Consider the following 144,179-nt stretch of genomic DNA (forward strand, 5'->3'; position numbering starts at 1 on the left):
AGAATCTTCATCTACCCCACTGAAATCATCCTCGTCATCCTCCCTATCAAAAGTAACCATTACACTCTGAGGAAGCTTGAGTTTATCAGCAATTATCTTCTGGAGTGCCCTTCGGCTCTTCCATCTGGAGCAGTCAATGTGGATGATCCTATCAAACTTCTTCGTCAGTGATGGCGGAGGGTCCTCTGCTATCGCTGTGAGCACAGCAGAAGCAGCCAGTCCATCCCATCCATCGAAGTAGATGGTCTTGGGTGCACTCCTTCCTGTATCCTCCAAGTAAGGGATTATTGCTTGGACCGCCTCCTTGATCCCATACACGCCAAGGTTCTGCATTAAATTAAATTATTATTTGACGCCAATTAATTGTAGTTCACTTGAGAGTACACAAATGTAGCTCTCACTACGGGGAAACACACGATTTGCCTAGAGGAAGCATGTTTGCCGAGAGTCATATGTCGGGCTCTCGGCAAAACAAAAATTTGGCGAGAGGAGCTCTCGGCAAACAAAAGCTCTCGGCATACTAGTCTTTGCCGAGAGCAAGGCTCTCGGCATAGAAAAACCCTTGGCATTACTGTGTCTTTGCCGAGAGTCTAACCCTAGCTCTCGACAAAGGCCCTGGCTGGGCAACACCATCCATCTTTGCCGAGAGCGCCGTTAGGCTCTCGGCAAAATCAGCTCTTTGCCGAGAGCCAGGTTCTAGGGCTCTCGGCAAACATATATATATATATTTTTTAGCCACCAAAATTTTTCTTTATGCTCCTTAGTTTGAGTTATCCAATATATTCAAGTTTGGTTTAGTTTTATCATTATTTGCTATATTTTATGGTTTTTTGTTCATTTCATTAAATTTCTTGAAAAATGTAGGTTTGAACTGCGAGTGCATGAAATAACGCATTTTTTGGCATGAAATGTTGATATTCATGATACTAACCCTAATTCGAGGCCGTGTGCACGCAAATACCCTAGCACTCGCACGTTTATTTCGCAAAACGTGACTTTGATGATGGTGGCGAACATATTTCAAATTATAGAAAATTCAAACGAGTTCAGAAAATCGCGAAACTTGGTGAAGTCTCATGATATCACATGTATAGTTTGTGGTAAAATTTTGAGAAAGTTTCGTGTACGGCGTCATATACTATGTTTAGAAACCCAGACATCTCGTTGAAGAAATATTTGAAATTTCATTCTATGGTCGCACAAATCTTCGTGCTATCATATTCAAATGCCATTGGTTTGATCCTACAATAACGAGAAAGACCCCTCATCTCGGCCTTGTCAAAATTCGACAGGATTCTACCTATCTAGGAGAAGATGTGTATATTGTGGCGTCACAGGCCACACAGGTTTATTATCTGTCCTATGCTTGCCAAACCAATGATGATCTCAAGGGTTGGTACATTGTGCACAAGGTATCGCCACACGGCCGACTACCTATACCAAACGATGAAGATAACAACTTCAACCCAAACACGTATGAAGGAGAGTTCTTTCAAGAACAGGAGCTAGAAGGGAGGTTGGTGATAGACTTAACTGAAGCGATAGGAATGGATGTGGTTATGGTTGATGATGATGATGCGGGTTATGAGGTGCGAAACGCAAAGGACTTACAAATGCTTGATCGATTACGTGAAGGCAATGACAACGACGACACTTCTCCTTCGGATAATGATGATTACTTCGATAATGTTGATAGTGATAATGAGAGTTATGATGGTACATGTAAAACTTTCTAATTTTGTTGTACATGCAAATACTTTATAATTTTGTAATACATGTCATACTTTATTTATTATGAATGTATATCTAATTGCTTCTTTATTCCTTTGAACTGTAGGTCATTGAACAAAGATGGTGGGTGGCCGTCAGAGGAGCGTGGCGTTGCTCTTCCGGAGGACGCATCCTGTAGTTGAAGAGGAGGTTCCAGAGCCGTCTCAGAGGAGGCGTGGATGCAGGAGCCGCCAGCCGGTGCCGCCTCCTCCTGTGACGCCTCCTGTAGAGGAGGAGGAGGAGGAGGACGAGGTGGAGGAGGAGGCAGGTGCCGAGAGGGTCCAGGAGGAGGAGGAGGAGGAGGAGCAGCAGGAGGAGGAGGAGGAGGTAGGGGCCGAGGGCAGGACTGGAGGTAGCACTTCCTCGACTACGTCGAGTGTCTACTTGCGAGGACCCGCGTCCCTCCCTCAGCCACCACACCCAGCCCTACGTGCTGTGATTCGTCCTGAGGGGACTAAGTAAGTTACTTACATACTATTACTACTTCCTATGGTATGTTGATCATGGAGATATAAACTTAAATGTTTTCTTAATGACTTTTGCAGGAACTGGACTATTGTGTCAGGGGCACGTGGTGGCACTCGCCATGTCAACAGCATCCTAGGTCTCTTATGCAGGGAACACTTCCCTGGAATTGTCAGGTTCGCGGGGAAGGAGGAGCCAGCCTACACGTTTGCTCACTATGCGGCTGCCACTGACACGCAAGAAGGCAATGTGGCCAATAAGGTTATCAAGGAGTTCTGGGTAAGTCTTCCTCGCACTACAAGTCTGAATACACTGCATCTTTGGTCTATCATTGCAATAATGCCGTGTCTATATGCAGCGCCACTTCAAACTCGAGGATGGAATTGACCAGGACTATGCTGACACCGTGGTTGCCGCGTCTGCAAGGACGCGCATCAGTGAGATGCACTACGATGTGCGCGTCCAGACCGTCATCAACTACTATGCGACGAGGCTTGGACAGAGGAAGACCAAGGTGGAGGCAAGGGAAATAGATTTGACCCGTGAGCAGTACATGGATGAAGAGGTAGATTCTCATATTGATTCCTTATTAGCCTTTTATCAGTACATTGTTTCATATTCTTATATGTATCATACTTGATGTGAAGATGAGGGCCTGGTGGTGCGCCAACTGTCCTGACGCCTAGGAGGCGATGGTGGACAAGTGGCTAGACCCCATGTTTCATGAGGCGCACAAGGCGGCCCAGGAAAGGCGTCGACGGATGCCTGGTGTAGCACACCATCAGGGGAACCGCAGCCTCTCTGGATACGCACAAGCATGGGTACGTGGTAATGTTTCAATTCATTCAATTATGCCTCATTTGTAACCCTGTTGCTGTCTTTCTCGTAGTCGGTGGCACACGGGGGACAGCCTTGCTCCTTGTTCGCCGCGTATGGCATGTCCCACAAGGGCCCGGCGTCGTCCGACGTCTCCTTCAGCGTGGACGACCCGCTCGAGGCGTACACCAACGCGGGCGTCTACGACAAGGTCACCGCCTACGCGCAGGCGGCAAGGCAGGTCCATGGCCCGGACTACGATCCATCCACCGATGACATTGATGGAGACCTTGTCATGAGGATAGGAGGCGGCAAGAAGCATGGGCGCTACTGGATTGGCAATAGCATCATCGACAGGTCGACTACTCCCACCCTCTCCCAGATCCGAGCATCGACCACGAGCGTGAGCAACCGCCCACCCATACGCCCACGGCCGGAGCCGGTACAGCACCAGGTCGACACACTCCAGGTTGTTCATCATTTTTCAATAGTTCTACTTCGCATTGCTTTTGTTACCTTTGCATTACTGACATTTGATTTAAAATGTTGTAGGCTAAGCTCGAAGCATCAAGGGCCGAGCAGCAGAGGATGGTCGAGCGGTTGGTGGCTCAAGAGCGCCAGCGAGAGGCCGACCAGCTTGCCCATTAGCAGCAGATGGCAGAAATGATAGCGTTCCTGCAGTCGGTTGGGGCCCAGACGGGTGTAGCCCTGCCAGCTACGCTACTGGCTCCACGTCAACCCCCGCATGTATTTACTACTCCTATTAATACTCCTGTGAGGAAACTGAAAGACACAAGTAAGCCCTAAAGTAGTTATTGCCATCATCTTATCTAATAAACTATGTTCTCCTTTATGCAGCCTCCGTCGGGGGGTTCGAACGTGGCACCTGTCATTTCTCCAACACCTGGAATCTCGCCGACACCTCCAGATGGTGGCTCTCCTGCGGTACGAGGCCTAGGTGTCCCTCATATCAATTGGGGGGCTTCACAGTGATGCACATATTTTGTTTAAACATGTGAACTTTGTGGATTGTGTATTGAACATGTTGGATTTAGTTTGGATGTATGTGAACTGAGTTTGGAGTATTTGGACTTGTTATGATGGACAAAGTGATGGAAATGATAATTTATGTGGATTATGTGGTATATATTGTTATCGATGTCGAATATGTGAGCTATAGGCTCTTTGATGTGAAATATATGATTTTCTAGAAATATATGTGTCATATGATCATCTCAGTGGAAATTGGATGAAAAAACAGGAAAAAAAATATTTTGGTCGATTTGCCGAGAGGCGCTCTCGGCAAAGCTGAAAAAGTGGTAGATTTGCCGAGAGAGGCTCTCGGCAAAGCTGAAAAAATGGTCGATTTGCCGAGAGTCTGGGCCAGGGCTCTCGGCAAAGGAGCTATCTGCATGGCCAAAAATAGCCGGCTTTGCCGAGAGCCCTCCTGGAGGCTCTCGGCAAAGAGGTTTTCCAAAAAAAAATTATTACTTTGCCGAGAGCCCTCCTGCCAGCTCTCGGCAAAGACCTTTTCCAGAAACACAAGGACTTCCTACGATCGCAATTCCCAGAGAAGAATGAAGCTTGGTTTATGCGTCAGCACATAGACACTTTCAGTGATTGGTTACGAAAAGATTGTCAGGGTAATGACCAGATTGATGAGCAACTGTATTTGTTGGCTAGGCAAGCATCATGGCACATCCTCACATACAAAGGGTACGAGATAAATGGAAATACATTTTACACCCTAGGCCAAGATAAAAGAAGCATGAACCAAAATAGTGGAGTTCGCGTAGACGCCATAGACCCGAATGGAAACAGACAAACATATTATGGCCGTATAGAGGAGATTTGGGAACTAGACTACGCACCTAATTTTAAAATTCCTTTGTTCCGGTGCCAATGGGTGAAGGTTACCGGAGGCGGGGTGACAGTTGACAAAGACTATGGAATGACAACAGTGGACCTCAACAATATTGGTTACAAAGATGAACCGTTCGTCCTTGCTGCTGATTCTAATCAGGTGTTCTATGTGAAAGACATGTCTACAAAACAGAAGAGAGGGAAAAATGACAACAAATGAACAAACGAGCCAAAACGCCATATAGTTCTCTGAGGGAAAAGAAACATTGTGGGAATTGAGGACAAGTCAGATATTTCAGAAGATTATGAAAGGGATGACCGAATCACTCCTTTCAATGTGACCAAAGATCCGAGTATACTGTTAAATGCTGAGGACACTCCATGGTTACGTCAAGATCATGACCAAGGAACATACGTCAAAAAGAAGATCACTATTGTGCCCGCCTAATAAATAGATTGCAATATAGTATGTGTATGTGACAATTGTAACTTAAGATGTTTATATTAGTTTTTCTTATTTTATATCATTTAAAATAGTGAAATGACATTTAAGTTTGCTATTATAAGAGATGTGTCAATTATTTGTCAAATGCAAAAATAGTCAAACTTGGTCAAACTTGGTCAAATGACAAACTAAATTACTTAAAATGAAAAAACTTTGAATACCAAGTTGTTAGATATCATCAAGATCTAAACTTTTTATATAGACAATTTTTCCATTTGAGAAAGTTTAAGTTCACAATACCCACCAATTCTTGAATCTCACACAAACTATATGAAACTACATGTGTCAATTGTGGATTTTGAACTACACCTTCGCAACACTTTGTCAAATGCAAAAATAGTCTATATATTAAATGTAGATTTTGATGAGTGGAACAATATTGGTATTCATGACTTTTCCGTTCGAGACCATCTAGGGTTCCGAAAACCGATGCGTGGCTATGAATTCTATCAAAATTCAAAATTGAGTGGTTCAAACTTTTCCAAAAGAAAAGTTGACCATTAGACAAAATGTAGAACTTGATGAGTGCAACAAACTTTGTATTCATTACTTTTCCATTTGGGACCATATAGGGTTCGGTCAAAGTGTGTGTTTCTAAAAACCAATGCTTTGACTTTGGTCAAACTTGGTCAAATGACCCATTTGATGTCTTGAAATGAAAAAAATTTGAATACAAAGTTGTTAGAGATCATCAAGATCTACATTTGATATATTGTCCATTTTTCCATTTGGATAAATTTGAGCCAATCCTAAGCACATTTGTTCAAAATCCAAGACGGGTATTGGTCAAATGACAAACTAAATTACTTAAAATGAAAAAGTTTTGAATACCAAGTTGTTAGATATCATCAAGATCTAAACTTTTTATATAGACAATTTTTCTATTTCAGAAAGTTTAAGTTCACAATACCCACCAATTCTTGAATCTCACACAAACTATATAAAACTACATGTGTCAATTGTGGATTTTGAACTACACCTTCGCAACACTTTGTCAAATGCAAAAATGGTCTATATATCAAATGTATATTTTGATGAGTGGAACAATATTTGTATTCATGACTTTTCCGTTCGAGACCATCTAGGGTTCCGAAAACCGATGCGTGGCTATGAATTCTATTAAAATTCAAAATTGAGTGGTTCAAACTTTTCCAAAAGAAAAGTTGACCATTAGACAAAATGTAGAACTTGATGAGTGCAACAAACTTTGTATTCATTACTTTTCCATTTGGGACCATATAGGGTTTGGTCAAAGTTTGTGTTTCTAAAAACCAATGCTTTGACTTTGGTCAAACTTGGTCAAATGACCCATTTGATGTCTTGAAATGAAAAAAATTTGAATACAAAGTTGTTAGAGATCATCAAGATCTACATTTGATATATTGTCCATTTTTCCATTTGGATAAATTTGAACCAATCCTAAGCACATTTGTTCAAAATCCAAGACGGGTATTGGTCAAACTTGGTCAAATGACAAACTAAATTACTTAAAATGAAAAAATTTTGAATACCAAGTTGTTAGATATCATCAAGATCTAAACTTTTTATATAGACAATTTTTCCATTTGAGAAAGTTTAAGTTCACAATACCCACCAATTCTTGAATCTCACACAAACTATATGAAACTACATGTGTCAATTGTGGATTTTGAACTACACCTTCACAACACTTTGTCAAATGCATTGGTCTATATATTAAATGTAGATTTTGATGAGTGGAACAATATTGGTATTCATGACTTTTCCGTTCGAGACCATCTAGGGTTCCGAAAACCGATGCGTGGCTATGAATTCTATCAAAATTTAAAATTGAGTGGTTCAAACTTTTCCAAAAGAAAAGTTGACCATTAGACAAAATGTAGAACTTGATGAGTGCAACAAACTTTGTATTCATTACTTTTCCATTTGGGACCATATAGGGTTTGGTCAAAGTGTGTGTTTCTAAAAAAACAATGCTTTGACTTTGGTCAAACTTGGTCAAATGACCCATTTGATGACTTGAAATGAAAAAAAATTTGAATACAAAGTTGTTAGAGATAATCCGATGTAATGGTGAATATTGTTGTAAGCATAAATAAATAAGAAATAGAGAAAATTTTTTAAAAAATAATCTGATGTAATGGTGAATATCACGTATATCATGATTTTGGAGATAAATGATGATAAATAAACAAAATTTACGTTTAAATATTGCACAAACAAATTTTTCTATCAAAAACATCTGCTTTAAGATATTAAAATTAAATAATACATTTTTGCATTAACAAAATACTAATTATTTTTAATATTTAAGTTTGTTAATATAAGTGATGAAAAGATTTTATGTTTCCAAATTGATTATGTAACCAATTAGACAAAAAGAAATGGAACTATTATTTTTTAACAAATTAATACCTATTATTATATTTACTATGCAATTAACAACATTAATCTAATTATTGTATGTATAAATAAATAAGAAACTGAAAAATACATTTAGTCCCGGTTAGAACCGGAGCCTGTAGTCCCGGTTCTATCCAGGAGCCGGGCCTTTAGTCCCGGTGCGTAGGACCAACCGGGACTAAAGACCCTTTAGTCCCGGTTGGTGCTACGCACCGGGACTAAAGTCCCCGCGTGTATATAAGAAAACAGTCGTCTTCCTCCTCGATCCAGTTCGACTGAGCCCTAGTTTTCCTCCGCCGCGCGCCGCCGTCGCCTCGCACCCTTGTCCCCGGCCGAGTGCCGCCGTCGTCTCGAGCCCAGGAGCGCCGCCGCCGCCAACGCCGCCACCCCTCGTCCCCAGCCCGAGCCGAGGACAGTACGGAGCGCCGCGTCGAGCTGGTTTTCCTCCACCGCGCGCCGCTCCCCGCCGTCGCCTCGCACCCTTGTCCCCGGCCGAGTGCCGCCGTCGTCTCGAGCCCAGGAGCGCCGCCGCCGCCAACGCCGCCACCCCTCGTCCCCGGCCCGAGCCGAGGACCGTACGGAGCGCCGCGTCGAGCTCCGACGACCCTTCTTCTTCTACGCGCAGCATCGACGACCCTCGTCCTCGGCCCGAGCCGAGGACGTACGGAGCGCCGCCACCGCCGAGCTCCTTGCACCGACCCTCGTCCCTGCAGGCCGAGCCGAGGACCCTCCTTGCGCCGCGCCGAGCTTTGATCTTCTCCGGCCGGCACCGAGCTAGCAGTTATTGTCGTTTCTGGCCATGTTTACTTGTAAAAAATTATACAAATTGTGAAAAGTGTGATTAGTTATTTTTTTACCTATATACAAATTGTTTGTTTTTTTCTACAAGCAAAATGTGAACAGTGTGAACAGTGTGGCATGTTTTTTTTTCGTCTCGCGAATTACATATATACAAACTGTGTAATTGGTTATTTTTTTACCTATATTTAAGACTTTATGCATGTGCCGCAAGATTCGATGTGATAGGGAATTTGAAATATTTTCCAAAATATTTGGGGAAGTAAACAAGGCCTTAGTCCCAATTTAAAGGCACAATCGTCGCACTTTCGTTTGTTTGATAAATATTGTTAAGCGAAGTTACAAATTTTTATGATAAAGGCACAAATCATATAATTGCTTGAGAAATAAATACTATTAACTTGGTTAAATTTGAATTAGTTTCATCGACACAAATCACATAATTGCATTCTTTTATGGACGAAGAGAGTATATTATATTATATTATATTATATTATATTATATTATATTATATTATATTATATTATATTATATTATATTATATTATATTATATTATATTATATTATATTAATTATATTATATATTTACAATATATTCCCAAAATTGATATACATAAAGTCTTTTGCCAAAAATAATATATTCCCAAAATTGATATACATAAAGTATTTTGCCAAAAATAATAAAATGGACGAAGAGATGTATAATTTCTATTTTATAATTTATCTTTTGTATTATATAATTTATATGATATAATTTATCCTGTGTTGTAATTAGTTAGTAGGGATAGATATTGAGATGAGATGTATAATTTCTATTTTATAATTTATCTTTTGTATTATATAATTTATATGATATAATTTATCCTATGTTGTAATTAGTTAGTATGGATAGATATTGAGATGAGATGTATAATTTCTATTTTATAATTTATCTTTTGTATTATATAATTTATATGATATAATTTATCCTGTGTTGTAATTAGTTAGTAGGGATAGATATTGAGATGAGATGTATAATTTCTATTTTATAATTTATCTTTTGTATTTTATAATTTATATGATATAATTTATTCTATGTTGTAATTAGTTAGTAGGGGTAGATATTGAGATGAGATGTATAATTTCTATTTTATAATTTATCTTAGTTGTTGTATCGAATATTGTCTAAGTTTAGCCTATCCAAATAAGTTTTATTGATCGCGTCAAAAACTTTTAACACTTGATTAAATTTGCAGAAATGGCCAATCCGAATGACAACATGGATGATGCAATGATGGACCTAATCAACAGCAGTGCCAATCCAGATCCCCAAGGCGAAGATGATGGGAGTCAGTACTTTGCTGATTATGAAGAACTTGTGGAAGACAATCCTGATCATGTCTATCTACAATCTAGTATATATGTATATATATGAAATTAAAATAAATGACATTTATACTAATATATTTATACTTGTTTGTGTAGCCCTCTAAATCGGCGACAACTTCTGAAAGGAGTAGAAAAGTGCGTGGCCCGAAGAAGCCGTTGGAGGGTCGGTACATTCTGTCGAAATTCGATGAGGGTAGAGGACAAGTACTTGGAGCTAATTCTAAAAAATTTATTGCGCACTGTGGCTACCTTGTAAGGGACAGGCTCCCGGTCAGTGCTCGTGAATGGAGGCAACACAAAGATAACCCTAATATTAGTTTTGTCTCAGATCGTGACAAGGAATTGATTTGGCAAGATATCCTTCAACATTTCACGCTCGATACACAGGATAAAGCTTTGAAGGAGAAGGTTAAAATCTGGGCTATGCAGAAGATGGCCAAACAATTTTAGGCTTGGAAGAAGACATTATACAAGACTTTTGTTGCACAAGGCCGGACACCAGATTTCACCAACAAGGCCTACGTCAAGTTGAGGCCTTTTTGGGATGAGTTCGTAGAGTTTAAGAACTCAGAAGAGGGTAAGGCACAGATGATCAAGAATCAAGAAAATGCTAAACAAAAGCAATACCACCATCACTTGGGTTCAGGTGGCTACAGGACTGCTATTCCTAAGTGGCAAAAGCTGGAACAGGAGATTCTTAGGAGAGGGATCGAACCAGAATCAATGCACTGGCCCGAGCGCACCAAGTATTGGTTCTTTGGTCATGGGGGAACCACAGACCTAGAGACCGGAAAGATAGTGTACGGCGAAAAGCTCGAGAGAGTAGGACAGAGAATGGCCTATGCTAGAGGATTAGTTGAAAGCAGCACCTGGCAGCCAAATAGAGAAAAGGATGAGCTGACATACGCCCTGGAGACTGCTGAACACGGTGGGCGAACCAGAGGCTATGGGGAGGTATCATGGGAGCATGGCTTTCCTAAAGATAGACCGACTTATAGAAGCCGCCAACGAAAGAAGGAAGAGGAAGCAGAGCGGTTGCATAGGTTGGAGGCAATGGTGATTGAGTCACGCGAAGCGGCTCGTGAAGCGATAGCGCGAGAGAAAGCGCTTGAAGAGAGAATGAACGAGGAGATCAAAAGACAAGTGCAGATTGCAGTAAGTTCTATACAAGGGCAAACTGCATCAGAGCCTAGAGTCAACATTAGCCCCCCCGATCAGTTGAAAAGTAGTTGCGCTTCCACAGAGATGCCAACTATTCAAGACGACGTGGGGCTGCACTTTCCGGTGGATGACATCACTAAACCTCTGACAACATGTGAGCTGCACATTCCACAGGGGACTGCCACAGTCATGGTTGCTGTCGGTGTTGTAACTCCTATCGACCCTACGAGGACACCAAGAATCCATGGGGCGATAGTTCCACCTGGATATGCTAGTGTCTCGGTGGATAGAGTTGTCAAAGGCTTCAGTAATGTGCAGCTTGAGATAGAAGGAGGTGATGGAGAGAAGACTCTAGGAGAAGCAGAGAAGACTTTTATTTGTTGGCGCAAGCGCTACATCATTATTCCTAGGGCATCACCTAGTAGTCTAACACCACCTCCTCGTCATGAATCTAATCCTAGGTGCGGATGAAAATTGACTATACATTTGTTCACTAAATTTATTTTGCATTCCTTAGTTAGCGGTTTACTCATAAACCTTTTGTTTTCACAGGTGGTCACCGACATGTCATAGTGCTGCGGGTGATGACGAGGGAGTGCAAGACATGGCTGTATACATGATTAACCCTAAACCTATACTACAACTCTCACCTATAGCGTCCTATAGATTAAAGTACTCAAAAGTGTTGTGAACCAGAACATACATGATTAGCAATTGCATAATGAATTAGAAGTAGATTACCAGAGTCATCCCATGAGCAAGCTTGATTAGAGCTTGATCATGACGAAGTACAACCGGAGGAAGAACCGACAGGCCGGCCTCTCCTCCAATCCTCCCTCGCTCTCCATCTCGCTACTATCTAGATCTACTCTAGTTTAGAGAAGAGAGGAGAGCTCTCATCTCCAAACCCTAGCTTTTGCTCTGTCTATGAATAATGAATAGGGATCAAGGGGTGACTCCTCTAGGGGCCAGGGGGTCTGCTTATATAGTCCCCTCAAGTGAAACTGGGCCGTTGGATCAAACCGACATTGATTGAACGGTTATCCTTGATCCTTTAGGTCGGTGGAGCGTAATCCGCGAAACGAGTCCTGAATGGACTCTGTAGCTGGGCGGGCGCCCAAGGGGGGAGGGCGGGCGCCCTGCCCCCGAGCCCGCTCGACTTCCCGTTCGTTCCTGTGGCTTCTGGAGTCTTCTAGATGATAGAAAATTGTGCGGCACGTTAATATCTCTATGTAAACCCGACGTGGGCCTTTCTTCCATATTTCCTGATAACACCCTGCAGAAATAGACAAACACCAAAACTCGTGGAATTCTATCAGATAAATCCCTAAGTCTGGGTGTTGGTTGCATTTGGATCCTTTTCTTTGTTTATTTGATAATTAAATTTGGTACTTAAGGACCGTCAACAACTCCCCCAAGCTTACCTCTTGCTCGTCCCTGAGCAAAGATGGACTCAAGAGTTTCTGCAGTGGTTTCATGCCTTAAAGGTACACATGCGTTCAAACAAGATCTCATCTCTGGGTTAGGGTAAACTATTAAGATTTAAACTCACTCATATTACCTTCCACCATGGGGCTTGCAACTGTCACTTGTGTCTTGAGCAGTTAAAAGATAGAACAGTCTAGTCAAGCGCCATGTCTCTTATTCTTGATCAGCTATAGCTCTTGAGTTTTTGTAGATTTTCAAATAAAACTCAGAGATTCCTTGTATGACTCTCTCTAGTCTCTCTTTTGTGGTATTTCTGGATCCTTACCAAGACAGTAATGGTGTATGCCTTCTCTCAAAGTATGTGGTATTTTTGGTATGAGGCATAGTGACATTGCCTTCTCTCTTATCCTACTCTAATAAGGCTTTTATATCTGGAGCTCATAGGTGGGAGATAAAGTATACATACTTATAAGACATTTATTGCATAGTCAAACCATGGATCTAGAGAAACAAGTCAATAAGTCAATATCAAGATGTGCATGTGTGGCGAATGAATGGTGTATGGTGGTAACAATTGTGGAAGTCTAATTCTACTTTTGCTCTTTTGAGGGGATACATACCTTTCTTGCACTTAGAAGATTTTTGAGGGGGAATGAGATGCTCTATATTTTCTTTTTCTTTTCTCTCGGGTGGGTATCCTGTACCCCTAATTCTACTGTCGGACACTTGTCCATTTTTACCTCTCGTCTCACTTTTTCTTCTCTTCGAGGTTCCGGGCACTTGCCCTTTTTTATTTCCTCGTATTCACTTTTTTTTCTCTCTTTCTTTTAGAGCACTCACCCTCCTAGAATAATGTAGCAAGTGGTAGTAACCAAAATATCTTGAGCATTTATTTCACGGGGAATAACAGGGATATGATAATGTTTTTCGCTATTCTCTCCTGGATAGGAGTAGAATAATTTTGGGTGAATCTGAGAGATGGAAATGAGTGGATGTATGTGGATGCGTACTTCCGGAGTAGAAGCAGCATGTATGAGTGAACGTGCAAGTGAATCTTGATTTTAACCGCATGACAAGCTCCTAAGGGTCTACACAACTTGACCACACTCAATGCTCATAAGCAGTAAAAAGTAAATATATGGTTCATAGTCTAATAAGCATGTATATATGGCTGTGGTAGGATTTTAAACTCTCATGATACAGGAACTCATCATGCAACATTTTAAAGATTTTCAAAGATAAAATTCTCCAGAATTCTAGCATCTCTAGGAACAGATAAACAGCAGCTCAACCTTCCCATATCATATCCGTTAACGACTTAGACTTTAGATCAAGTACTCTTCCCACAAGTTTAGGTTTAGAGCAAATCTTAATTCATAACAGTCATGCCTAAACTTGAGAGAGAATTCAATTTTGAGAACTAGTCATGGCAGAGCAACTATTCATCATTTTCATGTGAGAGCTTATCATGAGGATTCATAGCAAACTTTATTTATTTATTTATTTAGCAAACTAAGCAAAGATATAAATATATGTATATAAGCACAAAATCTTTATTTGGGTTTTTATGATTATGCATCTTTTTATTATTTGAGTAGAGTATAAACGCGAGTAGAAACACTTAGCTGGATAAATGGGGGTGCTCTCCCTCAAGCTGGATTTTGACCTAATTTCTTCTGATGTAGCTAGCAGGTGACGGAGGTGTATTTGAATGTCGGCAGCACCCTGACAGCAATTAGGATGTCCTCCGTTTGCTAGTCTTCTTTGATCCTTGAATTCTGTGGAGCTTAAATAGACAACAAAGCTTTGTGGAACTGGTTAAGTGTTAGCATAAAATCTCTTTGCCTTTATCATGTTGAGCTTCCTCTAATAAATTTTATTTATTTAGTAGGATCATGCACTTATTATTTTTATATTTTTATTGTAAGATGAAAGCATATTTATTTTATGCCACCACAGTCAATATACCTATGGGTTTTAAACCACAAGTATACTCACATGGGGCTTACTATTTCTAACCTTTTTATTTTCTTTTCAAGATAGTATGATTAACTAACAAGCCATTTATGGAAAGTAAATAATTTAAGGGAAAAGGGAATGCAGAAAGGATAAATATGGATAACTACCGATTTTACCTTTGGGCGTGGGTTCAATGTTTTAAGTCTTCTGAACAAGACTTCTCACCATGTTCATTCTTTAGTTGCGTCATTTGATTCAGGTGTGTACCTTGACGTCTGCACCTCTTGATACGGTGTCACCCATGTTCTTCATTTGCCCAGCAGTTCGAAGTGCGGCGTTGGCAGTATCTTGCTCAGTGTGTTTGTGCGTGTAGATCCAGGTTCTTCACTTGGTGGAGTCTGGGAGTTATAAAACTCCTCCATATTTTGCTTGAAGTGTACCTGCTCATAGAGACAAGGCAGAGATCAAGTGCATGGGCCCTGTTGGTGGAAAACACCAACAGAACCAAAAGTGTATTTGTTCTTCTCTAACCTTAAGCATAGTGAGCAAGACAAAGTTGATGGATGATAAGTTTATGAGTGTAGCACTTATAACATTTGTCACATCAGATCGCTTCAACCTTATGGAAAGATAATCTGTCTATGTATATGTCTTTTTCTTTATATCTCTCAAAGATTGAATGTGCAACATTTTAGCTCATATGATTAGGAGTGTGGGATCACAAAGGTGGAAGGACTAAACATGTTGAATCGATTGGGTTGGTTAACCTAGTGTTGTAAATCATACATGTTTGTCTCTTTTATTCATATGAACACCAGAACCAAGGAGAAGCTTATAAAAGTGATAGTTAAGTACCTTAAGATGTAACCTTACTTGAAGAGTGACGGTACAGTATCACCTTGTGGAAGCTTTCCTTTCTTAGCGGTTGTGCATCGTGTTTGTGGCACCCTCCATGGATCATCTCTTATGAGCTACGTCTTCCTTGTGTAAATTGTTAAACTTCATGTGTCTCTCTCCTTGTCTCCAATGTGAGTTTATCTCTGGACTTCCCAGGTCGATATTGAAAGTTTTCCTGTAGGGGTTAGTCCAACGAAATATCCAATATCTACTATAGCATACTATCGGCTCAAAAATCAACCTAGACACCATGTCTAATTTGATTTAGGAGGGCATTTTCACCTAAGCACCACGTTTAATTTAAAATCCCTTGGAAGTAAGATCATCATTCCTAAACTAAGCACCATGCTTATTTAAGAGATAAATGAAACTACTCCAAACCTAGACATATACTAAAGCAAATAAAGGTAGCATGAGAGCATTTATAGAGATCTACTCAAGTGGAGATGAAGTAGTGTGATTAGTATTTAACAAATTGAGCATGTCTCAAAGGTAGGGACAACCAACATAGCAACATGGCAAGGGATGTTTTTATGTAAAGTACTCCCCCAAGCTTGAATTTTGTAAAGTTCAAGTTTGGATTTAATGATGATTGGTTGGATATTTATCGAATCTTCTTGCTCCAATCCTGGAAAGGTTAGTGACAAGAATACCTGAAGGAATATTTTTACAATTATCCTTATATGCTCAAAACACAAGGTAATATTGTTAATAATTAAAAGCTCATGTTACGATATGATCAGTGCTTATTTTAGGACACTAAGCTTGTCCTTGGGAAACCATCGATTTATGTCGGCGAAGTGGTTTCCCTTCCAACGCTGACCTATATCAAGATCAACTCAATGAGATCTGCAATATTTATTATAGACATATGCATCGACAACCACCCTTTTAAAGTTTTTATAAATAGAAAGGAAGAGGGGGTTGGAGATCTCAAATGTGGTGATGTTGGAGAGACCAATAGATTGGGAAGATGTTGCATATGAGCATGGAGTAAACGAAGTGGCTATGAAATAAATTCCATGCTCATTAATGTTATCTTCGTCTCCAATCTAAATGTTCGGAGTTTCTCCTGGATTGGTGTCACCAATGTCCTCTTCTGTAGTTGGATGAATCACATCTTCAAAGGGAGTCAAGAACTCACCATTTGAAATTGAGCCAAAGTCAGAATCCATTAAGGCTTCTTCCTTATCCATCCATTCTACACATTCTAGCCATTTAGAACTTGTGATCAGGAAAGGGGAGGTGTTAAAATTTTCTATATGGCTTAGCTCTCCTTCACTTGATATGTCATCCTCGACTTCTTCATAACAGGAACTAGGACATTCTCTAAGAGAACCATCATTGCAAGGATTTGAATTATCCCTGCTTGAAGGTCTCTTATGGAACCAGAAGTCTAAACCATCAGCATCTAAAAGATTTAAGGTTGGAATTCCTTCCTCCCTTAGAGAATTTTGGGGTATTGATGGGTTAGGATCGATAGCTAAAGTTTGGAATTGAAGTGGCTGTGATCTGGCTATCGAAACTTCTTCTTCTTATCTAGGAACTGATTCTTTCTCTTTCTCAGGGATATAAATGCTAGGAGACTTTGCACTTAATGAATCAATTAAATCCCTAGCTTCACTAGCAGGTAGGTGATAGAAGGATCCTCTAGAGGCTGTATTCAAGGTTTGCTTATTTTCCCTACTAAGGCCCTAAAAAAAGTGAATTAGAAGAACTTCTTCTCGAATAGAAAGCTTTGGGCCAGTGAGAGTAAGGTTAATAAAGCGGTCCCATGATTTGCCAAGAGATTCTTCTTCTAGTTGTCTAAAAGAAATAATCTCAGGCCGAAGTTCCGCCACTTTGGAGATTGGAAAATATTTTAAAAGAAAACTATTATATAACTTCTTCCAATCTCCATGAACACTCCCTACTTTGAGTTTGTACCAATGTCTAGCTTTTCCCGTTAAAGAGAATGGAAAGAGCTTCCATTTAAGGGACTCATCGGACATGCCTTCTATGCGAAGGAGGTCACAGAGTCGATAAAACTCTCTTAGGTGTGTGTATGGGTTTTCTTCACCTTCTCCTGAGAAAAGTTGTTTTTGAACAAATTCTATATATTCGGGGTCTATCTCAAAACTAGATGCTATGATAGGCTTTGAAGATTTTGGTGGTTCGAGATGTGTGCCCGTAGGTCTATGAAACTGATAGATAGACATGTTTGCATTCATGATAGACCAGAGATCAAGGATTAGATAAGAAGAAAGAATAGCAAAGATAAGACAAAAGATAAAAGGAAAAGTATATATATCTATATTTTTTATTTTTTTTAGAAAATGATTAAGCTAGTTCGTAGTTAACTCAGCAACCGTTTCTCCGGCAACGGCGCCAAAAATGCTTGTTGACACTTGCTAACACCACTTGAATACTAGGTTGTCATCCCCAGCATGGCACTAGAGTGTACTATGGTATTTATACGCACACAGATAAATCCGCAAGCGCACGGATACCGTTGTAGCTTTTAGCCGGTTAAAGGTTTTATCGTATCCACAGGGAAACGGGAGAACCAACTACGCTCTAACTTAACCAAGATAGATAGATAGGTGTAAATAGGAAAGATGGTAGAATTGAATAAGAACAATATTAAAGGTAAGATAACAATGGATTATAATATGGGAATAGAGAGTAGAGCAATCTACTATATGGGCGATGGTAGGAGAATAGAGAGGATAACTATGGTTTCTCTACTTCAAAGGGGTATGTCTATATCTGGGACGATCCACGTGATAAGAATACACCACAAAGGATGCTTATCTATAGGCCGATAAACCCTACCCGTCCTGCTAACAAGAGGTGGACTACAGGGGACCAACGTAACTGTCACCTACGCGGCCTACCACACGATCCAGCTAGACAGGGGATATCCACAAGTAATCTAGGTCTAAGCACCACGCTTACACCTATACTACAACTCTCACCTATAGCGTCCTATAGATTAAAGTACTCAAAAGAGTTGTGATCCAGAATATACATGATTAGGAATTGCATAATGAATTAGAAGTAGATTACCAGAGTCATCCCATGAGCAAGCTTGATTAGAGCTTGATCATGATGAAGTACAACCGGAGGAAGAACCGACAGGCCGGCCTCTCCTCCAATCCTCCCTCGCTCTCCATCTCGCTACTATCTAGATCTACTCTAGTTTAGAGAAGAGAGGAGAGCTCTCATCTCCAAATCCTAGCTTTTGCTCTGTCTATGAATAATGAATAGGGACCAAGGGGTGCCTCCTCCAGGGGCCAGGGGGTCTGCTTATATAGTCCCCTCAAGTGAATCTGGGCCATTGGATCAAACCGACATTGATTGAACTGTTCTCCTTGATCCTTTAGGTCGGTGGAGCGTAATCCGCGAAACGAGTCCTGATTAGACTCTGTAGCTGGGCGGGCGCCCAAGGGGGGAGGGCGGGCACCCTGCCCCCGAGCCCGCTCGGCTTCCCGTTCGTTCCTGTGGCTTCTGGAGTCTTCTAGATGATATAAAATTGCGCGGCACGTTAATATCTCTATGTAAACCCGACGTGTGGGCCTTTCTTCCATATTTCCTGATAACCCCCTACAGAAATAGACAAACACCAAAACTCGTGGAATTCTGTCAGATAAAACCCTAAGTCTGGGTGTTGGTTGCATTTGGATCCTTTTCTTTGTTTATTTGATAATTAAATTTGGTACTTAAGGACCGTCAACATTCAGTTCAGATTGGGGATGGCATGAGCACGATATTCTGGCATGATCGATGGCTCAGCATTGGGCCGTTGCGCTCCTTCGTCCCGCTCCTCTACAACGCCATCTCGAGAGATGGGCACGAGCGGTCGGTTTGGGATGCTTGCACAACGGCAATGGGTTAGAGATATTGTTGGGCCTATGACAACCCAAGTGTTGTGTTAGTAACATCAAGACATGGCTGTTGGTTTGGGAGACCGCCCTGGATCCCTTGCGGTCAGATCGTTTCATCTAGAAATGGTCGCTGGATGGAAACTACTCCCTTTGTCCCTTTTTAATTGTCGTAGTTGGTGTGCGTGCCATAAGTTTGACTCGATTTGTAGAAAATACGTGCAACATTTGTATCTCCAAATAAATTTGTTAAAAAACTAGATCCAAAGATCTTTCTAATGATACTAATTATGTATTATAAATATTAATATTTTTTAATATATAATTCCCGGTAGTTGTTTTTTGGATATCGCAAGCGATAATTAAAAAGGGACGGAGGGAGTACTCCATGTCTTCCACCTACTGAGCCTTCTCCGTCGGCTCGATCGAGCTGCTGGGTGCCAAGGAGCTTTGGCACATGAGAGCGCCACCGAAAGTGAAGCTATTTTTCTGGTTTGCTTTGCACAACATGTTATGGACTACAGATAGGCGTAAGCGACATGGTTTGCAGGACGATGATTGTTGTGCCTTGTGTTGTCAAGAACCCGAGACGGGTACTCACCTCTTCTCAGGCTATGTGGTGACCAAAGAAATTTGGTTGCATGCCTTGCATGTCTTGCAAGCCGTCGACCTCCACCACATCTTGGTGGATTTGGGTGTTGGTAAGCCGGTGGAGTTGTGGCTACAGCACATGTTACAGTTTCGGGAGCAATAGTGGCGGAGTTCGATTCTCTGGTCCTCCTTTTCTCCTAAGAGATATGGAAGGAGAGGAACGCGCGGACCTTCAGAAATGAGAGTTCCACTCCTTTGGCCATGGCACAGCGTATCCATGATGAACGTGCGCAGTGGATCGACACCGGTTTTTCTACACTAGCCTCCTTTTGGACGTCCGCTGGTGTTGTTGGCTTGGTCGCACAATCGACCACCGTAAAGTAGTTTTGGGTTTTTCCTTGTTTTGGTTTGTTGGCCTCGCTAATGTTTCACTTGCTACTCGCAAACGATCTAGTAGTGGGTCTAACAATCGGTTGTAAAAGTAAACTTCTTTTGTCTTAATGAAATACGGGCTCAACCCTTGTTCACGAAAAAAAGATAGAATCATGTGTAACTCCGTGCTCTTTATTATTTGCATGTCTCAAATTAGCTCAGGGTCATCATTAATGTTTTCATTAGAGGTTAGGCTGCAATTTTATTTACATTATTGGAAAAACATAATCATGGAAACTTGTAAAATGGTCCAATAATGTTTAGTTTGGATGCCTTGGGTTGTTTGATCGTCCTAATTTGGATCACAGATGTGTTTATTATTATAGGTATATGCACATCACAGGTTGGTTAGGTATCATGTACACGAAATGGACATCTTCCTTCGAGATTCATTTGATGCAGCAGAGGGGCAGAGCCTATGTACAAAAATGTATCTCATTAGGATGCATTACACAAACAAGCATGTATTTGCGACCAGTGGGTGACTCAATACTGTCATATGGCAACAGTAACTGCTGGATTTTCTGCAACTGCAAATGACGCCTAGCGCCCTAGCTCCGAAACTTGGTAGAGTACACACTAGGATTTTCTGCAACTGGCCGAATGCACATGTGCACAAGCAGAACGTGTAGGAATGAGGACCAGGATAAATAAATAATTTACACTCGTGGAAATGGTAACAAGTCAGGTTCGTTGTACACAAATTTTGTCCGCAATATTCTTAGGAACAATAAAAATAATAATTCACACTCGTGAAAATGGTAAAAAGTAGGTTTTAGGGGACTCTTAAACACACTGACACACAACACAGTAGCCCCATATCAGACCCTCTTATTTCAGGCACACATAAGGATACAGTAGCACACCGATTGAATTGGTAGATGCAGTGGCACCATGCAGACACACCAACTTATTATTGTTTATATGGAGAAAACACACTTTCACAAGCTTGGCCAACAAACACGAGGAGACAGAAGCAGGCCGTCTCCTCGATTATCCCATCATCAAATCTACATAGTTGATGATGATATATACAAATGATTAGTGCTGGAACACAAAGTAAAGATAAATGAGGGAAAAAAATTACAAAGCAGAGAGAGTATGTTGCTCATGTGTATGTACCTGGATGATGCAAGCGATCAGCAGTAAGCACCCAAGGTTGGCTACTCATCGAAGCACTGCACCTCTCAGCATCTGCTTCTTGTAATATGATGAGTGGCTCGGCGCGAAGAGGGAGGGGTGGTGGCCAAAATCCAACCCATCCCACTCCAGACTGTCCCACCAGTCCTTCTCGCAGTCCACGACGACACGGAGAGCATTGTGCCGACGGTGTTTGGTGGCCGGGAGACGCTTCAGGCCCCAGCAGCCCCTGAGACGGACTGTCTCGAGCTTGGGAGCAAATATTTTTGCCTCGCATATCTGTCTCAGGCTGGAGAGATGATACAGATACAAGTCCTTGAGCATTGGGAATTCCAGCATGCCATTTGGATGCTTGGTAGCTATTTCATTTAGGAACTCTGCCTCCACTGGGAAAACCTGCCTGAGATCACTGCATTCGATTATGTGGAGAGTCTCCAGGCTGGACAAGGTATAGAACCATGACAATGGGAGGACGAATCTGAGCCTGGGGCACCGATACAGATGGATAGCCCGGAGTTTTGCAAAGGAATCAGTGTCCCTTCCTATGTATATCCTTCCTCTGCTCCAGATAGAGCTGGCCATCAAGAGATCAGCAACCCAAATGGTCTCTAGTTCCTTAAAGCAGTAGATATTGTAGTTTGTAGTGAAGACAGTTTTCAACTTGGGGCAGCTCTGCACATGGCACCACTTCAAAGCATCCCAACTAATTTTGTCTTCTCCACTAGACAACATGCGTTCAGGGATCACAGTGGTAATTGAAGAATTGTTGCACATGTGGAAAGACTGGACTTTATTCATCACAAAGATTATTGCCCTTATACCTCGGGAGTCAAGCACATTGATGTCGACCAGTTCCTGTCCCATCTCAACATGGATGCCTTGTGGCTCAAACTGCAGAACACCACTATCATCATCATTTTCAGTAACTATATGATTTATGCTGACGTCATTGTAGGTGCTGTATGTCTTGTGGATGAATGACTTGGGTGCAGACTCAACTATTTGTCCAGTACTATAAAAATGGCGGTCCATCTTCTTACTGTTACAGTTTTCTCCATCAGCATTGATACTACAAGACAGGTACAGATCCAACTTAAATGGGGCTGTGCTCCAGCAAAATGCTTCAGACTCTGTTAGCACCAATGACGGAAGGAACCTTATGTCCGTGATAGAAACATGTGCATGACGATACCCTTCTTTCTGGTGGCAAACAATAGAATGGTATGAAGTTTCTCTAGGCACAGCAACCCCTTGTCGAGTATCAATTCGTAGTAACCTTAGTTGTTTCATTCCATTTTCTGGCCAAATAATAGCACGTAGTTGCTGACATCCCATCAGGAAGATTCGTCCAAGTTTTTTCACTGGGACCACCATTTTGAGGTTTACAGTTTTTACTGTTGTGCGTGAGAGGTCCAACTCCTCAAGGTTTGGCAAGGATCCAAGCAGTGTGAAGTCCACCAGTTTTGCACAATCCACCAAGGTGATTCGTGATAATTTAGCTGGATTTTTGCCATCCTTCCCTGCTCCTCCATCTAAACTGAATGACTCTAGTGATGGGGGTATTCCTTCAGGGCCAATATGATCCAACCCAACACAGCCATCTAGGACCAGAGTCTTCAATCCTGTTGCTCCACACAAGCTTGGCAAAACCTGTATAGAATTGTTTCCCGATAGGTGAAGGAGTTCCAACTTTATCATATCTGTAAATTCATCCTTTTTACCGGTCTCCCATGAGCCGGTAGGCTCGATTACTCGAAGCTTGTGAAGGTTCTGTAGCTGTCTCCATGCAAGGCTTTTGCGCCAAATCCTTCCCTTCCTTACATGAACCTCTCTAATATCTGTAGCCACTTGCTCTTGTATTTCTTCAGGAAAAGCCAATTCCCAATCTGTTTGGCACACATCTAGTACCCATAGCCTCTGAAAAATTTCCATCGCCACTGCACCTTCCTTCTCCGGCTCTGCCAGATTTTCTTGATCCATGCAGCTATCCAGTCCAAGGAATCTTAAGTTGTAACAACAATGGAAAGGAGGTGATGAAAATTTGAATGTGCAACCGCATAACTTGAGTACACGGAGTTGGTCTGCTTGTTGGAACATGTCATTAGGTAATGATGGCAATGGTTGATCAGATTCTCTTTGGGGTGCTAGGAAAAGGGATGTCGTCTCTGGGTATGCCTTCTCTTCCATATCAGAGCTGGTTAACAACAGAATCCAACGTCCTGGAGGAGTACTTAATTCATCACCAAACACGGGCAGTGTACTGGATGAGTAGTCCTCTAGCCGTATTTCCTGATGCAGAATACCAGCAACATCCCATGCTGCTTGGTTGTCCTTGTCTCCTACAATTCCATCACAAACCCAATAGTTGGAAGCATGGGTTGCCCAGCTGTAATCCATGATACTACCACCATAGTAATTCAATGACAAGAGGTACATGCAGCAATCTCTAACGACATCAGGGTCAGGGGTGATGCCATTTTTATGTGCGTACAAAGTTATTTCTCTAGCCTCTTCCTTTATTAATTCATTGTAGTTGGTATAAGAACGTGAAGCGTCAACAAAAAGATGTGAACTGTCCACCTTTTTCTGGATTTCTTTGTTCAGACGAAACCTTCCTCTAAAGGTCCATAGCAATCGGCAGTCAAAATGAAGAATACCCAGATCTGCCATGTCAACCATGTTGTCACTTCCGTTGTGAAAAATCACCAGCATACGACTAACGTCTCTCAGGGTTTGATAGATCTCTCTTGTGACGTCCCGTATCTCTGCTCTAGAGGCTTGCTCTACCCCAAGGAAATCATCCTCCTCGTCTTGCCTGTCAAGTTGAGCCACTACATATCCAGGGAGCTTAAGTTCATCTACAATTGCCCTCTGGAGATCTCTTCGGCTCTTCCATCTTGAGCAGTCAATGTGGATAATCTTGTCAAATTTCTTAGTCAGAGATGGAGGAGGCCTGTCTGCTATTGCTCTCAGCACCGCAGAAGCAGCCAGTCCGTTCCATCCCTCAAAGTAGACGGCCTTGTGTGCAGTGCTCTCCAAGTAAGGAATTATTCTATCTACTGCCTGCCCGACGCTATGCACAAAAATTTCCTGCATTAAATTATTTGATGGTAATTAGTTTTAGTCGAGGTTTCTCTCAGTCCATAAAACATGTACAGCTAGACTGTTATAGTAGTAGAATATATGTCAGAGAACACACACGAGAACACTTCACAGCTGCAGTGGAAAAACTAGCTTGACACGCTACTTAACTACGAGTATGTACAAATAAACTAGAACATGTATCTGCAAGATTTGCTGACAGGATAGCAGTTCGATCTCATCTATGTCCCCCTTTGTTTTTTAAACGATATCTATATATAGTACAATAATTTGCGACCATCTAACTAGATTTGTGCTAGGTGCATACGTAGCAGCTCTGCTATGCTATCACTAAGTCACTAATAACTTGGATACGGCGTACACAAAAGGGCAATAATAAGACACCTAGTGATCTTGATACATGCCTGCGCGCTGTTTATGCATGCAGCAGGTCTGCCTAATCGGGTATCAACCAGGATCTTGTCATTAGATCAATTTCACTTTACTAATAATTGGAGGTCTCCACGTTTCACACCAGATACACTAAAAAAAATTCCTAAAAATTCTTAAAAAAAATAGAGACATCGGTACGTCAATCCGGTAGCCTCCAATAACAATAGCCATTAGATCAATTTCACTTTCCTAAAAAAACTACCGACCAATGCTATTGTGTAGCGAATATTTCCAGATCCCATCTAAATTACCCACCATTATCACTATGAAATATTATCTGAATTAATCCTCTACATTTGCATGTATATAAATTACCCCGAATTGTCATTATAAAAGATAGCTTTATATTTAAATATATAGAGACCCATCTCTTTCATTATTAGAAATAAGCTAAATATTCTATCAATTCCATACAAATTATATCAACATATGCTATCTTAGGACAACTGAGAAACAAAAAAGTACGAACACTATGCATGACTGATAATGTAACACCCTGAAAATTCCCTTCGTTAAAATAGTTAAAATTTGATTTATTGAGTCAATTTTGTGAGCATTAAAATATAAGAAAAATAAATAAATTTTGAGAAGTTAAAATTTAATATAAGGTTAGAAACATATGTGTTGATGCAAAACTGATCTGCAAACACAAAGGGCTAATACCCGATTCAAACGTTAAGGCGTGCCAGCCGATTTGACCTTGCTATCGGCAAAGGTGATAACTCGAATACTTCAGTCCTGACAACAGCGATGCGCCCGGATGTCACGGCTAAGAGGTACTCACGCGGAACTCGAGAACACGCCGACCTTAAGTCGACGAATTCCTAAGAACTCGTAATAAAAAGAAAAAAGTATGACGAAGTCGTCGAAAAGTAGATGCTGGAATATGAGTAAAAACGTGTGTTTGATTGATTTCTTGATTGATTATTACAAGGTCCTAGGGTTTATATTTATACCCTGCTCAAAGAGCTACAACCAGACACGATTAGAATTCGAATTCCAAATTACACGGAATCCGTATACAAAACGATGCAAATAATTAAGGAAATAATAAAACTATCCTTCGTGACAAACCGAAACTCCTCCACATGACAACTGGCAGCTTCCGGACTCCTCCTTCGCATCATCGGCAATCCCCTTGCCATAGTCATCGGCAGACCTTTTTATCCAGCCATCGGCACCATATTACTGCCTGTGGACTTAGTCACATTCAACCTCTCCCTCATCGGCAACCATCCTCATCAGCAACCCGCATCGTACCGCCACCCTATCCTGCCATCCTAGACACGTGCCCAAAAATGGTGTCAACACATGCCCCCCAGTTTCGGAGTATAAAACTATTAATGCTCCGAAATTCTCTGCAGTAATGATGCCTTCTCCGCAATTAATGCTCCTAATCTGGTAACCGACAACCTCAATCTGGACAACTCTGATCCTAATCCTCCGCGGATTCCTCGAAATCCCCAACTTCCTAAACGGGCATCTTTCTTGGTCGTACATCGGCAACAATACCGTTACAAAGATCTGCCGATGCTCTGACCAGGATATTCGCAAAAACGGTTACCTCCCCTCTATCCGCCCATCGGCAAGATGACCGTTATAGAATATCGCCGATGGACCGACCAGGAGATCTCGCACAGTAAAATATCTTCAGATAATGACCGCTTCCCGTCAAATCACCTGCACAATCCCTGGATTACCGTGCGAACAGTTACCATATCCACCTGAGTACCCTCGGGCTTCTCGGATGCGGCAAAGAGATAAGTCGGATTTGCCCTTGCCCATCTTGTCCTATAAATAGTTCCTTCTTGGGTACTCCTCCCCCATCACACCATTCTACTATCCAACTTTGCTTTTCCAGCGGCGGCGCCATTTACAACCTTCAAGATCTCCGACAAGCACTCCTCTTCATCAACTCTGGTGCCCTCCAACGTCCTCTTCACGACAAGATGGCCATTGGCTTCGTCGTCCCTGAGGTCAGACTTCCATCTCATCTTCTGTGTATATTCCTATTCATCCGCGATTCATCTTACTGAATATTCCCCTTTTCCTTTTTCTTTGTATTTTTATTCCCCCAAAATCACTAGGAGTTGTCCAATAAAATTGTCATCCCCACCGATCAACCACACCTTCAATGTCTCGGTCCTCTAGGGGATTCAGATCCAACCAATCTTATCAACGCAGAAACCAATAGAATCCCCTTTAGGGCTGAAAACTTTTCTGTAGATCTATGGAAAGACACTTTTCGCTCTTGGCCCAGTCCTACCGTAGGGTGGAAAGACTGGTTCTTGAGGGTCAGCAATTCTTATGAAGTCCAGTGGGGTGAGAGGAGGCTAGCCCAATGCATTAGGCTATCCATTGCCGATATGCACATGAACGAGTTACTGCTGATAGCTGCATCCTACTTTTGGTCAGACACTCTCAATGCTTTTGTTTTTGGCCACGGCCCTGCTTCTCCTACCCTTGCCGATGTAGCCATGCTCACTGGGCTAGATATATCTTCTGCCGATAGCACCCACTTTTTTGATACTGCCCCCAGTGCCAAAGTGGAGACTCGCGCTATCGGCGGTTGGTCAGGGTACATCCAGAAGTACCGCGGGAGAGGGCCTGTCACCATAAAGGAGCAAACCACCTTTCTGAACATGTGGCTGGACAAGTTTGTATTCTATGGTCGATCGGCAGGACCGACTTCTGTCTATCTATCGGCAGCAGAAAGACTGGCTAACGGTGGCCAATTTCCTCTCGGCCAATATTTGCTCAGCGCTGTTTACCACCTTCTTCATCAGGTAGCCCAGAAACTCCTGCTTGGCCAATCCATCGGCAACTTGGGAGGCCCCTGGTGGTTTATTAATATGTGGCTCAATCTGCACCTGCATAAGCGCCTTGATTTCAACTTGTTCTCACAGCACTTCCCAAGAGATATAGCCGAAAATCATGTGTTGGGTGAAGAGGAATCGGCAACGCGTGCCCCCTTGAACTTTGGCGAAGCCGATATAGTCTTACCCGGTTCAGGGAACAATCCGGATTAGATCGGCCGATTCTTCGAGACTCTGTATGAGGGTCTGGCCAGAGATGAACGACCATGGCTGGCTTATGATGACCCAGATAGCATGCTCCCTCTGACCTTCAATCCATTTGATGAAGCTCTCGACAGGGACAATGAGGCGATGATGGCAATTGTGACTCCCAGAGCCATTCCAGTGAATTTCTTCGGTAGCACGAAAACTTCTCCGCAGACTTACGGATTTTACAATCCATCGGCATTAGCTCGCCAGTTAGCTTTCGGCCAGTTGCCGATTGCACTTCCTTATGCCGATGTAATAAAACCCAGAGAAACCATCAACAACCTTCTTGAGTGGACTCGAGTAGCCCAACTACCACCAAACGCCGATGTAGATGTAGATCTGTCAGAATGGGTTCCGGCTGCTTTTATCACTCAGGCATACAAGTTATGGTGGGCAGAATGGAAAGAGCATCTATTCTGCAGATCGGCACTTTCATACCGCGGCATGATTGACCTCGAATACGAAGTTCCCGATGACACTGTAAGTAACTCAAACTAACGTTTCATTTTCTCACTATTACTTCTATCGGCAGCTTACCCTTGTATTCCTTTTGCAGGTTGACAATATTCCTCCATTGGTTAGCAGGAGTGGCAAGCCGATCGACTTGTTTCCATCAGGCCCGATTTCCTCAATCGGCCACAATGCTCCCACTCTGGCTTCCATCGTGCATCGGGGTGCGCGCCTCAGGAAAGTTACTACCAGGAGAACCCAGACATCACCAACGGTAGCTGCTCCCACTCTGGCGCGGGCTTTCAAGGCAATTTGTCAAATCTTTATCTTTTACGCTGACTATCTTTATATCGGCTTTATTTATACTTACAAACCCTTGTTCGTTATTGCAGCAAACCAGTGCATCGGCAAAGGTCACACTTCAAGGTGCCGATGCCACCCAGTCCAGCCAGCCAAAGAGGAAGGGTGTCAAGAGCACCAGGGCCGAAACGAAACGCCAAAAAGTGGCAGCTCCCCCTCCTCCTCCGGTATCTCCAATCCCAGTAGAGTCTTCTCCTTCTTCTCCAGAAGTCCAGACACAGCAAGTGCCATCTCCCCAACCAATGCAGGATGCACCACAGATGGAAGAATCCCAGCAGGAAGAGCCTCAAACAGAAAGTACATCAGTTGATGTGGGTGAACAAGCAACTGGTCCGGTGGGTCCAATTATATCACCGGCGGCTCTCCCGATTCAGACAACCGTTGTTCCCCCTCTAGGTAACATACTTTAACAATACCGTCGCCGATGAACTCATTCTCATTTAGTCTCATAACCTTTCTTGTCTTCTTTCAATCGATATCGTCCCATCGGCAACCTTAGCCGATCAACCTGCAGTTCCATCGGCATCTTTGGCTGGTCAGTCCGCAGCTCCGTCAGCACCTCCCAGTCCAAGGCAAGAGATCGCCTTGAAGCAAGTAAGTCACTGTTTACCGCCAGCACCATTTGCCGATTCTCCGAATATGAGCTAACCTTGCTTTCCCTCCCAGGAACAAGATTCTCCTGATAGCCTGTTTTCCTTCGCCATCGATCTCTCTGAAGAAGAAGGCGAAGAAGCAAGTTCTTCCCAGACAGTTGGCATTACATCGGCAGAGACCAGGGCCAGGCTGGAAGAATTGTCAGTTCTCCTTCACCAGGATACAGCGCATTTGGTCGATGACTCCGACCCTACCAAGACCCTGTTCAGAACTCTCAGAGGCCAAATCCCAGCCGACGTCGAAGAAATCCTGTTCCAAGCCGCTCATCTGGAGAGTCGCCAGCTGCAGTACCAGAGAGCTTCTCGGCGTCTTGCCGATAGAGCCGCTCAAACTCAACTCTCCGATGAAATGAGGAAAGAGAAACTCCTGACCGATGAGAAGCACAAGAACATCGGTATCCTGAAATCTTCAGGAGATGCGCTGAAGCAGAAGATATCCGATCTATCGGCAAGAAGAGAATCCCTGTTGGCGGAACTCAAGGAAGTGGAGAACGCCTTATCCCAAGCCCAACAGAAAGAGAACCAATTGGCAGAGACCATCAGGCTTCTTGAGCACGAGCGAAATGTTCATGGTCGCAAGGCACTCCAACTGAAGAAGAAGCTAAAGCCGATAGAAGGTTCTGCCGATGATGACATCAAGGAGATAGAAGCAGCCAACCAAATTCGGCTACGTGCTATATCGGCTATCCAGTCGCTGCTTGTTGATGCAAAACTGATCTGCAAACACAAAGGGCTAATACCCGATTCAAAAGTTAAGGCGTGCCAGCCGATTTGACCTTACTATCGGCAAAGGTGATAACTCGAATACTTTAGTCCTGACAACAGCGATGCGCCCGGATGTCACGGCTAAGAGGTACTCACGCGGAACTCGAGAACACGCCGAGCTTAAGTCGACGAATTCCTAAGAACTCGTAATAAAAAGAAAAAGTATGACGAAGTCGTCGAAAAGTAGATGCTGGAATATGAGTAAAAACGCGTGTTTGATTGATTTCTTGATTCTCTGATTACAAGGTCCTAGGGTTTATATTTATACCCTGCTCAAAGAGCTACGACCAGACACAATTAGAATTCGAATTCCAAATTACACGGAATCCGTATACAAAACGATGCAAATAACTAAGGAAATAATAAAACTATCCTTCGTGACAAACCGAAACTCCTCCACATGACAACAGCTTCCGGACTCCTCCTTCGCGTCATCGGCAATCCTCTTGCCATAGTCATCGGCAGACCTCTTTATCCAGTCATCGGCACCATATTACTGCCTGTGGACTTAGTCACATTCAACCTCTCCCTCATCGGCAACCATCCTCATCAGCAACCCGCATCGTACTGCCACCCTATCCTGCCATCCTGGACACGTGCCCAAAAATGGTGTCAACACATGCCCCCCAGTTTCGGAGTATAAAACTATTAATGCTCCGAAATTCTCTGCAGTAATGATGCCTTCTCCGCAATTAATGCTCCTAATCTGGTAACCGACAACCTCAATCTGGACAACTCTGATCCTAATCCTCCGCAGATTCCTCGAAATCCCCAACTTCCTAAACGGGCATCTTTCTTGGTCGTACATCGGCAACAATATCGTTACAAAGACCTGCCGATGCTCTGACCAGGATATTCGCAAAAACGGTTACCTCCTCTCTATCCGCCCATCGGCAAGATGACCGTTATAGAATATCGCCGATGGACCGACCAGGAGATCTCGCACAGTAAAATATCTTTAGATAATGACCGCTTCCTGTCAAATCACCTGCACAATCCCTGGATTACCGTGCGAACAGTTACCATATCCTCCTGAGTACCCTCGGGCTTCTCGGATGCGGCAAAGAAATAAGTCGGATTTGCCCTTGCCCATCTTGTCCTATAAATAGTTCCTTCTTGGGTACTCCTCCCCCATTACACCATTCTACTATCCAACTTTGCTTTTCCAGCGGCGGCGCCATTTACAACCCTCAAGATCTCCGACAAGCACTCCTCTTCATCAACTCCGGTGCCCTCCAACGTCCTCTCCACGACAAGATGGCCATTGGCTTCGTCGTCCCTGAGGTCAGACTTCCATCTCATCTGCTGTACCTTTTTCTCGCATTCCTGTTCATCTGCGATTCATCTTACCGAATATTTTCCTTTTCCTTTTTCTTTGTATTTTTATTCCCCAAAACACTAGGAGTTGTCCAACAAAATTGTCATCCCTACCGATCAACCACATCTTCAGTGCCTCGGCCCTCTAGGGGATCCAGATCCAACCGACCTTATCAATGCAGAAACCAACAGGATTCCCTTTAGAGCTGAAAACTTTTCTTTAGATCTGTGGAAAGACACCTTTCGCTCTTGGCCCAGCCCTACTGTAGGGTGGAAAGATTGGTTCTTGAGGGTCAGTAATTCTTATGAAGTTCAATGGGGTGAGAGGAAGCTAGCTCAATGCATTAGGCTATCCATTGCCGATATGCACAGGAACGAGTCATTGCTGATAGCTGCATCCTACTTTTGGTCAGACACTCTCAATGCTTTTGTTTTTGGCCACGGCCCTGCTTCTCCTACCCTTGCCGATGTAGCCATGCTTACTGGGCTAGATATATCTTCTGCCGATAGCACCCACTTTTTTGATACCGCCCCCAGTGCCAAAGTGGAGACTCGCGCTATCGGCGGTTGGTCAGGGTACATCCAGAAGTACCGCGGGAGAGGGCCTGTCACCATAAAGGAGCAAACCACCTTTCTGAACATGTGGCTGGACAAGTTTGTATTCTGTGGTCGATCGGCAGGACCGACTTCTGTCTATCTATCGGCAGCAGAAAGACTGGCTAGCGGCGGCCAATTTCCTCTCGGCCGATATTTGCTCGGCGCTGTTTACCACCTTCTTCATCAGGTAGCCCAGAAACTCCTGCTTGGCCAATCCATCGGCAACTTGGGAGGCCCCTGGTGGTTTATTAATATGTGGCTCAATCTGCACCTGCATAAGCGCCTTGATTTCAACTTGTTCTCACAGCACTTCCCAAGAGATATAGCCGAGAATCATGTGTTGGGTGAAGAGGAATCGGCAACGCGTGGCCCCTTGAACTTTGGCGAAGCCATTATAGTCTTACCCGGTTCAGGGAACAATCCGGATCAGATCGGCCGATTCTTCGAGACTCTGTATGAGGGTCTGGCCAGAGATGAACGACCATGGCTGGCTTATGACGACCCAGACAGCATGCTCCCTCTGACCTTCAATCCATTTGATGAAGCTCTCGACAGGGACAATGAGGTGATGATGGCAATTGTGACTCCCAGAGCTATACCAGTGAATTTCTTCGGTAGCACGAAAACCTCTCCCCAAACCTATGAATTTTATAATCCATCGGCATTAGCTCGCCAGCTAGCTTTCGGCCAATTGCCGATTGCACTTCCTTATGCCGATGTAATAAAGCCCAGAGAACCCATCGCCAACCTCCTCGAGTGGACTCGAGTAGCCCAGCTACCACCAAACGCCGATACAGATGTAGATCTGTCAGAATGGGTTCCAGCTGCCTTTATCACTCAGGCATACAAGCTATGGTGGGCAGAATGGAAAGAGAATCTATTCTGCAGATCGGCCCTCTCATATCGCGGCATGATCGACCCCGAATACGAAGTCCCTGATGACACTGTAAGTATTTTAAACCGATGTCTCCTTTTCCAATACCATTCCCATCGGTAACTTACCCCTGCATTCCTTTTGCAGATTGACAACACCCCCCCATCGGTTAGCAGGAGTAGCAAGCCGATCGACTTATTCCCATCAGGCCCGATCTCCTCAATCGGCCATAATGCTCCCACTCTGGCTTCCATCGTGCATCGGGGTGCGCGCCTCAAGAAAGTTACCACCAGGAAAACTCAGACATCACCAACGGTAACTGCTTCCACTCTGGCGCAAGCTTTCAAGGCAATCTGTTAAAACCTTTTTCATTTATGCTGACTATCTTTGTATCGGTTATCTGTGCTCATAAACTCCTTTTTGTTGTTGTAGCAAACTGGTGCATCGGCAAAAGCCAAACGCCAAGGTGCCGATGCCCCCCAGTCTAGCCAGCCAAAGAGGAAGGGCATCCAAGGTGCTAAGGCTGGAACAAAGCGCCAGAAAGTGGCAACTCCTCCCCCTCCTACGGTGTCTCCAATCCCGGTGGAATCTTCCCCTTCTTCTCCAGAAGTCCAGACACAGCAAGCACCATCTCCCCAACCAATACAGGGAGCACCACGGATGGAAGAACCCCAGCAGGAAGAACCTCAAACGGAAGGTACATCAGCTGACGTAGGTGAACAAACAACTGGCCCGGCAGGTCCAGTTATATCATCGGCGGTTTCCCCGATTCAGGCAACTGTTGTTTCTCCTCCGGGTAACATATCTCAACAATACTTCTGTCGATAAACTTATTCTCATTTAGTCTCATAATCCTTCCTGTCTTCTTTCAGGCGATATCGTTCCATCGGCAACATTTGCCGATCAACCTGTAGCTCCATCGGCATCTTTGAGTCAAAGGCAAGAAGTCGCCTTGAAGCAAGTAAGTCATCCAATTTTCCACCAGTATCGTCTGCCGAAGTTTTGACCATAAAACTGACTTATTTCATCTTCATTTTCAGGAACAAGATTCTCCCAACAGCTTATTCTCCTTCGCCATTGATATCTTCGAAGAAGAAGGCGAGGAAGCAAGCTCCTCTCGGGCAGTTGGAACTGTATCGGCAGAAACCAGAGCTAAGCTGGAAGAGCTATCGGCCATACTTCATCAAGACACAACTCAACTGGTCAACGATTCTGACCCAGCCAAAGCCCTGTTCAAGACCCTTAGAGGCCAAATTCCTGCCGATGCTGAAGAAACACTCTTCCATGCTGCACACCTAGAAAGCCGCCAGCTACAGTACCAAAGAGCCACTCGACGCCTTGCCGATAGAGCCGCTCAAATCCAGCTTTCTGAGGAGATGATGAAAGAAAAACTCTTAGCCGATGAGAAACATAAGAACATCGGCACCTTAAAGTCCTCAGGTGATGCACTGAAGCAGAAAGTGTCTGATCTATCGGCAAAAAGAGAAGCTCTACTGGCCGAACTCAAGCAAGTAGAGGACGCTCTGTCCCAAGCCCAGCAAGAAGAGAGTCAACTGCCGGAGACCATCAAGCACCTTGAACAAGAACGAAATGTCCATGGTCGCAAAGCGCTGCAGCTGAAGAGGAAGCTGAAGCCGATAGAAGGTTCTGCCGATGATGATATCAAGGAGATAGAGACAGCCAATCAGATTCGGCTGCGCGCCATATCAGCAATCCAAGCGCTGCTGAACATCTGAAGCTTTCATCGGCAACACACCTTTGTTTTTCCGCTTTTAGCTTTTAGTCTAGCCGATAAGACTGTTATCGGCATCTTTTGAAACGTTAAGTCTGCCCCCGAACATTTAAATCCAGCCGATAGGAGTGTTATCGGCACTTAAACTTTTATGCGTCGACCCATATGCTGGGGTAGTACTTCTTTAAATATTTGCCATTTAATGATCTAGGAAATTCAACTCCTTCGAGAGTTTCTAGAATATAGGCATTACCAGGAGCTGAGTGTCTTATCCGATAAGGACCTTCCCAATTAGGAGACCACTTCCCAAACTTCGAACTTTTAGTCCCGACTGGCAAAATCAACTTCCATACCAAATCCCCATCGGCAAACTCCTTAGCCTTTACTTTTTTATCATACCATCTAGCAACTCTCTTCTTATTTTCTTCTATACTCATTAAAGCCTTTAACCGATGCCCTGCTAAATCATCTAACTCATCGGTCATCAAAGTGGCATAATCATCGGCAGCCAATTGATCTTGAAAAGATAATCGCCTAGATCCAGCCTTAATCTCCCAAGGCAACACTGCATCATGTCCATACACCAATTGATAGGGTGACACCTTGGTTGATCCATGACAAGCCATCCGATAAGACCACAGTGCTTCATTTAACAATGTATGCCACCGCCTAGGATTTTCTTCAATCTTTCGTTTAATAAGCTTGATAATTCCTTTGTTAGACGCTTCGGCCTGCCCGTTGGCTTGAGCATAGTAAGGAGAAGAATTCAACACTTTAATTCCCATACCGATTGCGAATTCATCGAACTCCCCCGACGTGAACATGGTGCCCTGATCGGTAGTAATCGTTTGGGGAATCCCAAATCGGTAAATAATATGCTCCTTCACAAAATCAATCATATTGGCCGATGTGACTTTCTTCAAAGGAATAGCTTCGACCCACTTAGTGAAATAGTCAGTGGCAACTAGAATGAACTTATGCCCTTTGCTAGATGATGGATAAATCTGGCCGATCAGATCAATGGCCCACCCCCGGAACGGCCAAGGTTTTATTATAGGATTCATAGCCGATGCGGGTGCTCTCTGGATATTACCGAACTTTTGACAACCTTGACATCCCTTGAAATATTTAAAACAATCTTCAAGTATGGTTGGCCAAAAATATCCATTCCTTCGAATCATCCACTTCATCTTAAAAGCCGACTGATGCGCTCCACACACTCCTTCATGGATTTCCCCCATCAAACTTCTGGCTTCATCATCACCCAAGCATCGGAGAAGAATTCCGTCGACAGTTCGATAATACAATTCATTTTCAAGGAGCACATACTTGGTTGCTTGAAATCGAACCCATCTTTCAACTTTTTTGGATGGATCTTTTAGATAATCAATAATTTCTTTCCTCCAATCACCGGCACTGACTGCCGATGTCGCATTAATCATTGGCTGATATCCCGAGGCATGCTGGGCTAACCGATTAGCGTCTTCATTATGCAATCGGGGAACATGCTCCAATCGGAAGTCCTTGAATTCCTTTAACAGTTGCATACTTCTCTCGAAATAGGTTATGAGAACTTCACTTCGGCATTCATAGCTTCCGGCCAATTGATTTATAACCAACATAGAATCCCCGAATATTTCAACAGCATCAGCACGAACTTCTCTTAACAACTCCAATCCTTTGATCAGAGCTTGATACTCAGCCTGATTATTTGTTGATGTAGCAACAATCGGCAAGGAAAACTCATACTTCCTCCCCTTAGGAGAAACTAATACAATGCCGATTCCTGCTCCCCGGTCACAGGTAGATCCATCAAAGAAGAGCGTCCATGGTGCAATTTCCAAGGTTTCCACTAGACCGCAATGCTGAGTCACAAAATCGGCCATAATCTGCCCTTTGACTGCCTTAGCCGATTCGTAACGCAAATCAAACTCTGACAGCGCTAAAATCCATTTACCGATCCTACCACTCATAATCGGCATAGATAACATGTATCGGACCACGTCATCTTTGCAAACAACAGCACATTCGGCCGAAAACAGGTAATGTCTCAGCTTGATACATGAAAAATATAAGCATAAGCACAGCTTCTCAATGGCCGAATACCTGGTTTCAGCATCAATCAACCTCCTACTCAAATAATAAATTACCCTCTCTTTCCCTTCAAATTCTTGAACTAAAGCTGAACCGATAACCGATCCGTCGGTAGATAAATACAATTTGAAGGGCTTCCCTGGTTGAGGTGGAACTAAAACTGGAGGATTTACTAGATACTTCTTGATTTCATCCAGAGCCAACTGCTGTTCTTCTCCCCAAACAAACTCTTGATCGGCCTTCAATTTAAGAAGAGGACTGAACGCACGAATCCTCCCAGATAAATTCGATATAAATCTTCTGATAAAATTTACCTTGCCGATCAAGGATTGGAGCTCGGTTTTATTGGTAGGGGCCACTATTTTATTGATGGCATCAATAGATCTTCGACTAATTTCAATACCCCTCTGATGTACCATGAAACCAAGAAACTGTCCTGCCGATACGCCAAATGCACACTTGTTGGGATTCATCTTCAATCCATGCTTCCTTGTGCACTCCAACACTTTTCGTAAATCGGCAAGATGCTTTGAGAAACCTCCAGACTTAACCACCACATCATCAATATAAATTTCTACGAGCTTGCCGATGAACTCATGAAATATAAAATTCATAGCCCTTTGATAAGTAGCACCGGCATTCTTTAACCCAAAAGTCATAACTATCCATTCAAATAGTCCAACATGACCAGGACACCTGAATGCGGTTTTTGGAATATCCTCCTCTGCCATGAATATTTGATTGTAACCCGCATTACCATCCATGAAGCTGATGACCCGATGGCCAGCCGCAGCATCAACCAGTAGATCGGCGACAGGCATTGGGTATCCATCCATCGGCGTAGCTTTATTGAGATTCCTGAAATCAATGCACACCCGAAGCTTCCCGTTCTTCTTGTAAACCGGAACAACATTGGAAATCCATTCGGCATACCGACACTGCCGAATAAACTTAGCTTCAATAAGTTTAGTGATTTCGGCCTTAATATCAGGTAGAATGTTAGGATTACATCGGCGGGCTGGTTGCTGATGTGGCCGAAATCCGGACTTGATGGGTAACCGATGTTCGACAATTGATCGGTCTAAACCAGGCATCTCTGTGTAATCCCAAGCAAAGCAATCTTTATATTCCTTTAACAAACTAATCAATCGTCGCTTACATTCAGGATCTAATTTAGCACTAATAAAAGTAGGCCTAGGCTTATCACCACTACCTATATCCACTTCTACCAAATCATCGGCCGATGTGAATCCCTGGCCTAATTTTCCATCATCGGCGAATCTATCCATTAAAAACCGTCGTCAGAACCGACTGCTTGGATCGGTGGAATCTCATAATCGGCAACTTTGAGAAAATCTTTTTCCCAAACTTCTCCTGAAATGCACCTAGTCCTTTCATAAGTATCCGCTTCTGCCGATGCGATAACATAAGAAGAATCCCCTGGGACGATCTCAATCTTGTCACCTACCCACTGAACCAAGCACTGATGCATTGTAGATGGGACACAACAATTGGCATGAATCCAATCTCTCCCCAATAATAAATTGTAGGCACCTTTTCCGCTGATCACGAAAAAAGTTGTCGGCAAGGTTTTGCTGCCGATGGTCAACTCTGCACATATCGCCCCCTTGACTGGAGACACGTTTCCTTCAAAGTCTTTGAGCATCATATCGGTCTTGGTCAAATCTTGATCCCCTTTCCCAAGCTTCCGATATACTGCATACGGCATAATATTAATAGCAGCTCCACCATCAACTAGGATCTTGGTCATTGGCTGCCCATCAACCCTTCCTTTGAGGAACAAAGCTTTGAGATGCTGCCTCTCATCATCGGCAGGTTTCTCAAAGATAGCCGTCATCGGATCCAGAGCCAACTGAGCTATCTGATCAGAAAATTCCAACTCATCATCACTGGCTGGTGCAAGAAACTCCATCGGCAACATGAAGACCATGTTGACGCCTGCCGATGGACCTTCCCTCTTAGTGTCTGACGGCTGCCGACTTCCAGAGTTCTCTCCTTTATTTAGCTCTTCCTGCCTTTCACGTTGCAATCTCCTTTTCTGTGTCTTGGTTAATCCTCCAGGGCACCATGGAGGAAGTGGCTTCTGTCTTGCTGCCGGGCGTCGGTTCTCCCTTGACTCCATACGATGTGTGTTAGCATCTCTGCAAAACATGAACTCATCGGGAACCCGCGCATTAGCCATTTCCTCAAGCTCTTCCTGGTTCCTGGGAAAATACTGGACACGGTCACCGAGCCGATCGCGAGCGCTAAGCCTGCCCCCCAGCCGATCATGAACTGACGCCCTTCCTCTGATTGGCCCATTAAATCGCCGTTCATCATCATGATAACGCCGATCGTTCCTATCGTACCGATCATAACCGTTGCATTCAGGGCAGTCTCTGACAGTAGGAAGCTTGATATTTTCCTCCCAACAATGGATGAAAAATGGGCAATTCCAATGATCCCTGTGCCGATTCCACTCCTGTCGGCGTCTTTCTTCTTCCCGTTGATAATCTTCCTGCTGGCGCCGATACCGATCTTCCCGTTGTTGCCATCTCTCTCGAGGCCTTCTATGAGTTATAACAATACCAGATCGAGGAAGTCTTCCTGAGCTAGCTCCTTCCTGGACCAAGCCCTTACTTCTTGCATCGGCAGTAGTAACTTGATGCTGAGGATCTACCGATGCACTCTTCTCAGCTGTCTCCGACGTTAAGACCTTAGCCTTCCCCTTAGCATCCAACATGTTTGTCGGGAAAGGATGTTGGTCTATCTTCATCGGCTTCTGGGCTTTGGAACTGTCAAACTTGATTCTCCCTGACTCTATAGCCGATTGCAGCTGCTGTCTGAACACTTTGCACTCGTTGGTGTCATGTGAAGTTGCATTATGCCACTTGCAATATCTCATCCTCTTCAACTCTTCTGCCGACGGGATCACGTGGTTAGGTGACAGTTTGATTTGACCTTCCTGAAGTAGAAAGTCAAATATCCTATCGGCCTTGGCGGTGTCAAAGGCAAACTTCTCTGGTTCCTTCTGCCCAAAAGGACAAGACATCGGCTTCTTGTTTTTTACCCACTCTGCCAAACCGATTACTGGTTCTTCATCGGAATCTGAGCTTGTTGCTTCATCAACAAATGACACTTTCTTATTCCATGCCCTCTTAGGCTCGAAAGGCTTGATGTCTTGATCAGATATCCTCTGCACCAAGTGACTTAAACTTTCGAACTCCTGAGAGGCATACTTATCCCTGATATGTGGCAACAAACCCTGGAAAGCCAAATCGGCTAGCTGCCGATCATCCAGAACCAGGCTATAGCATTTATTCTTGACCTCCCGTATCCTCTGCACAAATCCCTCAACCGACTCATCATTACGTTGCCTCAACTTGACCAAGTCGGTGATCTTCTTCTCATGAACCCCCGAGAAGAAGTATCTGTGGAATTGCTTCTCTAGATCGGCCCAAGTAATTACAGAGTTGGGAGGTAATGATATGAACCAAGTAAAGGCCGATCCAGACAATGATGATGAAAATAGACGAACCCTCAATTCGTCCCTGTTACCAGCCTCTCCACATTGAATAATGAACCTGTTGACGTGCTCCATGGTTGACGTGTCGTCCTGTCCGGAAAACTTTGTAAAATCCGGTACCTTGTACCGATGTGGAAGCGGGATCAAATCATACGCTGGAGGATACGGTGTCCGATAAGAATAAGTGTTGACTTTGGGTTTTATCCCAAATTGTTCCCTCATTACTTCAGCAATCTTATCGGCCCAATACGCATCGGCATCTTGCCGATGAGGCGGCTGCGGATCTGGCACTTGGTGGCGAACCTCCACGTGTCTGTTTGAGACGTGACCTGCATGGAACATTGTATTGGTCACCTGTCCTCCAATCTGCGGACTACCAAACTGCTGCCCACCGATTGACTGTCCTCCGAGTTGCTGCCCAAAATTTATCGGCTGGTTGGGAATCCCCTGACCTTGGAACCCGGGATAGACCTGCCCTTGCTGGAACCCTGTAGTCTGATAACCCTGCTGGGGCGATTGTGGAAAGGCTTGCTGTCCAAGCCATCCATTATTAGCGTTCGTCGGCATAGGTGCTGCCGATGATTGGTAATTGGGTACCGTCGTTGAATTGACATACCCCGACTGGGCCATAGGCCTCTGTTGCATCAGCATTGACTCTGCCGATGCGTTGGGCATCTAGAACATTGAATCTTGAGGATTTCCAGTGTGAGGCCTTGCAGTAGTAGTTGTGGTATACCGAGGACTCTGGTTCACTGGCACATTGGAAGGTACCGATGTCATAGGAGTTTTGCCCCTCATGTCAGTTATCTGTGATGTTCCCGGCGTCAACTCTGGAGGCATACCATAACCCCACCAGTTGGGAGGAAGAGTGAACCCTGACATTGCCGATGCCAACATATCTGTTGTCAGTTTATGCTGCCCAACTGAAATTTGTGGGTTGGTTGCCATCGGCATAGATAGTGCACCAGTAGTCCCCAATGTACTTGGAGGGACGGCAGACTGTGCACTTGTATTCGTCAAGGCAGCCGATGGAGCCGTGACCTCGGGTGCCGTGGGCTGATGATGGGAGGGGCCCACGTAATCCGGCGGGATTTGTCCTTCCTTGAAAGTTCTCGCCACGGCATTGAAAACCGTATTAGACAGTACACCAGCCTGGTTAATCAACGCTCGATTGATGGCATTGTCAACCATATCTTGAAGCTTGCCAGGATTGGCGTCAAAGGTGACCTGCCGTGGTGCCGGCAGTGCATCTTTCTGGACCACTTCGCCGCTCCTGTTTATGCTGAAAGACCTCAGGCATTGCTGCTTCAACTCTTCCATGGCTTGGGCAATAGCTTGCTTCTGCTCATCCTTGAGGCTGGCCTCCGTCACGGGGATGACGTTGTCTTGATCGAGGTCAGAGATCGACATGTTGATCTTGATCTTGAATTGGTCCCACCGGGCGTGCCAAAAGATGTGTTGATGCAAAACTGATCTGCAAACACAAAGGGCTAATACCCGATTCAAACGTTAAGGCGTGCCAGCCGATTTGACCTTACTATCGGCAAAGGTGATAACTCGAATACTTTAGTCCTGACAACAGCGATGCGCCCGGATGTCACGGCTAAGAGGTACTCACGCGGAACTCGAGAACACGCCGAGCTTAAGTCGACGAATTCCTAAGAACTCGTAATAAAAAGAAAAAGTATGACGAAGTCGTCGAAAAGTAGATGCTGGAATATGAGTAAAAACGCGTGTTTGATTGATTTCTTGATTCTCTGATTACAAGGTCCTAGGGTTTATATTTATACCCTGCTCAAAGAGCTACGACCAGACACAATTAGAATTCGAATTCCAAATTACACGGAATCCGTATACAAAACGATGCAAATAACTAAGGAAATAATAAAACTATCCTTCGTGACAAACCGAAACTCCTCCACATGACAACAGCTTCCGGACTCCTCCTTCGCGTCATCGGCAATCCTCTTGCCATAGTCATCGGCAGACCTCTTTATCCAGTCATCGGCACCATATTACTGCCTGTGGACTTAGTCACATTCAACCTCTCCCTCATCGGCAACCATCCTCATCAGCAACCCGCATCGTACTGCCACCCTATCCTGCCATCCTGGACACGTGCCCAAAAATGGTGTCAACACTGCTTAACACATAGAGTTTCCATCGGCATTGTATCTACGCTTTCCTGCTTCCTCAACTTTTAGTCTAGCCGATAGGACTGTTATCGGCGCCTAAACTTTTGAAACACCAAGTTCTGTCCCCAAGCATTTGGCTCCAGCCGATAGGAGTATTATCGGCACCTAAACTTTTATGCATCGACCCATATACTGGGGTAGTACTTCTTTAAATATTTGCCGTTTAATGCTCTGGGAAATTCAATTCCTTCGAGGGTTTCTAGAATGTAGGCATTACCAGGAGCCGATCGACTTATCCGATAAGGACCCTCCCAATTAGGAGACCACTTTCCAAACTTCGAGCTTGTGGTCCCAACTGGTAAAATTAATTTCCATACCAAATCCCCATCGGCAAACTCTTTAGCCTTCACTTTCTTATCATACCATCTAGCAACTCTTTTCTTATTTTCTTCTATACTCATTAAAGCTTTTAACCGATGCCCTGCTAGATCATCCAATTCATCGGTCATCAAAGTGGCATAATTGTCGGAAGTTAATTGATCTTGAAAAGATAATCGCCTAGATCCAGCCTTAATTTCCCAAGGCAACACGACATCATGTCCATACACCAATTGATAGGGTGATACTTTGGTCGATCCATGACAAGCCATCCGATAAGACCACAATGCTTCATTTAATGATGTATGCCACCGCCTAGGATTTTCTTCAATCTTTCGTTTAATAAGCTTGATAATTCCTTTGTTAGACGCTTCGGCCTGCCCATTGGCTTGAGCATAATAAGGAGAAGAATTCAACACTTTAATTCCCATACCGATTGCGAATTCATCGAACTCCCCCGACGTGAACATGGTGCCCTGATCGGTAGTAATCGTTTGGGGAATCCCAAATCGGTAAATAATATGCTCCTTCACAAAATCAATCATATTGGCCGATGTGACTTTCTTCAAAGGAATAGCTTCGACCCACTTAGTGAAATAGTCAGTGGCAACTAGAATGAACTTATGCCCTTTGCTAGATGGTGGATAAATCTGACCGATCAGATCGACAGCCCATCCCCGGAACGGCCAAGGTTTTATTATAGGATTCATAGCCGATGCGGGTGCTCTCTAGATATTACCGAACTTTTGACAACCTTGACATCCCTTGAAATATTTAAAACAATCTTCAAGTATGGTTGGCCAAAAATATCCATTCCTTCGAATCATCCACTTCATCTTAAAAGCTGACTGATGCGCTCCACACACTCCTTCATGGATTTCCCCCATCAAACTTCTGGCTTCATCATCACCCAAGCATCGGAGAAGAATTTCGTCGATAGTTCGATAATACAATTCATTTTCAAGGAGCACATACTTGGTTGCCTGAAATCGAACCCGTCTTTCAACTTTTTTGGATGGATCTTTTAGATAATCAATAATTTCTTTCCTCCAATCACCCGCACCGACTGCCGATGTCGCATTAATCATTGGCTGATATCCCGAGGCATGCTGAGCTAACCGATTAGCGTCTTCATTATGCAATCGGGGAACATGCTCCAATCGGAAGTCCTTGAATTCCTTTAACAGTTGCATACTTCTCTCGAAATAGGTTATGAGAACTTCACTTCGGCATTCATAGCTTCCGGCCAATTGATTTATAACCAACATAGAATCCCCGAATATTTCAACAGCATCAGCACGAACTTCTCTTAACAACTCCAATCCCTTGATCAGAGCTTGATACTCAGCCTGATTATTTGTTGATGTAGCAACAATCGGCAAGGAAAACTCATACTTCCTCCCCTTAGGAGAAACTAATACAATGCCGATTCCTGCCCCCCGGTCACAGGTAGATCCATCAAAGAAGAGCGTCCAGGGTGCAATTTCCAAGGTTTCCACTAGACCGCAATGCTGAGTCACAAAATCGGCCATAATCTGCCCTTTGACTGCCTTAGCCGATTCGTAACGCAAATCGAACTCCGACAGCGCTAAAATCCATTTACCGATCCTACCACTCATAATCGGCATAGATAGCATGTATCGGACCACGTCATCTTTGCAAACAACAGCACATTCGGCCGATAACAGGTAATGTCTCAGCTTGATACATGAAAAATATAAGCATAAGCACAGTTTCTCAATGGCCGAATACCTGGTTTCAGCATCAATCAACCTCCTACTCAAATAATAAATTACCCTCTCTTTCCCTTCAAATTCTTGAACTAAAGCTGAACCGATAACCGATCCATCGGTAGATAAATACAATTTGAAGGGCTTCCCTTGTTGAGGTGGAACTAAAACTGGAGGATTTACTAGATACTTCTTGATTTCATCCAGAGCCAACTGCTGTTCTTCTCCCCAAACAAACTCTTGATCGGCTTTCAATTTAAGAAGAGGACTGAAAGCACGAATCCTCCCAGATAAATTCGATATAAATCTTCTGATAAAATTCACCTTGCCGATCAAGGATTGGAGCTCGGTTTTATTAGTAGGGGCCACTATTTTATTGATGGCATCAATAGATCTTCGACTAATTTCAATACCCCTCTGATGTACCATGAAACCAAGAAACTGCCCTGCCGATACGCCAAATGCACACTTGTTGGGATTCATCTTCAATCCATGCTTCCTTGTGCACTCCAACACTTTTCGTAAATCGGCAAGATGCTTTGAGAAATCTCCAGACTTAACCACCACATCATCAATATAAATCTCTACGAGCTTGCCGATGAACTCATGAAATATAAAATTCATAGCCCTTTGATAAGTAGCACCAGCATTCTTTAACCCAAAAGTCATGACTATCCATTCAAATAGTCCAACATGACCAGGACACCTGAATGCGGTTTTTGGAATATCCTCCTCTGCCATGAATATTTGATTGTAACCTGCATTACCATCCATGAAGCTGATGACCCGATGGCCAGCCGCAGCATCAACCAGTAGATCGGCGACAGGCATTGGGTATCCATCCATCGGTGTAGCTTTATTGAGATTCCTGAAATCAATGCACACCCGAAGCTTCCCGTTCTTCTTGTAAACCGGAACAACATTGGAAATCCATTCGGCATACCGACACTGCCGAATAAACTTAGCTTCAATAAGTTTAGTGATTTCGGCCTTAATATCAGGTAGAATGTTAGGATTACATCGGCGGGCTGGTTGCTGATGTGGCCGAAATCCAGACTTGATGGGTAACCGATGTTCGACAATTGATCGGTCTAAACCAGGCATCTCTGTATAATCCCAAGCAAAGCAATCTTTATATTCCTTTAACAAACTAATCAATTGTCGCTTACACTCAGGATCTAATTTAGCACTAATAAAAGTAGGCCTAGGCTTATCACCACTACCTATATCTATTTCTACCAAATCATCGGACGATGTGAATCCCTGGCCTAATTTTCCATCATCGGCGAATCTATCCATTAAAAACCGTCGTCAGAACCGACTGCTTGGATCGGTGGAATCTCATAATCGGCAACTTTGAGAAAATCTTTCTCCCAAACTTCTCCTGAAATGCACCTGGTCCTTTCGTAAGTATCCGCTTCTGCCGATGCGATAACATAAGAAGAATCTCCTGGGACGATCTCAATCTTGTCACCTACCCACTGAACCAAGCACTGATGCATTGTAGATGGGACACAACAATTGGCATGAATCCAATCTCTCCCCAATAATAAATTGTAGGCACCTTTTCCGCTGATCACGAAAAAAGTTGTCGGCAAGGTTTTGCTGCCGATGGTCAACTCTGCACATATCGCCCCCTTGACTGGAGACACGTTTCCTTCAAAGTCTTTGAGCATCATATCGGTCTTGGTCAAATCTTGATCCCCTTTCCCAAGCTTCCGATATACTGCATACGGCATAATATTAATAGCAGCTCCACCATCAACTAGGATCTTGGTCATTCGCTGCCCATCAACCCTTCCTTTGAGGAACAAAGCTTTAAGATGCTGCCTCTCGTCATCGGCAGGTTTCTCAAAGATAGCCGTCATCAGATCCAGAGCCAACTGAGCTATCTGATCAGAAAATTCCAACTCATCGTCACTGGCTGGTGCAAGAAACTCCATCGGCAACATGAAGACCATGTTGACGCCTGCCGATGGACCTTCCCTCTTAGTGTGTGACGGCTGCCGACTTCCAGAGTTCTCTCCCTTGTTTAGCTCCTCTTGCCTTTCTCGTTGCAATCTCCTTTTCTGTGTCTTGGTTAATCCTCGAGGGCACCATGGAGGAAGTGGCCTTTGCCTTGTCGTCGGGCGTCGGTTCTCCCTTGACTCCATGCGATGCGTGTTAGCATCCCTGCAAAATATGAATTCATCGGGAACCCGCGCATCAGCCATTCCTTCGAGCTCCTCTTGGTTCCTGGGAAAATACTGGACACGGTCACTAAGTCTGTTGTGCCCACTGAATCTGCCCCCCAGCCGGTCATGAACTGACACCCTTCCTCTGATCGGCCCATTAGCTCGCCGTTCATCATCATGATAACGCCGATCGTTCCTATCGTACCGATCATAACCGTTGCATTCAGGGCAGTCTCTGACAGTAGGAAGCTTGATATTTTCCTCCCAACAATGGATGAAGAATGGGCAATTCCAATGATCCCTGTGCCGATTCCACTCCTGTCGGCGTCTTTCTTCTTCCCGTTGATAATCTTCCTGCTGGCGCCGATACCGATCTTCCCGTTGTTGCCATTTTTCTCGAGGCCTCCTATGAGTTATGACGATACCAGATCGAGGAAGCCTTCCTGAGCTAGTTCCTTCCTGGACCAAGCCCTTACTTCTTGCATCGGCAGTAGTAACTTGATGCTGAGGATCTACCGATGCACTCTTCTCAGCTGTCTCCGACGTTAAGACCTTAGCCTTCCCCTTAGCATCCAACATGTTTGTCGGGAAAGGATGTTGGTCTATCTTCATCGGCTTCTGGGCTTTGGAACTGTCAAACTTGATTCTCCCTGACTCTATAGCCGATTGCAGCTGCTGTCTGAATACTTTGCACTCGTTGGTGTCATGTGAAGTTGCATTATGCCACTTGCAATATCTCATCCTCTTCAACTCTTCTGCCGATGGGATCACATGGTTAGGTGACAGTTTGATTTGACCTTCCTGAAGTAGAAAGTCAAATATCCTATCGGCCTTGGCGGTGTCAAAGGCAAACTTCTCTGGTTCCTTCTGCCCAAAAGGACAAGACATCGGCTTCTTGTTTTTTACCCACTCTGCCAAACCGATTACTGGTTCCTCATCGGAATCTGAGCTTGTTGCTTCATCAACAAATGACACTTTCTTATTCCATGCCCTCTTAGGCTCGAAAGGCTTGATGTCTTGATCAGATATCCTCTGCACCAAATGACTTAAACTTTCGAACTCCTGAGAGGCATACTTATCCCTGATATGTGGCAACAAACCCTGGAAAGCCAAATCGGCTAGCTGCCGATCATCCAGAACCAGGCTATAGCATTTATTCTTGACCTCTCGTATCCTCTGCACAAATCCCTCAACCGACTCATCATTACGTTGCCTCAACTTGACCAAGTCGGTGATCTTCTTCTCATGAACCCCCGAGAAGAAGTATTTGTGGAATTGCTTCTCTAGATCGGCCCAAGTAATTACTGAGTTGGGAGGTAATGATATGAACCAAGTAAAGGCCGATCCAGACAATGATGATGAAAATAGACGAACCCTCAATTCGTCCCTGTTACCAGCCTCTCCACATTGAATAATGAACCTGTTGACATGCTCCATGGTTGACGTGTCGTCCTGTCCGGAAAACTTTGTAAAATCCGGTACCTTGTACCGATGTGGAAGCGGGATCAAATCATACGCTGGAGGATACGGTGTCCGATAAGAATAAGTGTTGACTTTGGGTTTTATCCCAAATTGTTCCCTCATTACTTCAGCAATCTTATCGGCCCAATACGCATCGGCATCTTGCCGATGAGGCGGCTGCGGATCTGGCACTTGGTGGCGAACCTCCACGTGTCTGTTCGGGACGTGACCTGCATCGAACATTGTATTGGTCACCTGTCCTCCAATCTGCGGACCACCAAACTGCTGTCCACCGATTGGCCGTCCTCCGAGTTGCTGTCCAAAATTTATTGGCTGGTTGGGAATCCCCTGACCTTGGAACCCGGGATAGACCTGCCCTTGCTGGAACCCTGTAGTCTGATAACCCTGCTGGGGCGATTGTGGAAAGGCTTGCTGTCCAAGCCATCCATTATAAGCGTTCATCGGCATAGGTGCTGCCGATGATTGGTAATTGGGTACCGTCGTTGAATTGACATACCCCGACTGGGCCATAGGCCTCTGTTGCATCAGCATTGACTCTGCCGATGCGTTGGGCATCTGAAACATTGAATCTTGAGGATTCCCAGTGTGAGGCCTTGCAGTAGTAGTTGTGGTATACCGAGGACTCTGGTTCACCGGCGCATTGGGAGGTGCCGATGTCATAGGAGTTTTGCCCCTCATGTCAGTTATTTGTGATGTTCCCGGCGTCAACTCTGGAGGCATACCATAACCCCACCAGTTGGGAGGAAGAGTCAACCCTGACATTGCCGATGCCAACATATCTGTTGTCAGTTTATGCTGCCCAACTGAAATTTGTGGGTTGGTTGCCATCGGCATAGATAGTGCACCAGTAGTCCCCAATGTACTTGGAGGGACGGCAGACTGTGCACTTGCATTCGTCAAGGCAGCCGATGGAGCCGTGACCTCTGGTGCCGTTGGCTGATGATGGGAGGGCCCCACATAATCTGGCGGGATTTGTCCTTCCTTGAAAGTTCTTGCCACGGCGTTGAAAACCGTATTAGACAGTACACCAGCTTGGTTAATCAACGCTCGATTGATGGCATTGTCAACCATATCTTGAAGCTTGCCAGGATTGGCGTCAAAGGTGACCTGTCGTGGTGCCGGCAGTGCATCTTTCTGGACCACTTCGCCGCTCCTGTTTATGCTGAAAGACCTCAGGCATTGCTGCTTGAACTCTTCCATGGCTTGGGCAATAGCTTGCTTTTGCTCATCCTTGAGGTTGGCCTCCGTCACGGGGATGACGTTCTCTTGATCGAGGTCAGAGATCGACATGTTGATCTTGATCTTGAATCTGTCCCACTGGGCGTGCCAAAAGATGTGTTGATGCAAAACTGATCTGCAAACACAAAGGGCTAATACCCGATTCAAACGTTAAGGCGTGCCAGCCGATTTGACCTTGCTATCGGCAAAGGTGATAACTCGAATACTTCAGTCCTGACAACAGCGATGCGCCCGGATGTCACGGCTAAGAGGTACTCACGCGGAACTCGAGAACACGCCGAGCTTAAGTCGACGAATTCCTAAGAACTCGTAATAAAAAGAAAAAAGTATGACGAAGTCGTCGAAAAGTAGATGCTGGAATATGAGTAAAAACGTGTGTTTGATTGATTTCTTGATTGATTATTACAAGGTCCTAGGGTTTATATTTATACCCTGCTCAAAGAGCTACAACCAGACACGATTAGAATTCGAATTCCAAATTACACGGAATCCGTATACAAAACGATGCAAATAATTAAGGAAATAATAAAACTATCCTTCGTGACAAACCGAAACTCCTCCACATGACAACTGGCAGCTTCCGGACTCCTCCTTCACATCATCGGCAATCCCCTTGCCATAGTCATCGGCAGACCTTTTTATCCAGCCATCAGCACCATATTACTGCCTGTGGACTTAGTCACATTCAACCTCTCCCTCATCGGCAACCATCCTCATCAGCAACCCGCATCGTACCGCCACCCTATCCTGCCATCCTAGACACGTGCCCAAAAATGGTGTCAACAATATGTTGATGCATACATGCTGCAGCATTTATTTTTGTGATGTGTGGATTTAAGCAAAAGAGAGTTTGATTCAAAAAATTCAATTTGAAAATTGAGTTTGAAAAATCCATCAAAAGAAAAAGAAAGGAATTCTTTGTCCTACTTCAATTTCGGCCCAGCTCCTCCCAGCCTATCGCCTTCCCCTCCCTCTTCCCGGGCTAGCCCAGCCGGCAGCCACCCCTCCCCTTCCTCCTTCCTTCTCTGCCAACTCGGTCCCACCGGTCAGCTCCATCTCTTTCCTCCAACCGCCTCTCTCTCTCATGAAGCCGCAACCGCCTGCGCCCCCGCTTCCCACTTCCCCACGCCTTGCTCTTTTGAGCGCGCTCGAGCCTGAGCCTCCTCCCTCTCCCTATTTCGCTCTCTCTCTGCCTTTGTCTCACAGAGAACGCAATCGGAGCTGCCGAGATTCACCGCGCACCTCACCTTCGATTCGAGACGCCTCCGCCCACGTTCTTCGCCGCGGTGACCTCGCCTTCATCTCTGCTCTCTCCCTGTCCGTTTCCCGAGCGATTTGAGGCTCCCTGATGCTCTGGCCGCGTGCTCCGAGGTCGCCGGCATGGCGCCACCGCGAACCGCCGCGTTGGCCACCCCTCTGGCCACAAAAAACCTCGAGATGGATTCGCCTCGCTTTCCTCTCTCTCTCCCTGTGTGCTCGGCTTCAAGAACCGTGCATGGTAGCGCCCAAACGCCCAACTCCGGCGACCTCCTCGCCGCCGGCCATGGAGCGCCACTGGCCCCTTCCTCAACTCTGGCCGGCCGATCTCCTCCTTCTCCCTTGATCAAATTGTGGCCATTGATTCTAAATCCAACGGCCAGGAACGGCTGATACCCCTTCGTGCGTCCTTTTTCTTAAAGAGACCCTCTGTTTTCTCGAATTCGAACCCGCAGCACTTTGCGTAGTTTGAAAATACGTTTCCTGTTTTTGAAAACGATTTCAAAAATATGTTTTCTATATTCACAAAATTGCCACTGAGTTTGTTTTGGCCATAAAATATTTGTTTTAACTCCGACTTGACCCGTTCAACTTGCGTTAGGTTCGTATTTGCGAGATCTAAATGTTAGTCTAACTGTTTTACCAGTTTGAAACTGTTTAATTCTGTGACCCTGTTTAATTAATTACTTTTCTATATAAAATCTTAGAAAATTAATATCTTCTCCGTTTTAGCTCCGATTTGATCCGTTCAAGGTGCGTTAGTTTCATAATTTCATAAGCTTCGCGTTGGTACCATTGTTGTCTAGGTTCACCACTGTTAGATTTCCTGGAATATTACAAGTCCGTAGATAGGCTTTGAAGTCTCGTTTAATGCGTAGATTTTGCGTCGTAACTCCGTTTTCTGTGAATTTCTTGTTGACGTGATCGTAGCAGCGTGTAGATGATTTTGGAAAACTTTTATTTAAATTTATTTACTGTTGGTGTATTGTTCTAATTATAATCTTGTTTGCTTCGTGTATGTCTGTCTCGAGATTAGACGGTGGGCATTATTTCGGTGATCAAGATCAGGGCCCTGGAAGCAAGTAAGACCAGCAGGACCAGCAGGAGCAATGGGATCAAGGCAAGTATAGCATTTCGGGTTTAATTCTATGATCATGATCTGGTGACTAGATTAATATAAAGCAACAAATAATAATAATGACTTTTTAGCAACTTGAGGATTTATTCATAAGTGATAACCAGGATAAAAGTGCAACCATGAGGGCTATGATGGCTCTGGCTTTAGTCAAGTATGAGTAACTTTTTTAGCTTGTTAGAGGTTACCCGCGTGGCGCAAATGGGGGATAGGAGACTGTGGATTCCCGGCGTGGCAGAATCACACGGACTGACTACCGAAACCAAGCGGCCCTAACTTGTTAGACGAACATTTGAAAGACTTCATAGTGATCCCTGCCGGCCTCCCTTGGAAGGGGGTTAAGAGGTTGTTGATGCAAAAGTGGATCTGCAAACACAAAGAGCTAATACCCGATTCAACGTTAAGGCGTACCAGCCGATTTGACCTTACAATCAACAAAGGTGGTAACTCGAATACTTTGGTCCCGACAATAGCGATGCGCCCGAATGCCACGGCCAAGAGGTATTCACGCGGAAATCGAGAACTCATCGAGTATGACTTGAAGAATTCTTAAGAACTCATAAGTAAAAGAAAATATGCGAGTTAACGTGGTCGTCGAAAAAGTAGATGTAAAACTTGTGTATGATATTGATTGATTATCTCTTACATCGCTACCAGGCCTATATATTTATACTCTATCCTAAAGAGTTACAACTAGATACGACTAGAATTCTAGTTCCAAACCTAAACAAAATTTGTACATAAAATAAACTCTAACAATTATAGAAAGTAACAATCTATCTATTCTAGGCAATCGACACACCACCATTGTCTTCCCGACAACTCCCACGTCTTCCTTCACCGCCATTGGCATACTATCCTTCATCGGACAATCGTCAACATCAGCCATCAGCGCCGATCAACTACCGTTCCTAGACTTAAGCATATCTTCCTCCTGTTGCCCTGTCATCGGTATCATAGGCCATCGGCAACTTCCTTATCGGCCAGACATTACTTCCCTAGCTTCCAATCCAAGCTTCATTAACTTTCCCGATTCGTGTCCAAAAATGGTGTCAATACATGCCCCCCGATTTCGGTGTATAAAATCATTAATGCTTCGAAATTCTCTCCTGATAACGATGCCCTTTTCACAATTATTTCCTTCTGATAGCAATTAATTGCCAAATCCAAACAACCTTAATTCGGGTCCCCAACATATACTTCGAATCTTCTCAACCTCCCAAACCAAATCTCCTAAACATACGCTCATCGGCAACTGTTCTATTAGAGCCGACCAAGATATCCTGCACAGCGAAATATCTCCTAAAATCATGATTACTCGCTGTCAAATCACCTACACAATCCCTTGATTATCGTGCGAACAGTTACCATATCCACTTGAACATCCTCGAATCTCATGGATACGGCAAAGAGATAAGTCAAAAATACCCCTGCTCACTCCAATCTATAAATACTTCCTTCCTCAGCACTCTTTCCCTACCTTGCCATCCTCCATTCCCAGATTCATCTTCTGGCGGCGGCATCGACAAAGAACGCATGATCCCGGGCAGCAAAGAACTTTTCCAAGAACTTCCAAGTCATCGACTCCTTTTTCTCCAGGAAGAAATGGCTATCAACTTCATCGTACCTAAGGTTAATCCATCCCCATTCCTTTACTGCAACTCTTTACCTTTTTGCAAGTCTACTTACTTAGCTTTTCTCCTCCTTTTCTTTTTGTTCTTCCATTCTTCAACTTTACGAGTTAAGCAATAAGATTGCCATTCCTACCGAACAACCCCTCCTCCAGTGCCTTGGTCCAATGGGTGATTCGGATCCTACCGATCTGATCAATGCAGAAACAAATAGAATCCCTTTTAGGGACGAGAATTTCTCTTTAGACCTATGGAAGTATACTTTCCGATCCTAGCCAAACCCCACCAAAGGATGGAAAGATTGGTTTCTGAGGGTCAGTAAAACACATGAAGTACACTGGGGTGAACGTAATATAGAACAATGTGTCAGGTTTTCCATTGCCAATATGGAAAAGAACGAATTAATGTTGATAGTCGCCTCATATTTTTGGTCAGATACTTTCAATGCCTTCATCTTTGGTCACGGCCCAGCTTCCCCTACGCTTGCCGATGTAGTTATGCTCACTGGTTTGGATGTTGTCACTACTGATGATGGCCAATTATTCGGCCGCAAAGCCGAATTCAAAGTAGAAACCCGCAACATCGGCGGCTGGTCAGGATATATTCAGAAATATCAACGAACAGGATCGGTTGGTCAGAGAGAGCATGCCACTTTTTTGAACATGTGGCTAGACAAATTCATCTTCTGCGGCCGATCGGTAGGACCAACCTCAGTTTACTTATCGGCAGCAGAGAGGTTAGCCGATGGCAACCGATTCCCCCTTGGCCGATACTTGTTGGGCTCTGTCTATCATCTCCTCCATCAAGTAGCCGAAAAACTCCTGTTAGGTGAACCCATCGGCAATCTAGGAGGTCCTTGGTGGTTTATCAACATGTGGCTCGACGTTCATATTCACAAACACCTTCAGTTTGACTTTTTTGCACAACAATTCCCTCGAGATATTGCCGAAGATTACGAACTTGTAGATGATGAATCGGCAACTCGCTCACCCCTCAATTATGGTGAAGCTGTTATAGTCCTCCCTGGTACCAGCTCCAATGAAAACCAGATCGCCCGATTCTTTCAAACTCTGTATGACGGCCTTTCCAAAGACCAACGAGCATGGATGCCCTATGAAGATCCAGAGACCAGATTCCCACTCACTTTCCACCCCTTTGATAATGCTCTCAATAAAGATAATGATCTGATGATGGCAATCATCACCCCAAGAGCAATCCCAGTAAACAGCTTCGGCAGTGGAAAGAACATCAACACCACCTATGAGTTTTACAACCCATCGGCACTAGCTCGCCAACTGGCTTTTGGTCAACTGCCGATCAGACTCTGTTTTGCCGATGTTATAAAACCAAGGGAGACAATAACCAGCGGACTTGAGTGGATCAGGATAGCTCAACTCCAGCCAGACGCTGATACGACAGACATTGATCTATCGGCTTGGGTTGTAGCTCTCTTTATTACTCAGTCATACAAACATTGGTGGGAAGAAGGGAAGGAGCATCTGTTCATGGTATTGGCTCATATGTACATCAACATGATCGACCCCGATTATGAAGTTCCCAATGACGTTGTAAGTTCTTCACCGATACTTTAGTCCTTTTGTTAATTTTAACTTTATTGATAACTCACCCTTTCTCATCTCAACAGGCTGATGACCCCAGCACCGACAGTGAGTAGAAGCGGAAGGCCGATCAAGCTCCTCCAATCAGGTCCAATTTCTTTGATCGGCCACCATGCGCCAAGTCTAGCAACTCTGATGCACCGAGACATCCGCTTCAAAAAGACGACCACCAAACGGTCGAAAGTGTCTCCATCGGTAGCTGCTGCCACTCTAGCACAGGCTTTTAAGGTAAACTCTTAATTCTCTTTATTTATACCGATTTCATCCCATACTCACATTATCTTTTTAGGGTACATCGGCTGCAACGGGAACTTCATCGGTAACTCTGTTTTGCACCAACTTTATTCTTTAGCAGAACTCCATCAATACCTTTTCTTATATCTAACTCATGAAATTTTGGTTTTTTATAACCGCAGACCGGTGCATCGGCAAAGACCAAGAGCACTCAAGCATTAGGTGCCGATGCCCCCCAGCCCAGTCAGGCTCTACCTAAGAGAAAGGGTCCAAAGAGCACCAAGACCCAGCCAAAGCGATAGAAGACAGCACCATCCTCTCCACCTCGTCCAGCATCCCCGATCCAAGTAGCACCTTCTCCTCCTCGATCAGAACCCCTGACGTAAGAAGTGCCTTCTCCTCTGCAAGCGGGTCCAGCCGATGTGTCTGGTCAGACTACTGACCCAATCGATTTGGACATATCATCGGTTGCTCCCCCTGAGCAGACAATCGTCATTCCCCCTCAAGGTAAAGTACCGATTGTAGAATCATTGCCGATGATTTCTTTCATAAATACCATTGTCACCCTTGGCAATTTTCAGTTGAAGATATTCCATCGGCAGCCCCAGCCGATCAAACTATAGTACCAGCTACATCTCCACGCCAGAGACAAGAAATTGCCTTGAAGCAAACTATAGTATCACCCTCTTCACCAGAATTTACACTACCAACACTTAATTTTGAGTAACTTATCGTCTTCTTTTTCCAGGAGCAAGATTCCCCCGATAGCCTATTTTCCTTTGCTATCGACATCTCTGATGACAAAGACGAAGAAGCAAGCTCCTCAAAGGCAGTTGGCATCGCATCGGCAGAAATCAAGACCAAGTTGGAAGATTTGCTAGCTCTGTTGCATCAAAACACAGCCCAACTGGTGGATGATTCCGACCCGGCCAAAGCAATATTCAAGATTCTTCGTGTCCAGATTCCAGCCAATGCTGAAGAGACTCTCTTCCAAGCTGCCCACCTAGAGAGTCACCAACTTTAGTACCAGAAAGCCACTCAGCGCCTTGTCGACAGAGCTGCTTATGCCCAGCTCAAAGAGGAGACGTTGCAAGTGAAACATGCTGCCGATGAGAAGCACAAGAGCATCAGCGTTCTGCAATCTTCAAGCGCCGAACTGAAACAAAGAATTTCTGATCTATCGGCCAAAAGGGAGGCTTTGTTGGCTGAACTCAAGCAGGTGGAAGAAGCTCTGACTCAAGCCCAACAGGATGAAAGCCAACTGCCCGATGCACTCAAGGCCCTTCAACAAGAAAGAGATGTCCAAGCCCGCAAAGCGTTGCACATGAAGAAGAAGCTGAAGCCGGTGGAGGGTTCTGCCGATGAAGACACCCGAGAAATAGAGCAGGCCAACTAGATCCGTCTGCGCGCAATATCAGTCATCCAAACCTTGTTGAACCTGTGAAATTTTCATCGATAGTTTGTTTAATTCTTTCTCAAAAACTCTGATCATTTGGTCCAGCCGATAGGACTGTTATCGGCATTTAAACTCTTTATGCATGGCCCCAAATACACTTGACATTTCATCCAGCCGATAGGATTGTTATCGGCACTTAAACTTTTATGCATCAATCCCAGATGCTGGGGTAGTATCTCTTTAAATATTTTCCATTTAATGCCCTGGGAAATTCAACTCCTTCGAGAGTTTCTAAAATATAAGCATTGCCAGGGGCAGATCAATTTATCCGATAAGGACCCTGCCAATTAGGAGACCATTTTCCAAATTTTGAGCTTTTAGTCCCAATCGGTAGAATCAGCTTCCACACCAAATCTCCATTGGTAAACTCTTTAGCCTTTACCTTTTTATGATACCATTTACCACTCTCTTTTTATTATCCTCTATACTGATTAAAGCTCTTAACCGATGCCTAGCTAAATCATCCAACTCATCTTTCATTAAATTAGCATAGTTATCGGCAGTTAGCTGATCTTGAGAAATCATCCGCCTGGAACCAGTATTAATTTCCCAAGGTAGTACCACATCATGCCCATACACCAGCTGATAAGGTGATACTTTGGTCGAACCATGACACGTCATCCGATATGACCACAAGGCTTTATTTAACAAAGTATGCCATCGTCTGGGATTTTCTTCAATCTTTTACTTAATGAGTTTAATAATTCCTTTGTTAGAAGCTTTGGCCTGTCCATTGGCTTGAGCATAGTAAGGAGAAGAATTCAACACTTTAATCCCATACCAATTGCAAAATCATCAAACTCTCCCGATGTAAACATGGTACCCTGATCGGTAGTGATTGTTTGGGGAATGCCAAATCGGTAAACAATGTGCTCCTTTACAAAATCAATCATGTTGGCCGACGTTACTTTCTTCAAAGGAATAGCCTCAAACCATTTAGTGAAATAATCAGTTGCGACGAGGATAAACTTATGCCCCTTACTCGATGGCGGATAAATCTGACCGATGAGATCAATAGCCCAACCCTGAAACGACCAAGGTTTAATAATAGGATTCATAGCCGATACGGGTGCCCTTTGAATATTACCAAACTTATGACATCCTTGACATCCTTTAAAATATTTGAAACAATCCTCAAGTATGGTCGGCCAATAATATCCATTCCTTCTAATCATCCACTTCATCTTAAAAGCGGATTGGTGTGCTCCACATACTCCTTCATAAATTTCACCCATCAAGCTTTTGGACTCATCATCACCTAAGCATTTAAGCAAAACTCCATCTATTGTACGATAATACAATTCTTCTTCAAGGAGTACATACTTGGTAGCTTAAAAACTAACACGCCTCTCAACTTTCTTGGGTGGATCTATTAAATAATCAATAATCTTTTTTTCCAATCATCAGCACTGTCTGCTGATAGTATTTCCAAGATAGGTTGATATCTTGAGGCATGTTGAGCCAATCGGTTGGCTTCTTCATTATGCAATCGAGGAACATGCTCTAACCGAAAATCCCTGAATTCCCTCAATAATTGTACTCACTTATCATAATATCCTATCAAAACTTCACTTCGGTATTCATAAATCCCCGCCAACTAATTTATAACAAGCATGGAATCGCCGAAAATCTCAACAGCATCAGCATGAACCTCCTTTAGCAATTCTAATCCTTTGATCAGAGCTTGGTACTCAGCTTGATTGTTTGTCGACGTGGCAACAATTGACAAAGAAAACTCATACTTCTTCCCTCGAGGAGAAATTAGTACTATACCGATACCTGCCCCCTGATCACATGTAGATCCATCAAAGAAGAGTGTCCAAGGAACAATTTCCAAAGCATCCACTACACCATAATGCTGAGTCACAAAATCGGCCAAGACCTGCCCCTTAACCGCTTTAGCCGATTCATAGCGTAAGTCAAATTCCGATAATGCCAATATCCATTTGCTGATTGTACCACTCATAATCGGCATTGACAACATGTATCGGACTACGTCATCTTTGTCTATAACAGTGCATTCGACCGATAGCAAGTAATGTCTCAATTTGACACAAGAAAAGTACAAGCATAAGCATAGTTTTTCAATTGCCGAATACCTTGTCTCAGCATCCACCAACCTTCTACTCAGATAATAGATTACACACTCCTTACCTTCAAATTCTTGAATGAGAGTTGAACCGATGACCGTATCATCGGTAGACAAATATAACCTGAAGGGCTTTCTATACTGAGGTGGAACCAAGACTGGAGGATTTGCCAAATAATTCTTGATCTCATCCAAGGCTAACTGCTGCTCTTTTCCCCACACAAATTCCTGATCGGCTTTCAACTTAAGCAAAGGACTAAAAGCACGAATCTTACCCGACAAATTAGAAATCGCCTGATAAAATTAATCTTGCCGATCAATGATTGAAGTTCAGTTTTATTGGTGAGGGAAACTATCTTGTTGATGGCATAAATAGTTCTCCTACTAATTTTAATTCCTCTTTGATGCACCATAAAACCAAGAAACTGTCCTGCCGATACACCAAATGCACATTTATTAGGATTCATCTTTAAGCCATGTTTCCTTGTGCATCCCAACACTTTTCGCAGATCGACTAGATGTTTTATGAAATCCCCAGACTTAACCACCACATCATTAATATAGATTTCTACCAACTTGCCGATGAATTCATGGAAAATAAAGTTCATAGCCCTTTGAAAAGTAGCACCAGCATTTTTCAAGCCGAAAGTCATGACTATCCATTCAAACAATCCAACATGACCAGGACATCTAAATGCAGTCTTGGAAATATCCTCTTTGGCCATGAATATTTGGTTGTACCCTACACTGCCATCCATAAAACTAATAATTCGATGTCTAGCTGCAGCATCAACCAACAGATCGGCAACTGGCATTGGATAACCATCCATCGGTGTGGCTTTATTGAGATTCCTAAAGTCAATGCAAACACAAAGCTTTCCATTCTTTTTATAAATAGGGACAACATTAGAAATCCATTCGGCATACCAACATTGCCGAATCAACTTAGCTTCAATAAGTTTGGTTATTTCAGCCTTAATATCAGGAAGAATATTAGGATTGCATCAATGTGCCGGTTGCTAATGCGGCCGATATCCAGACTTAATAGAAAACCGATGTTCAACAATTGATCGGTCTAAACCAGGCATCTCGGTATAATCCCAAGCAAAGCAATCTTTATATTCCATTAATAAATCGGTTAATTGCTGCTTACACTCGGAATCTAGCTTAGCACTAATAAAAGTAGGTCTTGGCTTATCGCCATTACCTATATCTACCTCTACTAAATCATCAGCCAATGTAAACCTCTGTCCTAATTTTCCATCATCGACGAACCTATTCATTAAAACTCTTCATCAGAACCGACTGCTTCGATTAGTGAAATTTCATAATCGACAACCTTAGAAAATCTTTCTCTCAAACTTCCCCTGAAATGCATCTGGTCCTCTCATAAATATCTGACTCTGCCGATGCAATGACATACGAAGAATCTCCTGGGATAATTTCAATTTTGTCACCTACCCACTGGACAAGGCACTGGTGCATTGTAGAAGGAATACAACAATTGGCATGAATCCAATCTCTCCCTAGCAGCAAATTATATGCACCTTTTCCCTAGCAACAAGTTGTCGGTAAAGTTTTGCTGCCGATGGTCAATTCAACAGATATAGCTCCATTAACTGGAGACACATTCCCTTCAAAATCTTTCAACATCATATCAGTCTTGGTCAAATCCTGATCTCCTTTGCCAAATTTCCGATATACTGCATATGGCATAATATTGATTGCAGCTCCCCCGTCAATGATTATCTTGGAAATCGGCTGCCCATCTACCATACCTTTGACAAACAAAGCTTTAAGATGCTATCTTTCATTATCGGAAGGTTTCTCAAAAATAGCTATCATTGGATCAAGTGCCAGCTGAGCTATCTGATAAGGGAAATCTACTTCATCATCATCACTAAAAGGCGCAAGAAACTCCATCGACAACATAAATACCATGTTAACATCTGCCGATGGTCCTTTTCCCTTGTGATCCGATTGCTGCCGATTCTCAGACTTAGAAGAATTTTCCTCCCTATTCAATTCTTCTTGACACTCTCGCTGCATCCTCCTCTTCTGGGTCCTTGTGAACCCTTCTAGACACCATTGGGGAAGATGTGTCCTCCGCACTGGTTTATAGCGAACTTCCCTTGATTCCACCCGATGAGTGTTAGCATACCTACAAAATATAAATTCATTGGGAACCCGTGCATTTGCCATCTCTTCAAGCTCTTATTGGTTCCTTGGAAAATGACCAACACGCTCACCAAGCCTGTAATGCACGCTAAGCCTGCCCCCCAGCCGATCATGGACTGACATCCTCCCTCTGATCGGTCCAGTAAAACGTCGATCATTATTCTGAAATCGTCGATCTAACCGATCATACCGATTATAACCATTGCATTCAGGGCAGTCTCTCACAGTCGGTAGCTTGATATTTTGTTCCCAATGGATAAATAACGGACAATTCCAGTGATTTTTATGCCGATTCCACTCTTGTCGGTGTCTTTCTTCCTCTCAGCGTCGATCCTCTTGCTGACGGCGATACCGATCTTCATGTTGCTGCCATGTTTCCCGATGCCACCTATGGGTTATCACAATACCAGATTAAGGAGGTCTCCCAGAGCTGCTACCCTCCTGGATCAAGTCTTTGCCCTTGGCGTCATCGGTGGTTACCTGGTGTTGGGGATCCACCGATGCGTTCTCCTCAGCTGCTTCTGATGTTAAAACCTTAGTCTTACCTTTGACATATAACATATTTGTAGGGAAAGGATGCTGATCAATTTTCATCGGCTTCTGGGCTTTGGAATTATCAAACTTAATTCTCCCAAACTCTATAGCCGATTGCAACTGTTGCCTGAACACCTTACACTCATTTGTGCTGTGTGATGTTGCATTATGCCACTTGCAATACTTGATCTTTTTCAACTCTTCTGCCGACGGAATCACATGATTAGGTGACAGTTTCATCTGCCCCTCCTGAAGCAGAAAATCAAATATCCTATCAGCCTTAGCAATATCAAAAGCAAATTTTTCTGGTTCTTTTTGGCCAAAAGGACAAGACATCAGCTTTTTGTTTTTCACCCATTCTGCCAAGCCGATGACTGGTTCTTCATCAGAATCTGAACTTGTTGCCTCATCGACAAATGACACTTTCTTGTTCCAAGCTTTCCTAGGTTCAAAAGCATTGATATCTTGATCAGAAATCCTATGTACCAAATGACTCAGACTTTCAAACTCTTGAGAAGCATACTTGTCTTTGATGTGTGGCAACAATCCCTAAAAAGCCAAATCCAGAACCAGAGTGTAACATTTGTTCTTAACATCCTGCAACCTTTGCACAAAACTTTCAATCGATTCATCATTGTGTTGCCTCAGTCGTACTAAATCGGTAATCTTCTTCTCATGGACTCCAGAAAAGAAGTATTTGTGAAATTGCTTCTCTAGATCGGCCTAGGTAATAACTAAGTTTGGAGGCAGCGAAATAAACCAAGTAAAGGTCGATCCCTACAAAGATGATGAAAATAGATGAACTCTTAACTTATCTCGGTTAGCAGCTTCTCCACACTGGATGATGAACCGATTAACATGCTCTATAGTTGATGTGTCATCTTGCCCAGAGAATTTAGTAGAATCTGGCACTTTATACCGATTTGGAAGTGGAATCAAGTCGTATGTAGGAGGATACAGTGTGCGAGAAGCGTAGGTATTGACTTTGGGTTTTATCCCAAACTGATCTCTCATAACCTTAGTTATCTTATCGGCCCAATAGGCATCGGCATCCTGCCGATGTGCGGGCTAAAGTTCTAGCACCTGCTGATAAGCTTCCACGTGTCTTTGAGGTGCGCGTTCTCCAGGAAACATGACGTTGGCCATAGCTTGCTGGCCACCAATCTGCTGAGCAAGATTCATCGGCTAATTGGCTGGTCCTTGATTCTGAAAACCAACTTGCATTTGTCCTTGCTAGAATCCTGCAGCTTGATGATTCTGCTGTGTCACATGTGGAAAGATAAACTGCCCTGTCCACCCATTGTTAGCATTCATCGGCGCAAGCCCTGCCGATGGGTGATAATTAGTTGTCATTGCCGGGTTGACATACCCTGCCTGAGTCATGAACCTCTGTTGCGTTGGCAATAGATCTGCCGATGCATTTGCATTAGGCGTCTAGAACGTTGGCATCTAAAAGTTCCCTGTAACATGCCTTGCAGTAGTAGTAGTCGAATATTGAGAATTTTGAGTCATCAGTGAAACCGGAGGTGCCGATGTCATAGGAGCTTTTCCTGTTAAGTCAGCCATCTGAGATGTTCTAGAACTATTTGCAAAAAAACTCTAGAGGCATACCATATCCCCACCAATTAGGAGAAACTTGACAATTCTGCAATACAGATCCTGACATTGTCGATGCCGATAGATCTGTGTTGAGTTGAACCTGTCCCTCTAATGTTGTTGGATTAGTTCTCATCGGTGTAGATTGCCCATTAGTCATCCCTAATGTGCTTGGCGGAGAAGTAGCTTCCGTACCCGCAACGGCCGGAGGAGCCAATGGAGCCGTAACCGATGACAACCCTGGCTGATGATAGGCCAATGGTGGTGTCTGTCCTTCTTTGAAAGTTCTAGCCACAACATTGAAAACAGTATTGGATAGCACACTGGATTGATTGATCAAAGCACGATTAATAGCATTGTCAACCATATCTAGCAATTTAACAGGATTGGCTTCAAAAGTGACCTGTCGAGGCATCGATAGTTCTTGCTTCTGGATTACTTCACCACTCCTGTTAAAGCTGAAGGATTTCAAGCAAAGCTGCTTGTACTCCTCCATAGCTCTCGCCATAGCCTGCTTCTGCTCATCCCTGAGATCAGCCTCCGTTACAGCGATGATGTTGTCTGTGTCGAACTCAGTAGTAGACATATTGATCTTGATGATAGATTTGTCCCACTGGGCGTGCCAAAAGATGTGTTGATGCAAAAGTGGATCTGCAAACACAAAGGGCTAGTACACGATTCAACGTTAAGGCGTGCCAGCCGATTTGACCTTACAATCGACAAAGGTGGTACCTCAAATACTTTGGTCCCAACAACAGCGATGCGCCTGGATGCCATGGCCAAGAGGTATTTATGCGGAACTCGAGAACTCGTCGAGTATGACTCGAAGAATTCTTAAGAACTCGTAAGTAAAAGAAAATATGCGAGTTGACGAAGTCGTCGAAAAAGTAGATGTAAAACTTGTGTATGATATTGATTGATTGTCTCTTACATCGCTACCAGGCCTATATTTATACTCTGTCCTAAAGAGTTACAACCAGATACGACTAGAATTCTAGTTCCAAACCTAAAGAGAACTCGTACATAAAATAAACTCTAACAATTATAGAAAGTAACAATCTATCTATTCTAGGCAATCGACACACCACCATTGTCTTCCCGACAACTCCCACGTCTTCCTTCACCGCAATCGGCATACTATCCTTCATCGGCATCGACAATCGTCAACATCAGCCATCGGCGCTGATCAACTACCATTCTTGGACTTAACCATATCTTCCTCCTATTGCCCTGTCATCGGTATCATAGGCCATCGGCAACTTCCTTATCGGCCAGACAATACTTCCCTAGCTTCCAATCGAAGCTTCATTAACTTTCCCGATTCGTGTCCAAAAACGGTGTCAACATAGGTTAGCTACCTCGGGCAAAAGGGTAAAACATGACTCATGGGTAAAGATATACGACCTCTGCAGAGTGTTTAATAAACTGGTATACTAGTCGTGCTCACGGTCATGAGCGACCTTGAGGATTCTTGCATTAAGGGTGATGATTCTTGTGGTGTTAAGATACTCATTACTTATTGTTTAATGCTACACAATATTTATGTCACAATGATCATGAGATTGTGGGATCTATACAATCTAGTTGCTATACTTGTAGAGTTCGACATGGACTCACTCTTGCTATTTCCCCCACAATTCTGGAGATGTTTTAGGCTTGTGATCATCCAGTCAGTTGGATCCTGTAGGGTGGACTTAATACCCGAAGTTGGAGTTATCTTCTGTTGTTTGCTGCCTAAGGTTATCTCTGATTTATTATGTACGTTATATAACTTTATGCATTGTCCTTTGATATTACCTCTCATTTGTAGGTATACGCGATATTTGGCTTCTAAAACTCACATATGGTGCATATCTGGTTTTGTCCTTAAAATCGGGTATTATAGATAAATATATATATCTCCAGATGGTATTCATGAAAATGCCCCATGGAACACACACCCATGACACTATATTAATAATCCATGATTTGAATTATGTAAGTTGTTACTTTGATAAATATATATATATTTTGACTGCAACATTATAACATATTCACATTAGAATAGTTTAATTATACACTAGAATAGTTTAATTATAAGTATTGTATTTTTAATGAAAAAACTACTTGAAATGATAATTAATAAGAGTTAAAATAACTCATGTAACACCCTTAAATTTTGCATGTTTTCAAAATAGCTTAGAAAATAATAACTTAGAAAATAATAATTTAATTATGTATTTTAATTATGTATTTTGTGAGCATTCAAGCTTAGAAAATAATAACTTTTATTAAATTAAAAGCAACTACATGGTCTAGCAACATGTTTGTGCATATATGCTGCTGCATATTTATTTCGTGTTGAGTGGTTTGATTCAAGTTCAAAAGAGAATTCAAAATCTATTTGAAAATGTCTTTGGAAATTTTAAAAATACAAATAAAAGGGTTTTTTTTCTCCCTCACTCTCTCAATGTGGCTTTTGCCCCCCTTGGCCTTACCCTCCCTGGAGCCTTGGCCACCTTCACTCCCTATTCCGCAACCCGCTTAGCAGGCTGACCCAGTAGCCAAGCGTGCAAGGACGACCTCCTTTTGTCTCTGTGTCTTGGCCACTAATGCTCGGGATCCACCACTTACACTCATCTTCTACCAAGTCAGTTTCAAGCCGGACTCTCCTTCGGTTAGGAAATCACCACCACCTGAGTCCTCGTGTTTTGGCGTGCGTCCCACACCAAGGTCCCCATAAATAGCAACGTTGCGCCCTCCGCCTCTCCATCGAACCCTAGCGCAAGCCATCACCTTCGCTTGAGCCCGTAGTCGTCGCAAACCCAATGCCGCCGCTGCTAAACTCAAGTCACTGTTCCATTTAATCACTGCCACCGTAAGCACTTCGTCGGGCTTCGCATCAGTTTTGCAAAGCCGTTAGGCCCCTTACTTTTCTTTTTATTTTTCTTTTTCTTGCTCCGGTTCTCTCTCACTGTGTCGTCGTTGTCCTCAGGTTGGACATGGTCCACCATCTCGAGCCGCCTATTGTCTTCAAGTTTTTCCCATCGTTGAGATCCGGTGGTGCCACACACCCCATGCTTTTGGCTCACTCCATCGTGGCCTATATGCCATGATTTATGTACGCCATCGAGTTTCTCATTGCCGGCCATGGACATCCGCCGTACTACCACAGGAGCCGGTCGGCAGCCCCTCTTACTCCCTCCCAGATCTAATCTGGACTAACCAAATCAGACCCAACAGCTCAAGTTAGAATGATACCCATTCGGCTACTACTTTTGCTTAAGGGCCCTTCCGGTTCTTGAAAATGGAACACGCGATATATCCGAAGCGTATTCACGGAATACATATTCTTTTTCTAAAAAAGTAGATTCCATCTGTTAGATTCAAAATATATTTTATTTATTTACATAATTGCCACTAAATTTGTTTTAGCCATATAATATTTATTTTAACTCCGATCTAATATAGATTTGTAATAACGTAATCTAATGCTACAATTAAGCATGTTTTCAACTTTTAAAATTCAAGATTAATTTTAATCTATTATTTTATTAAAGTAAATGTTGTTTAATTCATAACTTCTTCGTTATAGTTTTGATTTTCTTGATCTTTGTGATCATAGCGAGATGTAGATTCGTATTACAAACTTTTCACCTTGTTTCAATACTGTTGGCGTACTATTCTAATTATAGATATGTGTGCTTTGCATGTTTGTCTCTGGATGATTGTTGTTGTTGTGTTGATTGAATATAAACGGTGAGCAATTCGTGGGTGATCAAGAGTACATCGATGAGCAAGATCAGCAGGAGCACTTTGACCAAGGCAAGTATAACATGAGACTATCTTGTTTCTTAATAACTTTTATACATATAATTCATTATGCATGTGTCTCCTTATAGGGATTATGTAGAATTATTCCTATACATTTGACTCCTATGGGATATTGCTAGTGCTCAGCATAAGCCATGATCTTGTAACTTGATTAATGGAATATGCAATAAACATTAAAAGATGAATTTTTAGTAACAATAATAAAGAGGGTGAGAGCATTGGGCTATTTTATGGTGCTCTAGTTTCTCAACTTAAGGACATATCTGTAAGTGATCAATCAGGACTTACAGTAGAACTATGAGGGCCACATGACTCTGGCTTTAGTTATAAGAGGACCTTTTCTACCTTGTTAGTGGTTACTGAAAGGCACAAAGGGCGTGTGTTTCGCGTTGGGTGTAGTGCGGTCTTTGTCCTTGTGTGTATAGCCTGTGCCAAATATGCCATCAAGAATCGGAGCCCTCCATTTGCATGACCCCGGGCATATGTGAATCACAACTCACAGCGAAAGAAAAACCTCTTCAGAGCATAGAACTCGTATATTAGTTGTGCTCACTGTCATGAGCGGCCTTGGAGCCCTTATGGAACAGATTATTACTATTAGTTATTTTATTTATGTTGTCCATTCTTCATTTTACCATGTGTTTGCTATGGCATTATGACAACTTTGCTACATATGTTAAAATTATGATAACTAAAAGCAACATGCAGTTAAACCCGTGCCATGCCTTTTGAGCCACATGAACACCACGTTACACTTGTTAAAAATGAGATGTACTTATTCTTGTTTATTTTCTTTATTTGGACAAAAATCTCATATGGGTAACAAATTGCTTTGGTAATGATGACTTTTTTTTGAGGACTTCTAGTCTTGTGGTCAAGTACAAGTAGTTAACGTCCCTGTGCTTTGGAGCTACCGCGAGAGAGTTATCTTTATATTTTCACTATATTTATGTAAAGACTATGTGCTAATATTCGTGATATAATAAACACTCGTGATGATACTTTATGTAATTTGTTAGCTTTTGTGCGACTGATCTCTGGACACATATAATTATGCATCCCGCTTTATCCTTAAAATTGGGTGTAACAAAGCATGAGAGGTTCAACTTAACATGTGGATGAAACACATAATAAAGTAAACAATTGAAGTGCGAAATCTATAAATTCATATACATGACGATTGACACACATGACCGCGACAAGGGATGGCGTAATTTGAACTAAGATTTTACTAAACATAGTTATTGAAGGAACAATTTTGGTTTGCATTTTTTTCTTTTCTTTAACGTGCCTTTTGATTTCTGGTGTAAACAATATAATATATTAACTGTCCATAATAATTTACTGTTTAATAAGGGCATAATTTTTCATTTAATATTTACACTAATTAATAATTTCAACCAAGAGCAAACGAATACACACAATCTCCTACTTCATCCATCCATGCATGGCCTTGTCGATGGGCAATTCTTTCTAGTACAGTACTGTATTTAATATATATATGAGAGCGAGCCCCAAGCCAGACTGAGTTCCTAATTTGTTTGAGTATACAGGAAACCGCCATATATACTTTCAGCAGCTTCCACACGTTGCTAACAACACACAAGTGACCATCTCGATCTATGTTTCGCAAGCACCGTATGTATCTTGATGGATGGAGAAAACACGTACCTGTCGAGGCATAACGAATTTCTGTGTATTTATAGGAAGGACCAGCAAATTAGGTGAAGAAGCTTCAGATATCTCTTACATGGCTGCACTCTCGCCCCAAATACAGTAGAACACACATGTATAGGTACCTATATATTATTGAGAGAGTTGAACCAAAGATGCAACTAAGAACTGCTATTAGGCATGTATAGTTCAGAAGAGTTACCTCTGGCAGGCAGCTAGCTTCTGGATATATATTCAGAAATTATCTGCAATGTGGTGAGGGGATCAAGTGGTGGAAACAGGGTATGTGGCCTCTGTGTTTTCTAGCAAGCTCTCTTCAATCCATGGCAAGTGAAGTGAGCTTCAGGTAAGAACTTTGGACACAGATAGCTTTCAGAAAGAAAAAGCTCTTTGCTTGGGGCTGGAGAGAAGAATAAAGTTGCATGGAGCTGCCGTACAACAATAAGTAAAGTAGCTGGGCAAAGCTTCAAATGGACCCAAAGAGAAACCAATCTATGTGGTGAATATAATCAGACGAGTGCAGGAATTATTCAAAAAAATTCACCATAACAACAATCGGAAGAAATCTCACCTTCTAAAATGGCTGGTTCTGTGGCACGTCCACATTTGGCGATGTGTATAATGAACTCCTAAATTGTCCAATTTGGAGTCAAATTTGCTCGAATGTAGCATGTGGATGAGATCTGAATTTAGTTCTGATCCATGCCCCTCCTCAGCCTAATGCTAGCAGGCAGCAGCATGGTCGAACTGAAGAACGTGCAGATTGTGGTTATGTGTAGGCACATTAAAGAAGACTATTCACATTCGCAGAATGTAACCGTGTAAGCATGCACATGTGTTCATACTGCCCATGTCAGTATGTTTAGGCCTTGTTTAGTTTCACCTAAAAACCAAAACAATTTCAAGATTCCTCGTCATATCGAATCTTACGGCACATGCATGGAGTACTAAATATAAACGGAAACAAAAACTAATTACACAGTTGGCTGTAATTTGCGAGACAATCTTTTGAGTCTAGTTAGTCCATCATTGGACAATATTTGCCAAATACAAACGAAAGTGCTACAGTAGCCAAAATCAAATTTTTCGTCAACTAAACAAGGCTTAAGCAAGTTTTTTTTCCTTGAGGGGAATCACTAGGGGAAGATATACTAATATAAGAAAAGCAAAAGACAAACATGTTTATCATAAGAAAATAAAAGGAGAAGGTGGTGATATGATCATAGATCAGTTGGTTGAGTTCATTGTGGTAGAACCTGTCCTCTCGGGTTCAAGTCCCCGACTTGACATAGGTACTCGTATTTTTATGAATTTATTCCAGGATTTAACGGCGCTATGCTTTTAGTGGTAGGCGAAGTACCCATCGACATCGAGACGTTTGTGGTGACCTCGTCAATTTCAAGATTTGTCGGTCCAACTCGGTTTTTCGGAGGTGCTCATAGGGGCATCTGTGGTGACTTCATCAATCTCGAGATTTGTCAGTACGTCCAACTCGGTTCTTCGGAGGTGCTCATAGGGATAGGGTGTGCGTGCGTGTAACTAGGTCTCGCAAAAAAGGAGAAGGAGAACTAAAGGTGGCCTGGAAGGCCTAGGTCACTGCCGGTCAAACTCAGTTCTTCGGAGGTGCTCATAGATGTAGAATGTGCGTGCATGCATTCATAGAGGTGAGTGTGCGCTTATGTTTGTGAGCGTCTACGTCTGTAACTGGGTCTTGCAAATAAACAAGGAGGAGAACTAAAGGTGGCCCAGAAGGCCCAGGTCACTCAACAAGGACAGGAAAGAGGTGAAAGCAAAGTTTATGCAAGTTGGCAAATAAAGTTTCTGATGGTCTATTAGTTCAGTTGCTAGATACGATCAATGACTGAGAATGCAGTTTAGTCCAATTTAAGGCAACCCAACTATATAGGCACGACGGGGAGCCGGGATCGGCAGGCCCATCGCTCATGGGCTTACATTCTAACACACTCCAGCAGTCGGAACTGGCACAATGGACATTCAGACTGAACCTAAACTCGGTAAAAACAGACGTCAGCAGCCCTTAGGTAAAGATATCAGCATACTGGGATGATGTAGGAACATGCAAGACACTGACTTCACCTAGAGCGACGCGTTCATGAATAAAGTCTAGGTCAATCATCACAGCTTTGTGCGCTGGTGCTGAACAGGGTTGGGGAGAGGTAGACTGCACTGATGTGATCGCACGGCATAAGGGACAACGGAGTTCACCCAAGAGCTGGCGTAGCCAAGGCTTGAGCGATGACATTGGCCACAACGCGATACTTGGCCTCAGCACTTGAACCGAACACTGTCGTCGGGCGCTTGGAGGACCAGAGGATGAGATTATCCCCACAGAAGATAGCATAACTGGAGGTAGACTTTCGAGTACCAGGGCATCCGGCCCAATTAGCATCTGAGTAAACTATAAGATCAATCGGCAAAGTCTGGTAGAGATGGAGGCTGAGATCCTTGTTGCCCTTGCTGCCCTGTAAGTACCGCAGGATCCTCTTCGTATAACCAAGATGAGGGTCTCGGGGGATATGCATACGCAAGCACACTTGCTGAACAGCATAGGCGATTTCTGAACGAGTAAAAGTAAGATACTGCAAAGTGCCAGTGATGTTGCGGTAGTTAGTAGAATTAGATACCGACATACCGTCAGCAATGGACAACTTGGAGTGAGTATCCACATGTGTGTTGCAGGGCTTGCAGTCGTGCAGCACGGTCCAAAACATCCAGCAAATACTATCACTGGGAACGAAACATGCCATCATTACGATGCTCAACAGTGATACCCAAAAAATGTGGATATTTTTTATATTTTAATCCTTTATTATTCAATATTTTAATAATAACTGTGCCTAAAAAATTTTATAGATCTAACCCATTTGGTCCTGCCAGTCCAATTGGTATGACCAAATAATGTTGTCGCCCAACATGTGTTGGTTGGCAAGATATGCCACGTAGTAGACATTTCGGATATGGAAGACCTTGTCGCGCCACTCATGTGGTGTGACATTACAGTCTTATCATGCCACCGGGAGTGGCGTGACAAGACTGAATTTTTGAAAAATCATAACTCTTCAATACGACATGGAATGAAGATGATTTTTATATAAAAATTATAGATCTTGATGAAATCTACAACTTTCTAGTTTTACATTTTTTTATTTGAATATTATAAGATGCTTAAAAAATTATATAAGATTTCAGCAACAAAATAATCATGTACTAACGCTTGTCGCATTAGAGAAATGATACCTTTTTATAAGGCATCAAATGAAAATACTTTTTATATCAAACTTGTAGCTCTTAATACGATTTACAACTTTATAGTTTTGAGTTTTTACGATATTCAAACAATAATATAAAGTTTCAGCAGTATATTAGCACCAGGGCTTGCAGAACGTGCAACCGTACGTTGATGTTGGTGAGCCGGAATGTACTCAATGGTTGTCACGGATTAATGTTAATTGAGCATTATCCAAATCCTAATACTCTCATGGAATCAAGAGATGGTTCGCTCCTGCAACCTCTCCGCTTCCACAAACCCTAGAGCCGCCATGGTCGAGAACACCTCGCCTGTTGGCTTGCCGTCGCTGGGATCTCATCTCAACGCCCCCTTCCTCCCTCTCTACACACGCATACCCATAGCCGCGGCTCATGGTGCCGTCAGATATCGACACCGCCGCTGCTACTGCTGAGGAGGAGCGCCACCAGCACAAGGCCACCGCCAAAGTTGAGGCCGACCGCGTCGCCGCCCTTGATGCCTACGAGGCGAAGCATGTCGCCGTCCACACCCAGGCCCTCATCGTCGTCAACATCAAGGTTCTCATCCCTGTCATGTTGGATTGCACCGCCGACAACTAAAATCGATGGCGCAACCTCTTCCTTGTTATCCTCAGCAAATATGCGCTCACGGATCACATGCTCTCCGATGTGGCCCATCTCGACCGCTTGGTGTGGGTGCAGAAGGATTGCACCGTCCTCACCTGGATCTATGGAACCATCGCTGCTGATATTTAGCAGTGGTTCATGATCCGCGAGCCTAATGCCCGCATCGCCTGGTCGGTGCTCGACAATGAGTTCCTTGGCTAGCACTAATCACATACGCTCCTCCTCTCCATTGAGTTTCACACATTCAAGCAAGGGGCCCTGTCCATCGCCGACTATTGCCGGCACATAGAGACGATGGCAAGCACCCTCGCTGAGTTTGGTGATCCCATCAATGATCGGACCCTCATTCTAACACTCCTTCTAGGGCTTAATAGGATGTTTCGCCACATGGTTTATAACCTAAAAATGTAGCATCCATTCCTGAACTTTGATTAGGCATGCACCCTGCTCCTCCTCAAAGAGATTGTGAAGGACCGAAAGCGGCGACCAAAGGGGGTGAATGGGAGCCGTAAATTTTCTCTCGAAATAATTTTGGCCACTGTCCCAAATCACCGCCAAACACAAATAAGTACCCGAAACTGAATTACTCAAGTCAACTGGTGACAAGAGCAATTAGATAAAATTCCTTACAACGATAGAAGACGAACGCAACTGACGGAAATCAAATCGGAGCTCGAACGACCAAAATACGAGCGAAACAGGAAATCAAAGAAGAATAAATTGGACAGAAAAACACCTAAAAAGACAGACAAGAAAATCACTTAAAAACACAAGCCTGTAGGCAGGAAAAGAAAACGACTTGAAGTCTCAACCGTGAATACAGAAACTAAGGAAGTGTTTTACCTCTAGTAAAAAAATGATATTTGTTCTTTGTAATTCACAGATTCAAGGACCTGGACCAATCAAAAATCACTGACACAGAAATAAGCATGAACTAACTGAAATCCAATGCTTCCAACAGTACTACTCGAGACGAAAGAGAACAAACTCAAATCAAACGCAAGCTGGAGATTCACCAAGCGCTCCCAGAAGAACTGCATTCCTGCTGAACCAGATAAGTCACTGCCAGCACTAGATCAGAGCCGAGAATGAAATGGAAATCAAACCTGCAGGCAGTGGCTGCACTCATCCACATAAAGACCTGGTTGGGAACTGCACCAACCTACTGGACCTGACAACGATTCTTACTAGCTGCAGTAAAGAAGGAACAGAGAGGAACCGAGCGAGTCCAGGACCAAAGACGAGCGCTGCTGTAATGAGCACGCACGACGCTTGAAGGTCGGCGTTGGTAGCACTGTCGCGGGCCTTGGCTGGGACTGCCCCTGCTGCTCGGCCTCTACTGTCCAACACACGAACAGAAACAAGAAGATACGAACACGCGAACAGAGGAAAAGGGGTGACCAAAAAATCGTCCAAAACCAATCTAAATCTCCATGAAACGAACCCAAATTTTGCACAGACCAAATTCACCTTAGCACGAACTCATCCCTAAAAAATCATCACCTGGGATTAAGCCAAACTCTAGAAAATTTAGATCGTACCCAAGCACAAAAAATGGGAAAAACTGCAAAACTCAGTCAATGAAAATCATAAGCACAAGTAATTGAATCTCGGAGGACAACTGGAGGATTTAGGCCTCCATTCCCAACTCGAAAACCAGTACAAAACACTCCTAAAAATTTCAGTTCATAACCCTCTCTACAAAGAAAACAGGAAGGGGGAGCAGAAGGCTACGAAGAACAGGATGACGGGAGGGAGAGAGCGGTGGAAAAGAGATAGAGGAGATGGGGGACTCCCCGGTCACGCATATTACATATTTCCCAAATGCCCTCTAGATATTTTTGAGTGAACTAGCTAGCCCAGGGCACTCTAGTCCAACTCACTCACTCTTGATCCGACGGCCACCGCGCCTCCTCATCGGTTGCTTCGACTGGATGCGAACTTCCCGATGCCGCAACGTGTCGTCCGTTCCGCCTTGGAACCTCCGCCCGGGTTTTGAGGCCCAAACCCGCGAAATCCGCCGCGAGTAGCGTACTCCATACGCTTTCCCGCCACTCGACACGTGTCACCGCCGTCCTCGACTGGCCGGCCCGCTAAGTCCTCCTGAGCCTCGCTCGACTCGCGTCCGCCGTCTTGACTTGGTCAACACGGTCACTCCCACGTACACTTGCACTTGTCGATGTTCCAGATGTCAGCCACTACGGCTGGTCACCCGGCCTCCTGGTCCGTCAGTCCAAGCCTCACGTCCGTCCTTCACCGCTCCAGGTCCATCAGCACGGCACGTCTCTACTTGACCTTCACCTCGCCGTCGACCACCGCCTCCGAGCTCCACAGCTGAACACCACAAGCCAAGAGACATGTCGCACACATAGCTTTCGCCATGGTAATGTTAGTCACCAACTCAACCTATTCGTGGATCACGTTGACAATCACTCATCACAAAACGAACCACAAGGGTACTTCTCAACCTTGTGTTCGCAGATTGACATTGATGATGTCACCGAGGATGCTCCCCTACCCGCTCTCGTCTCTGCATCGTCTCCTACTCCACAGCGCCCACCGCCGGGTGGTCATGCTGGTAGTCCTAGCGATACCCCCGGCGGTGGCTAGCGCTCCAACATCAGTCGCCACGACAGTGGTGGCAAAGCCAGTACCCCCGGGACTGGCAGTACTAGCGGTCCTCGACCCAGCCCCACATGAAGGCCATTATAGATTCAGTCAGAGAAGCTGGAGTCAAATTGTTGAGATTGTGTCGTTGAAAACATTGAACTTAGCATTTGTGCAATGACAGCTATAATTGTCAAGTGTTGATCAATGCAAAAATGGCTGGAATGTTGTTGTTTAGAAATTCAGGGCCAAATGGGACATGTTCTAGGTCAATAGAAGGACTTGTTTGGATTGGGGGCCTTGTTTTCCTTTGTGTGTGTGGAATAGACCAGGAATGTTATCTATCTGAATACATCACTATTACCATTTATTAGGCAGTAATGAAAGATATGTGCAGGAGTCTATAGACCCCTGTTGCTGCTATGTTTTCGAGATGTCATATCTTGTTATACGCAATTGTTACTTTACTTCCTAAGGGGTTCATGTTGAACTAATGGATTAATTGTCATGCTCATGTCACAAATCTACTTTTCTGCATCGTTGGGTAACTGTTGTCATTACCATAGTATGGTGGTAGAATTGGGATTTGATCGTTGCAGTTATATACATATATGAGACTGAAATTGACCATCAGCCACTGAATCACTGCTGACCAGTGCAAAGAACCACCAGGTCAAAATTCTAACATGCTGCATAAAGCCCTCTTGTTTCATGGGAACAGGCCAATTCCAGGACACAAGTAACCTGAACTTTTGAGTAGATAGAATTCCATCTTACTAGAGCATGGAAGAAGAAAACAAAAGGGGAAAATAGAAGGCCTATTCTGGACCAGACTATATCCAGTGTTGCAATGATTCTCCAGAGCACTATGACATTAAACACTTATGCACTTCAAACTCAGGAATTGGTGTATATACATTAGGAAATTATTATCTGAGGAACAAATATTCAAACAAAAAACTTTGCACGATCCATCATGCATGTAAATCAATCAAAGCCATCTTTTACTGCAGAGAGTTTATTACGAACTAGACAAATGTTGCCTTGAGCAAGTCTTTGAGCAACATGTCAGGGACATGCATGCACATCCCCCTTCAAATTCAAGCACACATGCATGCACACACACACAAGCACAAACCAATTAATAGTATCCATGTCTTGATCAACAAGATTTTATCAGAGAGCATACGAATTAAGTCTTAAACACAACCAATTTGTTCGATGCATACAATGTTGAACCACTAGTTTATTCTTGAGAGAAATAAAACATTCTTTCAAACACAGTACACCAACTAGTGATGCAACAAAACCTTGATGATCCATATTGCAGCAGCGACAGCTTGCAGTGGAATTGAAAGTGGCAACACATGATGCATGACAGGCTTGGCGCCCCCTGAGCCTACACAAAAATAATACATCGATAATAAGGTATAAATGCATGACAAAATACGTACGTGAAGTGAAGAGAGAAAAAAGACAGCACATGTATGTAGAGCACATACAACAGTATTGTCACGGTCGACACACCACAAGACTGAAGACAGGAACCAGTACGCGACCTGGAGAAGAAAACACACTCTATTCATTGATGTAATAGCTAGAGTATGACCTGTGGGGTCGTTGTGTCAGGGCCAAGGGCCTTTTATTCTGAACCTTTGCTGTAAGCGAGACATCGACATTATTCTATCTAAAGACTAAAACACGAGTGAGAGGTTCCTCTGCTCAGTTGTCGATCTCGGCGTACCTTCCCTGTCTCTCTCACGTCACCGGCTACCACCGGCGGCCACGGGTCTTACAGGTGGTATTAGAGACGGTCCTTCCTCGGCACCCTACCTACCCACCCACCTCTCCCAACCCTGCTGGATCGTACAGATCCACCAGCCACAAATACGCAAGGCGGCGGCGTGACGGGGGCTCGACACCACCGCGAGCCGAGACGCACGACGGCAGCGTGAAGCACGTGTGCGACTGCACAGATCGGGGACCGTTCGGCGGCGATACCGCACCTCGATCTACTTCGGGCGCGGGCTTTCAGCGACGACGACTCAACCACTTCGACTGGGGGACTACACCAACAACTCGGGTTCGGCGGCGAGAACCACAGTGAGCTCCATTCCTTCGCTCACCTCAATCTTTTCTTGCACACCTTCACATCAAGCGAGGGTTGTGTGGCACCTGTTCACGCGTAAAATTCCGTAGCTTTGATTGAGCACGAGTGGTGCGGTGGCGTTGGCGGGGAGGTATCCAGGATTTGGGTTGCAGGGCGTGCGCTCTGTGTAAAATCCCTCGATTCTGCCTTACCTCCAGGAGTTGGGGACGGTGAAACACGCAGTAGGGGAGGCTCTGCCAAACCTGTGGTTTCATCATGGATTCATTCAATGAGACACCGAGAGCCGCTACGGCCTCCATCAAGCCCTCCAAGCAGACACAAATACTGCTAGACCACATGTCTAAGCGAAGTGACGATGACAAGTCCAAGTGGGATCAGATGATGGAAAGTGTGGATCTTCTATTCGATCGAATCAGTGATATCAACAATTCCCAGCAAGAACTGAAGCAGCAAGTCATGGAGACAACTCAGAAAGTGGACAGATTTTCCACTGAACAAGACTTCATTTCGCAACAGGTTAAAGCCAATGGGCAGGCAGTGGCCAGGTTAACACTCAAGAATTTTGAGAAAGAGGAACAATTTCTAAGTGACGATGCTATGTCTGAGTTCTTTGAGGATGATGAGGCAGAGGATTTTGACAATGTCTTTGCTAACGGAAAGAAACCAGCGAAAGCCTCTGTCTTCAAACCACACAGGCACAATAATGACCCACCTCCTAAAAACTCCCTTCCACACCAATCCTTACCCAAGATGCAGTTCCCAACTTTTGATGGCCAACACCCCACAATTTGGTTTGATAACTGTGATAACTACTTCACCATCTACTCTATACCTGAGACCCTTTGGGTAACAGCAGCAGCAATGCACCTCAAAGATAATGCAGCCAAATGGTGGCAAGCATACAAACAAACACACAGAAGGCTGACTTGGAAAGCATTCTGTGAAGCTGTCCACATGGAGTTTCGGTCTGATGACTACAGGTCAGCAGTTGCTGAGTTGTTAACTCTGAAACAATCTGGCACTGTGGAAGATTACACCACTCAATTTCAGTCTCTCCAATTCCAGGTTTCCATGACAGGATCCCAAGTGGATGAACAATTCTTTGCTACCACATATGTCCATGGGCTCAAGGAAGACATTAGAGCAGGAGTGGAACCCCATACCCCCACCACTGTTAGGCAAGCTGCAATCATTGCAAAGATTCAACAGAGAAATGTGGAGAGGACAAAACTCAAGTACCAGAGACCAAATAATCCACCCAAAAATCAGTACCAAAAGCCAGACAACAGACAACCCACAACTTATGGCAACTTATGGAGAGACAAGCAACTCAGAGACTATAGAAAAGCCAACAATTTGTGTTACTTCTGTGGCAAAAAATTTGAACCAGGTCATGCAGAGGTCTGTACAAAGAGAACCAGACCCATGTGAATGCAATGGTACTCAATGACTTGGACAAGGAAATTGATGAAGACCTCCTTAATGAGATGGCAATAGAGGAGTTGCTCAATGAAGATTTCTGTCAGCTGTCATTGAATGCATTAGCAGGAACAGAGGCCCAAACTTGTATGAAGTTACACACAACAGTTCAGAACCAGACTATGCTCACCTTGTTGGACACTGGTAGCTCCCACAGTTTTGTGAGTGCACACTTTGTCAGAATGGCCAAACTCCACACTGTTCCTATAGCTGAGCAGAAGGTGAAATTAGCAAATGGGGAAAGGATGACAGCTGCCACCAAAGTACCCTAGCTCACATGGTATATTCAAGGTCATACATTCACTTCAAGCATGATTGTGTTGGATCTCCTACCATATGATGCCATCCTGGGCTACGATTGGCTGCAAAGTAATAGCCCCATGGAATGTGACTGGGTCAACAAGACACTAAAATTCTAGCATAAGGGCAAGCAAGTCACCGTTCAAGGAATCAAACAAACACCAATGGCAGTCTCCAACATCACAGCAAAACAAGTCTACAAATCTTGCAAAGGCAATGATATTTGGGCTTATGTATTATTGGACACAGTGAAGGAACTCCCACCATCACATAGGACAGTCCCACATGTTCCAGATGAGGATATTCAACTGCTACTACATCAGTTTGCTGATGTCTTCTCTGACCCACAAAAGATTCCTCCACAGCGCAGCTATGACCATGCCATACCACTGATGCCTGATGTTGTGCCCATCAACTCAAGACACTACCACTACTCTCCAGAACACAAGACAGAGATAGAAAACCAAGTGAAGCAACTCTTGGAACAAGGACTGATCACACACAGTAACAGTCCCTTTGCCTCTCCTGTTCCGCTGGTTAAGAAGAAAGATGGAACATGGAGATTCTGTGTGGCTTACAGAAAACTCAATGCTATTACTATCAAGAACAAATTTCCCATCCCAATCATTGAGGAGATCTTAGATGAGTTGCAGGGCTCCAAAGTCTTCACCAAGTTAGACATGAGATCTGGCTATCACCAAGTCAGGATGCTACCAAATGATGAGCACAAAATAGCATTTAAGACACATCAGAGCCATTACCAGTTCAAAGTTATGCCATTTGGCCTGACTAATGCACCAGCCACCTTTCAATGCATTATGAATCAAGTCCTACAACCCTTTCTGCGACACTTTGTACTGGTATTTCTAGATGACATCCTCATCTACAGCAGCTCCATGGGGGATCACATTCAACACCTACAACAAGTACTTGAAACATTGCGAGCCCATCAACTGTATCTGAAAGCATCCAAATGCACCTTTGCACAAAATAGTTTGGAGTACCTGGGCCACATTATATCTGCTTAAGGGGTATCAACAGACCCAGCCAAAACTAAAGCAATGTTACAATGGCCAACACCTACTTCTTTTACAGAACTCAGGGCTTTTTTGGGACTGACTGGCTATTACAGGAAATTTGTCAAAAATTATGGCATCATTGCCAAACCCCTTACTACCCTCCTCAGGAACAAACAATTTCACTGGTCTGACCAAGCAGAAGAAGCTTTCATACAGCTGAAACAAGCAATGTCCACAACTCCAGTCTTGGCTTTGCCAGACTTTGAAGCACAATTTACAGTAGAAACAGATGCCTGCAGTGATGGAGTGGGTGCAGTCTTAATGCAACATGGTCAACCAGTGGCTTACCTGAGTAAAGCACTATCACAGAAACACCAGCAATTGTCCATTTATGAAAAAGAGTTTTTGGCACTCATACTGGCTGTAGAAAAATGGAGGCATTACTTACAAAGACAAGAATTCATCATCCCCACAGACCACAGGGCCTTGGCATACCTCTCAGAGCAACACCTTCACTCAGACATGCAAAAAAAAAAGCAATGACCAGACTCATGGGCCTTCAGTTCAAAATCAAATATAGACAAGGGAAGGAGAACTTGGCAGCTGATGCCCTCTCTCGGGTGGCTCACATGATGGTAACCCAAACTGTAACAACAGTACAACCTCAGTGGATTCAAGAGGTGCTCAACTCCTATACAACAGACCCACAAGCACAGAAGCTCATCACACAGCTGTCCATCACAAGCCCTGATGCTAATGGATACAGTCTTAATCAGGGACTCATTAAGCTACATGACCTCATCTGGATAGGCAATAACTCAGCCCTGCAAACTAAGCTGATAGCTGCTTGTCACTCAAGTGCAATTGGTGGGCACTCTGGGGTAAATGCAACATATTGCAGACTCAAGAGACACTTTGTGTGGAAAGGCATGAAGAATGATGTGGATTCTTATATCAAACAGTGTACCATCGGTCAGCATGCTAAACACTCAACAAAACACCCCGCTGGCCTCCTGCAACCCCTACCTATCCCATCTGGTGTGTGGAAAGATGTGTCCATGGATTTTATTGAAGATCTGCCCAAGTCTGAAGGTTATTCTGTCATACTGGTAGTGGTAGACAGGCTCACCAAGTTTGCCCACTTCATCCCTGTCGAACACCCCTATACAGCACCAGCTATAGCTAAAATCTTCTTGGACAACATTGTCAAGCTGCATGGTATGCCACACTCCATAGTGTCAGACAGGGACACCATCTTTGTTAGTACATTTTGGAAGGAGTTGTTCAAGCTTTACAAAGTGAACCTCAACTTAAGCACATCATACCATCCACAAACAGATGGCCAAACAGAAAGGGTCAACCAGTGCTTAGAAATGTACCTCAGATGTTCTGTACAAGATGCTCCAACAACCTGGAAATCATGGCTTTCCCTAGCTCAGCTCTGGTACAATTCCTCCTATCACATTTCCATTGGTTGCTCACCATTCATGGCACTGTATGGATATGACCCAGACCTGGGAACCGTAACAACAGACAGCCCAGATGCACCACCATCAGTCACTCAGATCATTCAGCATCGTGAGCAGCATCTGCAACTCCTTAAGCAACGATTGGAGCAAGCTCAGAACCGTATGAAAATCTTTGCTGATCGCAAAAGAACTGATCAGAACTTCTCAGTGGGAGACTCAGTTCTGCTTAGCCTCCAACCATACACTCAAACTTCAGTGGCAAACAGACCATACCCCAAACTATCATACAAGTTCTTTGGCCCATACAAGATCTTGGAGAAAATTGGCACAGTCGCCTACCGCTTGCAGTTACCTGATGATAGTACTGTCCACCCTGTCTTCCACATTTCCCAGTTGAAAGCTTTTCATCCTGATCACACTCCTGTCTACTCCTCATTACCAACACTCACTGACCTCGCAGCCACAGACGCGGTACCTGAGCAAATCCTGGACAGACGACTCGTCAAGAAAGGTAACAATGCCATACTACAAGTACCGCTCACGTGGACAGGCCTCCCCAAGCACTCTACTACATGGGAAGACTACTATGTCGTCAAGAAGAGGTTCCCAGCCGCTCCTGCTTGGGGTCAAGCAGAATCTTCAGCGGGGGGAGATGTCACGGTCGACACACCACAAGACTGAAGACAGGAACCAGTACGCGACCTGGAGAAGAAAACACACTCTATTCATTGATGTAATAGCTAGAGTATGACCTATGGGGTCGTTGTGTCTGGGCCAAGGGCCTTTTATTCTGAACCTTTGCTATAAGCGAGACATCGACATTATTCTATCTAAAGACTGAAACGCGAGCGAGAGGTTCCTCTGCTCCGTTCGTGTATGTAGAGCACATACAACAGTATACATACACACCTGGATATATGATATATTTGTCTTTACCGAAGAACCGTGCCCCTGAGGAAGCGCTTCTTCTAGTAGGCTGACGAATAGCGTGGCTCCTAGAGTGATGGATCGTGGCTGGCCTGCAGTCCATCCCAGTCCAGCTTCGTCCACCAGTCCTTCTGGCAATGTACAACTGGCCGATGGCTGTTGTTTTGATGGCGATCGTTGGGAGGCGCCTGAGGCCCCAAAAGCCCTTGATCTTAACGCTCTCGAGCATGGGTATGGTCACCTTGGCCTCGCAACAGGGGCAGAAATACTTGGTATGTATACTTTTATAGTATTATATTATACATATTTAGAATACTTTAGCAAATAGCAATCTCTTAAGTTTAAGTGCTCATCCGAGAGAGAAATTGAGCAAAGAACCCGCAACCCTATAATAGCACTCTTCTTTCCGAAGCCTTGGAAGCACAAATGAACCAATGCACGTAGCACAAGTACAAAATAAAAAGAAGTTATAAAAGATAGATATATAAACTCTTTTTTTCCTTCCAAAGCATGGTATTATAGTTTTAATTTGTGAAGTTTGAATTGCAATCATGTTTAACAATCAGACATTTTTTTGGGAAAAAATGTGTGTAGATTACTCGATAAATAAGTAGTTTTTACTTTTGTAGAACATCATGGCATTAGGAGAAACAATGATCTTGCTTTTTAGTGGACTACTCTATAAAGCACAATAGATATCTTCATCCACTCTAAATCTACAAGAAACTCATAAGCTTATCAAGACCATGGCAATGACCATCTTTGTATATTGATGTAGGAAAGTTGGTGAATTGTAACCTTGAATTCATACACCTAACTATTTTATCATCATTCAGACGTCGTATTATATCGTTATCAAATTGCATAGCTTAGTTCATACCCCCCATGATTAAAATCCTAGATCTGCCACTGCCTCTTAAGCTTTGGGAATAGATCATGCAAGAGGACGTGCTTTAGCTTTGGGAATTCCTTCACCGAATCAGCTTCTCTATATTGTTGAGGCACTTTATCATCATCCCATGGGAAGACCCGCCCAAGTTCATTGCGCTCAATTACATGGATGATCTCCAATCTAGGTAACGGCCTTTGGTCACTTGCCCAAAACGAACAAAAGTCTTGGCCCAATCAGCGTCCGGGACAAAAACATCTTTAGTCCCGGTTGGTGAGACCAATCGGGACTAAAAGTCCCCTGCCCAACGGCTATGGTGTCAGAGTTTGGCAGAAGGGACCTTTAGTCCCGGTTGGTCTCCCCAACCGGGACTAAAGCTCAGCCTTTAGTCCTAACACAAACCGGGATTAAAATATATTATCCCGGTCCGTCTCATAGGCCGGGATAAAATGTTGGACTTTAGTTCCGGTTGGTAATTGTAACCGGGATCAAATGTCCTTCCCCATATTTGAACACTTCTTCTTTCCCTGGCCGAGCCCAATCTTCACTCTTTTGCTGTGTTCTTCATTTGTTCTTGCTTTTTCTTGCTCTCATCTCTGGCTATTGATTAATTTCATCATTTCTACGCCGTCATCAACTTGTTAAGAGGTCATTAGCTTCATCTTCTCAACATTAGCAGCGACATATGTTATTTCCTAGTGTTATATATGTTGTTTTTTATTTTATGAATTCTATGCTATTTTAAACTCCAATCACTTGATCGTTTGAATATTTGATTGATAGCAACTACAATTAGTTCCCTAAAAATTAACTTTTCATTACTATTATGTGTACCATATTTAATGGTTTAGTTAGAGAAATAGTGATACTATGGTTTTTTATTTTAATTAGTTTAGAAAAAAATTAAAAACTTATAATACTTTAATTTGCAATTTGTGACCGAGTTAATTAGTTAATTATAACTAGTATGCATACCACATTTTATGATTAGTTAGAAAAATAGAGAACTTTTGTGCCTTTTTAATTTTCCTTGTTTAGAAAAATAAGAAATAGAGAATTTTAGGTTATTTGTTACTTTAATTTCTGTATAAAAGATTAGAAACTTATAATACTTTAATTTACAATTTGTGACAAGGTTAATTAGTTAATTATAACTAGTATGCATGCTACATTTCATGATTAGTTAGAAAAATAGAGAACTTTTATGTCTTTTTAATTTTGCTTATTTAGAAAAAATAGAAATAGAGAATTTTAGGTTATTTGTTACTTTTATAAAAATCAGAAACTTATAATACTTTACGTTGCAATGCAGACAATGACACGTCATTGGATGTACAATGTCGATCGCCGCTCCAAAGAATTCATTGATGGTGTGCATTATTTCTTAAGAGTGGCAGAGGAAAACAAGCAGGATGGATTCATATGTTGCCCATGTGTCTTGTGTCAGAATTTGAAGGAATATTCTAGCTCTAGAAATATTCACTCACATTTATTGAAGTCAGGTTTTATGCCAAACTATATTTGTTGGACCAAGTATGGAGAAACTGGGATACTGATGGAAGAAGGTGAAGAAGAACAGTTGGAGCCTTACGACATTATTGCTCAATACGGTGACTTTGGTGATACAGCAATAAGCTGAAGATGAGGCAGGTGCAGAAGGCACACCTGCTGAAGATGATGCTCTTGGTGATGTCATTCGTGATGCACAGAAAGATTGCAAAAGTAAAAAAGAGAAGGCAAAGTTTGACTACATGTTAGAAGATCATAAGAAATTACTATACCCATCTGCCCAGGATGGGCAAAAAAATTTGGTACAAAACTGGAGTTGTTAAAATGGAAAGCACAGAATGGTGTATCTGATAAGGCATTTGGGCAATTAATGAAGATCCAAAAAAGATGCTTCTGAAGCCTAATGAATTGCCCACTTCTACGTACGAAGCAAAACAGGTCATGTGTGCTTTGGGATTAGAAATCAAGAAGATACATGCATGTCCTAATGACTGCATCCTATACCGTGGCAAGGACTATGAGAATTTAGATGAATGCCCTGTATGTAAAGCATCATGGTATAAGATCAGGCGAGATGACCTTGGCGATGTTGAGGGGGAAGAATGTCCCAGAAAGAAAATCCCTGCAAAGGTTATGTGGTATGCTCCTATAATACCACGTCTGAAATGTCTTTTTTGAAATAAGGACCATGCAAAGTTGTTGCGGTGGCACAAAGAAGAGTGTAAGGTAGACAACATGTTGAGACACTCTGCTGATGGGTCCCAGTGGAGAGTAATAGACAGAGAATTTCTAGAGTTTGCAAAAGACGTAAGAAACTTAAGGTTCGCTTTAAGTACGGACGGTATAAATCCTTTTGGTGAGCAGAGCAGTAGTCATAGCACTTGGCCTGTTATACTATGTATCTACAACCTTACTCCATGGTTATGCTGAAGCGAAAGTTCATTATGATGTCGGTGCTCATCCAAGGCCTGAGGCAACCGGGCAATGACATTGATGTCTATCTAAGGCCATTAATTAATTGAAGAACTTCTACTTTTATGGAACGAAACAGGTGTTTATGTGTGGGATGAGTACAAACAGGAACACTTCGACCTACGAGCACTGTTGTTTGTAACAATCAATGATTGACCTACTCTAAGTAATCTTTCAGGGCAGACAAACAAGGGATATAATGCATGCACACACTGTTTTGATGACCTTGATAGTATATATTTGAAAAAATGCAGAAAGGTCGTGTACCTTGGGTATCGTCGATTTCTTTCTATGAATCACCCAGTTAGAAAGAAAGGCAAGCATTTTAAAGGTAAGGTAGACCACCGATGCAAGCCTCGTAACAGAACTGGAGAAGATGTATTTGAGATGGTTAAGGATGTGAAAGTAGTTTTTGGTAAGGGACAGGGTAGCCAACCAGTTCCAAAAGATGCAGCGGGTCATGCACCCATGTGGAAGAAGAAGTTAATATTTTGGGAGCTACCCTATTGGCAAGTCCTAGAGGTCCAGAATGCGATCGACGTCATGCACATGACAAAGAATCTTTGTGTGAACCTTCTAGGATTCATGGGTGTGTATGGGAAGCCTATGGATTCACTTGAAGCATGACAAGACTTGCTACGCATGGAAAAGAACGAGACAACTTGCATCCAGAGAAGACAGATGATGGACGCCAATATTTAAGACCTGCTAGCTACACTCTTAGCAATGAAGAGAAAGAAATCATGTTTAAATGCTTAAGCAACATCAAGGTCCCATCTGGATTCTCCTCTAATATAAAAGGTATAATTAATGTGCCCGAGAAGAAATTTCTGAACTTAAAGTCGCATGACTGCCATGTGCTTATGATGCAATTGCTTCTAGTTGCATTAAGAGTAATTCTACCTCCACATCTACGTCTCGCCACCGTAAAGCTATGTGCATTCCTCAATGCAATTTCTCAGAAGGCAATCAATCCATTGGAACTAGCTACTCTACAGAATGATGTGGTTCAATGTCTTGTCAGCTTTGAGTTAGTGTTCCCTCCATCCTTCTTTGATATCATGACACACCTCCTAGTTCATCTGGTCAAGGAGATCAATATTCTTGGTCCTATGTTCCTACATAATATGTTTCCTTCAAGAGGTTTATGGGAGTCCTGAAGAAATATGTTCACCAGCGTGCTCGGCTAGAAGGAAACATCGCAGAGGGCTATGGGACAGAGGAGGTCATTGAGTTCTATGTTGAATTCATTCTTGAACTTGACCCAATTGGTGTTCCTAAATCGCGACACGAGGGGAGACTGAGTGGAAAGGGAACAATAGGAAAGAAAACATACATCTGTACGAGGGACGATTATTTCAATAAAGCACACTACACAGTTCTTCAAAACTCATCCATGATGGAGCCGTATGTCACGAAACACAAGGACTTTCTACGATCCCAATTCCTAGAGAAGAATGAAGCTTGGTTTATGCGTCAGCACATAGACACTTTCAGTGATTGGTTACGAAAAGAATGTTAGGGTAATGACCAGATTGATGAGCAACTATGTTTGTTGGCTAAGCAACCATCATGGGACATCCTCACGTACAAAGGGTACAAGATAAATGGAAATACATTTTACACCCTAGGCAAAGATAAAAAAACACGAACCAAAACAGTGGGGTTCGCGTAGACACCACAGACCCGAATCAAAACAAACAAACATATTATGGCCGCATAGAGGAGATTTGGGAACTAGACTATGCACCTAATTTTAAAGTCCCTTTGTTCCGGTGCCAATGGGTGAAGATTATCGGAGGCGGGGTAATAGTTGACAAAGACTATGGAATGACAACAGTGGACCTCAACAATGTTGGTTACAAAGATGAACCATTCGTCCTTGCTGCTGATGTGAATCAGGTGTTCTATATGAAAGACATGTCTACAAAATAGAAGAGAGTAAAAATGACAACAAATCAACGAATGAGCCAAAATGCCATATAGTTCTCTCAGGAAAAGAAACATTTTGGGAATTGAGGACAAGTCAGATATTTCAGAAGATTATAAAAGGGATGATCGAATCATGCCTTTCAATGTGACCAAAGATCCGAGCATCCTGATAAATGCTGAGGACACTCCAAGGTTACGTCAAGATCATGACCAAGGAACATACGTCAAAAAGAAAATCACTATTGTGCCCGCCTAATAAATAGATTGTATTAGAGTATGTGTATGTGACAATTGTAACTTAAGATGTTTATATTAGTTTTTCTTATTTTATATCATTTCAAATAATGAAATGACTTGTGGGAGACAAATTTTCTATCAAAAACACCTACTTTAAGATATTAAAAATAAGTAATACATTTTTGCATTAACAAAATACTAATTATTTTTTATATTTAAGTTTGCTATTATAAGAGATGGAAAGATTTTAAGTTCCCAAATTTATTATGAAAGCAATTAGACAAGAGGAAGGAACTGTTATTTTTAACAAATTAATACATATTCTTTTATTTACTATGCATTTAACAAAATTAATCTAATTATTATAATCATAAACAAATAAAAAATAGAAAATAAATCTTTAAAAAATAATCCGATGTAATGGTGAATATCACGTATATCACGATTTTGGAGATAAATGATGATAAATGAACAAAATTTACGTTTAAATAATGCAGAAACAAATTTTCTGTCAAAAACACCTACTTTAAAATATTAAAATTAAGTAATACATTTTTGCATTAACAAAATACGAATTACTTTTTATATTTAAGTTTGCTATTATAAGAGATGGAAAGATTTTATGTTTCCAAATTTATTATGTAAGCAATTAGAAAAAAAATAGAACTATTATTTTTTAACAAATTAATACCTATTCTTTTATTTACTATGCAATTAACAAAATTAATCTAATTATTGTAAGCATAAATAAATAAGAAACGACAAAAACACCTTTAGTCTCGGTGCACAACAACAACCGGGACTAAAGGTGGCCTTTAGTCCCGGTATGAAGCGCCCCTGGTAAACTAGGAACTCAAATGTGATACAATACTAGTCCCAGGAGGCTAGTAACACATTTATTACATCAGATAAGTTTCAGCGCAGTAGTCTTGGAAAGCGTGGACAAGGAAGGCACGCGATAATAATAAGACACCAAAATACAACATAGGTCCAAAGGACCCAGAAACAAACGATATCGCCATCGAACATCTGACGAGTCCCAATGCCACAGGCTTAGTTGGGTGCAGACACGACCTTACTCGAACGCCACTTCGGGATCGAAGTCCGGATCTTTCTCTGTTTAATAAAGCAAGGGTGAGTACAAAGTACTCAGCAAATCCAACCTTACCCTACGGAAGGGGTTAACAATATATATGCATATGGATAAATCAAAGATGAGACTTAGTTTTATTTGCATAAAGCTATCTTTTTACACATGCAAGGTTTCATTTCACAAATACTGTTGTAAAAGACCTCTTTTTCCACATATGATAGTATTTCTGAAAATGGGGGTTTGATCACAATTTTAAGTGTTGTTAAACCCTTGTTCCCACAACACAATGGCAGTCAACCATTTATTTCCAAAATCACACTCACTCTCATGTTTTCACTCATCCCATCCCATCTAGTTGTTGAAACCAAACCATAACCCGTCCGAGACCGCGGACACGGCTATCCAGATAGATTTACACTCTGCAGAGGTTGTACACTTTTCCCACAAGTAGGATACCATAACTTACACCGTCGTGCAAGCACAGATCCATCAAAGTCATTACCCTCCATAGCTAAGTAATGGCGCTCACCACGGGAACACTAAGGCCACATCTCATGATATCACAATAATTCACAAAGCTCTTTTCATATATTTCCGTAATTTCACATACATCACTTAGTGTCCCGTTGCACACCTGCCTCCAGGTGATTGCCATACTAACTAGAGGGATTTAGACTAAGCCTTTCCCATGCAAGGCGAGTGGTTGTACGATAAATGAGTTAGGCAAGATGAATCATCAACTCAGTCCTTAATCGAGACAAGGCGGATATCTTCACGCTTAACCCCGCAAGGTATAAGCCACAACACCAAGGCATCTCCAAAAGAGATCCCATCCGCTCCATCTCTATAGTAATCACATCTATAACTTGTTCATTAACCCTTTCATAATACCCACAATTTATTTTCACCACTCACACCTTTTACTTTTAAAATCATTATGTTTGAAAAATATAGCGATGAGTATCCAGGATGAGTAAAAAGTCCTAAGCATACTAAATAATGATATTTTTGTCGTAGCATATTATTTGTTCCTAGGTTCGAACAAGACAATTACCGGATAATATCAATTCAAGGATGGCTAATCAACACGTTTTAACTAAACAGCGGAAATACTTTGTACATATATCGTACATGCAATATTTAAAACGGCTTCTACGGGTAGTGTTTAAAAATAGGATCAATATGTGTGGCAGAACCCCCTAAGTGTTTGGGCCCACCGGCACCTGCCATTGTCCTAAGGACCTCTGACGGTGATGCCGGGAGTCCTCCCACTTTAGAAGTCCGATGAGCACCGCTGGGCGCTCATTCCACTGCTTCCTGTGGCGTACCAAGTTGGCTCGTCTTGACCACTGGTGATGGTCAAACAACGAGAACTGTTTCTTCTCGCCCTTACAGGATAGCAAGTGGCCACCTTAACACCAGGATCATTCGTTGCGAAGATAAAGCAGTAACTCAACGACACAAGACCAAAATAATATTTCAGAGTGAAACAGCGGAAGCATTACATAACTTAATTTACAAAAGAAGTTCTTCCAAATAGTAGAGTGTTATTACAAGCCTGGTCCAGCGGAGCAACTTGAACTTTAATACAGAGAGTACAAATTTACAGACCCTGCCCATGGGTCACGCTCACTCTTCTTCGTCGTCATCCTCGACGACGGTCACACAACAGGGTCCGAAACAAGTCGGCTCCTGTGCTTCACCTGCAACAGGGGTATTGAAACCCTGAGTACGGGAGTACTCAACAAGACTTACCCGATGGGAAAAGAGGAGAACTTAGGGATGCAGGCTTAGGGTAGACAAGGGGTGGCTGAGCAAGGAGTCAAAGTGTTTTGCGTAAAAAGCTTACTAGTAGTGCATCCTTATTTTCAAGTTTTATCCACGAATTCCTCCCTCGCATAGGCAGAGGAATTCGAGGATAGTCTAACTGGTTGTTCCCCACAGACGAATCCGTGAGTTTCTAGTCCTATCATAAAGTATTATTTATCGATGGCCATAGCTTCATGTCGCTATGAGTCCGGGAATTGGGATCCGAACCTCATGAGACATTTTCCCCTTTCTCATTTTATTACTTAGTTGCATATTTAACTACGATGAGGGTCGAAGGAATTGAGTCTCCCAATCGGGGAGCAACGACGATTCGAATCGCTTAACAATCCAGCTGGAGTTCCTAACCACCCGACATATGTAGAACCAAATCTTGCATATGTCAACCCAAATCAAGCTCTCCCCAAATTTGACCAGGTTCGCGGCACCCGAGAGCACAGTACCCCACCATCCTACAGCCGATCTAGATGTTTTCCGGTCATCTCAGATCCGTAAGGTGGGTACACATTACTCTCGCCATCTTTCCACTCCCAGTGCGCGAGTAGCTGTTCGCGTCGAGGGATCACAAGACCGGGCTTACCGAGGGCAAGTGGCTAGTACTATAAATTCTCAACCCAGCAGGCCATCAACGGACCGGTCCTTAACCGACACAGTTGGAGACACTACTTTAAGACTCCATTCTTAAAGCAAGTCCACCGACCGGTCTCAAATTGAAACATCATTGATCATAAGTGTATCCCACAACAACCCTTTAAACTTTCTTGTTTAAAAACCTATCTAGTAGCAGGGCTAAGCATCGCTACGCAGTTTTAAAATAAAACAGGTGTCAAGGACAGGATAACAGATATCAAGGTAGTAAATGCAGCAAGTAGGTTAACCCAATTCTCAACTACCTAATGCAGCATTTTCAATTCATAAGTGATAAAAGATTTAAAACATCCAAGGAGGGGTTAATGCATCCGGGGCTTGCCTTGGTTGCAGGGCAGAGAGGGACCCTCGGAGACTTCCCAAGTCTCGGATCCGACTTCCTCGAACGGAGCACAGACCTCGGGGCTCGGTTCAACGGGCGTTCCTTCGGTCACGGACACTATACGCAAAATGATGAATGCTCATGATATGCGTATGACAAATATGCAAGAAGGACCAAATCGAGTACAACTTGTCTTCTTGATGCAATACAGCATTACTGCTAAATAAAGTTGCTTAATAATTTAATGATTTTACCCAAGAGGTTGCATCTGTAAACTAAGACTTTATTTAATTCATACTTATCTTAAATTAGTTAATTATTAATCCTAATTACCTTAATTAACTCTTAATTAATTACAATTGACAGTAATTAAGCATTAAGGCTAAACAATAATTAAATGCCAAAGGTCATTAGGGTTAATGACCTCAGGTCATCACACAATCCCCAAAATCACGCAACCCTAATTATGAGGATTTCACTAATCACTATTTAATTATTTTGGAATTATTATGTAAGTGCTAAACAAGGGTTTATTAACATTTTAACCAAACCTTATCCAAATGCCACCAAATTTTGGGTGGAGCCAGGGAATAATATTCAGAGGCTCCCCAAAATTTTTGGTGATTTTTGGATATACAATTAAATTATTAAAAATCATACAAGTTTTATTTGCTAATTAAAAGGGCCAATTTTTGTATCCTTGCAAACTATTAGAAAGCAGAACCTAGTATTTTTCTTGGATCCTACATATTTCAGAGAGTTTATACAAAAATTTTTATGATTTTTGGATCACCCCACAATTTTCTACACAATTTCAAACATTCAGCAAAAATTGCATAAAAAGAAAAAGAAAAGACACTGCAGCGCGGTTTGGAATCGGCCCGCAGGCCGGCCCGCTTTGCTCGGCCCACGCGGGCCCGAGCGGGTGGCGCGTGCTGCCCCTTTCCCTTACGCGGACACTGACGAGCGGGCCCCGCTCGTCAGTTCCGTCTCCCTCGCACCCGGCGGCCTTGCCGCGCTCCCGGTTGCCGCTGGCGAGGCCCCAGCCCCACACCAGGGTGCGCATCGGCTGCGCCTTGAGCTTGCGACTCCAGAGGTACGGCCTGAGGACGCTCTACCGCCCTCCTCCTACCCTGGCCACGCGAAAGGCGGCGGCCGCCCTGGCCGACCGTCGGCCGGCCACTAGGGCCCGGTAGAGAGCAAACGGATGGCCTAGCGAGCTTCCACGGGGATTAGGAAGAGTGGTGCTCACGCTGCAAGGCGCGGAAAAGCAGCTGAAGCCGCTGGCGACGGGGGCAGTGTCGTCGGGCGGGAGCTCTGGCTCCGGCAAGCTTGTTCCGGCAATCCTGCTCACAATCAAGGAGAGGGAGCGAGCGCATGAGCGACCGGGGCACGGGAGGAACGTGAAACAGTCGCCAGTGGGGTGTGATACTCACTGGAACACCGCGGCCACGGGAAGAGTTCCGCGGCGGCAGTCTCGGCCGGAGTTGGAGAAGAGGGAAAAGCTCCGGCGTTTGAGGGGGTTAGGGCGTGAGCTTGGGGGTGCTCTGGGTCCGCAAGGAGATGGCGAATACGGCAGCGTGCTCAATTTGGCGCGAGGGGAACTGGGTACGGTGGATTTCAGAAAGAGGGATGTCGAGTTTCTCCGGCCGTGGACAGCGAAAACAGACGGCGTCGTCCACGTCGATGCTCAAGTGGAGGGGAAGGCAAGCCTGAGGCATCCACGTCGCCTGGCGACCCTGGCAGCAAGCAGCTGCGTGCACTCACGCATGCACGCGGCGCTGCTCGCGCGGCAGCTGCGCCGGACAGGGAGCCGGTGATCCCTATCGGATCACTGTAGCAACCCCTATCTTCCCCCTTTTGTCCCCTTGCGAATTTCGGCCAAAATTTGAACTAAAGTCCAGTTGCCACCAAAACAAGAGTTGTACAAAATTTTGTAAACTACAAATCATCTTTTGGTGCCCAGAGCTGATTCCGAGTGGAAGGTAGCCAATTCGGCCAAACAGTTTGGAATTTCAACTCAAATCGATGAAATTCAAATTTTTGAATTGGGGGCAAAACAGGATTTCCAAAATTACTTTTGTTTTTCCTAAACAGCTTGAAAAACTCCCAACATGAAAGTTGCTCAACTTTTTGTGCTCTACAACTTTCATGTTGACCACTTTTCAAAATTCCAAATGGATTTTGAATTGGGGGTTTAAGTTGGAAAAGGGGGCACTTTTCGAAAATCTGTATTTTCAAAATTACTTTGAATTTTGTATTGAAACTTCAAAAACTCAAAACACCAAAGTTGTACATCTTGCCAAGAGCTACAACTTTGCTTTTGAACTCAACCTCAAATTTTGCTTAGTTTTTGACTTATGCAAAAGGGGACAAATCTAGGATCTAGAAATCAGGGTTTTCCCCCCTTAGCTTTTCGGAAAATTTCCACCCTAGGGTTTTAGCAACCACACAAGCAACAACACACCACATAAGCACACTCTACCTCCCTAAGCTCAAGCAATCAAAGCAAACTTGTTTTAAGTTGATGCATACTAATATGCTTAACAAATATGATTTGCAATGCTCATGATGACATGATCCATTTTTAGTAACTGTAACATCGGGGATGTTACAGCCCTTCCCCCTTAAAGAAATCTCGTCCCCGAGATTTAAAACCTTAGGGTAAGTAATGGAAAAGGAAATTTGTCAAAACTTTTTCATCTACAACTTTTCCATAAGGCAAGGAGTTGGGGAAAAAAAACACTCCATTATAAACATGTATGTACATTAAGTACATGGCTTTGGCGACTCTTTCTTCACTAGATTACACTCTTTGGTTATCATATGTTGTCCTGAAGAGAAGCATGGAATTCAGGAAAGTTCTCTAGCAAGTAATCTTCAGATTCCCAGGTGGCTTCTTCTTCAGAGTGCTGGCTCCATTGTATCTTGTACCATTTAGTGGTTGTTCTTCGAGTAACTCTATCTTTCTGATCCAATACTCGGATAGGATATTCCGAATAAGTTAGATCTGGTTCAAGTTCTACATCTTCAATATCTTGAACTCGGTCTGGTACCCGAAGACACTTTTTCAGTTGAGACACATGGAACACATTATGTACCCCGGATAATCGTTCAGGCAGTTTAAGGCGGTAAGCGACCTGTCCACATCGGTCAATGATTGGGAATGGACCAATGTAACGAGGCGCTAACTTGCCTTTAACACCAAAACGATTTACTCCTTTCATTGGGGATACTTTCAAATACACATGATCACCTTTGGCGAACTTTAATGGTTGACGTCTTTTATCAGCATAACTTTTCTGTCGAGACTGAGCAACTTTCAAGTTATTTTGGATTTGTTTCACTTTGTTCTCAGTCTCTTTCACTAGGTCAACCCCGAAGAACCATCTTTCTCCAGGTTCCGACCAGTGTAACGGAGTTCGACATCGGCGACCATACAGTGCCTCAAAGGGAGCCATCTTGATACTCTCTTGGTAGCCATTATTGTAAGAAAATTCTGCTAGAGGCAAGCAGTCGTCCCACTTATCTGGAAAATTCAGGGCACAAGATCTTAATAGATCTTCTAGGGTTTGATTCACCCTTTCAGTTTGCCCACCGGTTTGAGGGTGGTAGGCTGTACTGTATAAAAGCTTAGTGCCCAAGGACTCATGTAAACATTTCCAGAATTGGGAGACAAATTGTGTGCCTCTATCTGACACTATTGTCTTTGGCACTCCATGCAGACTTAGGATACGGTCGAAATAAATCTTAGCATAGGTGGAGGCAGGATACAATAACTTTACCGGCAGAAAATGTGCTGTTTTGGTGAGACGATCGACTATGACCCAAATGGAATCAAAGCCCTTGGCCGTCTTGGGCAATCCTACTATGAAATCCATACTTATGTCATCCCATTTCCACGCGGAGATAGGCAAAGGTTGCAACTCCCCAGCGGACTTGAGATGAATGGCTTTGACCTTTCGACAGGTGTCACATTGGGCCACATAGCGAGCTATTTCTATCTTCATTTTTGTCCACCAAAACCTTTGCTTCAGGTCCTGATACATCTTATTGCTTCCCGGATGAATAGAATACCTCGTGGTATGAGCTTCATCTAGGATTTGTTGACGTAGCTCAGGTACCTTTGGAACCACTAACCGGTTCTTGAACCAAATTACTCCTGCATCATCCACCTTAAAGTCTGTGGGTGCTCCATTAGAAATCTTCTCTTTAAGATGTCTCATGCCTTTGTTTTCTTTTTGTGCCTTTATGATTTGAGCTTCGAGATTGAAATCGATCTTTAGATTGGCAAGGCTTCCTTGGGAAATCATTTCTATTCCCAAGTTCTCTAGCTCTTGGCACAAGGTTATATCCCTAGGCGTCACTGTTAAGCAATTACAGTGAGCCTTACGACTGAGGGCATCCGCTACTACATTTGCCTTGCCAGGATGATAATGCACCTCAAGGTCGTAATCTTTAATTAGTTCTAGCCACCTTCGCTGGCGCATATTAAGCTCGGCTTGAGTAAAGATATACTTCAAGCTTTTGTGATCGGTGTATAGATGACATGTGTTTCCCAACAAATAATGACGCCAGATCTTTAATGCATGTACCACGGCGGCTAGTTCGAGATCATGGGTCGGGTAATTCTCTTCATGAGGTTTGAGTTGTCTGGAAGCATATGCAATTACGCGACCCTCCTGCATCAGCACACAGCCTAACCCGATCCCTGATGCGTCACAATATACATCAAAGGGTTTTTCAATATCTGGCTGGGCTAAGACAGGTGCAGTTGTCAATAACCTTTTCAGAGTCTGAAAGGCTTGCTCACATTGGGGTGTCCAAACAAATTTTGTTTGACTTTTGAGCAAGGTTGTGATTGGCTTGGCGACTCTGGAAAAGTCTGGGATGAAACGATGGTAATATCCCGCCATGCCTAGAAAACTACGGACCTCATGTACCGTAGTCGGGGGTTTCCAATTCAGCACATCTTCTACCTTGCCTGGGTCTACAGCGACTCCTTCCGCTGATAATACATGCCCCAGGAAATGGACTTTATCCAGCCAGAACTCACATTTGCTGAACTTGGCATATAATTGATGCTCCCTGAGACGGGTCAGCACGACTCTCAGGTGTTCAGCATGTTCTTTCTTAGTCTTGGAGTAAATCAAAATGTCGTCAATAAAGACAACAACAAATTTATCCAATTCAGGCATGAAGACAGAGTTCATTAGGTACATGAAATGGGCCGGTGCATTGGTTAACCCAAAGGACATCACCAAGTATTCATACAGCCCGTAACGGGTTGTAAAAGCTGTTTTGGGTACATCTTCCGGCCTAATTTTAATTTGGTGGTACCCTGATCTCAAGTCAATTTTTGAGAATACCTTGGCCCCGGCTAACTGGTCAAATAATAAGTCAATGCGGGGCAGTGGGTACTTGTTCTTAATCGTCACCTCATTTAGGGGACGATAGTCGACACACAGCCTTAATGTTTGATCTTTCTTTTTCACAAACAAGGCTGGGCAACCCCATGGAGAAGAACTGGGCTGAATAAAACCTTTCTGTAACAACTCTTGTAATTGGGCTTTTAATTCGGCCAGCTCTTTCGGTGCCATTCTGTAGGCCCTTCGAGATATTGGGGCTGTTCCTGGTTTCAATTCTATACTGAATTGTACATCCCGGTCCGGAGGCAGACCTGGTAAGTCTTCAGGAAATACATCCGGAAAATCTCGAACTACCGGAATATCTTTGACTTCAGACACATTTGCGGCATGAACTTGCCCAATTGTCCGTTTGGGAGTAACTAATTGAATTAGTAAATAAGAATTCTCATTGGGCAATGGAATTTTAATGGTTCGATGCAAAGTGTCTAGCACAACTCCTCGTTGTGCCATCCAGTTCATGCCCAAGATGACATCAATCTCCTGGTCCTTAAGGACTATCATGCTAGTAGGAAAATTGTGCCCACCAAATTCGATGGGTACTTGGTGAACCATTTCTTTGGACATCAGTCGTCCTCCTGGCGACTGTATATAAAAATGATCTTGTGTTTCCTCAATGGGTATACCATGCTTTAACACAAAGGTGCGATTAATAAATGTATGAGATGCACCAGAATCGAAGAGCATTAAAGCAGGATGCTTCGCAACAGGAAACGTACCCATCATCACTGGTTCACCCTCTGGAATTGTCTCCACTTCAGTATGGAAGACTTGCCCCGTCTTCCTTACCGGTCTACCTTTTTGTTCCTGTTGCCCTTTCTGAACCCCAGTTCTGAACTGACTCGGCTGGGGTTGGCCCATAGGTGGCCTTGGAAAAGTAGGGTTGGTTTGACGGGGAAAAGGGCACTCTTTAGAGAAATGCCCAGGCTTACCACAATTAAAGCAAGGGTAATTGTGGCTGGGCGGAGCAGTAGGGCGAACACCCGGGGCGTTCGGCTGGCGTGGTGCAAAAGCGATGGCAGTAGGTCGAGAATATACCTGCTGCCCGGGTCTGTACTGTGGAGGGGAGAAAGGACCACGATAAGGTAACGGCGTTTGGAAACGTCCGTGGCCCTGTGGATGATAAATGATCCTCTGGCGCTTTTGACCGCGACCAGAGAAAGAAGAGGAAACAGCCTTCTTCTTGGCTTCCTTGTGTTTCCTATTCTTTTCCTCTGAGGCGATAGCAATATTTACCGCCTCATAGAAAGTAGCATTTTGGCACGTGGTCATCATGGTCTGAAGTTTAGTATTTAGACCACGCATGAAACAGGCTTTCTTCTTCCTGTCTGTGTTCACATGATCCGTGGCATATTGAGAGAGATGATTGAACCTTGCCACATATTCCATAACACTCTTATCGCCTTGCTGCAAGGCGAGAAACTCTTCGGCCTTCATTGCCATGAGCCCTTCGGGGATGTAGTGGGCGCGAAACGCGTCCCTAAACTCGGTCTAGGTAACCTGGTGACCGGGAGCTTGGATAGCTAAGAAGTTCTCCCACCAGGCACCGGCAGCTCCCCGAAGCTGCTGAGCTGCAAATAAGGGTTTCTGAGTTTCTGAACACTGAATCAAACTGAACTTATGCTCCATGGTTCGGAGCCAGTCATCTGCTTCTAAAGGCTCATCGGCCTTAGTGAACACCGGGGGCCTGGTCTCGGTAAAGTCCACATACCGAGTCTCTCCGTCCCCGTTGCGCGGTGCCCTGAAGTTTGGAGTAGGGTGTGGTTGACGCTGTGCTAGCTCGCGCAGCAAGCGAGCATTGTCAGTAGTGGCACTTAACAGAACAGCAATGGCGTCAGCCAAAGAAGGTGGAGCAGGTGGAGGGTTGGGGATATCATCCCCTCCCTGGGATGTCCCAGCTCCATCAGATCCGCGGGTACGCATCGGCATCTGTTACAAGAGTTATAGATACCTGTTATCACGTAAAAATTTATAACACAGAACATATCTTACATTCTTCCATTCACTTATTAAACATTAGTTCGACACACTAAGAGCAAACAAGTACAACTTTTCAAACCAAAAGAGAACTTATATTACAAACCCGAACCCCACTACGGCAAGCTAAGACCCCTACAACGACGTTGCCCTCGGTTTCACCGAACTAATCGGTGTGGCCAGAGCTGTAGCCCGGGTCGTCATTGCCATCATCTTGATTACCCCCTGGGTTGTGGTCATCGGGGTCGGACTCATCTTCATCACTGAGGCCTGGGTCAGGTTCTCCATCGTCTGCCAGCTCGCCATCCGTATCCATTTCTCCTTCGCCGGGAGGTGGGTGGAGTTGATGATACAGATCAAATGCAATATCACGATATTGCATAGCTAGGTCATTGACTGTATCTAAGTGATATGCCAGCTCCAGTTTCTCCAGCTGGAGCTGGTCCTCTCGTTGCCACGCGACATCCCGTTGTGCGGTGACCGTGGCCGCCATCTTCACATACAAATCCTTAAGATACCTTGCCTTGCCCAACTTTACGTTCATCCTAGTTAGCTCATGCCTATGGGTGTTCCTAGCTTCTTCCTCTCGGGCAATGGCTGCATTCCGCTCCTCCACCATCCGGGACAACATAGCCTCACAGTTCTTGGTAGCTTGTTTTTCTTTGGCCAGTTGAGCTTTAAGTTTGCCAACCTCCATAACATTGTACATTCTCTCTCTCATCACCTCAGTCAACTCGGCGGACAACCTGTCCACCTCCTGCTGAGGCGGTGAACGGCTACTACTGGCTTGATCACTGCGTGGAGCTAGCTGATGTCGGGGAACTCCTTTTGGACCAGTCCGCTTACGCGGGGTCTGCTTCTGACGAGCCATCCTGTAGAGGGTAAGTTTAGATTAGTAAGAGAGACCTTAAAGGTTAGCAAGAATAGGATTGATTCTATTCACCCAACCCAACAAGGAGGAAGGAATTAACCAGTTATTACATCATGATGCATGCACGAACTTACGATTCCTACTAACAATTCGTAACGATATTACTTTAAACTTTTACAACATAGGGCAATACTTTATGTTGCTCCTCCATACCACTTCCAAAAATTCTAAGAAAGCCTATAGACAGGGGTAGGTTAGGACTAAGCACTTGGACTCAAAATAGGCAGGTTCATAGTATTAGATCCAAATGAATTTTTGAAGTTTTTCAATAGGTACAGCAGTCATCTTAGCAACGAATGCTCTGATACCAGCTGTGGCAGAACCCCCTAAGTGTTTGGGCCCACCGGCACCTGCCATTGTCCTAAGGACCTCTGACGGTGATGCCGGGAGTCCTCCCACTTTAGAAGTCCGATGAGCACCGCTGGGCGCTCATTCCACTGCTTCCTGTGGCGTACCAAGTTGGCTCGTCTTGACCACTGGTGATGGTCAAACAACGAGAACTGTTTCTTCTCGCCCTTACAGGATAGCAAGTGGCCACCTTAACACCAGGATCATTCGTTGCGAAGATAAAGCAGTAACTCAACGACACAAGACCAAAATAATATTTCAGAGTGAAACAGCGGAAGCATTACATAACTTAATTTACAAAAGAAGTTCTTCCAAATAGTAGAGTGTTATTACAAGCCTGGTCCAGCGGAGCAACTTGAACTTTAATACAGAGAGTACAAATTTACAGACCCTGCCCATGGGTCACGCTCACTCTTCTTCGTCGTCATCCTCGACGACGGTCACACAACAGGGTCCGAAACAAGTCGGCTCCTGTGCTTCACCTGCAACAGGGGTATTGAAACCCTGAGTACGGGAGTACTCAACAAGACTTACCCGATGGGAAAAGAGGAGAACTTAGGGATGCAGGCTTAGGGTAGACAAGGGGTGGCTGAGCAAGGAGTCAAAGTGTTTTGCGTAAAAAGCTTACTAGTAGTGCATCCTTATTTTCAAGTTTTATCCACGAATTCCTCCCTCGCATAGGCAGAGGAATTCGAGGATAGTCTAACTGGTTGTTCCCCACAGACGAATCCGTGAGTTTCTAGTCCTATCATAAAGTATTATTTATCGATGGCCATAGCTTCATGTCGCTATGAGTCCGGGAATTGGGATCCGAACCTCATGAGACATTTTCCCCTTTCTCATTTTATTACTTAGTTGCATATTTAACTACGATGAGGGTCGAAGGAATTGAGTCTCCCAATCGGGGAGCAACGACGATTCGAATCGCTTAACAATCCAGCTGGAGTTCCTAACCACCCGACATATGTAGAACCAAATCTTGCATATGTCAACCCAAATCAAGCTCTCCCCAAATTTGACCAGGTTCGCGGCACCCGAGAGCACAGTACCCCACCATCCTACAGCCGATCTAGATGTTTTCCGGTCATCTCAGATCCGTAAGGTGGGTACACATTACTCTCGCCATCTTTCCACTCCCAGTGCGCGAGTAGCTGTTCGCGTCGAGGGATCACAAGACCGGGCTTACCGAGGGCAAGTGGCTAGTACTATAAATTCTCAACCCAGCAGGCCATCAACGGACCGGTCCTTAACCGACACAGTTGGAGACACTACTTTAAGACTCCATTCTTAAAGCAAGTCCACCGACCGGTCTCAAATTGAAACATCATTGATCATAAGTGTATCCCACAACAACCCTTTAAACTTTCTTGTTTAAAAACCTATCTAGTAGCAGGGCTAAGCATCGCTACGCAGTTTTAAAATAAAACAGGTGTCAAGGACAGGATAACAGATATCAAGGTAGTAAATGCAGCAAGTAGGTTAACCCAATTCTCAACTACCTAATGCAGCATTTTCAATTCATAAGTGATAAAAGATTTAAAACATCCAAGGAGGGGTTAATGCATCCGGGGCTTGCCTTGGTTGCAGGGCAGAGAGGGACCCTCGGAGACTTCCCAAGTCTCGGATCCGACTTCCTCGAACGGAGCACAGACCTCGGGGCTCGGTTCAACGGGCGTTCCTTCGGTCACGGACACTATACGCAAAATGATGAATGCTCATGATATGCGTATGACAAATATGCAAGAAGGACCAAATCGAGTACAACTTGTCTTCTTGATGCAATACAGCATTACTGCTAAATAAAGTTGCTTAATAATTTAATGATTTTACCCAAGAGGTTGCATCTGTAAACTAAGACTTTATTTAATTCATACTTATCTTAAATTAGTTAATTATTAATCCTAATTACCTTAATTAACTCTTAATTAATTACAATTGACAGTAATTAAGCATTAAGGCTAAACAATAATTAAATGCCAAAGGTCATTAGGGTTAATGACCTCAGGTCATCACACAATCCCCAAAATCACGCAACCCTAATTATGAGGATTTCACTAATCACTATTTAATTATTTTGGAATTATTATGTAAGTGCTAAACAAGGGTTTATTAACATTTTAACCAAACCTTATCCAAATGCCACCAAATTTTGGGTGGAGCCAGGGAATAATATTCAGAGGCTCCCCAAAATTTTTGGTGATTTTTGGATATACAATTAAATTATTAAAAATCATACAAGTTTTATTTGCTAATTAAAAGGGCCAATTTTTGTATCCTTGCAAACTATTAGAAAGCAGAACCTAGTATTTTTCTTGGATCCTACATATTTCAGAGAGTTTATACAAAAATTTTTATGATTTTTGGATCACCCCACAATTTTCTACACAATTTCAAACATTCAGCAAAAATTGCATAAAAAGAAAAAGAAAAGACACTGCAGCGCGGTTTGGAATCGGCCCGCAGGCCGGCCCGCTTTGCTCGGCCCACGCGGGCCCGAGCGGGTGGCGCGTGCTGCCCCTTTCCCTTACGCGGACACTGACGAGCGGGCCCCGCTCGTCAGTTCCGTCTCCCTCGCACCCGGCGGCCTTGCCGCGCTCCCGGTTGCCGCTGGCGAGGCCCCAGCCCCACACCAGGGTGCGCATCGGCTGCGCCTTGAGCTTGCGACTCCAGAGGTACGGCCTGAGGACGCTCTACCGCCCTCCTCCTACCCTGGCCACGCGAAAGGCGGCGGCCGCCCTGGCCGACCGTCGGCCGGCCACTAGGGCCCGGTAGAGAGCAAACGGATGGCCTAGCGAGCTTCCACGGGGATTAGGAAGAGTGGTGCTCACGCTGCAAGGCGCGGAAAAGCAGCTGAAGCCGCTGGCGACGGGGGCAGTGTCGTCGGGCGGGAGCTCTGGCTCCGGCAAGCTTGTTCCGGCAATCCTGCTCACAATCAAGGAGAGGGAGCAAGCGCATGAGCGACCGGGGCACGGGAGGAACGTGAAACAGTCACCAGTGGGGTGTGATACTCACTGGAACACCGCGGCCACGGGAAGAGTTCCGCGGCGGCAGTCTCGGCCGGAGTTGGAGAAGAGGGAAAAGCTCCGGCGTTTGAGGGGGTTAGGGCGTGAGCTTGGGGGTGCTCTGGGTCCGCAAGGAGATGGCGAATACGGCAGTGTGCTCAATTTGGCGCGAGGGGAACTGGGTACGGTGGATTTCAGAAAGAGGGATGTCGAGTTTCTCCGGCCGTGGACAGCGAAAACAGACGGCGTCGTCCACGTCGATGCTCAAGTGGAGGGGAAGGCAAGCCTGAGGCATCCACGTCGCCTGGCGACCCTGGCAGCAAGCAGCTGCGTGCACTCACGCATGCGCGCGGCGCTGCTCGCGCGGCAGCTGCGCCGGACAGGGAGCCGGTGATCCCTATCGGATCACTGTAGCAACCCCTATCTTCCCCCTTTTGTCCCCTTGCGAATTTCGGCCAAAATTTGAACTAAAGTCCAGTTGCCACCAAAACAAGAGTTGTACAAAATTTTGTAAACTACAAATCATCTTTTGGTGCCCAGAGCTGATTCCGAGTGGAAGGTAGCCAATTCGGCCAAACAGTTTGGAATTTCAACTCAAATCGATGAAATTCAAATTTTTGAATTGGGAGCAAAACAGGATTTCCAAAATTACTTTTGTTTTTCCTAAACAGCTTGAAAAACTCCCAACATGAAAGTTGCTCAACTTTTTGTGCTCTACAACTTTCATGTTGACCACTTTTCAAAATTCCAAATGGATTTTGAATTGGGGGTTTAAGTTGGAAAAGGGGGCACTTTTCGGAAATCTGTATTTTCAAAATTACTTTGAATTTTGTATTGAAACTTCAAAAACTCAAAACACCAAAGTTGTACATCTTGCCAAGAGCTACAACTTTGCTTTTGAACTCAACCTCAAATTTTGCTTAGTTTTTGACTTATGCAAAAGGGGACAAATCTAGGATCCAGAAATCAGGGTTTTCCCCCCTTAGCTTTTCGGAAAATTTCCACCCTAGGGTTTTAGCAACCACACAAGCAACAACACACCACATAAGCACACTCTACCTCCCTAAGCTCAAGCAATCAAAGCAAACTTGTTTTAAGTTGATGCATACTAATATGCTTAACAAATATGATTTGCAATGCTCATGATGACATGATCCATTTTTAGTAACTGTAACATCGGGGATGTTACAATATGCATCAAAGGGGATCGGTTGGACTTGCCTCCGTCAGCGTCCTCGGCAAACTCCTGCTGACAGTCCGGGTCCTCGGCGTCAAACTCGCGGTACTCGTTTCCAACGTTCTCGTTTTCCGGCTCGTTCACTCCGTCAGCTAAAATACGCGACGAACGACACAGACAACATGCACAGATAAATAATCATATAAATTCAAATGAGCTCCAAAAATCATGAAATTAATATGGGAGGTAGATCATGATTTTAGATGAATTTAGGAAAAAGAATTATTAAAATCAGAGTTAGCATATGGCATTTGTGAAATGGCCGGACTTTAATCATGCGAAAAAGGCTAACGATGATTAAGAAATACATGCTTCACGAGATGAATTTTGGCTGGTAGTGCATGTTGCATGCATGCATGTACTATTTAGAGTTAATGCTTATGGCCCACACATGCATGGTTAGAGAGAAATTAGCAGGGGTCAATAGAGCTCTTCTGTATGTCATGGTTCTATTCGTGGAGTTCTTGGCAGTGAATCGGTACAGACAAATACAAAGAAAAATATAGAAAAATACTACAGAAAGACAGAGAAGAGCAAGGAGATGCTCATGAGCTGCTCACCTCGTCTTGCGACGACAGTCGAGCTCGGCTTGTGCGTATAGCCGTATACGGTATACGCGAAGTGAGAGCGAGTGAGCGAGTGAGTGAACGTGTTTCTCGGATGGTGAGAGTGAGCACCCGAGGCTGGCTTTTTATAGGCCAAAGCGCTCAGCTGCGTGCCATTAAAAATGCTACTGTAGCGCATGGTCGATGGCTAATTTGCATGCACGATGCATGCAAATGGACGGTGCCTAATCACCGTGTCCTTGCATGCAGGTGCATGCAAATGGACGGTGGCATGTCCTGTATGCATGCATGAGATATATATTCGTGTAGGTGCACTGCTATGTTTTCTTGCATGTAAGCTTGCTGGTACTCGCTGTTATTTATGCACGAAAAAAAATATGGATGGATTAGATGGAGATACTATAGAGCTCAAATTATTTTATAGTTTTTGAAATATATTTTGAAAATAATTTTTAATGCGAGTGATTTTTGAATGTGAATTTTTGGGATGTTACAAACCTAACCCACTTAAAAGGAATCTCGTCCTCGAGATTCGGCTGGGTCCTAAACAGGTGAGGAAACTCTTTTCTCAGGGCATCTTCTCTTTCCCATGTTGCTTCCGCTTCAGTGTGTCTACTCCACTGAACACGACAAATTTGGACTGTTGTCGTTCGAGTTTGCTTGGTGACTGTATCTAGGATTTTTATTGGCACTTCTTGATATCTTAGGTCGTCTTGTAAATCAACTGTATCTGGCGATATTTGTTCCTCTGGTACTCTGAGACATTTCTTCAATTGGGAGACATGAAACACAGTGTCTATATCTGACATTTCTTCAGGTAGCCGAACACGATAGGCTACAGCTCCAATCATCTGTAATACTTGATATGGTCCAATATACCGAGGTGCTAGCTTGCCTCTAACTTGGAACCTTCGAGTTTCTCGAATAGGAGAGACTTTAATATACACAAAATCTCCAACTGCAAAACATAACTCTCGCCTTCTTTTATCAGAATAGCTCTTTTGACGTGATTGTGCCTCTTTCAATTTTTCTCTGATTTCAGCTACACGATCTTCTGCTTCCTTTATAAGGGCTGGTCCAAGCAAGGTTCGTTCTCCAACTTCTGACCACATCAATGGGGTTCTACATTTTCTTCCATACAGGGCCTCAAAAGGTGACATGCCCAAACTAGCTTGATAACTATTATTATAGGAGAACTCTGCATAAGTTAGGCTTTTCTCCCAATCTTTACCATACGTGAGCACACATGCTCTTAGCATATCTTCCATAATCTGATTTATTCTTTCAGTCTGACCATCTGTTTGAGGATGATAAGCTGAGCTAAAATCTAGCTTGGTTCCCATAGCTTCATGCAAACTTTTCCAGAACTTAGAGGTAAATTGGGTACCTCGGTCAGATATAATCCTACTTGGCACACCATGCAATTTGACTATGTTATCCACATATAACTGGGCTAACTTGTCTCCACTATATTTGGTGCGCACAGGTATGAAGTGAGCAACCTTGGTAAGGCGGTCCACTATTACCCATATTGAATCATTTCCTTTCAGAGTTTTGGGTAAGTCATTCACAAAATCCATGCCTATCTCATCCCATTTCCAAACAGGAATAGGCAATGGCTGGAGCAAGCCTGCTGGTTTCTGATGCTCTGCTTTAACTCTTTGGCATACATCACATTGTGCAACAAATCGTGCCACATCAGCTTTCGTGCCATTCCACCAATATCTTTCTTTTAGGTCCATGTACATCTTGGTGGCACCAGGGTGGATAGAATAAGCTGAGTTATGGGCTTCATCAAGGATTAATTCTTGAAACTTTCCCTCCTTGGGCACACAAATCCTATTTTTATACCACAATACTCCTTTGTTATCCACTCTAAAGTATGGAGCTTTATTTTCTCCAGTTTGCTCACGAATCTTCATCAGATCCTTATCCTTATGTTGTGTCTGCTTGATTTCTTCCACAAGAGTTGACTGCACCATCAGACTGCCATTTTGAGGTTGGCGTACTATATGCATGTTCAACTGTGCTATCTCTTCTTGTAGGTGAGTGTTCTTAGGCACCAACTGCTGACCATATGACCTTCTGCTTAGGGCATCTGCTCCCACGTTGGCCTTTCCTGGGTGGTAATGAATCTCAAGGTTATAGTCCTTGATTAATTCTAACCATCTTCTTTGCCTTAGGTTCAAGTATGACTGTGTGAAGATGTACTTCAAACTCTTGTGATCAGTGTAGATTTCACACTTGTTTCCAATGAGGTAGTGTCTCCAAATCTTGAGAGCATGTACTATAGCTGCTAACTCCAAATCATGGGTAGGGTAATTTTGCTCATGAGGTCTAAGCTGACGGGATGCATAAGCAACCACTTTTCCTCCTTGCATGAGAACACATCCTAAACCTTGTCTTGAGGCATCACAGTATATGATGAAATCTTGGTGAATGTCTGGCAAGGTTAACACTGGTGTTGTTGTTAGTCTCTTCTTCAACTCTTGGAAACTCTTCTCACATGATTCTGTCCAAGTGAATTTCTTATCCTTCCTAAGAAGCTCTGTCATGGGTCTGGCTATCTTGGAAAATCCTTCTATAAACCTTCGATAATATCCAGCTAATCCAAGAAAACTTCTAACCTCACTCACATTGGTGGGTTGCTCCCAATGGGAGACAGCTTCGACTTTCTCAGGGTCAACTGGGACTCCTTCAGCTGTCAAGATGTGGCCTAGAAATGCAACCTTCTCAAGCCAAAATTCACACTTGCTGAATTTAGCATACAACTTGTGTCTTCTTAGCTTTTCCAACACTACTCTCAAGTGTTGCCCATGTTCTTCAACACTCTTAGAGTAGATAAGTATGTCATCAATGAAGACCACAACAAACTTATCTAACTCTTCCATGAATACCTTATTCATGAGGTTCATGAAATAGGCAGGGGCATTGGTTAATCCAAAGGACATCACTGTAAACTCATATTGTCCATATCTGGTTACAAATGCTGTCTTGGGAACATCACTATTCTTGATCTTGAGCTGGTGATAACCTGATCTCAAATCAATCTTAGAGAAATACTTGGCTCCTTTAAGCTGATCAAAAAGGTCATCTATCCTTAGTAGGGGATACTTATTCTTGATGGTGACTTCATTTAGGGACCTATAATCCACACACATCCTCATACTTCCATCTTTCTTCTTCACAAACAAGACTGGGGCTCCCCATGGTGAAGAACTAGGTCTAATATAACCTTTCTGCTGCAAGTCTCTTAGCTGCTCTTTCAGTTCAGCTAACTCTGCCGGAGCCATTCTGTAAGGTCTCTTGGCTATGGGGGCAGTCCCGGGGATAAGATCAATGATGAACTCTATATCCCTGTCTGGTGGCATTCCAGGTAGTTCCTCAGGGAATACATCAGGGTATTCTTGCACTATTGGTACTTCCTCTATGGTCCTTGCATCCAAGTTGAAGACCATTGGATTAACTTTAGACCCTCGGGTTTGGCATTTCGCTTTAATCCCTTCATGGTTAACTAATGATACTTCCTTGGTTGCACAACTAATAATTCCATTGTGTCTGGTTAACCAATCCATTCCAAGGATAACATCTATTCCTTTGGACTTGAGCACTACTAAGTCTGCTAAGAAAACTACCCCACTTAGAATGATCCTTACATTTGAACAACCTAGAAGACATTTGATGTCAGACCCAGGTGTTCGGGTTATTAGGGGTAACTTTAGTAGTACTGTGGGTATTTGATGCTTCTCAACGAAACTTGATGATATGAATGAATGTGATGCTCCAGAATCAAATAACACTGTTGCAAGTACTGAATCGACTAAGAACTCACCAAGTACCACTCCTGAAGCAGTCTGAGCATCCTGAGCATGAATATGGTTGACACGGGCTCTACCATAGGATTGTTGAGGTTGCTTCATCGTCTGGCTACTATTGTTGGTGTTGCTACTGTTGCGAGGGAAACCACGGTTGACTCCAGACACTGCAGGTCTTGGTCCATTAACAGTGTGGGACTGAGTGGATACTGCTGGTGGGTTGTTCTTGTAGGGACAGTTGGTGATGTAGTGTCCAGTCTCATGACAATTAAAGCAAGTTCTGACATTGTTTGTGACTTGACCAGTGTTGTTTTGTTGAGTCTTGCCATAAGCTTGATTCTGATAGGTTGTCTTGGGCTGATATGATGACTGCATTTGGTTATTGGAGACACTAGCAGGAGAGCGAAACTGCATTGGGGCTTGAGTCCGCTGGCTTGGTTGGCTAAAGGTTTTCAGCCTCTGGGATCTAGCACCATCTTGAACCTTGCGCTCTAGAAACTTGCGCTTGTTTTCTTTTCTTTCTTCGGTCTTGGCCACATCAGTCAGAATGGTCCTGTTCATCAAGGTGTTGAAGTCTGGATAGATCTGTGGGGTCATGAGGGTTCTAAGCTCACAGGTCAATCCTTCTATGAACTTTATCTGCTTCTTGGCATCAGTGTTGACCAATTCTGGGGCATAGCGAGACAACTCAGTGAATTGGAAGATGTATTCACTCAGAGTTTTATTTCTTTGCTTCAAGTTGCGAAATTCATCAGCCTTCAGCTTCATGATCCCATCGGGAATGTGGTACCGGCAGAATTCATCCACAAATTCTCCCCATGTGATCGTGTTGGCATTGTCCACAGCTCCACTATAGGCTTCCCACCAAGAAAGGGCAATTCCTGTCAGCTGATGAGATGCTAACAGAACTCTATCCCTTCCATCGCAGTGGATTGTGTCCAACTTCCTTTCAATCACCTTAAGCCAATCATCTGCTTCCATGGGGTTGTCGGATCCAGTAAAGGTGGGTGGCTTAAGCCTCATGAACTCAGTCATCTTGTCTTGAACTCCGGCTCCACGGTTGTTCCTAGGGCGGTTCATGCCTTGAGCCAAGGTCTCTAGAAGGCGAGTCTGAGTTGCCATGACTTGTGCTAAGTCAATTACTGGAGGAGGGGGCAAGTCATCTCCTTCATTATGGTTCCTAGTCTGACTCACTTCATCTTCATGAATACCATCCACATTTGCATTGGCTTAACTTCCATTTGGATTTTGGCTTTGCCTACTAGCTGCACGACCACTTGGTTGAGAGCGGGTAGCTAGTTTGGGAGGCATCTGTTGGTTAAGATGAGAAAGCATTAGATAAGGGTTAGATCTATTGAGTGATGTTGTTTTTTTGTTAAGGCGTTATATTTTAAAAAGGTGCAAGTTTTAAGACTTGCTATCCCGTAAGGGAACAACATAGAGCACTCAATTATTTAGCACAACCAACAAGCACAAATATATATTTTGAATAAGAGGGCGGTTTACAACATAGTAATGGAGAAAATAAGCGTACTACAATACGGTTCATCTACTTTGGGGGTTGAACAAAAGTGAAGTAAACTTCACTTCCCCAAGACATAAGGAGGAACTAGGTGCTACTATTCTTCAACTTCTTCGGACAGAACAGCTTCATTCCCTTGGTGTTGAGGAGGATCATACTTCCGGCATTTGTGGTTCTTCTTTTGGACTAAGAGGTGGGTCACCATCTTCTTTTGGTGGTGGCTGGGTGAGGAGGAGAAATCCTTCTTTATTACTGGGCTCCAACTCTAAAGCTTCATGAGAGGCTTCTGTGGGTGGGGGAGCTGATGGCCCTTCTATGTCCATCTTTCTTTTGGTTTTTAGGGACATGATTGGGATATGTTTTAGGACCATGGGCTCTTGGTCTTCCTCTGCTAAAATCCTTCTTTTGATCCTGGTGATAAGGTAGGCATCCTTCAACTCCTGAGCATGGCGGTCTTCAGCTGCCTTCAAGACTTCAGCAATGGCAGTTTCACGACTCTTGGCTGCAGCTGCTTGGGCCTGAGCTTCTGCAAGCTGCACATGGAGCTTTCTAACTATGATCTCGGCTTCCTCCGCACGATGGATGCACTTCCTTCACTCTGAGGCCTGCTCATCATATTGCTTATCTAGAGCAAGAAGGTATGTGGTCATGAATACCACAGTTGGGTCATCTTCAAGTGAGTAGCGTCCTTGCAAGAGCTCCATGCGGGTCCTCCAAACTGGTCGATCTTTTTCGTCGGGTGGAAAGAACCTCATGGGGGTACGGGTGATGGGCTTCTCGTAGATCTGGCATAGGTACTTCAAGGCTTTGCGGGCGACGGCTTGATATGTATCTGCAAACCGAAATCCGGTCGCAGTCATACTCCAAGCTTCAGCTATGTTAGGGAAGTCCTCACTTTTCCCAATATAGACGGTAACTTCACACCGCTCAGTCTCATGCTCTTCATATTCTCTGCCTTCATATTCTGGGCGATCCTTGATTCCAAGTTTCTGCATGGTAGCATACAAGAGCTTGGGAAAGCCTTCTACACTTAGACAGTAACTGCTGGTCCAAACTCCTTCTGTCATCTAAGAGACATAGATGAGAGTAAATATTTTTTTCAAATAGAGGGAAGAGGGTAAGAACTTTTGTAAAATACGTTTATTTAGTAAAATACTGGTCCAGAAAAGCCTAAGGTCGCGTCCTACAGCCAACTACGGCTCTGATACCACCTGAAGCGCCCCTGGTAAACCAGGAACTCAAATGTGATACAATACTAGTCCCAGAAGGCTAGTAACACATTTATTACATCAGATAAGTTTCAGCGCAGTAGTCTTGGAAAGCGTGGACAAGGAAGGCACGCGATAATAATAAGACACCAAAATACAACATAGGTCCAAAGGACCCAGAAACAAACGATATCGCCATCGAACATCTGACGAGTCCCAATGCCACAGGCTTAGTTGGGTGCAGACACGACCTTACTCGAACGCCACTTCGGGATCGAAGTCCGCATCTTTCTCTGTTGAATAAAGCAAGGGTGAGTACAAAGTACTCAGCAAATCCAACCTTACCCTACGGAAGGGGTTAACAATATATATGCATATGGATAAATCAAAGATGAGGCTTAGTTTTATTTGCATAAAGCTATCTTTTTACACATGCAAGGTTTCATTTCACAAATACTGTTGTAAAAGACCTCTTTTTCCACATATGATAGTATTTCTGAAAATGGGGGTTTGATCACAATTTTAAGTGTTGTTGAACCCTTGTTCCCACAACACAATGGCAGTCAACCATTTATTTCCAAAATCACACTCACTCTCATGTTTTCACTCATCCCATCCCATCTAGTTGTTGAAACCAAACCATAACCCGTCCGAGACCGCGGACACGCTATCCAGATAGATTTACACTCTGCAGAGGTTGTACACTTTTCCCACAAGTAGGATACCATAACTTACACCGTCGTGCAAGCACAGATCCATCAAAGTCATTACCCTCCATAGCTAAGTAATGGCGCTCACCACGGGAACACTAAGGCCACATCTCATGATACCACAATAATTCACAAAGCTCTTTTCATATATTTCCATAATTTCACATACATCACTTAGTGTCCCGTTGCACACCTGCCTCCAGGTGATTGCCATACTAACTAGAGGGATTTAGACTAAGCCTTTCCCATGCAAGGCGAGTGGTTGTACGATAAATGAGTTAGGCAAGATGAATCATCAACTCAGTCCTTAATCGAGACAAGGCGGATATCTTCACGCTTAACCCCGCAAGGTATAAGCCACAACACCAAGGCATCCCCAAAAGAGATCCCATCCGCCCCATCTCTATAGTAATCACATCTATAACTTGTTCATTAACCTTTTGATAATACCCACAATTTATTTTCACCACTTACACCTTTTACTTTTAAAATCATTATGTTTGAAAAATATAGCGATGAGTATCCAGGATGAGTAAAAAGTCTTAAGCATACTAAATAATGATATTTCTGTCGTAGCATATTATTTGTTCCTAGGTTCGAACAAGACAATTAGCGGATAATATCAATTCAAAGATGGCTAATCAACAGGTTTTAACTAAACAGCGGAAATACTTCGTACATATATCGTACATGCAATATTTAAAACGGCTTCTACGGGTAGTGTTTAAAAATAGGATCAATATGCATCAAAGGGGATCGGTTGGACTTGCCTCCGTCAGCGTCCTCGGCAAACTCCTGCTGACAGTCCGGGTCCTCGGCGTCAAACTCGCGGTACTCGTTTCCAACGTTCTCGTTTTCCGGCTCGTTCACTCCGTCAGCTAAAATACGCGACGAACGACACAGACAACAGGCACAGATAAATAATCATATAAATTCAAATGAGCTCCAAAAATCATGAAATTAATATGGGAGGTAGATCATGATTTCAGATGAATTTAAGAAAAAGAATTATTAAAATCAGAGTTAGCATATGGCATTTGTGAAATGGCCGGACTTTAATCATGCGAAAAAGGCTAACGATGATTAAGAAATACATGCTTCACGAGATGAATTTTGGCTGGTAGTGCATGTTGCATGCATGCATGTACTATTTAGAGTTAATGCTTATGGCCCATACATGCATGGTTAGAGAGAAATTAGCAGGGGTCATTAGAGCTCTTCTGTATGTCATGGTTCTATTTGTGGAGTTCTTGGCAGTGAATCGGTACAGACAAATACAAGGAAAAATACAAGAAAAATACTACAGAAAGACAGAGAAGAGCAAGGAGATGCTCATGAGCTGCTCACCTCGTCTTGCGACGACAGTCGAGCTCGGCTTGTGCGTATAGCCGTATACGGTATACGCGAAGTGAGAGCGAGTGAGCGAGTGAGTGAACGTGTTTCTCGGATGGTGAGAGTGAGCACCCGAGGCTGGCTTTTTATAGGCCAAAGCGCTCAGCTGCGTGTCATTAAAAATGCTACTGTAGCGTATGGTCGGTGCCTAATTTGCATGCACGATGCATGCAAATGGACGGTGCCTAACCACCGTGTCCTTGCATGCAGGTGCATGCAAATGGACGGTGGCATGTCCTGCATGCATGCATGAGATATATATTCGTGTAGGTGCACTGCTATGTTTTCTTGTATGTAAGCTTGCTGGTACTCGCTGTTATTTATGCACGAAAAAAAATATGGATGGATTAGATAGAGATACTATAGAGCTCAAATTATTTTATAGTTTTTGAAATATATTTTGAAAATAATTTTTAATGCGAGTGATTTTTGAATGTGAATTTTTAGGATGTTACACGGTTCCAGCCATGAACCGGGACTAAAGGTTGGACTTTTAGTCCCGGTGAGTATCACCAACCGGGACTAAAAGTCACCGCGGATATTTAAGCCAACAGTTGTCTTCCTCCTCCAGATCGTCGCCGCTCGTTTGCCCTAGCCCGCTGCCGCTCCCCGCCGTCGTCTCACGCCCTCGTCCCTGAGCCCAGGAGCGCCGCCGCCGTTGCCCTCCTTCTCTTCTCCGGCGCAGACCCGCGTGCGCCGTCGTCCAGAGGAGCGCCGCCGCCGCCACCAACCGTCCCCAAGCCGCGGAGAGCACGCGCGCGCACCGTACGTCGAGTGCTCCCGTGGCCGTCTCCTCGCTGGCCAACCGCGTGCGCCGCCGGCACCGCCTCCTCTTCTCCGACCAGAAGGTTGTTTGTTACGCAGTATATATTCTTGTTCTTGCTGAATGAAGACAGAAAATGTAACATGCCCCTTGAATGATACCTCTATCTGCTATTCTGATATATAAATTCAATGTGGATGAAATTGGTGTATAAGCATATTTTTTTTATTTCCTTAGACTTAGATCGCGCAAGGCAAGAATTTTTTGCTATTTACGATTTCATATTCTTGTTACTAGATGTTCTATAGGAATAAGAAGAAATCGCAACTCTTTTCCGTTACACATAATGAATAAAGGGTTTCAAAATTCAATTTTTCTTTTCAATATTTTTCTTTTTTTTCAGAATCCTATTCTATTTTTGTTCTTCCACCCATGCAATAGAGAGCGAATGAGAAAAGATGGGTTTGCCCTTAAAAAATAGGCTTTGAAATAGAAATCATGATTTTTTTTTCTTAGAATTTGGATACTTGGTCGACCCCTTACGTCTATTATGTTAATACTAATTACTACTGTAGGAATCTTAGTTCTTATTTATAGTGACGATTATATGTCTCACGATGAAGGATATTTGAGATTTTTGTTTATATAAGTTTTTGAGGTACCAAACAAGGTAGCATTTCTCTAGAGCAGAAAATGTAACATGAGCTAGGGACTTGTGCAATTGCATAGAAAAATATTTTACTAATTCTAGATCTCATGGCAAACGGAATATATAAGGAAAGAGTCATTGTATATGGGATTGAAACAATAAAATCCATTAATGGAAGTTGCGGACTTATGCAATTGCAGAGAAAATTCTTTTACTAATTCCATGGCAAACAGAATACATAAGCAAAAAGTAGCTATAGTTCTGTACATGGGCTTGAAACAACAAAATCCATTTGATGTCAAGTTAGCTTCTCTTCAGTCTCCATGGTACAGAATACAAGAGCAGGGCAGCTTGTCACTCGAGTGCTTGAATAACCCAACGAATCATCCCCTCTATCGATGGAATAACCCGACGATCACTCCTTCACCCTCCGTCTATACAGTTCTCTCACTCTTTTTTTTTTCTAGCTGATTGTGGGTCACTCTCAGCAGACGATACCATACGTTTCTTCATTCAACAAGAACACGAATATATATTGCGTAACAAACTTGACCTTTTCTGGGACTAGCTACGATTGCGTCTCCCAATTACGTCTTTGTGTTAGTTACGCTATAGGACTATTGATCAGTATTGTATTAGCAGCTAATAGTTAGCTCTGTGTGAACATGCGTGGCACTGGCATATTCTTTTTCTATCATCTATAACTCTTATAATTTTAAACCCCACTAAGTATTTCTCTAAGCACGCAAGCTATCCACCTAAGCAATGCACTACCATATTGAGTTAAAATCCACTAAGTAAAACCTTAATAACTATTTATCTCAACATGCAATGTGCTACCACATATATACAATTAAAATCCAATAGCACATATGATAATTGTAGTGTCCACGCCAGCAAGACAAAAATAAGTATAGTCCACATCATCGTACTACGCAATCCATTAATCCGTAATTCCCGCAGCAACGCGGGGTATGCTCCTAGTTTCCTAGATATGTAAATGCACGTACATACTACCTTGACCACCTGATGCATGTGACTACTGGATTGATTGCTGCATGCATAGTCTCTTGTACGTTTTGATTCAAAACCAAGTTCTTAATTAATTATTAGAATTATCCCTCGATTTGTAGCAAATTTGCATGTAATACGCGGGTTTGTTCGCTGAAATTACGAATTTTGCTGCATGTGGGATCTAGTAGAAAAAATATCTAGTTTTGTTGCATGTGGGACCTAGTAGAATTTTGCTGCATGGGTTTGTTCTTTTGCCCAGCATATCTTTCCATCACATGTGGGACGTAGGAGAAAAAATATCTATATTGCGCTTTCAATCACAAGCATAAGTGGACATTGCAGCTGAAAATCCAATGAAGCTGAAGCACCACGTACTTGTAGTTGCAGTTAACGCACCATTATGGTGTGTCTTGCACTGCCTCGTCAAACACGACCACACGCTGAATCTGTCCTACTGTAACATTAGATTTGTAGTATTGGATAGCACAAGTTACTTTAATTTATGTTGATCGCGTCAAATACTTTTGCGTTGGACATATTAAGTACGGGATTTGACAAATAACTTTTAATACTTGATCCAGTTTGTAGAAATGGCCGATCCTAATGACAACATAGATGATGCAATGATAGACCTAATCAACAGCGGTGCCAATCTAAATCCCCAAGGCGAAGATGATGAGAGTCAGTACTTTGCTGATTATGAAGAACTTGTGAGAGACAATCTTGATGAGGTCTATCTACAATCTAGTATATATGTATATACATGAAATTAAAATGAATGACATTTGTATTAATATATTTAGACTTGTTTGTGTAGCCCTCTGGATTGGCGACAACTTCTGGGAAGAGTAGAAAAGTGTAAGGCCCGAAGAAGCCGTTGGAGGATCGGTACATTTTGACGGAATTCGATGAGGGTACAGGACAAGTACTTGGGGCAAATTCTAAAAAATTTGTTGCGCACTATGGGTACCTTGTAAGGGACAGGATCCCGGTCAGTGCTCGTGAATGGAGGCAACGAAAAGATGACCCTAATATTAGTTTTTTGTCTCAGATCGTGACAAGAAATTGATTTGGCTAGATATCCTTCAACATTTCACGCTCGATACACAAGATGAAGCTTTGAAGGAGAAGGTTAAAATCTAGGCTATGCAAAAGATGGCCAAACAATTTTAGGCTTTGAAGAAGAAACTGTACAAGACTTTTGTTGCACATGACCGGACACCGGATTTCACCAACAAGGCCTACGTCAAGTTGAGACCTTTTTGGGATGAGTTTGTAGAGTTTAAGAACTCAGATGAGGGTCAGGCACGGATGATCAAGAATCAGGAAAATGCTAAACAAAAACAATACCACCATCACTTGGGTTCAGGTGGCTACAAGACTGTTATTCCTAAGTGGCAAAAGCTATAATAGGAGATTCTTGACAGGGGGATCGAACCAGAATCACTGCACTGGCCTGAGTGCGCCAAGTATTGGTTCTTCAGTCACGGGGGAACCGTGGACCTAGAGACCGGAAAGGTACTACCGTGGACCTAGAGACCGGAAAGGTAGTGTATGGCGAAATGCTCCAGAGAGTGGGACAGAGAATGACCTATGCCCGAGGATTAGTTGAAAGTGGCACCTCGCAGCCAAATAGGGAGAAGGATGAGCTAACATACGCCCTGGAGACTGCTGAACACGGTGAGCGAACAAGAGGCTATGGGGAGGTATCGTGGGAGCATGGCTTCCCTAAAGATAGACCGACTTATAGAAGCTGCCAAAGAAAGAAGGAAGAGGAAGCAGAGCGGTTGCGTAGGTTGGAGGCAATGGCGATGGAGTCACACGAAGTGGCTCGTGAAGCGATAGCGCGAGAGAAAGCGCTTGAAGAGAGAATGAACGAGGAGATCAAAAGGCAAGTGCAGATGATAGTAAGTTCTATACAAAGGCAAACTGCGTCAGAGCCTGGAGTCAACATTAGCCCCTAGTCAGTTGAAAAGCAGTTGCGCTTCCACGAAGATGACAACTATTCAAAACGACATGGGGCTGCACTTTATGGTGGATGACATCACTGAACCTCTAACAACATGTGAGCTGCACATTCCACAGGGGACTGCCACAGTCATGGTTGCTATCAGTGTTATAACTCCTATCGACCCTATGAAGACACCAAGAATCCATGGGGCGGTAGTTGCAACTGTATATGCTAGTGTCTCGGTGGATAGAGTTGTCAAAGGCTTCAGTAATGTGCAGCTTGAGATAGAAGGAGGTGATGGAGAGAAGACTCTAGGAGAAGCAGAGAAGACTTTCATGGTGCAAGCACTACATCATTATTCCTAGGGCATCACCTAGTAGTCTACCACCACCTCCTCGTCATGAACCTAATCCTAGGTGTGGATGAAAATTGACGATACATTTGTTGACTAACTTTATTTTGCATTCTCTTAGTTAGCGGTTTACTCATATACCTCTTTGATTTCACAGGTGGTCACCAACTTTATTTTGCATTATCTTAGTGTTGCTGGTGATGATGAGGGAGTGCAAGACAAGGCTGCATCGCCTCGGTCTCCAACGCTACCACCTCGGGCTCCAACGCCACCACCTCGGGATCCAACACCGCCACCTCGGGCTACAACGCCACCACCTCGGGCTCCAACACCACCACCTCGGGCTCTAACGCCGCCTCCTCGGGCTCTAACCCCCCCACTAGCCGCCCCATTGCCTCCACACGTGGCTCCAATGCGAAAATGGTGGACCCACCCTTAAAGAAGAGGCCAGCCACACAATCAAATGTGTCAGCCGCCCCGCCGCGACAAAAGAAAGCCTCCGAAAAGAAACAACCTATCATTCCTAAGAAGTTGTCCTATGAGAAGACTGATGTAGAACTAGATGCTTTGGTAAAGTCAGATGTGGATAGTTTCTTCAAGAAACTTAAGGCTGAATGTGAATCCAAGAGAAACCCTAAGAAGCCATACCTCTTACTACGACCAGAAGATACGGCAAAGGGTTGAGGCTAAAAAAAAAGAGGCGTGAAGCTCAGAAAGAATCATCATCTTTATCGACTATGATCACACTCTAAGGAAATCCATAGAAGAAGAGAAGAAGAAAGAGAAAAGAGCACGTAAGGGTGTAGCACAGCTCGGGGAACAATCAAAGCAATTAGTGCTCCGCTAGTAATTGGAAATGAAATGGTTCAAACATCAACGTGCTAGACCAGCAGATACCGGCAGATTTAAAATTTGATGAGCTTGATTTTTTTTTTGCAGAAATTGATCTTAGCTTAGCCCAAATGATAGTTGAGGCATCAATTTAAAGTGCTCCAGAAATTGATCATTGGCAGAAGGAATATGCATATGGCAAGAGTCTATACAACCCTACGGTCCTTAGCAAACTTGGAACGCAAATGTACATGCTAAACAAATGGTACATCACAGTGTGTGGAAGAAAAGCAGATGACTATATTTGCGTCCGAATTAGAAATTATCATTACTTCCGTGGTGATGATATTATTTATATTCAATTTAATGAACTATACCAACTATGCCACATGGACGCTCTTGAAAAATCCCTAATCAGTTGCTTCTATTTGTAAGTGATTCTTTCTTTCAATAATGTCACTGTAACTTATCATGTATATGTATAACTAATTACAGAAACCTGCTATACATATGCAGAAACATGATGAGGGACCTCAGAGTTAGAAATGACAAGGAGATTGAATTTGTGGATCCATATGTTGTATTCAAAGATCTGAAGACCCCGTATGTCTTATGGAGAACTCAAACGGAGAAAAATCTACGGAGGTTCTTGATAAACCAAAAAGACAAAAGATATATACTCTTTCCCTATAACTTTAAGTAAGTGTCGTTATCGTGTGTACATTCTATTTAACTAATTAATCAGATCAGTATGAAGATATATAATTATTTTGCCTACACACAAATGCAGCTTTCATTTGATACTAATTGTCATTGATCTCTTGCAATGTCATTATGTAATCTATGACCCGTTGAGAAAACCACAGGAATATTACCAAGAAATGATAGATATTATCCAAGTGTAACTCCGATCTCTCAATATTAATTTCTGCTCTTTTAACTCGTTAATAGATAATTAGTAATGATCATTCTATTGCTAGAGTTTGGGCTCGGTTCATGCAGAAACACCGTCGAGATTTGAAAGTGCCACTTTTAAAGCCTATCCTACTTCAGTGGGTTCTACGACAGACACCGGGCAACAATTTATGTGCGAGTCTCTGATGGTCTATGCCAAAAGAACTAATCTTGAGCACCTAAAAGTATGGAACATGTATATATAATAAGTTTATTTCATTTATTTGTTGCTATTTAATAAATTTTATTCATACCTCTAACTTTTTTCTTTAATATCTATTAAAGGATATGTGGTTGAAGGAGCAGGTGTTGGATGTGGTCCGCCTAAAAGGAATTCAGGAGACAATCGCAGGATTTCTTAACGACCAAGTCCTGAATCCTAGGGCGAGTGCTACTTCAACCCTAAGGAGCCAATGAAACCAAATCAAGATGATCATTTGTATGATGCTTGAGTGGCGGAGATAAATTGTGTTGTAAATAATTTATCCGTGATGCATATGTGTAAATATTATATTATGGACCTATAGATACATGTATAATATATATATATATAGTGATTTATAATATATTTATATGTAATGCTTTAAATTATATAAATTATAGGTGCGCATTTACATAAACTAGCAGCAAACTATACGCATTCAAAAATAATAATAACATAATTGTAAACCCTAAATGGAAAACCAAAAGGAAAGAAAAGGAAAGGAAAAAACTCTTTAGTTCCGGTTGGTAACACCAACCGGGACTAAAAGTGGTGGCCAGGTGGCACACCCTGGCGCACCTTTTAGTCCCAGTTGTTGTTACCAACCAGGACTAAAGGTGGACCTTTAGTCCCGGGCTGTGGAATTGGGACTAAAGGTGGAACATTTAGTCCCAAAACCTTAGCCCCGGTTCCGTAGCTGGGACTAAAGGCACTTACGGCCCAGGGCTAAAGCCCTTCCCTATACTAGTGTAAGTATGTGGAGCGTAACATCAGAAGAGCAAACTTTATCCTAGGACACTTGTGCAAGTGTATGCTTTCTAGTGCTTCAAAACTTCAGTTATTATCATAAATTGATCCTTTGCTCCAAACGCAAGTAGCCGCTGGGAGGTCTGACGCCCAAATGGTCTTTAGATAGGGAAATACATAAGAATGCAACTTACTTTGGTAAGATCTAAACATTGCCTGTAACTTTGAGCAACTCTCCACATGGCACCATTTGAGTTGTTTAAACCAATGGAATCCTTCACTTGAGAGTTTGGGTGTAACATTGAGGATGCATGAATTGTCATCCACATGCCATGAGCTAATTCACTTCAACATCACATAAATAATGGCTCAGATTCCCTTGTCACTTTCCACATATGTGAGGCTAAATACCCTCACCAATTTCCATATGGCAATCCATTGGTGGAGGCCATTTCATCTCATTATCATAAGTAGAGACCTCATCAAGAAAGACATCACTGTTTCGCATGATTTGGGGATAACTTTATCCTTTCTTGGCCCTTTAGATTTACTACTAATAGTAGGTGGTATGTGCAGATCCAGATAAAGGCTTATGGTCATCATGTTCCTTCCATATGCATCTCCTGTGACAACATAGTTTTTTTGTTGGATGTCTGAGGGGTCAGAGACACAGTGACACAGGGACATGTGTCCTCTGTTTCAAAGGTGCCAATGCATAGAACTTCTAGTTGCTTTTTCCTTCCCACCACAGTATTGCATGTAGCTACTTGCAGCCCATCAGGAAGAACTTCTGGACTCCTGGCACCTGCACAACCTTATGACTAAGGTCAACTCGTCTAACTAATGTGCCTGATAGGTTGAGCTCCTATGCAACAAGAAACTCTCTAAACATGCACATCTAGACAAAGATATCTTCAAAAGTTTCTCTGACATTACATCTAAGCTGAATGATTCAAATGATGGAAGTGGTCCTTCAGAGTCAATATGATCCAACCCAACACAAGACTAGAGTCCTAAACCTTGTTGCACAATATAAGTTTGGCAAAAGTTGATTTGTAACAGTATTACATAGATCAAGGAGCTCCAACTTCACCATATCAACAAATTCAACTTTTTTGCCAGTCTCCCATGAGTCAGTAGGCTCAATTACTCGAAGCTTGTTAAGGTTTTGCAGTTGTCTAATCTCCCACTTGCTCTAATATCTATAGCCACTTGCTAAGGTTGTTAAGGTTGCGCCAAAACCTTCCCTTTCTTATATAAACCTCTCTAAAATATGTAGCCAATTGCTCTTGTATTTCTTCAGGAAAAGCCAATTCCCAATCTGTTTGGCACACATCTAGTACCCATAGCCTCTGAAAAAATTTCCATCACCACTACACCTTCCTTCTCCTACTCTGCCAGATTCTCTTATCCATGTTACTATCCAATCCAAGGAATCTTAAGTTGTACCAACAATGGAATGGAGGTGATGAAAATTTGAATGTGCGGATGGCTCTGTTGACGGTCCTTAAGTACTAAAATTAATAATCAAATAAACATGAAAAAGGATCAATATGAAACAAACATCTAGAATTAGAGTTTTATCTGACAGAATTCCACGAGCTTTGGTGTTTATCTATTTCTACAGGGGGTTATCAAAGAATATGGAGAGAAGGCCCACATGTCATGTTTACAACGAGATAATTACGTGCCGCGCAATTTTCCTCAATCTAGAAGAATCCAGAAGCCACGGGAACGAACGAGAAGGGAATCGGGCTCGGGGGCAGGGCGGCCGCCCACCCCCCTTGGGCGCCCGCCCAGGGTTGGAGGCCAATCGGGACTCTGCTTCGGGACTACGCTCCACCGACCTAAAGGATCAATCTAAACCATACAATCTATGTCGGTTTGATCTGACGGCCCACGTTCACTTGAGGGGACTATAAAACCAGACCCCCTGGCCCCTGGAGGAGAAGAGAAGAAATCATTATTTAGAGGTAGCCATCAAAGTTAGGGTTTAGAGCTTCTCTCCACAGAGAATTAGAATTAGCTACTTCGTAATCCTTCAAGTTTAGAGGTTTGATTAGATAGCAATTAGAGAAGTAGAGCACTACGCTCTGGATTCGGATCTTCGGTAATAAAGATTGGTATTATTCATATCTTTCTCTAATTCTTTGTTCTAATTGCATTATGTCTCTAATTATTATGTTCTTAGTTTGCTCTAGTTCTATATTTGATATAGTTCTAATTGATAATGAGTTTATGTATAAGTTTGCACAGCTCTTAGCTCTTGACGCGAGGGAGTTAGGTGATAGATCACATGTGAGCGTGGTGCTTAGATGTTATTTATCTGCAAATGTATCCTATTGGCCGGGTCGTGTGGTAGTTCGCGATAGTGACAGCTTCATTGATTCTTATATAGTCCACCCTCCGTTGATAGGACAGGCAGAACCGGTATTGTGGAGTAAGTCATGCGATGCTCTGATTTACTTTATCAATGTTCCTTATACATGAATGAAGAGTCTTTTATGCTATATATGATCTTGTAGATAACTAGAGTAGATTATGACTTAGTAGTTAGTAGATAACTTAGAATCCATTCTCTAGCGAATCCGACATCACCTACATATATGAGGAGTAGTCTATTTTCTAATCGCTGTGTTATCTACCCATAAACTTATAATTCATTATCATTATCTTTATGGTTTACCCCCTGCTAAAGTAAGTGACTGTGTGACGAGTTTCTCATTAGTAATCATGTTCTTGCAAGTTTATCTCTAGTCTGTGCCTTGATAGATTTTACCCTAAATTTAATCTCCTTAGTTCTCCCGAGCAAAATTATAAATAACGATACCTGGAATACTTATCCTGGTGAAATGCTACAATGAGGTGTTTTATCTGTGCGCTTGCGGATAGAATAGATTATTTTCTAGAGAGCCTTTACATTTATAAATACCTTTGTACACTCTGGCACCATGCTGGGGATGACAACCTAATATCTAAGTGGTGTTAGCTAGTGTCAACAAGCATTTCTGGCGCCGTTGCCGGGGATTTATACGAGTCTGAGGAATAAGTCATAAAGGGGAACAAAAGGGTAATACTTAGGAACGGTAAGGAAAGCCAGAAAATCAGTCAAGGTTATTCATATAAAATATTAGACTAGACTATAGAGAAATAATTGCATAAAAACAGCTACTAAGTGAGAAATCATAACAAGGCACCTCTGCTTTGGCAGGTTCACCCTGTTGTTTTTATATGTTTATATTTTTATACACGGTATATTAGGATTGACTTTGGGTACATTCAACTCTTCATCATTAGAACCAAAGCAATCAAGAAAAGAAGAAGCTAGCTACCAATTGCTGAAGCTATGGCACAGAAGACCCTACAAGAATTCTCTGCTCCAAGCCTTGAGAACATTCCAACTGGTCCAAGATTTGCACTAGAAGAAGGAATACCTGAGTTTGAGCTCAAGTCAAGCCTCATCAATTTGGTGCAAGCTACACAATTCAGTGGAAAGGCACATGAAGATGCTAGTGCACACTTGCAGAATTTCATAGAGATTGGGAGCACAATCCACATCAACGGAGTTGACAAAGACGTCATACTACTTTGCCTTTTTCCATTCTCACTAGAAGGGAAAGCGAGGAAGTGGTTCTACACTCATCAAGATAACATCAACAACTGGACGAACTTGTCAGATGCCTTTCTATCAAAGTTTTTCCCTATAGGCAAAACAACTGCCTTAAGAGGAAATATTGTCAGTTTCCAACAACAGAAGACAGAAGCCATTTCAGAAGCATGGGAGCGTTTTCAAGGATACATATCAAATTGTCCTCACCATGGAATGGCCACATGGTTACTTATGCAGACCTTCTACCATGGATTAACCCAGAAGGCTCGTGAGTGCCTAGATGCATCTACTAAAGGATCATTCTTGGAGCTTACAACTGGAAAAGCAGAGATACTTTTGGATAAGATAGCAGAAAACCAAAGCTGGTTCCAAGATAAAGCTCAACAATGTCATCAAACTGAAGAAATACCAGAAGAAGTAAATGCATTATCAACTAAGATGGAAAATTTGCTCCATTGGATTGACCAGAGGGCCAAGTTCAAAGAAGATCAAAGGGCTATTGAGACAGCATACAAATATCAACCAACTTCGAGTCAACCCAATAGCAAAGGTATGAATTCAGGTAATACTTTCAAGCAACTTTCATTAAAAGAGATAATTGCTCAACAAACAAAAATTAATGATGAAGTTAAACAAAGGCTAGATACAAATGAATCATCTCTAAAAGATATACACAGTAAAATGGATTTTCTACTAACTGCCTTTGATGAGCAAAACACTTAATAAAAGGGTAGAGCTTAAATTAATAAAGATAGCTGCTGCACTGCCTGCTGCTACTAACATTGAGCAGGTAAAGAATATAACTACTAGAGGAGGCAAAGCTACCAGAGATCCCCCATATCCAAAAGAGAAACAAAGAACATCAGCACCAGTGCAACCAACAGTGATAGAAGAAGAAAGCCCAGTGGAAGCAGAAGATCTGCTCCAACCACCAAGAACTAGAGAAATGAGGAAAGATTTTTACGACACCAACTATTTGCCATTTCCCAGAAGAAACAGAGGACTGCAGTCGGATGAGCAGTTTGGTAAGTTTGTAGAGGTCATTCAGAAATTATATGTCAACATACCTCTGCTCGATGCCATATAGGTACCTACATATGCAAAGTACATCAGAGATATTCTTAACAAGAAGAGACCACTGCCCACCACTGAGGTTATCAAGCTGACAGAAGAATGTAGTGCGGCCATCCTCAATAAGCCACCAAAGAAGAAGGAAGATCCCGGATGTCCCACTATTGACTGCTCAATCGGAAACCAACACTTCAACAATGCACTTTGTGATCTCGGAGCAAGTGTCAGTGTGATGCCAGCATCAGTCTACAAAAAGCTTGAGCATGCGACCCTAGAACCAACATCAATGTGCCTACAACTAGCGGATCAATCGGTTCGACACCCGTTGGGCATCGTCGAGAACATTCCAGTCAAGATCAGAGATTTCCTTGTGCCAGTAGACTTCATAGTACTGGACATGAGTCCTGACTCAAAAGTGTCCATCATCCTTGGAAGGCCATTTCTGAGCACTGCCAATGCCCACATTGATGTCGGGAAGGGAGAAATCAAGTTCAACATAAACAGTCAAGAAGAACACTTCACATTCAAGCCCAGACCAGAGAGAGACTCTACAGTGAAGGAAGTTCATGAAGAACCACTGGAGACACCATCTCTGGAGGAAGGTAACTCAGAAGATTAAAAGATTTGGAGGTCCAGCTTGGGGGACCTAAAAATCCCAAACCCTCACCGGGAGGTAAAACGGTATCTATCCGCATTATTAATTCTCTCATATTTAAATTCTTGCATAATTAATTCTTGCATTAGTCATATATGTTCATAGCATTATTATAATAATCAAAAGCCCTATATAAATAATATTCATGGTGTGTAACAACCCATATTTATTATTGTGGAGGCACAAAAAAATATTTTCCATTATCATTTTAAATTTTCAATTCTCATAGATTTTCCTGCATTATATTTAATTATAGTAACCTTCTAGAAGCATGACCCACACTCTTTGGGTCCCTCATGTCATACACTTCACCTCACATACATCCCATCACATAATTTCATCGACCAATATGTTTCCATTCACCTGACATCTTTCCACCGTCCAACGACCACCAACACAACATTATTCTGCGTGAGATCAAAGCAAGGAAGCAAGTGGAGGAGGCACACCCAGGATGGACACCAGGAGTGGGCGCCCGCCCACCTACCAAGGGCGCCCGCCCTGCTCCCTCTTCCTCCTATAAATAGCCACATTCTACCTCCATCTTCTTCACACAAACACTCCAGAAAACCACACAAGTTTCAGTTTCCCGAGAAGGGGCTCTTGTAGTGAAGAGAAGAAAGTAGAGAGAAAGAGAAGAGTGGAAGAGAAGGTTGGGAGTTCTTTTGAGAGAGTGATTATCACCTAGTAAGTAGTGATCCCGTTGTCTAAGTAGAAGTAAAAGTTGTTTAGGGAGGTTCTACCAAAATAGAAACTTGTCTTGAACGACTAACCCCTAGACTACTGACACTCCGGACAGCTGACCACTAACATTTTCTCTCACATTTTCCACTAGTTGTGTTTTTGCCAACTTTTGTTTGCAGGATGTTTAAGAAGGTGAAGAATGCAGGGAAGGCTCTCAAGAACATTGGTACAAGGAGTTCAGCCCGACACTCCTCACAGCCATCAGAGATGAGCGTCGACCCGATACCCACACAAGCTCCGTCATCTTCATCAAGTCAGCAAGTTAAGGTCCTTCTCAAGATAGGAGACCTTGGACTGAAGACCCGAAGAGAGAAGGAAGTCTATCAGCAATTGAAGAACAAAGATTTTATTCACACCCCTACTCTTGATCCAATCTTGCTACAAGAAACAGGTATGGACACTGAATTTGACTTAATTTTCCAGATGTTAGGTTGGACAAATTTTTGGAATATAACTGAGCTGGGTTCTCGTCTTCTCACCCTCGAATTTCTTTGCACCTTACAATACTATGAGGGGGGAGTTGTTTTTCGGATGTTCAAACAGGAAATTATGTTGTCTTGGAGAGAGCTGAGCGACCATCTTGGTTTCTCTTCAAGATGCATCCTGAACATTGACTCCGACTTACCCAATTTTGAGAGACACCAGTTTTGGAGAGAAATATCTAGAGATAATTTTTATAGTCAAGCCCGAACTAGTGACATGGAACACCCTACTCTTAGGATGTTCCACAAATGGCTTGGGTACAATCTTTTCTATCGTGATGATATTAGGAAAGTAAGAGTAGGAGATTTGCAACTTTTATATGCTGCTATTAGTAAAGTACCTACTTCACCTGTTACACTTTTAGTTTCTCATTGGCTTAGTGTACCTAGTCTACAGGGACCAGTAGGATGCACTTCACTTATCACTCGTCTAGCCTTTAATCTTCACTTACTAGAAAACTCATCGTTGGATTTCATAGAGGAATTAAGAATTTATCATGGCTATGACACATTTAGACAGGCTCGGATGTTAAAGAAAGAGGGGAATATAATATATATATTATATGATGATAGAGGCAAGATTCGGTTACCTAACCCGAACCTTGGCCTCTACGTTGTTCAAAACATTTTGATTGAGATTGCATCAACACCAGTGAACCAGAGAGCTCCACAGCGAGTGGCATCTGAAAGGATGACCACCCATCGAGAACGCACCTGGTATGGAGCTGACCCCGGACCAGAAGAAGCAGCGCACCTGCATTATTGCGATTACAACCCCCGAGTCCTTCGAGACCCATGGGTTCGTCATGCGCAACCACAAGAGCCAGCAGAGGAGACATGGCCGGAGAGCCAAGATCACCAGTGGACAAACCCGCCTTTCCATATGGGCAGGTACTCCACTGATCCATATGGAGCTTTAGGATCTAGACCTCCGCCCCAATTTGATGCAGCACGATACTCCGACGCCTCCTACGCTTTCACGAATGACTACTATCAAGAGGCCAGTGCTTTCTTCACTTGCACCAACAACACCCTCCTCAACATCCAGAACACGCAAGCAGAACATGGAAGACTCCTGGAAGAGCAACAAAAATGGAACCAGGACCATGCCACTGCAGTAGAAGAGCTGAGACAAGATACAACAACAATGAATGACAACATCACAACCATGATGCGGTTCTGGAACATCGGGTAAGGCCGACGTCAACATCCAGCTTGGGGGAGTTCCTCCCCCATTTATCAAGTAAGTTTTTATTTGCTCTTCTTATTTATTCTTTTCTATTTTAGCATTCTATCTTAAAAGGAAAAAACTTAGAAAATCAAATAAATATTTTTTTGCTTTAATTTACTGCACTTTATAAACATGAAAACAAAATAAAAAGAGTGTGTAGATAAGTATGCTTTAATTTTATCTGTTAAGTGTTAATCTCTAGAAAAATAAAAGACCAAAAAGATACATGATGGAAATAATGAACAGTTGCTCTGTTTGCTTACTTACAAGTACCTAGCTTTTATATTAGAGTTCTTCCAGGAATTACTAAAACTAAAATTACTATCTTTGGGAAGCATAAAACTAGTCTAGGTAAGAGAAAGGCATGATATAAAGTTGAGCTATTGTTTATCTTGTTTCTACTACACTAAGTTCTGGAGATTTATTTTGAAAACTTACAAATCACATGATGAGTTCCTAGCATATAAAACTACCTACCACAGCCATACTTGCTATAACATCTTTTACTATATTTACATTGAGTTTGATCGAGCTGTGTTGACCCTTAGGAGCTTTTCATGTGGTTAAATTAAGATATTCACTTGCACACATCTACCATAGCATTATCATCAATCATTAAAATTGCTAAAAATATTATTACTCACTGTCCCAAATATTGTTATTCTCTCTCTCTAAAAAGATTTAATGCAGAAGAGGCATGGGTTATGCAAAAATATGCGAGGAAATAAAAAGGGGCAAGTGCCCGAAACCTCGGAAAAGAAAGAAAAAGAGTGAGACGAGAGGTAAAAATGGACAAAGATAGAATTACGGGTACAAAAATGCCCACTTGAGCGGAAAAAATGGACAAGTGTCCGACAGTAGAATTAGGGGTATCTACTACCCTCCTGAAAAAAAAAGAGAAAAAAGATAGCCCATGTTCTCCCAAAGCAAAGATCAAAGAGGAGGAGAGATAGCAATATGAGGAGCAATGAGAAGTAAGTTTCATTATCACTTATACATTTTCACCATCACTATCATTTACTCCACCACACATGCACATCTTGATTTAATTATATGCTGAGTTCCTTTGGATCCATGGCTCGATTAGACAACATATGTATGAGCTGTTTTTCACTCCTATAAGCTCCACTTAAATATTCCATTAGCTATAGGTAAGTGACATTATGGTAAGGATCCACAAATACCACATATAGAGAGACTTGAGAGAATCATTGCTGGGAACTCTAAGTTTTATTTTGAAAACTTATAAAAAAAACTCTGGAACAAAGGTGAAGTATAGAGAGGAGGAATAGTGCTTGACTTAATTATTTTGTCTTTCGATCACTTAAGATTTAAGTGCAGGTACTAAACTCCATAACACTTCACTCTAATCTGGAAGAATTTTATGCAAAAGCATGTGTGCCTGTCAAGAAAGAAAACATCGAAGCAAATTCTGATTCGTCTAAGTTTAGCTATTTGCTCAGGGACGAGCAAAGGGTAAGCTTGGGGGAGTTTGTTGACGGTCCTTAAGTACTAAAATTAATAATCAAATAAACATGAAAAAGGATCAATATGAAACAAACATCTAGAATTAGGGTTTTATCTGACAGAATTCCACGAGCTTTGGTGTTTATCTATTTCTGCAGGGGGTTATCAGAGAATATGGAGAGAAGGCCCACATGTCATGTTTACAACGAGATAATTACGTGCCGCGCAATTTTCCTCAATCTAGAAGAATCCAGAAGCCACGGGAACGAACGAGAAGGGAATCGGGCTCGGGGGCAGGGCGGCCGCCCACCCCCCTTGGGCGCCCGCCCAGGGTTGGAGGCCAATCGGGACTCTGCTTCGGGACTACGCTCCACCGACCTAAAAGATCAATCTAAACCATACAATCTATGTCGGTTTGATCTGACGGCCCACGTTCACTTGAGGGGACTATAAAACCAGACCCCCTGGCCCCTAGAGGAGAAGAGAAGAAATCATTATTCAGAGGTAGCCATCAAAGTTAGGGTTTAGAGCTTCTCTCCCATAGAGAATTAGAATTAGCTACTCCCTAATCCTTCAAGTTTAGAGGTTTGATTAGATAGCAATTAGAGAAGTAGAGCACTACGCTCTGGATTCGGATCTTCGGTAATAAAGATTGGTATTATTCATATCTTTCTCTAATTCTTTGTTCTAATTGCATTATGTCTCTAATTATTATGTTCTTAGTTTGCTCTAGTTCTATATTTGATATAGTTCTAATTGATAATGAGTTTATGTATAAGTTTGCAAAGCTCTTAGCTCTTGACGCGAGAGAGTTAGGTGATAGATCACATGTGAGCGTGGTGCTTAGATGTTATTTATCTGCAAATGTATCCTATTGGCCGGGTCGTGTGGTAGTTCGCGATAGTGACAGCTTCGTTGATTCTTATATAGTCCACCCTCCGTTGATAGGACAGGCAGAACCGGTATTGTGGAGTAAGTCATGCGATGCTCGGATTTACTTTATCAATGTTCCTTATACATGAATGAAGAGTCTTTTATGCTATATATGATCTTGTAGATAACTAGAGTAGATTATGACTTAGTAGTTAGTAGATAACTTAGAATCCATTCTCTAGCTAATCCGACATCACCTACATATATGAGGAGTAGTCTATTTTCTAATCGCTGTGTTATCTACCCATAAACTTATAATTCATTATCATTATCTTTATGGTTTACCCCCTGCTAAAGTAAGTGACTGTGTGACGAGTTTCTCATTAGTAATCATGTTCTTGCAAGTTTATCTCTAGTCTGTGCCTTGATAGATTTTACCCTTAATTTAATCTCCTTAGTTCTCCCGAGCAAAATTATAAATAACGATACCTGGAATACTTATCCTGGTGAAATGCTACAATGAGGTGTTTTATCTGTGCGCTTGCGGATAGAATAGATTATTTTCTAGAGAGCCTATACATTTATAAATACCTTTGTACACTCTGGCACCATGCTGGGGATGACAACCTAGTATCTAAGTGGTGTTAGCTAGTGTCAACAGGCTCCCTCCCCCGCTCCGCTCCGCTCCCCCGCTCTGCTCCGACCACTACCCTTTCACCTCCGACGGCTCCGCCGCCAACCGGAGCACATCTCGCTCTCCTCGGAGCCCGAAGCCAGTTCCAGGGCTCCCTCCGCTACGGCTCCCCTCTCCTTCGGAAGCCTCTCTCCCTCCCTCCTTCTGCCACACTCACTCCATCCGCTCACCGCCACCTTAGCACCCCCTTTCGGATCTGCTTTCCTCGAAGCGAACCCCGAGGCTTGCAAGGTCGACCGTCCTGCCCCGCGTGACCCCGCCAGCGCTGCATCGGGCAGTGCTTTCATGACAACTAGCAAAGCAGCAGGCGTAGCACAACCTGCGCACACCAAGTGTTTGACGGTATGTCTGAACCGGAAGGACCAGGTGCGAGTACACACTGCCGACCGACTTGCGGAGCGTCCGGTGTTCAAAGCCCACCTACGTCGCGACCCGACACAAGACGGCGGCGGCCTTGGCGACTGCAACCTCGCACACTGGGGGATGAGCATCACCTGCATCGACTTCAGCAAGCACCCAGGTACGCAATTTCAAAACCGTTTCTTGCAAGACTTCTACTGCCCAATTGTTAGGCCGCTGGCCCATACTATTCCCCCGGTCGCTATCTGGATCTCCCAGAGCAACACGACCATCCCCTCTTCTCCTGGCCTTGTGGCCAAAGCTCTCAACTTCTACTTCTGTAGCCCGCTCCCCTTTATCTTCTGTACTTCCATTGCTCACACTCTGGTCAAACTCCATCTTCTTCGGATCGGTGTCTTTCCCATAAACGGCGTCATCTTTCACCTCCACTCTGACCTTCCGTCGGCGGCCGCTGACGTCATTCGTTCTGCCAACGGCAACCCAACGGGCTGCAATTTCAAATTTAGGACGGTCAGGTTGACTAAAGACCCTCCTAGTCCTAGTCAGAGACCTAATTCTCTGCCTCTCAATACTACCTGCTGTGAAGGGGCCCGGCCCATTTCTCTTGACCCCCTCTTCAAGGATCCGCCGAGTGCTCCGCTGGCCACCACAGCGATGAGCGAACCTGCGTGTCAATTAGATAGCAACTATGACGCAGCTTACACGATGGTGCACACGAATACAACCTTTTTTGAGCACCCTCTTAATGCATCCACCACCCCCTGCTCCTATCTTGAGGCCGTCCTCCGCCAGCTTACGTCCACTATGCAGCCTACTACCACGACAGGTGATGGTGACCGGAGTGCTTACTCACCCGACGCTGCCTATGCTGGTAAAACAGGCAATCGACACCTCAATCCTACAAGAGATATCTACTGGCCACATATTCAGACAAACAGTAAACCTAGTCTAGCTACCTATATTGGACACAAGCACTGTAATTCTACTAAAATGTTGGATTTCGTCAAATACAAAGGAAAGAAATTGGTGAAAGTATGTTACTGATGTCTATCCACGGATCACTTGGTCTCTCAATGCCGTGACCCTATAAAATGCTCGACCTGCCTCCGCTCTAGTCACAAGAGTCACAACTGCAAACAGCTCGCCACAATGTCGTCCTACACTACTGCCTCGTCCAACTCCAGGCCAAACTCCTCGGAACTTCATGTCGCTCCACCACCTAGCCCACCTAGCCCCAGGCATACCATGGTGGAGGCTCATGTGGGCATTGGTGACTACGATGACGCGAGGTGCTTCGCCTACGTCTACCTGAGATAGGCGGTTCATGTGCCTCACCTCTTCATCCGCAAGGCTATGGAGCAAGCGTGCGGTGCCCCAGCCTTCCACCTAGTTGCGTCGACACAGGGCATTGGGATCATGAGGTTTGCCTCGCCGGAGGAGAGGGACGAGATCGTCGCCATGAGCCAAATCCACCATGACGGCAACACGCTCACTGTCGAGCATCACGAGGAGGCCGACAACCGCTTCTAAGCCTTCTACCGCGTCTACACCGAGATCGCCGTGGTGGACTTCCTGCTCAAGCATTGGGACAAGGACAAAGCTAGAGAGGTGCTGGCCATGGTTGGGAACGTCTGCTGCCTCGACCCAGAGTGCTTCGTGGGTGGTGACTACACGTCCATGCACGTGGTCGTGCGCCTGGACCACCACCAGGACATCCCATAGCAGCTGCTGGTTCAGAACCACAATGGCCCTGCTTGCCTCGCTAACATCTACGCCATCCGCACGTGGCTCGACGTCGGCTAGGAGCTGGACTGGGGGGACTACGACTTTGGGACTGCACCTGGTATACATGCGGCTCCTCACTACCACCCGGTCGGGAACCCACCGACCCCGCTGCCGCCTGTTCCTCAGAACCTGGTGGCGTCCATCCTGGAGTGGGAGAACGTTACCCCGACCCCCACTCTATGCCCGGCGCGAGGGAGGTGCGCCACCCCCTACCCTACGCGCCCACCCGTGTCTACCCTGCCAGTTCTGTGCCTACCCTGGTACGTCATTGGCGGGGTGCCATCGCTGGTGGCGCCAGGGCTAGGGGCGCCAACTATGGAGGAGCCTGAAGACATCGTGCTCGAAGACACCGCCCTAGCTACCGGTGGAGCCGAGGGGGTACATGGCGTGGCTGTCCTAGAGGCCATGTGCTCTCTTGGGGGGCCTGGGTCTGGCAACAACATGGATCCTATGGAGGGCTCGCCTCCCTTCAGATCGTGGCACCAACCCTCTTCACTGCTACCGAGGACACCAAGCCTTAGCACATGAGCCACGCCCGTCAGAGACGGGCCAGGCGCATGCGCGCCAAAGACACCGCCAACAAGCTTAGGAGGAGCCAGCGCCTCCAAGAAAAGGAAGAGGGTGGGTTTGAGCTTCCAGAAGACAAGGCAACGAGGGTCCAGCACGCCAAGTTTGATTTCTCTGGTGCGTCACACCATCTCTGTAACTCATTATCCTGCTCTTACCTTATCTCTCATGATTTCTCTCTTTCTGATGACGCCGATTCCCTGATGGACATTGCTGCAGCCTGTGGAGCTTCGGAGGAGGAATGCGCCGGGATTGCTGGTGAGGTGGCCGGGCCGCCAGTCGGTAACTGATGAGTTCCTATGGAGTCTCGAAAGACTGTGGCGTCGGCACTGATCACAACACTATGGAGTTCCTGAACTCCAATTTTGTTGTCTTTTGTGGCGGTGCTAGCCATGACCCTCCTAGTTTCTGTAATAGGATGCTTCACCTTCCAGTGCTTACACCAGTTAGGAGCAACATATTTTGCTGTGAGAATAATGTAAATGCCGTTGACGGCTGCTTGCTTGCCCTGTCCAATGTATGGTGTAACCCCCAATCAAATGACTAGAAGCATCAAGTTGTGTAACTGGAACGTGCGCGGTCTGAATGATTCTGTCAAGTGTGGATCTGTCCTTGCTGAAATGCTCTCTGCTTCCCCTGACATTGTGCTTCTCCAAGAGTCCAAGCTCCACGATGTTCCCTTAACTAAGCGCCTCTCCATCCTTCCCTGGTGCCTGGATGAGATCACTTCATCCCCTCCATTGGCACTGCTAGATGCGTTATTACTGCTTGGAATGGCTCTGTTCTGTGTTCCTCTTCCTCTCACACCACCCCACACACCCTCTCCACTGCTTTTACATCTACTTCCTCCAGCCCCGCCTTCACTAACACTAATGTCTACGCTCCTACCTGCCCCGAAGGCAGGCCTGACTTCCTGGACGAGCTCTGATCTATCCCCTCCGATCCTAACGTTCCTTGGATGCTCATTGGTGATTTCAACATGATCCAGTATCCTGATGAAAATAACAACAACAACTTATGCGCTTCTAAAGCTACAGCTTTCAATGATTATATCAACACTGCATGTCTCATCGAGCTGCCTCTGCTTGACCGTAGCTACACTTGGTCTAACCAACGGCTCAACCCAACTCTGGAACATATTGACAGGGCGTTCATCAACCTATCTTGGGATGCCTCCATGCCTAATACCACTCTCTCTTCGCTCACCCGATGCACTTTTGTGTTCCCCTTGTTGTCAACATATCCACTCACGTCCCCAAGTCCAACATCTTTCGGTTCGACAACTACTGGATCAAATTTCCTAGATTCAAGGACACGGTCGCTAACGCCTGGAGTTATCAGATGATGAACAGTGAACCCTCTGTGGTCATTGCGGCCAAACTCAAGGAGACAAGAAGATGTCTCAAAAAATGGAAAAGCAGCCATGCTAACATCTACCAACAAGACATTGACTGCAAGATCGTCATTAATCTTCTTGACCTTGTGGAGGAACATAGAGTCCTCACCGCCCCTGAACTAACACTGCGCGTTGTTATTACCTCTGTTCTCAGCCGCGGTACCCAAGCCCACCTGCTGATTTGGAAGCAAAGAGCTAAAATCTGTGCTGCCATTGATGGTGATGAAAACACTCGTTACTTCCATGCTTGCGCCAATCATTGCCGCCGGAGAAATAATATCCATATTCTTGAACACAATAACAGCGAGCTGCATGAGCATGAGCAGAAAGCTACGGTTCTCCATGATTTCTATCTCAACTTACTAGGCACAAACATTAACACATCCTGGGGCTTCTCTCTCTCTGACCTATACTCGAATGAACGCTCCCTCGGTTGTCTAGATAGCCCCATCTCTCATGATGAAATCTACAGAGCCATTAAGAGCATGCACTCTACGGCTAGCCCCGGGCCTGACGGCTTCAGCCCCCTCTTCTTCAGGCACTCCTGGCCTCTGGTTGCTGAGGCTGTCTGTGCCCTGCTGTCTGCCTTCTACAACAATTCTGCCGACCTCGAACATATCAATAGGTCCTTTCTAGTTCTGCTTCCCAAGAAAGAGGAAGCAAGGCGGCCTTACGACTTCCGCCCCATTGCTCTCCAGAACACAATGGTCAAGTGCATTTCTAAGGTCTTAACCTCTCGCCTCCAACCCCTAATCCCTTCCCTCATCGCCTCTGATCAATCTAGTTTCGTGCAAGGCCGTTGCATTGCAAACAATTTTGTTTATGCCGTAGACCTGATGAATTGTTGCTACTGCAGGGGCTGCCCTACCATTGTTCTCAAGCTTGACTTTCATAAAGCTTTTGACTGCGTCTCCTAGGACAGCCTTATCAAGATCCTTCAGTCTAGGGGGTTCACTAATACTTGGTGTACATGGATCCAAACTCTGCTCGGCACTGGCAAAACTATCGTTCTGCTTAATGGCTTGCCTGGGAAATGGATCAACTGTAAGCGCGGTCTTAGACAGGGAGACCCCCTATCCCCGTACCTTTTTATCATCATTGCTGATGTCCTTAAACACCTCCTTCATACCCACCTTATTGCCGCTGATATCCAGCACCCCGTCCTCCATGGCACCCTATGTACAGTGCTCCAATATGCGGACGACACTCTCATCTTCATCCGCTGTAGTCCCGCTGGAATTGTTGCTACTCAACAAATCCTCCAACTCTTTGAAAGCACAACCGGCCTCTCCATTAACTACCACAAAACCACCTTCCTTCCCATCTTGGTTCCTGCTAATGAGGCTAACAGCCTCGCGAATGCTTTTGGTACCACCATTTCTTCTTTCCCCCAAACCTACCTTGGACTTCCTCTTTCCCCCCATAAAATCTCTATTGCTGACTGTCTCCCCCTAATCTCTTCTTGTGACAAATACCTCTCCGGCTGGCAAGCTTCCCTCCTAAATAGGGCTGGTCGCCTAACTCTATGTACCTCTGTACTCAGCGCCCTCCGCCTACACTACATGTCTGCCCTGAGTGTGCCAAAAACGGTCATCAAAAAAATCAACAGCAGAATGCATGCCTTCTTCTGGATAGGAGACGATAAATGTCATGGATCAAAATGCCTGGTGGCTTGGGAGGCTGTGCAAGCCCCTAAAGACAGAGGTGGCCTCGGGGTCAAAAATCTAGAACTCCAAAACAGGTGCCTCCTCATGATATTCATCGACAAACGGCTTTCCCGGGCTGACGTGTGTTGGAAAGATTGGATTGATACTAGTACTGCCACCTTTGACACCGCGGTGCCTGGCAAAACTAGGTTTCTTTAGCACATTGTTTCTGAGAATCTAGACACCTTCTGCTCCATCACTTACGTCCGTCTCAACAATGGGGCCTCCACTTCGTTTTGGCTCGACCATTGGCTTCCTGCAGGCCCTCTGGCCTCTACTCATTCTGCCCTCTTCTCCCACACCCTTAGGCCTAACACTTCGGTGCAGTGTGTCTTCAATAACGGTTTTGATTTGCGTCTTCGCCCATGGCTAACCACTGCTGCTAGCCAACAGCTAGACAGTCTGCTTGTCATTTTGCAGGAAACCTCATTTGGCAACGGCCAGGATGTTTGGCTTCTCAAGCTTATGAATCGCCCGTACACTGTTAGAGACACCTACACCGCGCTGGACTCCTCTGGAGACTATGGTGATGTGTATGGCAAGCTCATATGCGCACCAGACTGCCCAACAAGATCAAGATCTTTGCGTGGTTATACTTCAAGGATCGACTGAGTACTAAAGTCAACCTCCACTACAAGCATATAGTCGATGGGCCAACCCTGTGAAAGATGCCACCTAGGGGACGAGGACCAGGATCATGTCTTCTTCAACTGCAACACAACTTCTGCAGTATGGGAGATCATCCGAATGCAGCACCTCTCGTCCATGACCGACGAAGCCTAGACGGCATAGACGCCATCTGGCCTCGAAGCTTCCCTCTGGCCCTTCATGTTCCTAACAATACTATGGAGGATCTGGGATGCTCGGAACGGCCTCATTTTCTGCAACAAACAATTCAGTGTACGTGGTGTGCTGTGCAATGTTCGCAATGACATTGTAATTTGGTGAAAATGCCTCGCCCCTAGTCACGTAAACAGCCTCCTGGGCTGGCACGCTTTCATCATCGATTGTATCACCAACTCTTTTGCACACCGTGGATTACCGACTGGCGGAGCTATTTGAAATTCAAAAGGTGGGGAATCTCTCCCCCCCCCCGACTAAGTTTAAAACTTTTTTGAATGTGCAGCCACATAACTTGAGTACATGGAGTTGGTCTGCTTGTTGGAACATGTCATTATGTAATGATGCCAATGGTTGATCAGATTCTCTTTGGGGTGCTAGGAAAAGGAACATCCTCTCTGGGTATTGTTGGTGTAAGCTTGCCGCAGATTGACACGGAGATTAAAGGCGCTAAGCTAGCAAAGTAGGAGAAGGAGTTGGAACTCAAATTTGAATTGGAGAAGCAGTCGCACTGGAAGACGTGGTGACCGTACCCACAGCACGTCCTAGATCAAGCAGTCACATTCTACATCTCTTTGTATCATGTTTTTAATTTTCGTGTGTAAAAACTATGTCTTTTAACTGCTGGTATAAGTATTCAGATGTTAGACATGTTGTGTAGTGCAAAGTGTTGGTTGTAAACACTATTGTAATCAAACTTATTCAGAGCAAAAAGGGGCGTTGTCAACCTTGCAGTCGTGCTCTATTCATGTAGGATCTTCTCTTAGGCTTAGCCAATTCATTCACTTAGTGATGTGATTGTGTTCTTGAAATAGGAGTTGTAATCATGCACTAATCATTCGTTGATCACCATGAGCGATTGGAGTGAAGGTGGAGGAGGCAGGGCTGACTGAATCCTGTATCCATCGCTCACTGCAACCAACTACAAGAATTGGAGTATTCGCGTTCAAGCAATCATGGAGGACCAATGGGGTGTGGGAGGTGATGGAGCCGTAGGAGGGAACGTCTCAGCAAGGGGTGACGGTAGCGGCGGTGGCGAAGGCGAAGGACACAAAGGTGAAGGCTCATCTGCTGCTGCAGTGTCTACCAGATGATCTTTTGATGCAAGTTGCCACAAAGAAGACCACGAAGGAGGTCTGGGACTCACTGACCTATTGGCGAGGAACACGTTAGAGAAGCTCGTCTCCAAACTCTGAAGAGTGAATTCAATGGTTTGAAGATGAAGGAAGAGGAGTCCATTGATGCATATGCAGGCAAACTGATGAGCATGTTAGTGTGGTATGCAAACTTAGGTGGATCACACGATAATGTAACTCTAGTGAAGAAATTGTTTCATTGTTGACGGTAGTTAACTCCTATTTTTAACTATCAATGTAACTTTTACAACTGCAAAAAAGATGCTCACCAACATAGGTCTAGAGGTTTGAACTAACAAATTCCATGAGTTTTGTTGCATCTATGTTTTGTAGGGGTTACATAAGAAAAGAGCTAAAGGCAAACTAATCATTGAATAAAAGTATCTCAAAATGATGAATTGGACTGCACCATTGTGACGGGCTCATCAAGGCGATCGAAATTCATATATCATTTGCCCTATTTGGAGTCTCAGATGAAGGAATATGAATTTCATATGAAAATATACTTTTCTAGAGTCTAGAAGGTTCGAGAAGACACGAGAATGAATGGGACGGCAAACGGTCATAGGGGATGGGCGCACGCCCCACCCCTTTCGACGGCCACCCGGCTGCCGCAGCCAATCAGTTTCAACCTCGCGGATTCCCGATCCACCACCTTTGAGGAGTAATCCTGAGCGTACGTTTAAGTCGCTTTGATGTGAGGGTTGCGGTGCTTCCTAGGGGGCTATAAATACAAACCTGATCTCCCCCAGAGGGAGGAGAATCATTATGAGTTGTAGAGGCATCCCTAAAATGGATGACCTCTCTTCTCTATGAGTTGTAGAGGTGTCCTTTGAATGGATGATCTCTCTTCTCTAGAAAATTAGGGCCAGACATTCCAATGTAGTAGATTAGTTCTAGTGGGGAGTTAGGGAAAGTGGAGCTGCGTTCCTGTTCTTAAAGAGTATTCTTCATAGTTTTGGTATGTCTTCATATCTCTTCTTTTTAAGACTTATGCTTTAATATATTATCTTCTCTATTTACTTTATGCCTATTTATGATTAGTGTAGTTGTTATATCTTGGCATGGGATCTTTTCACGTATTGAGTGCTCTAGTTATCCATGGTAATTAGAATAGTAAACACTAGTGTAGAAATGATGTCTTGGCTATAGCTTACCTAAGGTTACGCTCAATCCCATGGATAGTTGTGGTAGCCCTAGGGGTGACAGCCCTATCAAGCCTTTGTATTCCACCATGTTCGGATTGATGTTTTGTAGAGCTTTTGGCAGCCTTCCCTCGACTACTTTCTTTCTAGTCTTATTTGAGAGTTGGAAAGGACCTACTGCTCCAAAGTGCCATTATGTGACTCCTATATCTTTTCATATTCTGTTACCTTAGAACCTAAGTAATAGAGAAGTACAAAGGAACCTTGATCTTTTCTGTTGTCCAAATGCTATGACTATCTATGCATTTATCATTGAATTCTCTTACATATGCTTAATTGCTTATTCTTATAATATATCATTTACCTCTGCTTTAGTTTAGTTGATATTCTGAGTTAGTAGATGTACGATAGTGAATTATCAGATTCTTAACCCTAGCTTCCCTGTGGTAAAATATAAATAACGATACCTAGAATACTCCTGGTAAAATGCTACGATAATGTTCTGTGCGCTTGCGGAATCTTTCATATTTCTTTTTGCACTCAAATGTCAACAAGCATTTGTGGCGCCATTGCCGGGGACTAGGCTTTTAGTTTGTCTTTCGTGATTGCGCTAAGAAATGCCAACAAGCATTTTTGGCGCCGTTGCTGGGGAAGCAATTGGCGTAAAGATTTTTATAATGATCTTGATGTCTGCTAATTTAGTGTACCACTAGCTTTAGTAGGATTACCCGTTCATTCTGTTGAGTGTGGAATAGATAGGACATCAGATGCCGTTTCGACCTTGCGACAAGTTTCCACAAGATTGAAGAACCCAGGGTGCATAAACATTCAAGATCCATCATTCTAGAACCCTGCCATCTCATAGGTTTGTGTATATACACATATTATTTATTCTAACCATGTGTAGATTGGAGAAAAGGTCATCGTCACAAGAATTCAACTTCCATCCCATGTGACAGATATTTACGCTACGCTACTCACCCCAGTTGTGCATCATGGTAAGTGTGATCCAGGTGAGATAGTCTTGCTCATAGACTTTAAACCTGATGAGTAGTTATATTTTTGATTTCTTGCATAATACTGCATGTTTACTTTGAATTATTCATGCATCCACTCTATTTAGTTTACATTTTTCTCATATCAAAACCACATCATGTTTAGTTCCTTGCATGCATTCATGTCATCTGCATCTAAAAATATATGTAATATATATGTATATGTAATAATAATTCTCACTGCGATCATACTCTATCATCGCTGTTGAGTAAATCTCTATAATGCTCTCATGCTACCTTTGTTTGCTATAGTATATGTTTAGGTTTGGAGAAGTTTCAAGCATCTCTTAAATAAAGAATGGTGCCTAGTTTAGGAGTGGTGATCTTACTCTCAAAGGATTTTAATTATGTGTGGTTAAAATGCCTTCTTGAATCAAATTAGACATGGTGTCTAGGTTGATTTTTGAGCCGATAGTATACTATAGTAGATATTGGAATAATTTTGTTGGACTAACCCTTGCAGAAAACTATCAAATCCAAAATGGGAAAGTCCTGAGATGAACTCACACCAAAGATGAAGAATTTTGCACAAGGGAAGCACAACTCACTCCATGGAGTTAAATTCTCTTGTCAACCACTAATTATTAGGAATAAATAAAAGATTGATAAGAGAAGAGCATGTAACGTCCTACACTCTCACCTCTGAGGTCGAGAAGCTGAGACATGAGGAAGAAGGTCAACTCCTCTAGATGATCCAACCAAGTTCTTCCTCATCGCTCCACATGCTGGTTTGCAATCTCTAAATTCACTATTGCTTTATTTCTATGAGTTTGAGTTGATTCATAATGCCTATATTTAAGAATCAAAACATAAGATGGGAAAATAAAATCAATCCTTTCAAAATAAGTAATTGTGAATAATAAATGTGCTATGCTAAGTATGTTAAAACAACTTCTTTTAGCATAGAAAGTGACCCTTAGGTTTGTGTTATAACAATGCCCTTGTCATTACTTGTATACTCCTTCGGGCATGTGTTGTCCAGTAATGATTTGCAGGGATAAAATAATAAGAAGAGCTAAAGGTCCATGCAAAAATTATACATAGAGCAAATAATGGCATAAGAAAAGAGTACAACAAAGGAGACAAGTTGTCCATGAACAAGGCACATGACTAGCCAAGCAAGGAAAGCTTCAGCAAGTTGTTATGGCTTCAACATGCTTCAATACTAAAGGTAACATCTCTTGGTAAGTGATCATTACTTCCAAAATATCCTCCTTGATTTTGGCATTCACATAAGTAGAAAGCCAAACATGCTTTGAGTCAACCTCATTTGATCTAATCTAATTAGCTCAACATGTTTAGTTCTTTATGCTTGTTCCTAGAATCACTTTCTTGATCTTGTAGCTTTTAATTCAATGATCTGAAATGTTGCACATCCTATCTGTGGAAGATGATAGTCATAATCATGAAGTTATATGCATAGATATATCATCCTTCCATAATGTTGAGTAATCTGATCTGCCAAGTGTTTACTCCTACAAGCTTGCTAATCATTTGTTCCTATCACCCATGTTTAGATTGAGCAAAACACATAAACATCAACTTTATCTTGTTTGATGTGCCAAGGGCTAGAGTATAATGAACAAACCTTTTGATTCTATTGGTGTTTTCCCACCAACAGAGCCCATGCACTTGATTTTTACCTTATCTCTATGAGTAGGACACACTTTAGTCAACTTTTCGAGAATCTTACAAGTGATGATCCTAGACCTATGAACATGCACACTGAGCGAAGATGTTGCTAGCTCCTAGAACTAGTACTTGACTCCAAC

General features: G+C 43.5%; 2 protein-coding genes across 2 annotated transcripts; both read right to left on the bottom strand.

Annotated features, from left to right (window-relative positions):
* LOC8083398 lies at nt 20,926-69,159 on the bottom strand. The gene is made up of 4 exons (XM_002447432.2): nt 68,962-69,159; nt 68,757-68,884; nt 21,421-24,528; nt 20,926-21,308 (listed from the first exon to the last, which is right to left on the bottom strand). Exons 2-3 carry the CDS (start codon nt 68,766-68,768, stop codon nt 21,466-21,468), a joined length of 3,075 nt encoding a protein of 1,024 aa, XP_002447477.2. The 5' UTR covers nt 68,769-68,884; nt 68,962-69,159; the 3' UTR covers nt 20,926-21,308; nt 21,421-21,465.
* On the bottom strand, nt 70,982-71,527 carry LOC110436302 (uncharacterized mitochondrial protein AtMg00810-like). Its single transcript, XM_021462993.1, has one exon. It carries the CDS (start codon nt 71,525-71,527, stop codon nt 70,982-70,984), a length of 546 nt encoding a protein of 181 aa, XP_021318668.1.

The sequence above is a fragment of the Sorghum bicolor genome, chromosome 6, assembly GCF_000003195.3.
Source record: "Sorghum bicolor cultivar BTx623 chromosome 6, Sorghum_bicolor_NCBIv3, whole genome shotgun sequence".
Lineage (NCBI taxonomy): Eukaryota > Viridiplantae > Streptophyta > Magnoliopsida > Poales > Poaceae > Sorghum > Sorghum bicolor.

Excerpts from the sequence above, each read along its gene's own strand:
- LOC110436302 (XM_021462993.1), bottom strand. The coding sequence starts at position 71,527 with ATGGCATGTTTCGTTCCCAGTGATAGTATTTGCTGGATGTTTTGGACC.